Source organism: Oryctolagus cuniculus, chromosome 6, assembly GCF_964237555.1.
Source record: "Oryctolagus cuniculus chromosome 6, mOryCun1.1, whole genome shotgun sequence".
Lineage (NCBI taxonomy): Eukaryota > Metazoa > Chordata > Mammalia > Lagomorpha > Leporidae > Oryctolagus > Oryctolagus cuniculus.
Window position 1 is genome coordinate 53,297,661 of NC_091437.1, and position 144,179 is coordinate 53,441,839.

The window sequence follows — 144,179 nt, forward strand, 5'->3', positions numbered from 1 at the left end:
CAATTAACTCTTATACAATACTATTATCTGATCTCCAAAAGTATCTGAATTTCAACTAGTTATTGCAATAATAGCCTTTATGGCAAAACAAAAACAAAGACAGACATGGGTGAGTGTCCTCTCCTCCTTCCAATCCAAGGTCACATGCTGAATTCCGTTGTCCTTTATTTGCAGCCTCCTTCAGTGTGGACCAGTGCTTCAGTCTGACCTGGTCTTTTATGACCTTATCTTTTTTGAAAAGTATAGGTGGGTACATTTGTCATTTTTTCTCTGTTTGCATTTGCTTCATCTTTTCTCAAATCCAGACTGAGGAATCTTGCAAGAACAAGAAGTGATGTGTCATTCCTTCTAGAACATCACATCTGATAGTATCCCACCCTCCCCTCCAGCATTTACGACGTGTAACTGTACTGTATATGTACTTGTGCACATTTTCTACAGAGAGTCAGAGGGTAAAAATGTTTGCTCCCATCAGAACTCTTCCATCTGCTATTGTAACATACCAGTGACTGCGGTTGACATGAATGAACGTATGTGACTGTATTTCAATAAAAAGTTCTTTAGGGACACTGAAATTTGAATTCCTATAGTTTTGTTGTATTGTAAGGTGTAACCTTTTTTTCAACCATTTAAAAATGTGCCAAACTTTTCTTTGTTCCTAAGTTGCACAGAAACAGGTAACTGGCCATGGTTCGCTAACCTCTCCTGGGATCCAGAGATCCTGTTCTTCATAGCTGCTTTCCTCTCTCACACACTCCTGTGTCCCATAGATACCTCAGCTGTAAAGGCCGTTTTGAATGTACTCTTTGCCATTGAATAGCCTTACATATAACAGTAAAATAGGACTATTTTACCTGTGTTTGTAGAAACTAATTTTTCTTTATTACTCCGTATTTTTCTTTGGTCCACTACTTGTATGTGAGTATTGTACTTAGAACTAATTTTCATCTATTGCACATTATACACTACTATTAGTTTGATTAATTAATGCATAATACATCCTGGAGACTAATTTGTTTACTCCTAGTGGACTCATTAAGGCTTGCTGTATGAATGTGGTATTAGGTTTAAAAAGGATTCACCTTAGAATGATTGACTCTCTTGTCTATTTTTAAAAGAAAAAAATCTGACAAATGAAAATCGAGTAATCTATATCCCTCTCTTTGACCATAAAAGACCATAAAAAGGTTTCTAATGTTGTGTGCATATGAGTTGACTTCCTCTGGTGATATTTTAGAGTTTCGTGATTTACTTTCAAAAATTGATCATAGAAAAAGCCAATTAAACCAGTGTGCTAATATTTTCCTCCATAGGTGAATAGAGCAATGAGGACTTGCATCTCTTCTTTAATTCTGCATGCTGGTGCATATTTTAAATTTAGCATCTTGCCACCCATGTAAAAGCTATTGCCCCTCACACAGGAATAAAGCAGCTTCTAATAAACAAGACTGCTCTTGAGTGAGACTGAGCCAGCAAGCATTATTCCAGGCAGGAGAACACATATCTTGATAATATATTTTTGTACTATTTTCTGCCTTTTAGGAATAGTTTATGCACTTTGATAGGATGAGATGGTTGGCGTATTAAATCCAAATCATTCCCCTTGTCAGTTTCTAATGCAGTGTTTTTGACTGAGTACTTGGATATTCTTCCATAGGCCCCACTAAACAATTCAGCAATCTTAGCTCTGTGCCCCCTCCTCCTGTGATGTTGCCCCCAACTGGTATGTTTCAGCCAGTGTCTCTTCTAAGGTTTTGCCCTTCAAAAAAGCTAAAATTTGGCTATCAGTGGGAGTTTATGCTGCACGTGTGGGGGGGGGGATTATTTTAGTAAGAACAGACTTTGTAATTAGAAATCTTGGTGGTGTTAGTGCACTACGGGACTGGACATACAGACACGTACCTTTCACTGAAAATCTCCATGAACGATTTGAGGCACATCTTCATGGCTAAATTTGCAAGGGAGCAAGTGTATTGTGTTGTTAATGCTGTGCAGCACCTGGGTCGTCTTCAAGAGTGGCAGTGGTGTAGTCTATAAAGGGTTGTCGTTATTGCCTAGCTTTGGGTATTTATGCTTTCAAAAATATGGAGTAAACAGTCTGTGATGAATGTTCTCGGGGCTGAGGTTATTGGATCTCCTTCACTGGAGATATTTTGGTAGTGGATAGGAACCCAGCTGTCTTAGGTGGTTTCAGTGCAATCAAAACCTGCAGGTCTAGGGTTGAAGAAGATGACCCTGTGTAGACAGGCTGGCCTTGGGAGAAATTGTTAAGTAGGCAGACTTCCCAGTTCCATTTGTCATTTCAGCGGAGTGGCCTCAGGCTCTTCCCTGCCTCCCACAAGTTATTCTACCCCTCATTTCATCAGTCTCTCTCCAATCTGAAAGCTCACAATTGACCTAGTCGCTGCTGCTCTTACCCTAGAGTCTCCATGATCATGTGAGGTGCTTATTTAAGTGAAATCATTTTAATAACTCCAAAAGTGATTACAGTTTCCTCTGCTTTTCCTCCACATCCATTTCTCTCGCCTTCACACACTTACCAGATGAACCTGCTAGAACCTACTGCCTAGGGGAAACTCCAAGAGCAAGTATCTCAAGTATCATGGCAGAGCAGTGAGCAAAGTATTTTAGAGGCCTTTTCTCTCTTTCCAGGGCATTTCTGAAGGAAATAACTCCTGTGAAGAGCCAGTGCCTTTCCTAATAATATGAGCCTTTCCCTTGCTGAAAAGGTTAACAAGTATTAGAGCTGACTTTCAAAATAATTGGTTGGCAGGCCTCCTTGACTCTTTGCAAATCAGTGACCAGTAAAGGGGCAGCAATGGTAAGAAAATAAAGCAGCAGCTTAGAACAGACAAAGTTGGGAGGAGACAGGAGTGCAAGAAGCAAGAGGCAGAATAAAATTATAACAGGATTTAGTTCGGAGAAGCTGCTTTTGCCAGCCAGAAGGGAACAGATTAGAAAATGGGTTCTGTTGTCCTAAGAATTGTTTTATATGAAATATTTCCAAAAAGCTGTAGACTAAAGAAGTTGTAGAACCATAGAGATTTAGTGCTGGAAGGCAAACTCAGACTGACCCCCTTTCAAATCAAATATTTTAGAAGGTAGATATTTGGGGAAAAAAAAGAGATAAACCTGTTTTATTCAAACTCAAGATAAAGAAGTACTGAATATGCTATATAGGATATTAGAGTCCCTAAAACACAAAGAATAAAGTTTCAACTTGAAAACAAAGCAACTAAGGAAGTACAGGGCACTGAATGGCAGAGAAACATTTGAAGTCAGATGTGTATTGAATCTTGTTGTGCTTGCTGTATGACCTTGGACAAGGAATACCGTTTTGCTAAACCAAGCTTGATACCCTCACCTATAAAATTCAGATTAAGATGTATGAGGAACAAATGCTGTATCTCAGCACTCTGCCTGACATAATGTGGGCAATCAATATACCTCTAGTTAACACTGCTGTTATTTAAGGTGTACTGTTTTCCTGGCCACAGATACCAGCTTAGGTAGCTTTAGAACAAAGAAAATTTATGAAAGCTTGGACACCAGATGGAAAATCTATAATCTACTCACTCATAAATGCATTCAAGAATTTTCTTGGTAGTGAAGTTATTTTTTATTTTTAATTGTCAATAATAGCATTTTGAAGACAGGCTGTAATTACAGGAAAAATATGAGGGAAGGAGAATGATCCTGATTAAATTATCTTTGGGTAGCTTAGGGTAGCAGGTTTTTTTTTTTTTTTTCAAAGAAACCTTTTATTTAAGGAGTACAAATTTTATAAGTACAACATCATAAATATAATGATTTATAGTGATTCTTTCCACCAAACCCTCCCTCCCACTCCCACTCTCATTCTACCTTCTCTTCCCTCTCCCATGTCCAGTCCCATTCTCCATTAAGATTCATTTTAAATTAACTTTATACACAGAAGATCAACTCTATACTAAGTAAAGATTTCAACAATTTGTGAGCACACACACACACACACACAACTGTTTGAGAACAAGTTTTATAGTTAATTCTCATAATATAACTCATTGAAGACAGAGGTCCTGCATGGGAAGTAAGTGCACAGTGACTCCTGTTGTTAATTTAACAGTTAACCCTCTTAAGTATGATGGCAGTGACCACCCGAGGCTCTTGACACAAACTGCCTATGAAATGGAAACCTTTTGAATCCACAAACTCCATCAGTATTTAAACAAGGCCACAAGCAAAGTAGAAGTTCTCTACTCCCTTCAGAGCAAAGTACATCCTTCATCCGTGGCCAATTCTTTCCACTGGGGTCTCATTCACAGAGATCCTTCATATAGGACATTTTTTAGGGTGGCAGATTTTAATCTAGGGCATGAACTCCTGATTCGTCATGAAGATCTTCCAAAAAGTCTACAAACATGGACACTTTATAGGGCTTTGTTTCACTTATTTCTATGAATCCCTTTTACCTTAATTCACTGGAGATTCTCTCACAATACTTCTCTATCACTGTTGTGTTATCACAAATTTGCCAAAGAAGACATCTCTTTCATGTGGTAAATCTTCTAATTGCATTGCTCCAAGTGGGGAGAAGGATTCTTGTGGGATGAAGAACCTTTCAAAGTGCAAGATGATTTTCCCAAAAATCCATCACTTTGAGATGGCTTTGCAATAACATTGAGCTTTGTATGTGTGATAAGTATTTTTAAAATCCCTATGTATGTTTGTATGTTTGTGCACTTATTTAATTTGAAAGGGAAGGAGATGCACAAAGAGAGACACAGTAGACAAAGAGAGCTCCTGTCTATGGCTCGCTCCTCCAATTCCCACTACAGCAATGACTGGAAAATGGGAACCATTCTAGATCTCTTATGTGAGTGGCTGAAACCCAGCTACTTGAGCCATCATCTGCTGCTGCTTCCCAAGGCTCACATTAGCAGGAAGCTGGAATCAGTAGTGGAACTGGGATTGAACTAGCAATTCTGATAAGGAATGCAGACATCCCAAGTGGTGTCTTAATTGCTAGGCCAAAGAACACCTGCCGCCCCCTAAGTGCATGCATACAACACACTCACACATATTTAGATCAAGTATATAATAATGCTGCTTATAATGATTTAGTGCTAACTAACTCTTCCTAAAGTTGTCAATTCTTAGATCCTATAACCATAACAAAACTTAAGTATTAATATTAAATTATGAATTAAAATTGAATATTAAATTGATTTGAATACACATGAGAACAATTCAAAAAGCTCATGGAAAAATGAAATTAAAAGATTTATTTTGGTGCAAGAAAATATGGAATTAATTCATACTGTTTGCGTAATATGATTTTTCTGTGAACATTTTGAAGACTGTCATCATTTTAGACATGTGAAAAATAGTATAATATATAAATATAATAAAACATAGATATTTAAAATATATATATATATAAATTAATTTGAAAGAAAATTTACAATTTGAATAGTCAACGTAGGTAAATATAGTATCTGTGGGGATTACAACCCTATGAATGCATTTAAAAGTGTGTAAGAAGAACCATGAATTTATAGTTCTCTAAGTTGTGGATAACAATGTGAAGTCATTCTAGCCAAAAGTCATGATATGGCTTCTATCCATTGGTAACACAATCCCCTTTTCTCTGTAGAAAAAACTGGCCTCCATGTGCATATTTGTTTCAATATCCCCAATTTACAAACACATATATTTTTTGGATTTTCCTTTGAACTGGTTGTAATACTTACCCATCTAGTCCTTAATCAGTTAAATAAAGTCTTTGTAACATGTGCTCATCATTACAATTCTATGAGAGTATTTTACCTGTTTCTGAAAGTGAACTTTTAATAAATGACATTTTTATTTTTAAATGTCAATATTCACAATATTGTAGGAGTTGTATGCTTTAAAACAATTTAAACTTTTGATGAAAAATTTTAGATGTCAGCCTAAAAATATGCATGGTCAAACAGATTCATTCTGCTCAAAGAAGTTGCCTGAGAAGGCCACATACCATAAGATTCCAACTAAATGGGTTTCTAGAAACACAAAACCATGGAGGCTGTCAAAGGATCTGTGGTTGCCATAGGTTAGCAAGGAGGGAAGGCAGGACAGATAGCACAGAGGACTTTCAGGCAGTCAAACAGTTCTGTATGATAATTCAGTGGTGGGTAAACTTATGCAAGCCCAAAGCATATACTGCACCAAAGGTGAACTCCAATATAAACTATGGACATAGAGTGATAATCACTCATCAGCGTAGGAAAGGAAAGTAGTATTTTTTCTTCACCTGTGCCTGATTTCATATCTGAAAACCCCCATAACATAACACAGATAAACAAGAGAAATTTTTTAAAAGATTGATTTATTTATTTGAAGGCGAAGTTACAGAGGGGCAGAGGCAGAGAGAGAGAGCAAGCGAGAGAGAGAGAGGTCTTCTATCCACTGGTTCACTCCCCAGTTGGCTGCAGTGGTTAGAGCTGTGCCAATCTGAAGCCAGGAGCCAGGAGCTTCCTCCAGGTCTTCCCGAATGGGTGCAGGGTCCCAAGGACTTGAACCATCTTCTACTTCTTTCCCACGCCATACCAGAGAGCTGGATTGGAAGTGGTGCAGCCAGGACTTGTACTGGTGCCCATCTGGGATGCCAGCACTGCAGGCAGCAGCTTTACCCACTGTGCCACAGCGGTGGCCCCAAGAAGAGAAATTCTTATCAATTTAGTTAACGTAAGTTTTGCATTCAAGGAAGTCTTCAGAAATACAACAGGAATCTTTGTTTTTATGAGTCACTATGAATGCAGGACAAAAAGGTATGATCTGATAGTGATGTACTGGGGTTTAACTTAGCAAAACCTGTTCAGGTTCTTCCTGAGATCCCTCTGTGACATTCTTTCCTCTTTGGTGCAGAGCAGGAAAACTGTCACGTGGGTATCCTCAAGGGAGAATGGCAGGAGAAGTTAGAGAGAGCTTCCTACGTTTCATAGCCCAGTTCAAGGAAGAAGGGTAGGGGCAAGGTGAAGGTGGCCTATTTTTTCTGTTTTCTGAAATGCCAAGGTTGCTATACCTTGAGCTATAATATCCTGGATTCCATTCATTGAACAAGTGGAACCATTGTGGTGTGAAGAATGTTGGTAGTGGCTGTATCCAGGTAGGGATAGGACATGTAAGGAAATTCTTTGTATTTTCCACTCCATTTCAATGTAAATGATTCTACATTAATTAACTGAAACTACTCAAATTAATAAATATTAAATCAAGAATCCATAGCTAAAATTCTTTGCAAAATTTTTGCAAAATTCTCTTGATGTGCATACACTAAAACATTTAAGAGTATTGATGGATAACCCCTGAGATTTCATCATCCCGGAGGCTTTTTCTGTCTGAGCATGCGTGGCCTTTGTTTTCAGGGGTGATAGTCCTCCCCTGAGTCCACAGCAGTGTTGTCAGCCAAGAAGACAGCGCATCACAGCAAGTGTTCTGTGCTGAGCCCAGTCCTCGCTGGGAATCTTAATCATGACCGGAGTGATGAAGCCCTTGGAGCCAACGCCTTCTAGCCAGGGTATCTTTGCTTTCCTTCGTTCTCAGCCCTTTGACCTCTTATTTGCTTTCTTCTTTCTGTAAGTTAAAGCAAATAACTCTAATCAGTTCAGCTGATACAGAACAAAAAGACAAGTTGACTCCTTCAGGAGCAGGTCTGACTTTGAATTCAGCAACCATTTGGCTCCACATACCTGAATATCCATGCTGTTCCATGAGTATGATAGTTTGACAGAGGGCTGGTGCCATGGCGTAGTAGGTTAATCCTCTGCCTGCAGTGCTGGCATCCCGTATGGGCGCCGGTTATAGTCCCAGTGGCTCTCTTCCAATCCAGCTCTCCGCTAAGGCCTGGGAAAGCAGTAGTAGATGGCCCAAGTGCTTGGGCCCCTGCACCCACGTGGGAGACCTGGAAGAAGCTCCTGGCTCCTGGCTTTGGATTGGCACAGCTCTGACCATTGCAGCCAATTGGGGAGTGAACCAACGGAAGGAAGACCTTTCTCTCTGTCTCTCCCTCTCACTGTCTATAACTCTGCCTCTCAAATAACTAAATAAAATTTTTAAAAAAAATAGTTTAACAATGATAACCCTATTTCAGAGTGTCTCTTGTTCTATCAGTATATTAATGCAGAAAGTAGTATCTTCAAAAGGAAGACTTAGCAAAGAAAAATGAAAAAGACTTGTGTTTCTGATTTCTGTTTAAAACCAAATGTCGTGAAGCATTACCTGTGTAGGTGGGTAATTTTTCTGTGACCTATTGAAAAAGTAGCAAATTCTGCGGAAGAGTTTTAAGCTGAATTTTTACAGTAAAAACTTTATACTGTAAATTTGATAGGCTAGTTCGATGAAAGTACATATCTAGTATGTAAAAGTTAATATTTTGTCTTATTTATGTTGATTTTTTGAATCATTTGAAAGCAATTTGTAATCATTTAAAAGCAAATTTTTCTAAAGATTTGTTTTTTTTAAAAAGATTTTATTTATTTATGTGAAAGTCAGAATTACAGAGAGAGAGAGGGAAATATACAGAGAGCTTGATCTTCCATCTACTAATTCACTTCCCAAATGGCTGCAACAGCTGGAGCTGGGTTAGGCCTAAGCAGGGAGCCAGAAGCTTCCTGGGCCTCCCATGTGGGAACAGGTGCTCAAGGATTTGGGCCATCTTCCACTTCTTTCCCAGCCACATCAGCAGGGAGTTGAATCAGAAGTGAAGCAGGGGCCAGTGCTGTGGCACAGTGGGTTAAAGCCCCCGTCTACTGCGCCAGCATCCCAAAATAGTGCCGATTCGAGTCCCAGCTGCTCCACTTACAGTCCAGCTCTCTGCTGTGGCCTGGGAAAGCATTAGAAGATGGCCCAAGTCCTTGGGCAGCTGCACCCATGTGGGAGACCTGGAAGAAGCTTCTGGCTTCTGATCAGTGCAGCTCTGGCCATTGCAGCCATCTGGGCACTGAGCCAGCAGATGAAAGACACACCCCCCCCCCTTCTCTCTGTAGCTATGCCTTTCACATAAAAAAGAAACGGAACAGATGGTACTCGAACTGGCACCCATATGGGATACCAGCACTGCAAGCGGTGGCTTTACCAGCGACGCCACAGCACCGGCCCCTTGGTTTCTTTATTTCATTATTCTTTTTAAATATACGATAACATATTTTGTCTATCCCATGACATTAATTATGGAGAGAACCAACCATTTGTTTTGTAGAATTTTTTGTATTATGAGTTTGTGATATATCAGGAGGTCTAAAATATCAGTTGCCACTCCCCATTAAGGATGTAAGTTGGCTCATTTAATAAAAGTTGGGATTGCCAGATATTGTCACTACAAAATTATGTAGATCTCTCTGTGTGTGTGTGTTTATGTGTGTGTGTATTATGCAGAAAGGATTGCGACTGACCCGTAAGTTTTTGGTTATTCATGTTTTCAGCAAGAATGGTCAAATTGTTTCAGATTTGGCTAACAGACTTCTGTGAGCATTATTAAGCTTTTATTAGCTTGCGTGTCACAAATGTTAGTCCATGCTCTCATTTTCTTTTTTCTCACTTTAGATCTAATATTATTTTTTCAAGAAATTTTGGTTCTCTTCTAGAGAAATGCATTTTAGAAACCAGTGCTAGGAATCCTCATGGCCAGCATGTTGCTACTGCTTGTAGCTCCATGCAGCGAACAAAGTTGAAAAGAGTGTGTGTGTGTGTGTGTGCATTCATGTGCATGTGCATAACTGTGTATGATATTCATAATACAAATATATTGTAGGGTTTCTTTCTTAAAGTTCTTTCTATTTATTTAATACTGCAGTACCTGGTTCTGTGTATACTACTCAATTCATTCTGCATTTCATAATTATATCAGTAGCCAACTAAAAATAAAACCACTTAGTGAAGTTTAAGACATTTCTGTTGACTTTTTTTAGTCTAAGAATATAGTATTTAGTTCTGTCTACTTATTTTCTTTGTTTTTAATTTTTGAGTTACTTCTCATGATTTGTTTGTGCTTTAATAAATAAATAAAACTATTTGCATTGTTTAAAACACAAAAATTTTCCTAGAGTAATCTTGCTTTTTTTCTACTCCCTATGGCCTTTGTCAATAAATATTTTTACCATTTCTTATTTCTTTTCTAGTGTTGAAGTTTTTTATATAAAAATAAGGAAATATATACTTACATATATATACATATATATACATATATTCATGTTTCAGCACCTTTAAAAACTTCATTTACTGTATCCTGGAGGTCATTTTCTGCTAGTATGTACATACTGGTTCTCACGCTTTTTTATAGCTGTGTCATACACTCTTTTGGTGGGAGCTCAGTTTATTAAACCAGTTCTCTCATACAGAACATTTGGATTGTTTCCAACCTTTTCCTGTTTGTAATAATTCTGCTGATGATAACCATTTATGCTGATATTTCATACCTGGATGGTTTTCTTTCTCTCTTGAATGAAATCCTCACAGTAGGAATGCTGAGTTGAGGGGTTAATGCATATGCAATTTTGTTTGATATTGCCAAATTCTCTTTTGTAGAAATTACACCTTTTGGCAGTCATTCCAGCAATGTTTTAAAGGGCTCGTTTCTCCAGAACATTGCCAATAGACCATATTGTAAAACTTTGGGATTTTTGTCAATTTAATAGGTGAGAAATTACATGTCTTTGTAGTTTAATTTGTATCTTATGAATGACACTGATTTTTTTTTTCATGTGTGCCATTTGCTTAGCTCTTTCTGGAATTTTCTGCACGTTTTTAGTTCCAGTTTTTATTAAAGGTTTTTACCATGTTGAGCTTTTTAAATGCTAGGATGATGAATTATTTTCATATAATATATGCAAATCTCTGTGTTATTTGTGATGCCCTGTGTTAGTCTTTTGCTGTTTCTGGACTTCAAATGCTAAAAAGACCATCTCAAGTCCTTGATTATAAATTAATTCATCTGTGTTTTCATCTACTACTTATGTTTTTAAAAATCTGTGAGCTATTTGTAGTTATTCAGATGTAGAGTACAAGATTTGGAACCAGTTTTATTCTTTTATAAATGAGTATCTGATTGTCCCACCATGTGGATTAAAATCTTTACTTCCTTCAATGAATTCACATGACACTGAAAATTTACTTCATATTTTCATTTGTACTTGGGTTGAATTGGACTTTTCTGTCCTTAAACTTTACTATCTCAGTATTCATGTGCAATTATCTACAATTTTTGAACAAAGTTTTGAGGGTTTCCAATATGTTTCAAAAGCAGGTAGGCCTATCTTCATCTGCATGACTCATGTTTTTCTTCAATTGATTTTATATATTTTTAAAAATTAAAATAATACCATAATAAATTATACCTAGCTCCAAATAATAAGCTCCTATGTTTGTTGTGGTAAGAGTTTATTAAGTTGGTGTAATTGGTATTTTTATATTATTAATTTAACCTAAGATTGTGATTTGGCCTTCTATTTGTCCATTCTTTATTACCTTTAAGGAAATAGAAATATTGTCTTTATATTTTATTCATTTTATCAGCTTTATTCCTTGCTATGTAATCTTTAAATTGGCTACTTGAAATGTGATTTTTTCCTTTCCATTAATCTGTCCTAACTAGTTCTTATTTGAGGATATATAAAGTCAATTGGTATTTTACATTAATTATATAGCCTCTATGTTATTAAACTGTTAGTTTATGCAGTAATTTTTTAAGATTTATCCATCTATATGAAAGGCAGAGTTATAGAGAGGTGGAGGCAGAGAGAGAGGGAGTGAGAGAGGTCTTCCATTCTCTGGTTTACTCCCCAAATGGCTGCAGTGGCCAGAGCTGCGCCAATCCAAAGCCAGGAGCCAGGAGCTTCCTCTGGGTCTCCCACGTGGGTGCAGGTGCCCAAGGACTTAGGCCTTCTTCTATTGCTTTCCCAGACCATAAGCAGAGAGCCAGATTGGAAGTGGTGCAGCCCTTACTCTAACCAGCACCCATAGGAGATGCGGGCACTTGAGATGGTGGCTCCACCCTTCAAGCCATGGCGCTGGCCTCTATACAGTATTGTAAAATCATTGTCTTCAGGGTTTTCTGGTGGATTATCATATAATGTATACACAGATATAGTTTTAAATACTATCTCCAGGTTTGTGCTTCTAATTGTTGTCTCTTATCTGGTTACATTGATAGTATCTACAACAAACTATTAGATAAGGGTAGAGATTTTGGGTCATTTTGCAAAATGCCAGTCTTTTGTGAGAAGTGAGCCATTACTTAACTGTTCAATTCAGATGTTTGCAAGTATCTATTGATGCACATTCCATACAGATAGAGGATGTTTGAGAAATTAGCAAAAATAAATAATCTACATATATATATATATAGTTTTGTATTAATGGACCATTCGTAGCTTCCTCTATTCTCAGGTGATTTTAAGAATTTATTTTTTCTGAATATATTATAAAAATGAAATTTTCTTCTCAGATTTGCTAACACAAATACCAATTAGGTCTTGGATAGTTTTCCTTCATTTATTTGTAATTAAAATTGTTGTACAATATTCATTGGCTGTGGATGATTTCTCTTACCCTTCTTTGCTGAGGGCTTGGAGAGGTACAGTTTTGGCAGTGATCATTATTCTAGCATTACCTGGAAAGCTTACGCATTGTTGTTTGATAATATGTGTGTAAGATCCTTTTTAAATTTCTTTTAAAAGGCCTCTTTTGTTTTTTTTCTTTAAGGATTAAATTTATAAAGAGGAAAACAATCCAACCCCATTAATAAGAATATTATGGAGTTGGGACTTTTTTCAACTGGTGAATCTTACACATCTTACATTTGCTTTCCAATATCTACCACTTTTCAGGGTTTCCAAAGAGCTTTCAACTCAGAATTTCAGAGGTGGGGGTTATATCACCAAGAAGAATGTTTCCCGAAGCTTCCTTTGGGACTTCCCTGAGCGTTTGCAATATGTTGCTCTTCTTTTCTGTTTGGTTACATTAAAGGAAAGATATGCTGAAATGTTAAAAAAAAAAAAAAAAAAAAAAAAAAAGCTTCACGTAGACATTTGGCCCACTGAGTAACAAGCCCATATCTGGAATTGAAGTGTCTGGTTCTATCCCTGGCTCTGTCTCTCAGTTCCAGTTTCCTGCTAAGGTGTACCCTAGGAGGCAGCAGGAGATGGTCACATTGCTGAGCCCGTGCCACACATCTGGGCTATCTTGATGAAGTTCCCAGCCCTAGCCCAGCCTTGACACTTAGGGGCATCTAGGGAGGGAACCAGTGGATGTAGAGAGCTCTCCTTTACTTGCTCTCTGTTTCTGTCTCTCTACTTCTGTCTTGTTGTTTCTTGAAAATAAGTAAATAAATAAATAAATAAATAGGTCAAAGTCATAAGGTTAATTTCCTTTTTTATTAATCTTGATTTTTAATCCATAGTATGCATATATTTCTAGATAAAACTATTAGCCATATTTTATTACACATATTTTATAAAATAAGAAAACTAGCTAACCCTGTTTTCTTTAATGTGTTTCCCAAATAAGTCTTTCATTAAATACAAAAGTAAGATTTTCAACAAATCCACATACATGTGAAGAATCACTGGAAATCACACTGATATCCCTCCATTAAACTGATTACTGCTTCAATCAATTATTTCATAATTTTAAGGCAAATAATTCCATATTCCCATAAAAATCAATTTTTTACTTATACAGATAGCTCAAAAGTGTATTTAAATTTTAGAGCCACTGAATTACATACCTTATAAAAAATTTATCACTGATGAGTGTTGAAAAATTGCTAAAGAGCTACTCAGTATAACTGGAACATTGCTTTATTCTCACTGACAGTCAGATTTTTCCCCCTCTGGAAAAGGCAACATATTTTTCATTTCTTTAAGAAGTTAACCTCTTGTGACCCAGCTTCTGAACAGTCATTGGCAAATAAGAGTGGTCAGTTCCCATCTCCAAAAGAAACAAAACAGCTTAGAAGAGATTTAAGAGTTTGAAGTCTGTGCGTTTGTTCCCTTGTAATGTGAATCCCAAAATTTTCTGCATAGAAATCCCGTTTTCAAGAAGTGGCAGAGGTCACTTCTAGGAACAAAGGGAAGATTCATGAGGGAGGAGAAAGGAGGCTTTTTTAGACCTGTGCCCACCCATAGACATCACACAGGTAGGAGGAAAGAAATGGAGCTAAAATGGATTAACTAGCTATTGTGAACCTTATATTATCTAATCCCCATCAGCACAATTTGAGAAGAGCTTGTTTCTTTTTTGGCTGAAGAGACTGGCAGAGGCCATAAGAATTACAGAAGTTTGGTCCTGGGTGACTCTACTGGTGATTTATCTCCAGAGTCTGAATGTGTGTGTGTTCTGAGACACAGAGAGATTATACTAACTGGTTTACTCCCCACATACCTGCAACAGCTGTGGCTTGGACTGACTGAAGCCAAGAGGCGGAAACTCAATCCATGTCTCCCACATGGGTAGTAGAAACTCACCTAGCTGAGACATCACTCCTTGTCTCCCACAGTGCAGATTCACTGGAAACTGGGACTCTAACCCAGGTGCTCTCATAAGGAATGTGGCTCTCCCAAGCGATGTCTTAACTGCTTTGCCAAATACTTGCCTTGTGTTCCTGCTTCTAATGTTCATTTTAATACAGACTTCCCAGGTTTTGTCATTTCTGTAGTAGCATACCTCTTTGCCATTGCTCTGTACCACTGATTTCATTAGTTCCTGTTTTTTTTTTTCCTTTTATGTTGACTTTGAGTCTATTGTCTTTGTCAACTTTTCATTGTCCCAAGCAGTAATAACCAAGTCTGTGTGTGTAGACTAATTGTATTTTCTCTGTGTGTGCTAAATAGTACAATAAATGCACAAAGAAAATATTTTTAAATTCTTTTTTGAAAAAATAAGACTTATTTGAAAGGGTAACAGGAAGAGAGGGCAAGACAGAGAGATTTTCCATCCACTGGTTCACTGGTTCACTTTCCCGATGGCTGCAATAGCCAGGGCTGGGCCAGGTTAAAGGCATGAGCCAGGAACTTCATCTAGGTGTCCCATGCGGGTGGCAGGAGCCCAAACACTTGAGCGAGTTTCCACTGCTTTTCCAGGCCATTAGCAGGGAGCTAGATCAGAAGGGGAGCATCTGGGACATGAACTGGAGCCAGTATAGGATGCCGGCATCACAGACAGCAGCTTTACCCACTACGCCATAATGCCAGCCTCCATTCCACATTCATTCTTTTGTTTCCAAAAATGCCAACACTGGTTTTATGCCTCTCACCTTTTAGAAAAGCTGTTGTTGAAATAAATATTGTCACTAAGATAGATTTCTCCATAGCCTGTTTTCAAGGCACTGATCTTTCCTGAGTATTAGGTCATCAGCATCTCCAGGGTCCTTCTCCTCTAAAGATATCATTAAGTAGGTTAAAGGATCAGCAGGAACATTAGTATTTAGTAGAACCTCCAGAGAGGGGAGTTGCAAGAGGGAAACTTTTTGGGAAGATGGAATAGACCAAGCCTAAGGCTGCTGCTAAGTCACCTGCAGACAGATCCCAAGATCTTGGCCTGTGATTTCCCTGGAGCCATAGCAAACCTGCAGATGGTGCACTTCTTTCTCAGGTTTCAGGGAATAAGATGATGGAGAGAATCTAACATTTGCTCGGGATATCCTGCAGTGGTGTCAACCTGGTTTTAACAATCAGACCCTCAATGAAAGATTAAAGAAAAAGAAGTCCCAACAAAAATGGATTTGACTCTATTCAAACCAGTTTAGGCTATAAACATTGTACTTCCGGGCACTTTATTCAAATAGTCTTTGGAGTTAAATGGTTTTTAAATAATCTTTAAGGCTCTCTTGAAAAAATTTAGAAGAAAAAGATTGTTTGTGTCCATAAATATGTCACTGTATGTGTTGCTATTTCCTCATTTTGAGAATTCTACAAAACCCTAGTAGCCAATAATGTACCCATGTATATTTTAGTATGTATGTGTATACCCCCCATTAGCAAGGAAATAGCTCTGGGGAGTGGGAAACTTTGAAGACAGTTTACTCAGAAACTAGAGGCAGATCTGCATCAATTTATTGGAAGAGAAATAGTAGAAGATACCTGGATTTGTAAGGAAATGAAATCCAGCTGAATGACTGGCGAGTGGATGGCATGAGAAAGAGGCCCAGGGCAAAAAAATTCCCTGCAAATTTTAATTTGAGGGAATTCTTGGGATGCTAGAAGCTTGTATGCAAATTCGAGTTTTACGAAACTATGAGATGGAGCATGATATGATTTCTGCTGGACCTTGTCTTTCATAGGGAGTTATCCTGGGACTGCAGTGTTAAAAGGTCATAAGTACAACATTTCTTGGAAGGAACAGATATTTGTAGAGAAGACTGCCAAAACTCTTTTGGATATCAACTGTTTGTAGTTATATTAAGTGACAGTAACTAATGAAGGTGAAGAAGAAAACCTAATTTGCAGATAGTCTTGGTTAGTTGGAAGAACTGTTGGTGTTTATAAAGACATTGTCACTAACCCATTAGTAACAACATGTAGCTGAATTAGCTTTTCAGCTAATAGTAACAAGTTTGGGTTTGTCAATCCCTGATTTCTAAGCACTGGCATTTTGTCTGTAGCTGCCCAGATTTCAGGGTACTGTGAAAAATCAAACTCCATGTGGGTTTTCCCCACATCATACTTGATCCCTACCTGGATGAACTAGTCCCAGATATTATAACAATACTTGTCATATATGTGTGAACTCTGAGACCAACAAGTTTCTTGTTTTTCCACCCATATGTAAGAGTTCATACACAGTCAGTGTACGCTGTTGCGTACACTGTTGTCCTGTTTCAGTTAGCAGTAGGATAGAAGAAATAGAGGTGTTTTTTTTGTTGTTTTTTACTTTTTTTTTTTTTTTAGTATTGTAGCATTAGAAGCAGTAATGGGTAACTAGTGTTCTTCCAAGTTCATGTGTGTTTGAAACCTCAGAAGGTGACCTTTGGAAAGAGGGTCTGTGCCATTAGGTTGAGATCATATGTGATTAGGATGGGCCCTAAGTGACTCGTTTTTGTGGGGAGCAACTGGGAGCAACTCGGACTAGACTAAGTTACTGGAATTAAGACTTATTCTATGCATCTGCTCTCCCACAATATGGCGCTGAGAAGGGAGAAGCAGCTTCTACCCAGCTGCCTCCAGTTCAACCAATAAACAGCAGGACCTGCTCCTGATTGGAGGAGAGCAGCGTACTCGGCGTGTGGGTAGCAGAGTTGGGATTGGTGGAAGAGGACTATAAAGGAGGAGAGAGACAACATGTACCAGGAACATCTAAGGGGAACATCTATCTGAAGGAACACCTGTGCAGCCCCCGAGAGAGCCGGCCGGCGGTGTGCCGCTCCCACGCGGAAGTGGGGAAAGTGGCAGGGGGAACCGCCCTTCCACGGAGGTGGAAGGGACAGTAGCCAACCCGGAAAGAACCAGCAGCAAACCCGGGGAGGGCCGAGCAGACAAAAGAACAGCGCAGGGTCCTGTGTCGTTCCTCCACGAAGACGGGGAGCGACATAATGGTGCCGTGACTCGGATATGAAGCCTAGGCAGGGTCCTGTGTCGTTCCTCCACGAAGAGGGGGAGCGACAGTTTTCTTATAAAGGGGGAGAGGACGCACAGAAAGATGCACATGCACACACAGAAAGTCAAGACACAGAGGAGGTAAGTTGGCTAGAGACTGAAGTGGTGATCTAAAAATGAAATACCAGACACTGGTGTAAGGCAAGGAAGAATTCTTCCTTAGAGGCTCTGGAGGTGGCATTGATGGGTCACACGTTGGTGTCAGACTTTTCAGCCTTAGGACCATGACAGAATGAATTTTTGTTGTATAAATCGACCATCATCAAAAGTTGGTGCTCAGGCAGCCCTGGGAAACTAATAGAGAAATCATTTGCCCTCCTCCACTTCTTTTTCAGATAAGGAGAGAAAAATACACTAACATAACATAATTTGTCAGCTCACAGTTAGCGTGGATTCCAAGCGGATGTTGTAATCCAGGTCTAATGACTTCCTGCGTGATTTCCTGATGCTCAGACATCTATGAAATGCGTTTAACTCCTCTGAGAAGTGTTGATGTTCTGTCTCCTTTGTCTTTCTTAGAAAAAAATACATTTTGCTTTATTGTACTGAATGTGTCTTCTATCCAAATGATGCCTCTTATTGCTATGCACCTATTATTATTTTAAAACACTTTCTGTTCACTTCCCTTTATGAATATGCCTTTAGAGCTAGCAAAAAGAAAAGTTCAAAATATTTGTTAATATTGAAATCCTTCCTCTTCCCCCGGCTATCTTCTGTCAACCCTAATACTCTGATATTTTGTCATTGTTCATCTTTCACAAGGGCAACTTCACAAGATAAGGAATCCTCTTAAAAGGGAAGTGTTTCAATCTTAAAAGATAACTCTGCCTAAAAATTCTGTTTGATGACAAAGAGATCTTTAGAACCTTATCCTCAGTAATCTTATTTTTAAGGAGCTGAAGTTGGTTGTTACTGTCTTTGTAAATTAGGAATAAATTGCTTTTTATTTGCACCACAGTTTTACCTAAGGGATGGAACAATGAATCTTTAAGTAGTAAAGAGAAATGTAAAAAAAATGCTGTCAGGGTAGCTGAGCGATGCTGAGCTCTAAATATGCATTTTGACAGTAATTTAGTGGCAACATCTCAGAGAGGCCCCAGGAATGGAGGTTCTGGAAAAGAGTAACATATGTTATTTGGGTGGTAGATGCTTGCCTTAGGTAAGTTATCAGATACTCTGGTGACAAGAATCAGGAAAATCCAGTGACACACTGATTTTATGTATAAATGGACATTGTCTTTGGGGGAAATATGTTGTATTTTCATAATAAGATAAGGCACAGGGCTAACATATCCCAAGTACAATGTGCATACGGCCAGGATTTTTTTGGTGTGTATGGAAGGCATTGTCATCTTTATACTTACATTGTGTTGTTCATGAATCCTCTGAAGGATCTGCCAAGATGAGTCCCTTGAATTTCCTGAATTCTCCCATTTCTTTCATGTTATCTAAAACATAGCCACAGAGTATTTCTTTGGTTTCTAAAGATTTCAACACATCTTGAGCAAAGGAAGGGAAGGAGTGAATGAACAAAAAGAGAGAGAGAGAAAGAGAGAAAGAGAGAAAGAGAGAGAGAGAGAGAGAGAGAGAGAGAGAGAAATGCAAGGGAGGAGAGTAAAGCCATTTAGGGCTAGCTACCTAAAACAGCAGTGTCTTCTGTGCACAAGTGAAACCTGTGTTTTCTGTGATCACAGAAAGATGCCCAGGGAATATCAATAAACAGTAATAACAGTAAACTCTAATGATCACTATAGTGGCTTCCTATTGTAGATACCTGGCACTGTACTTCATTGTGAATCCTATGTGTGCCTGCCCTGAATCCATATCCACCTCTGTTTTCATATCCATCTCATTTTTTCCAGGGGATTTATTGCTAAAGTCTTTGCGTAGGTTTGGTGCTGTCTCCTTCAACACGTTGTAGTCAATCAGAACACATTTTGTACTCATATATTCCACCCACAAATGTAGTGCATTTTCCATCTTAACTAAACACTCACCACACGCTGTGGCTGCAGCTTTTACAGTCTGAAGTGTGGACAGCAAAACTAACACAAGTTTCTTTTTTCTTCTATACAATTTCACAGATAGAAATTCATCCCTAAAGTAGATGTCAGCAAACTCAGCATACAATTTTTTTTCTCCTTACTAAGTCAAGAACTTTCACCTTTTTCCTTGAAGAGAGCACTTTACTTAGGGCTACTCTTTGGCATTCTGAATTGCAAGCATCAAGATTCTTGCACTTTCAGGCCCTTATTCAGTCAAAGAAGGGTTACTTGGTTGTAAACACAGTGACAGCATGATGATCTACCTGATCATCCAGACAGCCAGACTGACTAATAGGTGAGCCTGGTGTGCACATGGGGGTGATGGACAGACAGATGGATATTTCACATCAAGGCTGGGACAGCCCACGAATTCCTCGTGCTACTCAGAAAGGTATATAATTTAAAACTTTTGAATTGTTTGTTTTGGGAATTTTTCATTTAATAATTTTAGACCACTATTGACCACACATAGTGGTAACTGTAGAAAGCTTAACTGTAGATAAGGAGGGACTGGTTTTTTTTATTATTTTTTTTTTATTTTATGGCTCTGGAGGTCCCTCATTGTAAATCATTGTCAGCAAGCTTGGTTTTATAGAAGGTCTGTCAGAGAATACATTCTGTGCTTGTTTCCTAGCCCTCCTAGCCTCTAATGCTGCCAGACACCCGTGGCATCCCTTGACTGACAGACCATCACCCCCATTTCTACCTGTGTCTTCAAATTGCCTTCCTTGGGGCTGGTGTTGTGGTGTAGCGGGTGAAGCCACTGCCTGAGACACCAGCATTGCATGTGGGCACCAGTTGGGAGTCCCAGCTAGCTGCTCCACTTCCAATCCAGCTCCCTGCTGATGCGCCTGGGAAAGCAGCAGAATATAGCCCAAGTGCTTGGGCCCCTGCACCCATATGGGAGACCCGGAAGAAGCTCCTGGATTCTGGCTTCGGCTTTGCCCAGCTCCAATCATTGTGGCCATTTTGGGAGTGAACTAGTGGATGGAAGATCTCTCTCTCTCTCTCTCTCTCTCTCTCTTTCTCTCTCTCACCTCCAACTCTGCCCTTCAAATAAATACAATAAATCTATAAAAAACTTGCCTTCCTCACTGTGTGTGTCTCCCATCTTCCTCTTGTTTCTTGTGAAGTATACAAGACTTGGGGTCCCCCTAAATCTACTATGTTCTCTTCTTAAGATCATTAATTACATTCGTGCAGACCCCAACTCCAAATAAGCTCACATTCACTAGTACCAGTGGCAGTTTCCAGTGGGGCTGTCATTCAGTGTACTTTCATCTCCAGTACTGCAAGGCAGTCATATGCATGTATGGTCAGATGCAAATTATGAAACAGTACTGGTTCATCTTAGGCTCCCACATATCTAAGGAAATTGAGGTTATGTGTTTTTTTTTTTTTCCAGTAGGGCACAATTAGACAAATGAAATTCAAGATTCCTTGTTTAATATAGGATATTATGATATTGGAATCCAGAATGTACCACTTTCTTGATCTTTTATATTGAGGACAGGCTCCTGTCTCCTTCTCTTTGTTACTGTTGTAAATTGAGTTTCTACATTCTACCACAAGTCAGCTCAAGAATTGATGTAGTGTCTATCATTCCAAGATTTCTCTAGACCCCTAACTGAACATTTACCTTACTCCTGCTTAGATACTTCTCCTCTCGATGGATAATAATAATATGGAGAAGTTCAGCTGTCCATTCTGCTATTCCCTGAAAATAAATGGCTCTTGTGAAAAGTATTAATTATAATAAACTTTTCCATTTTATGATACTCAGTGTTTCAAAATGGAGGTTGGGATGAGATTGGAGAGCAGAGGTGAAGGGCGTAGCAGAGGGAGCAGCCTGTAGCTGCACTGCTTCGTTGAGAGCAGATGGTGTTCAGGAGCAGTCCTCTGATGATCACTGTGTAATAAAGATTGAAGCTGCACTTCCCCATCCAGAGGTGTGCTCGGCCTGCTGCCAATATTCTCAGACGAGTTCTTGGGCCACCTTGTTCCGTGTGAGCTCCCCCTCCTCCCATTTCCCTAAATCATTTCACGTTTCTAATGATAAATCTGTCCATTAGATAGCTGAAATTTTTTAAAAATGCTAGTTATATGTCATCATTATTTTTCTGTTTTATGAGCCCATTAGCAGTGATTGGAAATTTTTTATTGTCCCAGATCTTAATCTTACAATAATATTTTGAGTCATACACACATTTAAGACATAGTCTGTTTTTCAAAGTAGATGAAGTTGATAATTAGACAACAAATGCAAGGTTGTTTTCTTTTCTCTCTCGTGTGAAGCTGGCCTTGTAAGTAAAGGAATGTGGGTGTTTTAACAAAATGAAAGCTGTAACTGAAATTCTAATGCACAGCAGGGAATCTGATACAAAGCACTTTCATTCTGCTTATGAATTGGCTGGAAACCATTATTTCCAAGGGATAAAGAAGAACATTGTTCCAATCTATGACCACTTGTGAGTTTCCATGGACAGCCCACACAAGACCTTGGCATGGTGATACACATATAAAGCAACCAGCAGACAAGTTTTATGACTGCATGTGGTGAATTTAAAATCAAAAGAATGTATTTTTGAGGAACCACTTAATACCACTGATACAGTTAACCCAAATAGTAGCTCATTAGCTTCTCTGTTCTACTCTATATAGTGATACTCACAGGTAGGAAACTGAAGCCTGTTTCAGAAGCATTTGTATTGACCCACCAGAGGCTCATTTCCTGTCTGGGACTGTGTCTTCTTCATCTTCACTTAGTGTCGTTTTGAAAAACTTTTTTTTTGCTAAAGTATGATACAGGTACAGAAAAACGCATTACCCAAGTGTTATAAAGGAGCACTTAGATGGATTTTATGGAACTGATCATCCCCAGGTAGCCAACATACAGGGCTCAAAACATGACTAGGACCCTGCAGTTCTTCATATCTCTTTCTAGTCACCTCTTCTTGAGATATAACCACTATGCTGTTTTCCAACAACATAGAATTTTGTCTACATGAACAAAATCAAACAGAGCAATTTTTTTTTTTTTGGTCACTAGCTTTTGTCATTCCTAGTTGTGTTTGTGAGATATGTGAATATTGTTCTGTGAGGTTGCAATGTGTTTATTCTCAATGATGGATGGATGGTATTTCATTGTGAGAATATGCCACATATTACTTATCAACTTTTATGATAATAGATTTTAGATGGCTTCTATTTTGAGGCAATTATGAACAGTTTCTCAGCATCATCCATTATATATGTTTTGATAACTATTTGTATACATTTCTGTTGGGTGTGTGAATGTTTTTGAGTATAACGCCAGAAACAGGTTTTCCTGAATTTCTATTCGACTTCTGTAGAAAACAGGTATAATTTTAGCATAATTTCTTCTCCTGCCTGAATTTCTATAAATATATGGTATTTGTCCTTGTAGATACATATACTTGGAGAGTTGATCCTTCTCTAGTGGAACTTAAAATTTTTGTTCACAAGGGTGATTGTCCCAGGAGTTATTGGGTAGAGGAATTTTGACCTTTCAACTCAAAATTGGTCATTACAGTTATAATTATTCATTTTATCTGCTTAAAATCCTTCCCTTTCCATACTTCATGTAAGACTCATTTCTTATTTATACTATGCATTAACCACTTAACTGGTTTGATTACTCCTTCCAGCAAATATCTAATAATACCCCCACCATAAAATTGAGGATCAATTAAGAATAATCTGGAGCCAGTGTTGTGGTACAACGGTGAAGCTGCTGCCTGAGATGCCAGCATCACCATTTCCGGTCCAGCTCTCTGCTGATGGCCTGTGAAAAGCAGTAGAAGACTGTAAAGTCCCATGTCTAAGATTTAGACTAAAACTGAAACATAATTTGTTTCAAAATCTTCAATGTTATGTCAGTTAAGATTATTTTTCCTCATAAAACTCTTGCTTTTGTATGTAGTCTATAATCTCTTGAAATACTCCTTCCTGTCTGAACACAGTCATTCTTTCCAGGTTCCAACTTGGAACATAATTACTTTTAGTATTGTTCTTTATCCTATAGGTTGGATCACACAGATACACATCATTTATGATACATTAAAAAGTTGTACATTTTTATGTTACTATGTAGGATATCATAAAATTGCTTTGTTTACCCTATTGAACTAAAAACTACACTCTGGACAGGGACTACCTGCATTTTTTTCTCAAGTACCTTTCATTGTCTTTGTCACATACTACAAACTCATAAAGCTAAAAGCATTGTTTACTGCTGCTTGGATTTGTGTGTGTGTTACTGCTCTCAAGCATTTGAACTTTGGCTGATTCCTTTGGATTTTGTCTTACTATGAATGCCATGTAATTCCACCTTACTACTGATGTTCAAAATAAAATTCTCACCTAGGATTTATTTTTAATCCTTTCTCTTCCCATATTGAATTTGCTGTGGTGTACTTGTATCCAGAAACCAACTAAGCTGGAAATATTGTCTTCACTAGCAGAATGAACTTTCAGAGAGCATAGTTATGTTATGTTTAGACAATATTCTAATGCTCTGAATGTGAGAATTTAGCCGAGGTTGGAAACACTAGCTCCATGTTACTGATCAGAATCTTTACAAAAATGCAAGATCTCTCTTTCTACAAGCTGGTCTGTGACCTCACCTCCCTCTAGGCTGCTTGCCAATGCATGACACTTTGCTGACTCTGCAGGGAGACCTCTAGAATGTTCATGTAACTGCAGGATAAATCATGTTCCCATTCCAGATGTGCATTTTCAAACTGCTTAGCATGGAGTCATATGCCATGTTCATTTCCTTCAGCTTTCTTGTTACTTTTTGAACACTGAACAGCACACGTATCAAATGTGTTAAATTGATGATTTCACTTGCTGCTGTAAAGTACCTGTAGTGCTTATCCCATCAAGCCCCAGGGCCTGAATTTACTTCACAGGATTTTAAGTGCTGGAGGTTTAACTGGTACATGTGCAAAGTGTTTGTCTTAAACTTGAAAAATCCCGAACTCCTGTTCTTTTTTGTAGCTATCAGTCCTGAATTGTATCTTCAGTTTTATGACAGTGTGAAGGGGCTGTTGTAAAGTACGATTGTTGTACAGGTTTTATCTTTTCTACAGTGAAAAGAGAAAATGTGTGTACTGACCTTCAATAAACATTTAGAAGATAATATTGTAGGTGCTGCACATTGAGTAGAAATCTGTCAGAAGGTGGCTGAGTCTACAATCTATAGGTGAGAACTAATAGGGCTGGCAGACTTTGTTTCAGAGTTTCTAAATCCAGGTAAAGATTTCTTGAAAAGCACACATGCACAATTACAAATAAAATGGTTGTACAAAGAGATTTTTGGACTCATTGTAATGATGTAAGGAGTCAAATTAGAGATGTTATCATTCTATTATGACTCAGAAAATATGCATCATCTCTATTCAAGCATTTGAAGTCCAAGTCTTCACAAAAGGCATTTTGTTGTAGTTTAAAGTGCTGTCAAGTTTTCTCTGTCCAAGATCATTGCTCATATTCCTTTTGAGATTCACACACAAAGAGTGAGATCTTTTGCCATTCATTTGAAAGTCTTGACTTTCTCCTTAGAACTACATAAAGAGCCCCACTTGAAAAGTAAAGAAAGAATATGACCCAGCTTAACAAATAAACTACTGTCTTGCGATGATGAATCCTACGCAGTCTCATCGGTGGCCTTACAAAGTTAAGCCAGGTCCCTGGTACCGAATGCTGTTGCTTTCTGTGGGGCTGCAGCATCGTCTTACAAGTAAAGAGTAAGTTTTATTTTCCTAACTTTGGCCCATGAAAACTGCCTGCCAAATGCATAAAGATACATAGACATACATACAGAATGAAGTTAAGAAGGTGACCAGTAGAATAAGCCTTTGGGAACACATTCTTCTGAAGGAAGAAAAAGACAAACCACAGTCTGCTTTTAAGGTGTTCTTCAACATTTAATATTGGAGAAACACATGTCCCCAGCTTTCACCAGACTGAAGGGTAAGAATCAGGGATGGGGAATCTTTTTGATGCCAAGGGCCATTGGATTTTCATAACATTATTTATAGGACATACAAAATTATCAGCTTCCCAATTAGCCTGCTCAAGATTGACTGAATTTTGAGTCTTGCCTACAGTTGCCATGGCAAGGCCAGACCAAACGATTTTGTCACAGGCCAGATGTTTCCCACCCCTGAAAAAGCAAGAACACCACATAATGAATAATATTTTTTTAAAAAAACTATATAATCATAAAAGAAATTTCTAGAGTACAGAAGAAGCCCATTTCCTCCTTCCATAGAGAAATCATAGCTAAAGATCCAGTTGATACTTCTCATTTCTTCTTTTTTTTTTTCAAATATTAAAAACATACTTTCCTTTGTCTTATGGTATCAAAAAAAAAAAAAAAAGATACGTATTCCCAAGGGGCACAGTTCATTCCGTGTTTCTTTCAGCAGTTTTCCCATGCTTCTGGTTATTACAGTTGTTCTTTTCCTTCTCACATGCTTCACAGGCATGATCCCCTGTGCTGACAGTCTGCTTATGTTGTGGAGCACAGAGATCCAGTTAATATTCAGAATTATTATTACAACTGCAAGAGGGATTGAGGGATTGAGCCAAGTGGCTTATGTCTGCTTCTTGTCTTTGCAAAAAGGGAAGAAAAAGGAGAATAATGCTGTTTATTAGTGCAAATTTCTCCAATGATTTGGGATATGGCTTGGGTAACAGAATTGTTTGACATGGTTTTGTTATTTGTGAAGTGAATCAGTTCTCTCTAGGTGTATCCTTTTCAGGCCCATTGTAGGACTTGGAGTTTTGGGGGATAAAAAGGAAGCACCTCATTGTTTGAAGCTTTCTGAAATACTCTTGCTCTGTCGTCTTGAAAGACAGTTCTGGTAATACACCTGGTTTAACACTGTACTTGATACTGGTGCTGCCACTTACATTTCGTTGTATTACATTCATCTTACTGAGTGCTCCTGGATAGATGTAAATTAATTAATTTACTCACCACTGAGCAGATTAAGAACATACAGTTGATCAAGTGACTTGCTCAGGGTCACTAAGCTAATTCCTGAAGGATTTGAAATTAGGAACGAAGTCAGATGGGTCCAATGTTTGCTTTCCAACTCCACAGTAACGAGTTTTCCTTTAATGTTCAGTGTGTGTGAAAGCATGACTGACTGTTCTGACTCACTTATTAGACGGAGACTAAAAATTTTCAGAATTTTCTAAAAACCTCCCTTACTACAATCACTAGATTTTCTTGGATGGCAGTTTTAAGAAAAAGTCTCTTTATTTGCTATGGATGAAAACCTCTTTATTTGGGATTTCTGGTAGTTGTTGTGAAACAAGCATGCTCTTTTTTTTAGTGTCAAGATTTGTTTATTTTGGAAGTTGCAATTGCCAAGAGAGAGGGAGAGACAGAGAGAGACACAGAAAGAGATGTATCTGCTGGCTCACTCCCCAGATGGCCACAATGGCACTGGACCAGGCAGAGCCAGGATCCAGGAGTTTTGCCTGGGTCTCCCACATGGGTGGCAGGGGTCCACACACTTGGACCATTGTCTGCTGCTTTTCCCCGGCTGTTAGCAGGGAGCTGGATCAAAAGTGGAGCAGCTGGGACTTGAAATGTTGCCTATATAAGATGCTGGTGTCCCAAGCGAGGACTTAACCCACTAGGTCAGAACGCTGGCCCCACAAACACGTTCTTTAGTATGATCAATACCCATATGCCGGCCGGCGCCGCGGCTCAATAGGCTAATCCTCCACCTTGCGGCGCTGGCACACCGGGTTCTAGTCCCGGTCGGGGCGCCAGATTCTGTCCCGGTTGCCCCTCTTCCAGGCCAGCTCTCTGCTGTGGCCAGGGAGTGCAGTGGAGGATGGCCCAAGTGCTTGGGCCCTGCACCCCATGGGAGACCAGGAGAAGCACCTGGCTCCTGCCTTCAGATCAGCGCGACGCACCGGCCGCAGTGTGCCGGCCGTGGCGACCATTGGAGGGTGAACCAACAGCAAAAGGAAGACCTTTCTCTCTGTCTGTCTCTCTCTCACTGTCCAATCTGCCTGTCAATTAAAATAAAATAAAATACCTATATGCTGTGATGTTTATTTTCTTTTGTTCTCTGTTTCTTTCCATAAACAAGTAATAATAATGCTTGACAGGCAGAGCGAGAGAGACAAAAAAAGAGAGGTCTCTCATCTACTGCCTCATTCCCCAGGTGCTCAAAATGGCCAAGGCTGGGCCAGTATGAAACCGAGGGCCAGGACTTCGGTCCAGGTCTCCCCCATGTGTGCAGGAACCCGACTTCGTAAGCCATCATGCTGCCCCCCAGGAACTGCAGTAGCAGGAAGCTCCAGTCAGAAGCTAAGTTGCGCATCAAACCCAGTCACTCAGCTGTGGGACTTAGCCCCTTACCCATAGGTTAGCTGCCCACTTTTGCCCCCTGTTTGTTGGACAGCACTTCTCTGTGTCTAAAGCCTTTCCATATCTAGTCTTGCATTTATTTGGGAGCCTTCTAATTAGTATAGAAAATGAGCAAAGTGGTCCTAAGTGCAAGAATTTCTCAAGTTTCCAGGGGCCACAGGTGACCTGAGTTAGGACTGTGGTCCACACGCCTAGCCCCAAAGCTTGCCCTGCTGGCTCCTTTTCAGCCCTGCTTCTCAAAATGGGGAGGGATGGACCTTGCCTCATAGGGCATTTGGCAGTGCCTGGAGGCGTTGCTGGTTACTGAAACTGGGAGTGCAGTTTGAGCGGCATCCAGTCCCCAAAGGCCAGGGATGGCACCACATATGGAGCGGATCTCCACAACAAAAAGAGATCTGACCCACCGTGTCACCGGTGCCTGCTTTGTAAAGCTCTGCCTTAAGGAAATATCTGTCAATATTCCTTTTCCTTTCTATTTTTCCCATGTGTACTAAAGAGGAAAATACTGATTTTAAGATGCCAAATTGGTTATCTGAACCCAGACAGCTATAGGCTAAAATCATTAGCTAGCAAATGAAGAGCACTCAGACCTGGAAGGGAGCTGAGACTGCGTGGGAGTTCCACAGTCTCGTGCTGTCTTTGGACAGGACACTTGACCGCTGCATGCCTTAGGTTCCTCTGATGTAAATAAGGATTGCAACCCTGACTTCACGGTATTTTAATACTGTTTAATAGTTCTTCCTATTAAAGTCTGTCCTCTCTCCAAGCTTCCGTTTCACTTCTCCTTTTGTAGCATAATGTTTGTATAGAGTTTCTTGTGTGCCCAAGGTCCCTAACGTTGGTGACCTACAGATCTAGCCCATTCTCTATACTTTGGTGACATCGATGTGACCTGTCTGGTAAATCACCTTTTACTGATTGACATGTGTACCAGTAAGATCCCGCCTCTTTCAGTCAGTGCTTCACAAGGATTTCAGAGCTTCACCAGGATTCCCTCGGATGAATAGAATAATTGACATAAATTATGATTTATTGATTTCCTTCACCCTCCTTTGTCTCCCTCAGAATGAGAATGAGCTCAAGGTGTGTCACATGACTGAGCATGGGGGAAGAGAACAGATCTTGTGATTGTTACACTCGGTTTCATTTTCTTTGGCATCTGTTTTAGCTTTTTATTCATATACCTCTCTTAAGGTTTTTCAGTCCCAATTATCTTTTCCATAAATTAAGTCTGTCCTAAGAATAGAAAACAAACAATTGATGCAACACTCTCCTAGCTCTGTGCTCAGCAAATGGCAGGTATTAATTTACAGAAAATGTCATGTACTGCATCATGTACTCACACATGCGACATGCTTCTATCATGAATTCTAGATATGTAAGATAAAATTCATTCAAAGTCAAACGCATTAACAATATTCAAAAGCACAATATCCACAGGAAATATTTGCACTTATCTTTGTATCTGTAATCCTTGTTTTCCTGCAACCCCTAATTTAGCATGATGTTATCATTTGATACCATATTTTCAGATTTCAAAGAAATTTTAACATACATTACAGTTGGCTATTACAATTTAGTATGTAGTAGTTTAACTCGATGCCAAGGGAACCCTCTTTTTTTAAGTAACCTTGGTTCTTTAGTGTGTGGAAGAGCTGAACATTTAATGAATTTTAGTGAACATTAGAAGAAACCAGGTCCATCCTGGAAAAGGAGATATGAGAAAGAGAAAATTTCCTTCTCTCATGGAAAAGACTCCATCAGTTATATGCTTTCCTAACTTCAGTACCTGTTTGCTGTTAGTTAAGAGTAAGAAGCTCTAGTGTTCTCTTGTGTAGTAGGTGACCATAGATAATGATGATGTATTCTTTATTTTTCTTAAAATGATTGAAGAAAGGATTTTGAATGTTGTCTTCTATAAAGCTAAATATTTGGAGAGATAGATATGACTGGACAATATTCAGTATATAAATGTATTGAAACAACATAAATATTCACAATTTTTACATCAGCTAAAAATAAAAGTAAATTATTTTTAAAAACCATTTATTTATAATGTAAGATAACCCCTGCTTTGTTTGAGAAATTGTGGGGGAAACATTATCAGTAGAAAAGATAGAATTAAGTTTATCTCTAACACTTTTCTTCTGAATTCAGTAATATTTATCCTGTGGGACCCTCTCTTTTTGAACACATTGAGTGTTTAGTTGAGCATGTTCACAGTTGGGTCTACTCAGGGGAGATCAAATGAATAGCACAATGACAGAGACCCACATATTCCAGAGAAAAGAGAGCAGATAGTATTTCAGTGCAAAGATATTTCAAAATATTTAAGAACATAGAGGAGTCTATAAGAACATGAGGAAGAATTATTCACTGGAATAGCTTCCTATTCACATACTCTTTTGCTTAGGGAGCAGACACCAGCTCTAATTTTTATTCATTAGTCTTGGGTTTCAGCTGCCTAAACATTGGTTTCATTTGGACTGCTTGGACCATCAAGTCTCCAACTAAAGGTTCTGTTTCTGTTTATTTCTTCATCCCTCCATTGTTGTATTTGTTTATGCAACAGATATTTATTAAGCAATTAAAGGTTTGAGTACAGCAGTGATTTTTTAATGGTCATGCGAATATGAAGTGTAATATTGAATGAGGGAGTCATAAAAACATATAAATAAATGAAAAAGTTGCAAACACATTTATCTGTATGAAGAATGCAACATATTAAATAGAGTAACAGGAATACATTTTACATGCTACACTGTAATGTCAGCCCTATACACAAATATATTTTAAATAGAGAGGTCATGGGAAGCAGAAAAGCCGATTATTCTGGAATGTGTGTGTATGTGTGATTGTGTGTATTTTGGGATACAATGCAGAAGAAGAATGTGATAGAATATTTCAAATTTAATGATAGTGTTCAAGAATTTGAAGCCCTCTCCAATAGTGTATTACATCCTATTTCTGAGACTCTTCTTGATTCTTTGGGGCTAACTTGATAACTTATTGCTTATGTTTCATCATATGATACGTTGTTGGTATGGTACTGTGCCTAATGAAGATATGTCTTCTAATTTTACTACTCTGTATGGTGATTCTTGGTGAGTTACAGACCCTGTGGACACCAAATGAGAGGAATAGCTTAGGTCATTTTCTTGATATAAATGGCTCCTAATTTCTTTCAAACAACCTTACAAAAGCAACTCCTAAATGCATTTAGAACAACCTATGTATCTGGAGTATTGAACATTTTGAGGGGCCAGTGCTGTGGTATTGCAGGTAAAGCTGCTGCCTACAGTGCCGTCATCCTATGTGGGTGCCAGTTTGAGTCCTGGCTGTTCCACTTCTGATCCAGCTCTCTGCTATGGCCTGGGAAAGCAGTAGAAGATGGCCCAAGTCCTTAGGCCCCTGCACCCATGTGGGAGACCTGGAAGAAGCTCCTGTCTCCTGGCTTCTGGCTTTAGATAGGTGCAGCTCCAGCCATTGTGGCCAATTAGGCAGTGAACCAGCGTATGGAACTGCTCCTTCTCTTTCTGTGTTACTCTGACTTTCAATAAAATAAATAAATCTTTAAAATATTTTTGAATTACAGAACATCAGCTTATTTTCCAAGATAAATATGAACATGTATCCTTTATTTCACACTTAACACTCTGTTTAAGGAGTAAAGAGATATCTTTGGATGTTTTTCTTGGCTTGCCATCTAATCTCTACCCTTGACACAAACAGCCTCTGTACCTTCCCCTCCACTCCTGTTACCTCTTCCTCAGCTCATATGCAGTCTGCCCATGTGTCTTGCAAGAATACATTACTACCAAACTCTAAGCTCCTTTCTGGCAGCCTCGAAACCGCTTTGTATGTCCAAACCCTATCATGTTGTCCATGTTAGAGTGGAGGCGTAGGAATTTTTTTTTCTTTTAAAGATTTGTTTTATTTATTTGAAAGGCTGAGTTACAGTGAGAGACAGGAAAAGAGAGAGAGAAATTTTCCATCTGCTGCTGTTTCACTCTCCAAAATGGTCACAGCAGCCAGGGCTGGGCCAGGATGAAGCCAGGAGCCAGGAGCTTCATCCAGATCTCCCATGTGGGTGCAGGAACCAAAGACCTTGGGCCATCCTCTGGTGCTTTCCCAGGTGTGCGCATGGAGCTTGATTAGGAGAGGAGCAGCTGAGTCTCTAACTGGCACACACGTGGGTGCCAGCACAGCAGGTGGCACCTTAACCTGCTATGCTGCAAGGCCAGCCTCACAGGAAATCTTGGAGTTTCTTTTTCATGCTTTAGTTATTTTTTTCCTTTTCTGATTTTTAGTTTTTAACTAAGTTTGGTTAAAAGCTAAACTAGATTTAATATGGTTTGCAAGTACAATTCTAAAAATATAATGATATTCCCTTCCTGCCTCCTCTCCCTCCCCGTCTCCTTCCCACCCTCCTTTCTTTTCCATTCTTTCAGTTTTGAAGACAACATATTTTAAGTTTACATTACAGTAAAAAGACTTAATACTTCACCAAATGAGAGTCTAACAAGTACAAAGCAAAAAGACTCTAGAGTAGTGGGAATATAGGCAACAGCTAAAAACAATAATTGAATGGAAAAATGACCATTTCACCCATATATATAGTAAATTGTAAAGTAACACAGATCTTTAAAACTATAGTAGTATAACATTCTTAACATTCTTAACTATTGGTTTGACAAAGGTATAAAACATAGTTTCACAAAACATATATGCAGCAATATTGATACACACAGGCATTCCTCCCTCCCCCCTCCTTCCTTCCTTCCTTCCTTCCTTCCTTCCTTCCTTCCTTCCTTCCTTTCCTTCAGCTCCCAACTATAAGAGAAAACATGTGGTATTTATCTTTCTATGTAGCTTATTTCATTCAACATGATGTCCTCCAGTTGTATCCATTAGTTGCAAATGGTACAATTTCATTCTTTTTTGTAGCTGAGTAATATTCCATTGTGTATATATATATATATTATATTTTCTTTGTCCATTCATCTGATGACGGACACCTGGGTTGATTCCAAATTTTTTCTATTGTGAACAGTACTGATATAAACATGGTGGTGCAGGTATCTCTTTGATACGTGTTCTTGTCTTTTGGGTATATACTGAGTAGTGGGATTGCAGGATCATATGGCAAGTCTGTTTCTACTTTTTTTAAGAGATCTTCGCACTGTTTTCCACATTGACTGCACCAAATTACATTCCCTCCAACCATGTGTAAGTGTTTCCTTTTCTCTACATTCTTGCTAGCATTTGTCACTCTGTGTTTTAACCATTCTGACAGGGGAGAGGTGAGATCATTTTTTCACATATTTTTTGGCCATAATTCTTCTTTTGAGAACTGTCTGATGAGGTCCTTTGCCCATTTCTTAACTGGATTGGTTGGTTTTTGTTGCTGAGTGTCTTAAGCTGCTAATATATTTGGGATATTAATCCTTTGTCAGATAGATAGCTTGCAAATATTTTTTCCTTTCTCTTGGATGTCTCTCCACTCTGTTGATTGTTTCACATTCTGTGCAAACACTTCTGAATTTGATATAGTCCCATTTAGTTTTGCTTTTGTAGCCTGTGCTCTGGGGGTCTTATCCAAGAAATTGTCCCCTATGCCAATGTCTTAGAGTGTTTCCTTACATTTTCTTCCAGCAACTTAGTAGTCTCAGGTCTTAAATTTAGGTCTTTGATCCATTTTCTGTTTATTTTTGTAGATAGTGAGAGGTACATGGATCTAATTTCATATATATATATATATATATGCCAGCACAGAAAATGTTTTTTTTTAAATAAATGAATATGTGAGTAAATGAGAGTGAATGGGAAGCTAGTAAACTTGGCAAAGGCTTGGAAGAAACCATTCTAGATATGCATCTCAGAATATTTTTTGTAAACTAACAGGATAGTTACATAAAATAGTATATGTATCATAGTAAAATTGAAGAGCAAATATTGCTCTCACTTCACCAAAAAAATTCATTCAAAACCTTTCAAACCTGAATTAAAATATTAATCTATAACTTACCTGTCAGCTTTTCCTAATTTAAAGATCATGTTACTGAACCATTGTGAGTTCAGTCGCCAGTACACCTTAAAAAGTCAGTCCTAGACACCAAGGTTTTTTACAGAAAGTTTATTATAAGGTATACAGGTAGGAAGCTGGAATAACACTCAAATTTGAATTTTAAACAGCTTTTGCCAAATACATTTGTCTGGAATGGGGAAAGGGGTGGAGAATAGGCAAGGGAGTTGATTGGTCAGCTGAAAGAAAGAGACAAGGCTTTCTGTGCAGGTGCAGGTCCCCTCTGCGCCTCTTCATACAGTTAATGTTTACAAATGACAATCTTAGCAGGTTCAGGGGGTGTCTTTTTGGCTCACACTATCAGAAGTTCATCTAGCTGTCAGTAGTGCCTGTGCCTGTTGTGATCCTACAACCCTGACCGGTTTTGGCTGCTTGGGGAATTTTAACAAAGTTTCCTGTTGTTCTGCAAGATAGGCTCCAAAGTTTCATTTTGTTTCTCATTTCTTATCGGTGTAGGCTATGATTTCAGTAATTTCTGCTGTCTGATTTTATGTTCTCTCTCTCTGTGGACTTGTGTCCTACTGTGCCATGTGATCTTAACTGAAGAAGAAAGACCGTAAGACGACCTGAAGAAGGGGATTCGCACTGTTGGACAGTCTCTGTAATAAAATGCCCCAAGGCAGAGAGGGACTAGGAAGGAAAGCACTGGTGGCTGACAGGGGGACCGGAGAGAGGACCAGGTCGGCCATAAGTTCTTATTTTTTTTAAAATGTATATTATTTATTTGAAAGGTCAAATTAGAGAAAGAGAGGGGGAGAGAGATCTTCCATCTTTAATCTTCTGGTTCACTCCCCAAATGGCCGCATTGGCCGGAGCTGGGCTAGTCCAAAGCCAGGAGCCAGGAGCTTCTTCTGCGTCTCCCACATGGGTGCAGAGGTCCAAGCCCTTGAGACATCCTCCACTGCTTTCCCAGGTGCATTATCAGGGAGATGGATCAGAAATGGAACAACATAGACTTAAAAATCACATCATATGGGATTCTGGCACAGCAGGCAGTGGCTTTTCCTGCTCGCCCAAAGCGTGGGCCCCAGGTTCTTAATTTTTTTAGAGATCCTTTTTCATTATGGCAATGTTTATATACTCCATATTTCATGTTTTTCTTTTAATCAAACTATATTTTTTAAACTGACTTTTAAAAACTGAATTTCTCAGAATATGCAATATTTTTATTCTGTGGCTTCACATGCATTCTGGCACCCTAACTGATTCTGCCTCCTTCTCACTACTTGGAGAAACTTACATACAAGAATGTAGTCACATGTGTACATTTTTGCTGGAAGATAAATGTATCAGAATCTCAAGATGGTCTTTCTTAAAAACAAATTGGAAAAAAAAAAAAATTATTCCATGAGGGCGTAAACCAGGAACGTTACAGATAGAGGAGTTAAAGAACTAAAAATAACCCTATTGTCTTTAATAGGCTTTCTCTTCCATCAAGAAGCTTCCAGATTTGTCCAGGTGTTTGCACTTGGATGGGCTATTTTTCTCCAAGGGCTGCATTTCAGATATTAAGAGTATTATCAATGAAGGCTATTTTTCATTGTTTCTGATTGCTGTAGAACACACAAGCCTACAGCTGAGATTCATTGAAGCACCATTCCTTTCCTCAGGGAGCTGTTATTTCAATAAAAACAATGGAATCAGTTAGCATAGGTAATAAAATAATTATAGTAATTTATTTTGGCTATTAAATGTTGCATCCCCTTAGCTAATCATCCACTTCAAGCTATTATTCAAAGTGTTCTGCTCTTTTTGCCTTTAAGTTAAGCATCATGAGTTTCTATGCACTGATAAATCCAAATCTAATAAATTGCTGATGTGTTTCCTTGTGCTGTGACTACTGACAACTCTGTCTTGTTAATTCAGTGTTACTCAACACCAGTAAAAGATGTTTTCTAATATGGTATAAAAGCAAGAAATTACTTGTTTCCTAACTTTGTGTCGAGTTACAAGTATATTTAGCCTTCATTACTTTGCGACTACAGAGTCTTCTGTGTTTATAAACAAAGGAAGTATTTGAGAACATTTTAATCATGAGTCCTTAGAGAGCTGTGCTTTCTGAGACGACCCCAATCATCTGCTGTCAGCACGTTGTCCATGAACGGATATCGTTCAGGATTCAAAGAGCCTAATGGGTATTTCACCATATGACAGAGTCGGTTTTTTGTTAATTTCAGTTCTCTTCAGTTTCACTTTCCTTTCATTTTGATAAGGTCCATATCAGGTACATCAAATCAACTGAAAGCACAGACCTGTTTTTCTCTTCTGCATGTTATGTGACTTGGGAGAGAAAGCAAACCAGCACTCCTGATCCTTGTTTTCAAACTCCCGATAGTTAAACAAAAGAAACAGCAGAAATAACGTATGTGATTCCCATAGAGATTGCATATTCAGGGTTTAAAACTCAATACATCTTTGTGCTACTATCAGTGCCCTTTCAAGGAAACATTTCATTTTTTAACCTTCTTCATCCTTTTTGCTTTACTGAATTCACCAAATAAATCAATAGAAGTTTTCCTTGAATTAAAAAAAAAAAAAAAAAACTAGAATCACTGGAGAACCTTATTCTTTAGTATGAATTCTAAGAGTAGTTTCCAAACTAAAAATGTAGCATACCTAAATACTTTATTTACTATTTGTATTTGGATTTGTGATGAGTTTCAGACTATTGAAAAGCATCTGACAAACTGTTATCATATTTGGTCCTAAAGTGGAAAATCCTGCAATTTGTTCCTAAATTGATACTTTTTCACTAATACAGTTCTTGAAAAAAATTCTAAAGAAATTGGTTTTAAAGCAAAAATTCCCATTGGAAAACACAGTTTACTGGTTGAAACTGAAAGCACGTTTACTGTTTTTGACTCCACTAAAGATCTTAGCGATATACTTTTGCTTTATTAGGAGCTGAAACTTTAAGTAGAAGAAAGAAAAACTACCATCAGAAAGTAGGATTTTTAAATCTTGCATAGTGCCCTTGATCTAATTGGATTTTTTTTCAGTAGATTAATGAACTCATCCTCATTCCCCATCCTCGACCTAACCCCACTACCCAATACCCATTGAAAAGGATTGATTATACTTCCTAAGTTGGATCACTATTTATAAGACATTAGACTGCATTGCATTTGGCATTATCTGTAATTCATTGTAGCAGAAAGAAAGTGTTTCTGTGTTTTGGGTATCTCTACTTGTTCAGTCAAACTGATTAGAGAGTCAGTGTCCGACCCTCCCTGTGAACACTTGGTTTTCCTTATATAGACATTAGTTGTTCATGATGATGAAAAACAGAAGTTGTAGGGCATCATTGTATATTTGTGCAGAGCCTTCTGAAAGTTATGCTCATCAAAGTTTTATTTTAAATTGGATTTAATCAAATTCCCTTTGAAAAAATAGATGGACTTTGTATGATAACCAGACTATCTTTATTGAAACATGATTTGAGGGTGATTTTTTTCAGGCTTACAGTGCTTGAAGTAAAACAGCTGAGCATTTATCCAGAAGAGCTACTGACATGAGGAATGGTATGGAAGAGATTCAGAATGATGTCATAGTGCCAGCCTTGATGGGGTGAGGGCACAGTTAGAAGGGGCAAGAATCGGAAGGCATATGTCCATCCATTAAACATGAGAATCACTCCTCCATATCAGCACCAGAATTAAGAGGGAGAATTTTGTTGAGGTGCTAATTTAATGCCCCCTCACCTCTTTAAAAAAGTCCTATCAGTTTCCTCTATGATTTCACCAAAGTCCCTCACCTCTTTATGTGGTGTTGCTCATAGCTGCTAGCCATGTCAGAAAATATCATCCTCTATTGATAGTGGTTTTTAGTGAAGGGTCTTTTCCAACTCATGAATCTGTTCTAATAGAAAGAAATCTTTTTTTAAGGTTTTTATAGACCCAGTTGCTGAATTAGAATTGGTTTATTGGAAAATTCATTTAAATTAGTTTCTTTTGTTTAAAAAGTTATGTGTTGAACAGCTGGGAGCCAGGGAGTGATTTCACAAAGGAAATATAAATGTATTGTGATGAATTTAAGTAGTACAAAGAACACAAAGAGCTTTGCATGTAAATTGACTTTATAAATTAGATACCATAAGCTGGTAATAGAACATAGTAATACCCATGGACAAATTCCAGTCAACATAAAATTTGAGCTCTTTGAAGATACAGCCAAGTTTGTTCTCTTAGAAATAATGGAAATTTTCTGCCAGTGATGGCCTTAACACAGTGGATAACCTTTTCATTAGACAATTATGTGTTTCAGTCCATGGGATATTCAGTACATATTTTTGTTGTGCTTTTCAGATGTCAGTGACCCCATTTCATAAAATTTAGGTCACACTGAGGTTTTAAACATCTAAAGAGAATCAATAGATGAGACATTGAAGACATATATCCACTGAAAATAATTTTTATTCTCTTAAAAAAAATATATTGCTCAAAGCTCCACCTAAAAAAATCATTAAAAAGCCTGAGTGATAATTACCCATATCACATTTTTCAGTCAAGCACTTATGTATCTTTGTAGCATTTGAAGTTCTAATCCACTTGATAAAATACCCTAGGGAAGGAGGCAAGGAATGTAAAACCAGGTTAATCCATTGAGGATGATAAAGAAAAGAAAACAAAAGTATTACTCTCAGTCTGGCTCTATTACTATCACAATCAATATAAACAAATTTGTAGTCACAGTTCACCTCAAGTGACACTAATTAAAAAGAAAATAGTATGTAATTAATGTGTAATTAAATTGCAATTCCTAATTAGTTTATTTGGGCTATTAGGAACTTACCATTTAGACTTGCAAAAGAATCTAGTAGATTTTGTCTGGATTTGACTCAAAATATGTGTAAAGGATATAAGGAGTTCTGTGTTACTTTGGAAAGTGAATCCTCACCACTGAACAACAACAAAGTTCTAAAGGGGTGGAGTATAATTTAAAGTAAAACATTAAAGAAAGGGACCCATCTGCAAGTGAAATAAGCAGCTTCTTGCAGGTCCATAATCCCCACCCTAAGAGTTCAGCAAGGCAGAGTGGGATTCATATGCTGACTACAACAGACATCAGAAGGCCTTGATGGAAATTTGGAGTCCGGACTTTGAGGCTGCTTAAATCCTCTACTGTGACCATATGGATCTTATGACTGTCTCACTCAGAGATGCAGGTATTGAACTGAGAGCATGCCAGGCATGTTCTCTAATACTTGAACTTGACTCTGATGCCATTTGCTATAGTTATAAAAAAAGATGTTTTGGCCGGCACTGCGGCTCACTAGGCTAAATCCTCTGCCTGCGGTGCTGGCACCCCGGGTTCTAGTCCCAGTTGGGGGGCCAGATTCTGTCCTGGTTGCTCCTCTTCCAGGCCAGCTCTCCACTGTGGCCTGGAAGTGCAGTGGAGGATGGCCCAGGTCCTTGGGCACTGCACCCCATGGGAGACCAGGAGGAAACATCTGGCTCCTGGCTTCGGATCGGCACAGCGCGCTGGCCGTAGCAGCCACTTGGGGGGCGAACCAACAGAAAAAGGAAGACCTTTCTCTCTGTCTCTCTCTCTCTCACTGTCTAACTCTGCCTGTCAAAAAATAAATAAAATAAATTTTAAAAAAAGATGTTTCTCTCTCCATCTCTGTCTTTAAAGCAGCCCACATATCTCTTCCTACTGTCGTCACTGAAAAGACAGAGAAAGCAGAAAATGGAGATGCTTCAAGGTTTAGCTGTTTGTGCTTCATTTTACAAACTGGTTCATGACCCACCTCCCTACTTGGGAAACTTTCAAGAACAGAGAGCAGCAGGAGTTGTCCCATTAATGCGATGCTTTAGCAGTTGTGTCCCTTGTGAGCAGGGTGCAGCAGCTTCCAAGAATCATTCTGTAACTCTAAAGAGAGCCATGCAGTATTTTCAGACATTAAATATCACAATTTTATTTCAGGTCGTTTGTGGTTGGTATTTGCACTGAAGGTGAAAACATGGGCACAGAATAACAGATACATTGGCTTCTAGGGAGGCATTGGTGGGAAAGTGGTAGCAGCCCCAAGATCGCCTGAGGAGGGAAAGCCATGCACTCTTAAGAAAAGATGTAAGGGATTCCAAGCGAGAGGAAAATGTCTGTAGACCTCTGGCTTCCTTATGGAACCCATGTAAACTCGCTTGCTCCTGTGCGTCAGAAAGCCGGACACTGAAGCCAGACACGGAAGCCATGCTCTTTTGTGGTGAGAAAGTCTATTACAGGCGGCAAAGTAAGGAGTCTGGAGCAATCAGGGCTCAAATCTGACTCATGCCAGTTTTGACAAGTGATTAGGAAGGGAGAGGACGGTGGAGATGAATCCTAGGAGATGATTGGTCTATAAAGAAGGGGTGCTCTGGGTCTTTGCACTGAAGTACACATCAGCCACGGGTCTCTTCAATGGCTATGTGCTCAAAAATGGTCATCTCAGCATGGTCAGTACATGGGGTTTTGGGCTCAGCACATCAGGAATTCACCCAGTGGTCAGTCCCATGTGCCCCTTGGGCCATCCTGAGGCGTTGACAGGTTTCAGTTGGCTTGGAGGCTTTCAACAAAGTTACCTGTTCTATAAAGTAAATTCAGAGAATTCAATTAGTTCCTCCTCTCATAACCTTGCATGGTATGGCTGCAGTGTGAGTGGCAAAGTGAGGCCATCCAACCCGTCCCCAGTGTTGAAGACACGTCTGAGGTCTGAGAGCTCTTCCTCAACTGTGTATCTGAGAATTCTCTCTTTTGTTCTGCAAGAAACTTGAGAATAAAATTCTGAGTTATGTCTTATTTTCTTTTGTCAGTGACTGTGTAGCAAAATGAAAAAGGGCAGGAAAAAGCCAAGCAGTCGAACGCTGGAAAATACAGGAAGGAGGATGATTTGGATATATCCAGAAAACAGGACTTAATAGATTGCCACAACCAGGGAACAACTGCTGACAAATTCAGTTGCAGCTAGATTCCCCCTTTCACGTTACGCCAAAAGACTTTGGGGAGCTCTTTGTTACCCTCTGGCCTAGTGAGGTTGGGGTGCTTCAGTGCCGTGGCCAGTGCCACTGCCTACAGAAGTTTTGGAGAAGTTACCTTAAAAAAGCTGTCCGGTCTTGTTAAAGGGAGACAATGGTTGTTGGGCAGGAAAAACAAACAACTAGCAAATAAATAGGAAACAAAATAAAAACAAGAACCCTTGTGTATGAGTAGGAGCAGAAAAGCAGGCTTTCAGCATTCATCCCACAATTATTGATTGAGTGTCTCACACTCGGCTCGCATTAAAACAAGCTTTCCTTTTACGCAGCTGCCTGGCAGTGAGGGACACATTATGAAAAGAGACCCTTAGCTTTTAATGGTCATTTCACATTAAGACTAAGTACCTACATCTATGTTCACAGTGTTATTGTCCTCCAGTCGATGATGTCTCTTCGCTCATTGCAAATTTCCTTTTGAAAACATATTTTCATGTTTAGATGACTAGGAATCAGAGGAGCCAGAAGCTTTCAATTGCAGTCTGAGTCTCTGTGTATTTTCTCAGTGACTAGTGCAGACTGCACAGGATTTTGACACACAAATAATGGTGATACCGTCATGGCAGATGGGAAAGTAACTACTATCCGAAGTTTGCTAGTCTTTGTTGTAGTTCCTTATTTGCAAGAAATAGAAGGCAAGGTTATGGTGCTTGACACAAAACTCACTCAAATTTAATTAAGCATAAAGAGAGAATTTATGGGAAGGCTGCAAATGTATCTCATGGTAATTAAGGTCAAGAACTCAGGTCAGACTCAGGGTGGACACACCAGAGACTCAAGAAAAATGCAAATCCCTGCCATCTAACATGCAAGCATATTTGTTTCCTATCTTTCTTTGGACCTTGTACTAGTAACAACTCAGTGAGAGCTCCACTTATTCTTCTATTAAACCAAAATACCTGTCCATCTCCTGCTGTACTACTTCCTGTGTATTGTCCCTACCTTCTTCTTCCACAGCGCTTAGCATCTACCTTCTGCCATGGTAGGCTTGCTTATGCTCAGTAAGAAATGAGCTAAGTATCTTACTGTCTTGCAGCAACCAAGGTTTGTTTCTCACCTTGTGTGTCTACCACAGGCCTGCTGCTCTGTGCGGATGCCCACCCACACGTGCATGTGTCTAGAAAATACAATGTCATTGTCATGTTTGTAGCTGAACGTTTACTAGAACTCTGAGTTATCCAGGAGTTAGGGCTGATGGCAGCATCTGCATGGGAACTCAATGAGATGCATTAAAGGGATTTGCATGTTAAACAGAACTACTAAGAAGCCTCCATCTTCTGGGCCCAGAAAATCCAGGACCAACCAAGCAGAGAAATAAGGTGTACATCTCTTGACAAGTCTCTCCCCAGATTGTTTGCTACCCTCAGTGGATATAGAAAGTGCATAGGAGACAAGACAGGGAACATGGAGTCACCAGTCAAACTGAAGATAGCACTCATGGTGAGCTTTTTTCTTATACTCTCCACAGGGCATTTCTTCTTTAGAAAGTCAAGTAAGTATGTGCTTAAAGTGGGGCATGGGTGACTCTGGGTGAAGCACTCACAACAGTAGCACATACGGATAGCCAACCAAGTGGGTTCCTGCTTGGTGTATACGGCCCATGAGCCAAAGGAATCTCAAGTGAAAACTGAAGAATAGGAAGTATGTAGGTGAGGAGTACCCTGGGGAAGGTTGCCAAAGCAGGGCCTCCCTGATCCAGGAGGCTGTGTGGTCTTTGTAGACAAGGCTGTGCATATTGATTGTGTGTGGAAGCAGGGCTAGTTTTGGTGTAGGTGCAGTTCTTCATGATTTTTCATGCAGTCTGTGTTCAGAAAGTGACTTCCTAATCCTGCCCATAAGAGATTTAGTATCTTCATGAAGGGAGTTTATACTCCGGGGCCCTTTGTGCCACCACTTGCTTGTGTCCCTGCAGTGGGGATTGGCTAGAGCTGGATTCTTTCAATTTTTATTGTTCCTCAGTTGTGGTCTGGCGCGTCATTCTTTTTCTTTTTTTAAATTAAGATTTATTTATTTATTTTAAAGCAATGAGAGAGAGTGACAGAAACAGAGAGAGAGAGAGAGAGAGAGTGAGCTTCCTTCTGCTGGTTTATCCTCCAGATGCCCACAACAGCCAGTGCTGGGATTGGCCAAAGCCAGTTCAGTCTGGGTCTCCCATGTGGGTGGCAGGAAGTCAAGGACTTGGGTCATCAACTTCTGCGCCTCAGGCACATATTGAGGAAGCTGGATCAGCCAGAACATCAGTCTCATGTGGGCTACAGGCTTCCCAGGAAAAGGCACAACTCCCTGGGCCACAACACCCTCCCCCACCTGGCATTCTTCTGAGTGCAATGTCACAAAATGAGTTTCCTGGAATCCTCTTTGAACAGCAAACTCAAGAGAATATGTGCTTACAAGCAATTTTAGACTCTCTCACCACATCCCAGGGACTTCTTGTTGCCTAAGACCTCTCCTATTGGTTGCAGTACCAATGAGAAGGAAAGGTTAGTATTCTTTCCATTCCCTAGTTGGGTACCTGCTGAGGCCATATTCTTGCTGGTCTGTGCCCAGGGTAGTCTGAGTGGAGTCAACAGAATTGGTAAATTGTTTCAGAAGCTCATGCATGCCTGCTATCTTAGAAAGGAACTAAAGTTGCAATAGGTCATGTAGGTCCCAGAGAAGTAGCTATTTTAAGCCTTTGTTTGGGTTTCCCACCCTAGAGGGTGATAACAACTTGAGCCCTGGTGTGAGACAGGGCAAGGGAAGAGATGAGTTGCAGCTGAAGCTCAGACAATAGTGGGTCAGGCAAATGGGGAGATTCTGTGGGAACTTCTGAAGAATCTATGCTCATAAACTTCTAAGAGTCAGGTTAGGGATGCCTGCCATGTAGAAGCACTGACGGCCAGTATTAGCCAATACAGTAATGGGTTTACAGCCCCAGGAATTAATAAAGAGTTGACTTCCTCTCTTCTTCCCAACTTAACACACTAAAAGCATTTGAACCTACAAGGAGAAGGGAGCTTTTAACTTGGAATCTGATTAGAATTTTATGTTAGTCTTCCAGAAGTTGTATAATTAAAGCTTGTCTAGAATTTTACAGAATCTGCCAAAGATAACAGTTATATAGCCAGAAAGTGGGAATTGACAGATCAGCATTGAAGTCCACAATGAGAGAAAACTAAGAACATTTTATACACCAGTGAGTTGTCGAGTTCTAAATAAACCTGTTACACCTGAAACCAAATAATAGCCATTATTGTATTCAAAGTCCCTTAAAGCTTTTCTATTGTCTGTAGAAGAGTATTTTGCAAATCACTTTCTGTACATGGACACACCATGACAAAACATTTCGTGATATTTAAAACAAATCATTGCACACTGTATCCTCCATCCCATATGCATTGGCTTTTTAAAGGCTATGAAAGTTCTATTGTTAAAACATGTCAACTTTGTTTAATCTAGCCTTTCCTCAATTAACCACAATTCCTACTTTTGCTAACATCCTTAAAAAAACACCACTGTTTAAACAAATACCGTCTACTTAAGGAAAATAATGTAGTGTTTAGTGCCTTCCAGCTGTCTTTCCATTGAGTTCTCACTACCTAAATTCACAGCCTTATCATGGGCCTATGGCTTCTTCAAATCAGGACTGTTTTAGTCTTCTGAAGTCACACCCTAAATTTCCATGGCTTTGATTTTATTCTTTCCTTTTTTGCATTTTTATCAATATCATTTATTTCCATTCAAACCTTCATCACTCATTCAGTCCTATTTTACCTACTACCTTCTAAATTACCTTAAAATTCTCCTTAACATGACTGAGTTGCCCTTTCTACACTGACTGCCACTTATAGTGCACGTTTACCCCACTTAGCCCAGATCACCTTTTATTATCATAGCTCATGTTATTTCTCACAATACTAGCACACATTTCTAGAACATTGCTTTTAGATTAGACATTCTGCTCAGTCTTTGTCCAAACAACCCTAAAGCCTAAGTAATAGTATTATTGCCATCTTACAGATAAGGCAGCTGAAATGTAAATCACTTGATCGAAATCTCACCACAAATAATACATATCCAGCACATTACTCCAAGTCCTTCACAATCCAAACTCGTGCTCTGCATCACCATATAAACAATTACTATACCCCTTTGTGAGCCTGTGTTTTTCTCTCCACTTGATTGTCAGTCTTCCCAGGGCAAGGATCATGTTGAGTTCATCTTTGTATACTCTCTGGGCTTAATAAAGTATCCTCTAGATATCCAGTAAACATGCTTATAGTGAAATCGGAGCTATGGGGCTTCAGCATCATAAGGAAGTGGGAAGTATCGTTATAAGAATCATTGGTCTGTAATTTCAAGGCACCAAGTTCTTTGCAGCCCACCTGTCATTTCCTCTTTTCAAATTCTCCCCCTGGTGCATCTCATTATGATGCATCACCTAAGTTCCTCTTAGTTACAACATCTAATGCAACATGACTAGCGCAACATGAGCACATAAGCCCTGGAGAGCTGCAGAGCAAGAAGGTTGTTTTCTCCACAGTGTGGATTTAAGGGAAGTTATAAAAATATATGTTAAAGGTCAGCTGTGCGCCTTCGAGGGAAGAGCCCTGCTGTGGAAGGGTTCCATCCTTCTTCGTAGTGCACCACACCAACTCAATTCCCATGGAAATTGAGTTGAATAAGCCATGCAAGCAGTCTCGTTTATTTTTCCAGGAAAATTGCCTTATTAATGTGCATTATGGAAATAGCGCTCCATGTCAGACCTAACAAGAAGAATTTCGAATGCTTGTGCACATGGAAAATTACCTCCTGTGCTTTTCATCCTGTGCATCCTGGGAAGTTTTCTTGAAACTCACTTTCAGGCTCTGCCTGCTTCTTGAAAAACCCCTTCCTCTGAAAAGAATCCCCTCTGAAATGACCTTCTCTCCAAACATCCCAGATGCCAGCCACACATGGCAACCAGCTCAGCAGTTCAGTGACCCCAGATAAATGTTTCATGGGGACTGGATCTACAGGCCAGGAAAAAAAATCAGCCTACAATAACAGGAAAGTCAGTGGAGTGATGTGATTCACTTAACCGTGTGGAATTTAGTGCCTTGCAGATCTAGTGTCAGTTTGTGGCTTTGTCCGTTTTCAGCTGTGTTAGATGGGGGATTAATGCATGCTCTCTGTGCCTCGACATGGAAGTAGTATGAAAGTTTATAGTACAATTCTTCCTTTCCCTCCTTAGAGTTATTGTGAAATTAAATGAGGCAATATTTATGAAGTATTTACATGGTATACACCTAGCACAAAATTAGTTTCAACAATTGATACTAATAGATTTAGCAGTAACGATAAAATTTTATACTGAATATAATAATAGTGAATGTATTTTCTTTTTTTAACTTTTATTTAATAAATATAAATTTCTAAAGTACAGCTTTTGGATTACAGTGGCTTTTCCCCATAACTTCCCTCCCACCCACAACACTTCCATTTCCCACTCCCTCTCCCATTCCATTCACATCAAGATTCATTTTCAATTCTCTTTATATACAGAAGATCAGTTTAGTATGTAGTAAGTAAAGATTTCAACAGTTTGCACCCACACAGAAACACAAAGTGTAAAGTACTGTTTGAATACTAGTTATAGCATTAATCTACATTATACAACACATTAAGGACAGAGATCCTACATGGGGATTAAGTGCACAGTGACTCCTGTTGTTGACTTCACAATTGACACTCTTATTTATGGCATCGGTAATCACCCTAAGCTCTTGTCATGGGTTGCCAAGGCTATGGAAGCCTTTTGAGTTCACCGACTCTGATCTTATTTAGACAAGGTCATAGTCCCTTCAGAGAAAGGTACCTCCTTCTTTGATGGCCCATTCTTTCCACTGGGATCTCACTCACAGAGATCTTTCATTTAGGTGTTTTTTTTGTTTGTTTGTTTTTTGTTTTTTTGTTTTTTGTTTTTTTTGCCAGAGTGTCTTGGCTTTCCATGCCTGAAATACTCTCATGGGCTTTTCAGCCAGATTCGAATGCCTTAAGGGCTGATTCTGAGGCCAGAGTGCTGTTGAGGACATCTGCCTGAATGTATTTTCTTAAGATGATCTTTAAACACAAACACACACACACACACACACACACACACACAATGGGGGAAACTTAGAAGGGACAGGATGAGTGTATCTGTAATAGCAAGACTTCATCCATCAGGGACACCACTGGAAAAGGGAGCTATGTCTTCACATTGGGGAAAAAATGAATTCTTCATTGACAATGAACTACGATTCTTTCTCCTGACATTTCAAACTTGTCAGTTTGTAAGGCTACGGTAGATCAGAATTAAAAACTGATGTGAAGCAGCAAAGTGAAGAAAACATCTCTCCAACACAACACGCTGTTTCTGCTTTTGGTCCCCTCAGGGCATGCTGGCAGAACTGCCTTATAAAGTCTCAAATTCCAGAACCTGTAGCTTTGTACTCTCTTGGCAAATTTTTTTTTGCCCATTTCCCATATGGAAGCAAGAAGGTCATTAATTACTCTTTTATTTAATAGACAGCCATCATGGCTTTTTAAAAGACCTCAATTATTTGGATTTATACATCTGAATGTATAGATGTCCTTCCAGATAGTCAACATTCTGTGTGCCTTTTCTAACGGATGCACTCTGAAATGATAAATTGAAAATTTCCACTGTAGTACTCATCTATTATTCCCTACTGCAGACTCCAAGTTTTAAATTTCTTACCTTAGACGAGACTGTTCCAGATAATTTCAAAATTGCTTTTATATTGTTAACTATCAGGCTTTCTTTATTTTATTCATTTTACACTTGGTCTACTGCTGAGGAAAAAAAAGGATGAACCAATAAGGCTAAGAATAAGAAGATGACATGAGAGATTTAAAAGGAAGACGAAGAAGAAGAGTCAAGGAAAAAGGCAAAGATTTAAGAGAGAAAAGGAAATAACTAAATTTAGGTGTATGGGATATAAAAGGAAGAAAACAATCATGAAGAATTAGAAAAATAACAGAAAACAATAATTAGCCTCAACAAATGGTCTTTGAAATTTCTGGTGCCTGGTGTAAGGAGCCATTCATTATTTGGTTCTAGGGTCAAATTTCCTGAATTCCCCTTCCTCAACAATTTAACTTCTGCTTATTCAGTGCATCTAACAGACTAAGGATGCCTCTGAGCTATTGATTGGTGCAAATGTGGTGTAATAGCAGAATCATTACTTTTTTAATCTTGGTACTGCCAACCCCTACTATTTCCAACTAAACGTCAAGTCATTCGATTAAAGGCTGCCATTACTAATTGTTTTTAAATTGGGTGGGACATATCTACTTCAGGAAGTTTTGTTCTTCAGACTTTTTTTCTTAAGGTCCCAGTTTTTGAAACTGTATCTGCCGAGATTTATGGGCCTCTCTTTCTGGATAGCTTTGTCTCGAAACAGGGACGTCAGAAGTTGGTTGATTGCTTAGAAAAATGTGGTCTCATTGACTCCTGAATAAAATATAATTTGGGTCACCATGCCCATTTGCTCAGCCGCCTGAAAATGATGTATTCCTGTAGGTTTACATGGGCTCAGATCCCTGTCTGTCCTAGAGTTCTTTACTAGAATTGAGCAGAAAAGGTCAAATGGGGGGTAATATGTCAAAAGGCTGTAATTAAGATTTAGAAAGATTAATACCGATGGTATTTAATGAAATTGGCTTTTAGGAGAATGCTCATCTATTACTTTGATATTTAACATTTTTTCTTATTAAAATGTTAGTGCTGAATAGAAGCACACAATCAGTGGCAGAAATATGAGTTTACGCAGCCATCGGTAAAGGGGGTCACAACGAGTAGGCAATCAGAGATTTTAATGTGGTACTGAAGGTAGAATCACTCTGCTGTTCCCCTGGAGTTATAATTTTGGATTTTTTTCCAGATCTTGTAAAAAATTTCTTTTTACTGTATTAAGCAGCATATTAACATAGTTATATCACCTCATTGCCCAGTTGCAGGTTAGTTTTAATTAGTCATCTGAGATGTTTATAAAATTCTCATATACATAGAAAAAGAAAATCTGTCCATTTTTTTTTTTTTTTAACAGACAGCAGTAGTCTGTGCTTCTAAAGGGAACACTATGGTTAAATCCAGCATATCATGCTGAAAATGCTCTGTGGTCCAAAGTAGATGCTGATGCCTTTTGGTGTTTTGAAGAAGGAGCTGTTTCAAATTGTAAGGAAATTTCCATTTCAAAAATAGCTACTGAACTATCACAATGACTGCTTTGCATATATTTTTGGTCACAAAAATACCATTGTTATTTTTTACTATGGATATGCAAATGAGTTGTTGATAGGATTAAGCTCTGGCCCCTTCTGAGATAGTCTTATGCTTGCACTATTGAAGTTTTCCTTTTCCATCCACTATTTCCTTTACATTTAATTAAATCCATCAAACTCATCTTGCTTCCATTCTGCACAAGGTTTCCCTCGCTCTTTGCTTTCAACTTTTTCCCTGGTGAATATTTTCCTGGATTGTATTCATCCCTCATCATCCTTGCCCCAGATTGTGACTTACTTCCTCAAATGCCATCTTCTTCTGTTTTAGTTAAGGGAATTTTGCTTTTCTGCCTTATACTTAAAACATAACAAAAATTCAAAAGTTTATTAATCTAGGGTCATTTTGACATTGTTTTCTCATTATATTTATTGGCTGTGTTGATGTCATATAGGCTGAATTTGTTTGTGGACAATTATGAAAATATCCACTTTACAAAGCTCATGGTGTGTGTGTGTGTGTGTGTGTGTGTAAGTGTTTAGATTCAACACTTGCTGCATACTATGCTCTGTTCTTAAAAATTAGCAATGCACATTTGCATAATAAAGTCTTGCATATATAGTATTTAGAAAAGAGAATTAGTTGTTTTTGTGGTTTGTTTAAGAAACACAGTTTGTGTGTAAATGGAATACAGTAAAATTATGGACAAAGAAGGGGATACCCTATGTCCTGAAAGTATTAACACTCTAAATATGTGCATAAGTACATATACCTATTACTATAGACTAAAGTCGATGTTTTTCATAGCAATTGCTCTTTTTTCATATAAGTTTTGTAACTATAGTATAAACATCTCTCTGTAAATTTTTCTGAATCCAAATTAATATTAAAATTTCATTAAAATAATTCCTCATATTCAAATGTCATATGAATATTCACTTTAATTACATCATTCACTGTTGAAGTTTCATCGCTCTTGGCAAACCTGTTTGTGGACTTTCATTTTCCCATGTTCTATGGACATGGATTGTGTGGATATTTCTAAAATTAATTTGTTTTGAAACTTCTATTCTCCAGAAGCTACAAATTAACTTAATTATTTTAAATGTTGAAACATGCATAAGCAATATTTGTATGTTAAAATATATCTAACTTGGGGCCTGCACTATGGGCTGTTGTGTAGCAGGTTGAGCTACCATGATTGGGGTCCCAGCTGTTCTACTTCCAATCCAGCTCCCTACTAATGCACCTGGGAAAGCAGAGGAAGATGGCCCAAATACTTGCGCCCCTGCACCTGTTTGGGAGACCCAGAAGAGGGCTTCTGGCTCCTGGCTTTGGCCTGGCCCAGCCCCAGCCATTGCGGTCATTTGGAGAGTAAACCAAAGGATGGAAGATCTCTCCCTGTCTTTCCTCTCTTTGTAACTCTGCCACAAGTAAAAAAATAAAATAAATAAATCTTCTAAAAAATTCTCTAACTAGGAAAATATGACCAGTGAAGACAGTGTTCTTCAACCAAATAGTGACTCAGAATGCTTGAAAAATTGGCCATTTCAACTGAATGTTCAATCTGGAAATCAAGAATTGTGAATACTTGTTGTCAGTATTTTTCCAATTTTGAATATGTATGAACTATAAGATGATCTTCTATTTTTGTGGAGTTCAAATAGGCTGACAAAGTTATTCTTAATACCCTTTACTTTTAACCTCACCATACACTTGGAACATTGTACTGGGAAATCTACAACATTTTTGGAATGTTCTCCTTGACTGTTTGATATCCAGGTCAATTATTTTTTTGTGGAGAAAAAAAATAGTTTCTCTCTTTTGATTTAGTTCTCCTTGGAGATCAGTATATTGTTTTATAGAAAAAGTATAATTTCAAAGCATTGCTGTACAACATAAGAACACTTTAAAGTTAGAATGTAGTCAAAGGAGCTGTTTTAAAGATTACTGAATTATAGTGAAACCTTAACAATTCACATGGATTATTCTTTCCATCCTACTCTCCTTCCCCCTCTGCCTCCCTCTCTCCCTCCCTCTCTTGCTTCCATCCTCCCTCCCTTCTTTTTTTCCTTCCTTCCTTCTGTCATTCCTTCCCTGCTATCTTTGCCATCTTCCTTTGTTCCCCCTCTCCTGTGAAACATTTAAATATGAGTGCAGCAATGTAGGGCAGTGGTCTAATCTTAAGCAAAGGCAGTGGGCAATTTAGGCTGATGTAGGAGAGCTGTTGATTTGAAACCAAGCTCATAACTTATTCATATATGGTTATATGGAGAATTAGGTCACACAATGGATGTGTGACATAATCACTTTCTATTATAAATACATATAATTATGACTATAGAGTGCAAGTGTGTGTACACATTTACCAATGATTAAAAGAGATCAAGAAAAACATTGATATAGATTTTCTGTGGATGTTGCATTATTGATATCTTTTTTTCTTTTTCTCTGTACATTTTTGTAATTTCTCAAAATTTCTGCACTGAATATGTTCAAGAAAATAAGTCTTTCTAATCCATCAGAAATAACTTTGTGAAGCTAAGCAGTTATCTGTTGACTTTTCTGCTTATCATCTATCCTCTTCTCTATTTGGATTTTGAAAAGAAGCAGGGATTTTTAATTACATAATTAAGTGTGTTAACTGCACAGAATTGCACACAGATGAAACAGAAACCATGCATAGACATATCAGAAGAGAGAATGTCTAATACTGAAGATGTTTGTGTGAGTACATGAATTCAGAGATAGTCCCATTACATGCTATTTTTATTTTTTAACTTGTCCTGGTTTAATTGTAGTTTGTGCTCTTGAATTCTGTGAATATCTCTGACTAACAAGAAAATAAGCAGGCCTGAGTTTGTGGGATGATGTCATGTGATTGACCCTTAGCCAAAGACTGTTCAGTTCTCAACAAGTCAATATTTATAATTTGGAGAAAATGGCTTTGACTAGATTTCCTGGTGCATTTGTTGGGGCAGGACCTCTGTGTTGCACTTGCAGCATTAGTCTTGTGCACTTACAAAGAGTCCTTGGCATATAGGAGGTTTACAGAAAATGAAAAGCTTTGCATTGTTAATGAAGTTTACAATATTTTTATGTAAACTGATTATTTCTAATTTTTTAGAAAGTTATAGCTCCCATCACCTGACAACACAAATACATTGTCAGGCCCTAGGGAGAGACACAGGCTCAGGACACATGACAGCAACCTTAGGATTTACACAACGTGAGGATTTCAGAGATGCCAAGGGAAGACTTTCATTATCAAAGGGTACCTGATGTCTCTGTGCCTCATTTTCTGCATTCTCCAAACTGAAAATTTATGCTTAAAATCTGTTTGTTTTTTTATTTTTCTAGAAGCATGACCTATATCTAGGTTACTGGTGTCCAAATCCCCTTAAATGTTTGTAAATATGTGCATTCCAGGAATTCATCTCCAAGAGATTAAGAAAATGGGGTAATGATATTCTTCCCAAATCCAGCCATATAAAATAAAATGTTAGCAAAACTGCAAAATAAAGAGGTCAGTGTTGTGGTGCAGAGGGTTAAGCCAATGCCTGCAATGCCAGTATCCATATGAAAACCAGTTCTAATCCAGGCTGCTGCACTTCTGATCCAGGGCCTTGCTAATGTGACTGGGAAAGCAGTGGAGGGTGACCCAAGTGCCTGGGCCCCTGCTACCTATGTGGGAGTCCTGAATGTAGACCCAGGTTGCTGTCTTCAGCATGGCCCAGCCCTGGCCATTGTGGCCATTTGAGGACTAAATCAGCAGATGTAGGACTCTCTCTCTCTCTCTCTCTCTCTGTCATTCTGCCTCTCAAATAAATATTTTTAAAAAAACTCAAAGTAAGGATTTTATCAGCTCTGCCGCTTCCTTGTCACCCCAGCTCCTGCATGTCACAAAATTTTTGGTTGGTGTGTGTATCACTATGTGATAGGTTTTGCATAGTACCGTGAAAGACTAGGCTACAATGGCTGGGATGAAACTGGTAGATGTTTTAGTGTTAGAGAAGTATATTGGTTATTCCACATATTGGGATTTTTTTTCTTTTTTAAGTTTCTTGTTGAAAGGTAACATATATAAAGAAAAGTGCATAAATCATTAGTATACAGACTAAAGAATTTTCACAATGGCACGTTCAGCAGTATGAATCAGAATCAGAGTATTTTCAGTGTCAATGAAGCCATGTCTTCCCCTTATTGTCATTACCCTCCTCTCTCTTGGAACATACAACCAGACTTGTTTTTTATTAGATTAATTTATCTATATAAGGAGAAAAGATTGCATGTATTTCATAGATAGAGTTTCAAGAACATAACAGTATTTTCCACCCTCCCTCCTCCTTAACCTGACTTCTAAGATCACAGATAATTTTGTAAATAGAATGAACTCTTTTGTAATTGGCTTATTTCACTCATTGTTATGTTTTATTCATCCATGTTGTAGATGTCATGATAGCGCTTTCAAATTCTATTGAAGCTGTGTTTTGTAAAAATTTGTCTATGGATGAGAATGGGTAGATACTTTAGAGTTTTCCATTTTAAACTATTACAAAGAACATGACTAGGATGATTTTCATGCATGTCTGTCAGTAAACATATGAACACATTTTGGCTAATTATTTTTCCTGCAGTAGAATCCCTGGGTCATAGGATATTCATAGATCAGGTTTTGCAGTAGTCAAGCAGTTTTCCATGTTCGTTCTGACAGTATGTGAGTTTTCCCTTTGACCCAGCTTATTGCCACCACTTGCCACACTTCCATCTTTTTCATTTTAGTTGTCTTTGTGGGTGTGTAAGAATCGTATGCTAGTTTTAATTCTTATTTGACGTGGAAGTTGCTGCTGTCATTATTTGCTTATTTTGAATACCTTTTATATGGACTTCAACCTCAGAGACTAACACAACAGGACTAGAATGCATCTTAGAACACACTGGATTTTGAAGACCTCTGAAGTGATACTGATGCCCAGTTAGGTATTTGGACACGGGCCTATGATGTTGGATTTCAAAGACAAGGAAGAGAACCGGATACTTGACAGACTGGTTCACATCCTTTCCACTGGGATGTGAACATCAGGAACTGGCCTTCATAAGGGAGGATTGTTTTTAAAATGTATCTGCCATTTTAGTGCTCATTTTTAGACATTCTACTACAATGTCCATCAAGGCAAGTTTATGCCCAAAATATACAAGTATGTATTTCCATGGTAATTTAAAATGTGTCACAGGAGTCACAATCTAATATCAGATTTCACGATTGTCAGTGTGAGGACATATATAATCTGATAAGCTTTTACTAATTTCTCAAATCTAGAAATGCTTATCAGGCTTCATAGGATCCAAAACTAAGTTGATGGAAGAAAGGGAATGACCACACCCAGAAGTTTTCATGGTCTACATATTTATATAAATAAAGAATTAATTGGGTGGGTTTTGGTGAATAGACGCTGAGTTTACATACCAAAAACTACTGCTGGGACCCTAAACAGACAATAATTTTGGTCTTAGAACTCAAAAGAGCCGTGTTAGCATTGCAAACTGCCTTTGTGTATGTCATCAGATCACAGTGCTTTACCTGACAAAGAATCAATTTTAAATCATATCCAAAGAGTGTAGGAGAGAGGATTTCAGTTACATTAACGTCTTCCCTTGTATCATTCTTTGATTCCTGCTGAATGACATCAGAGGGCTTTATTGGGGATATTTACTTTAGCTTGGGCTTAAGGCATTCAATGTGTATATTTCTGCTATTAAAGCCCACCCTGCTTGTATGAGTGTAATAAAACAGCAGAGTTTGGCGCCATTCATCTTTTGTTATGGATTGCCGAAGCTATGTTGGAGAGTGTATTTATAAGTAGTGCATACTAGTACTGCCAAATATTGACTTTGCTTGCTAACTCCATCACATAAAACTTCTGACGACAACCTAAGTAAAGTTCAGTTGAAGATAAAATATTGCAAAATAAATGCCAAAAATGGAAACCATTTTTCAAAACACTAAATTAGGAAGTTAAGGAATCAGGGCAATTAATCAATATTTCAAAATGATGAATATATTTTACAAAACAGCAGTTAAAAGGAAAAGCTCAAAAGGGAGGTTTTACTGGATGCTTAATACACAATGTTTATTTTAAGCTTCTGTGACAGATTTCAGATGAGGTTTTTGAAAAACACTTTACCTAAAATTTGTGCTACTGTTTTAGTCTTCATCAAAACGATCTGGGAGAAAAAAAAAACTTGTAAATCAATTAGTTTTTAGTGCTAATAGTTATGCTTGTCACTTACAGAAAACCTGTGTTTCTGTAAGGACCTGTGTGTCCTTTACCTATAGTTATTCTATTCCATACACACACCTTTATTATTCATATCCTGATCTCAGAAAATACACAGTTGTTAAAACAGTGCTCTTTCAGTGATTATACAAACTTTTGTGACAGACACTTTGAGACCTTAAGAGGCAAGTCAAAGTCCCCCAAGGTCATGGATTCCATTTCTCCAGGGTGGGTGAGCTGGGAAGAAGACAAGGTGCAAATCAGGAAATAAAGAAGCCAATGTGTTCTGATGCAAGAGGAGATGGGAGAGGGAGGTGTTGGGAGGCCAAGGAGGGAAGAAGTAAGGGAAGGTTGTCTATAGCTAGGCATCTCCGAATTGTTCAAAGAAAACAAACAAGACAATGAATGGAGCTCAGCTTATTAACTACATTATTGAGCTACAATAGTATAAGATATTTATCAACTAAGAGGTCAATCGCGAATTTAAAGACTATATGCTGGTGACCCAGTGTTCTGTCTAGCTCATTCGGATCCCTACACTTACGCATCCAGATCCCTCCTTTATGCTTTGAGTTAAGTGCCAGCATCACCTTTGACATAATTCTTGGATATCTGTATTTTGTCATTTTTGTTAATATGTGTCATTGCTCCTTGGTTCTGATTAATCACAGCCTCGTGGAAAGACTGAGTTTCTGTGTTTGCCACAGGATAATGACTGGTTTTACAACACATAACTGGGAAATTTCTGGAGAATGCCCATATTTCCTTGCTAAAGCAATAAATCATTTATTGCCTCCTATGGCTGATGTGGAGACCACAGCGGGAAAACATCAACCAAATTCCTGTCTTCACAGAAGTTGTCTTCTTGTATGGAGTATAGTGGAGCAAAGACAATCAAAAACAGCAAAACAAAACAAAACTACAAAAAACCCATCCCAAATGCCTACCTGATATAATACAGATAGCAATGAGTGCTGTAAAGAAAAAATAAGCAGGAAATCAATAAAGCACATATAAGTACTTATCCCCACACAGAGAAAGGCCACTGGGACTTGCTGTCAGGAAGAATGATGCTTAATACAAAGTAAAAAAGAAAATGACTTTATTCATCTGATTGAGAGGGAGCTGGGTTAAGTTCTTCTTAGAAGATTGAAACATCACGAAGTTTTATAGGAGCTACTGAATATTACTTACTGTTGTGCTTGATAGCATAGTAAGCTGTTTTTTCCCATCTTTACCTCTGCCCTATGGGATTTTGTACAGCATGCTAAGTATAGAAAAGTACCAATACATTTATTCTAAAATTTCATTTGTCTCTCAAACAGGTCAGCAGTAAAGTAAGATGACCAGTAATTTAAATATTAATTTTACAGTGTTACTTCATTCTTTCCTTTCCAGTAATCATCATGTAGTTTTTTTGTTTTGTTTTGTTTTGTTTTTGACAGACAGAGTTAGACAGTGAGAGAGAGAAAGAGAGTGAAAGGTCTTCCTTTGTTGGTTCACCCCCAAAATGGCTGCTACGGCCGGAGCTATGCCAGTCTGAAGCCAGGAGCCAGGTGCTTCCTCCTGGTCTCCCATGCAGGTGCAGGATCCCAAGCATTTGGGCCATCCTCCACTGACTTCCCGGGCCACAGCAGAGAGCTGGGCTGGAAGAGGAGCAGCCGGGACTGGAACCCGGTGCCCATATGGGATGGTGGCGCTGGAGGTGGAGGATTAACCAAGTGAGCCATGGCGCCGGCCCCCATCATGTAGTTTTTGACAGTCAAGTTTTGTTATTTTGAATTTTGTGTTTACACAATACCTTACATTCATCATTTGTTTATTTCCTTTTCTTTAAAGATGTATTTATTTGAAAAGCAGAGTGACAGAGAAAGAAAAAGAGAGGGGGAGAGGGAGAGAGGGAGAGAGAGATTGTCTATCTTCTGGTTCACTCCCCAGATCTCTGGGATGGCTGGCTCTGGTCCAGGGGGAAGCCAGGAGCCAGGAACTCCATCGAGGTCTTCCATATGGGTGGCAGGGGCCTGAGTTCTGGGGCCATCATCTGCTGTTTTCCCAGGTACATTAGCAGGAAGCTGGATCTGAGACAACAGCAACCAGGACTCAAACCAGCATTCTGCTATGGGAACCCAGCTTCACAAGTGGTGCTCAAACCACTGTGCCACAATGCTAGCCCAGTTTGGCTATTTTTAACAGCATTCCATGAAGTCTTTGGAAATCTATGCCTTGTGAGCTATCTGGGAAAATATTGAATTTCTTCCATACTGTTTTTTTTTTCATTTTCAGAGAATTTCTTTAACTGTATTTCACTTCCTGTACTTTATATCAAACATCCCCTTATTTTAATGTGCAAATCTTCTACAGAAACATAAGTGTGTAGCTTAATCTCTGATTAGAGGAATAGGATTTTTTAAATATTAAAATAATTCATTTTGGTGGCATTCAACATGTAGATACTAGTATAATTACACATGCTTATTTTATGGCGTAAGTTTTGAAAATATAGCACTTTCCTATTGCTTAATTTTTGTTTTCACTTCTAGTTATACCATGTCTTAGCACCCGATTTTTCATGATTTAGTTGAAATCAAGAAACTCAACTGTAAAATGAAATCAATTGATGTAATTCAAATTCAGGGGAAAAAATTCTACCTAAGAATTGGGATACAATAAGTTTGGAATGAATGGAATCATTAGAGAATTATTTTGTGTTACCACAAAAGCATGTCTGATCACGCGCTTGTGATTCATAATCAGATGGCCTGAGTCTGATTGTGACTTTGACCAGGTACCAGTTGACTCTCTGGCTGTGGCCACCTGGGGCCTCAATTGTCGCAGCCTGCACGGTGGAATTCAACAGAGCAGTTACTGTAGAGGATGGCCGTGAGATGCTCATGCCTGCTCAGTGGTGTTCCTTCTGTGCTTCCAAGAGTAGAATTCTCCAGGAAGAATGGAAGAGCTTTTTCCTAATAGTAGATGACATATGCAGACTGTTTATGGATCTCATGATATATACTGACAATGAACATGATTCTCAGAGAAATAGATAATACGTAGACATCAAGTGATTAGCAGCCTGACAAAGCCAGTGCTTAACCTTCAGAGGCACACAGTTTCTGATTGAATAACCTTGAAAGCCAATGTACGCTTGTATGTGACTGTTGTTGAGGGAAGGAAAGGTTTTGTAACAGAATCCACCAGTTCATTAGATCAGTCAAGTCCTGATTGTATCCTTAGCCCTTAAAGCTCTCTTTGTAATCAGCCACTTCTAGCATTTAACAGCCTAGTCCTGTGTTTTGGCAGCAGACCCGAGTGAGTCGGCCTATCTGGAGATGAGAAGAAAGGAAGCCACCCAAAGGCCCTTTTTTGCCTTTGCAAACTGATGGTTTCCAAGTAGTTTTCTGGTGTTTGGAAACACTGTGTAGTAACTGGGGGAAGAGGCAGCTGTGCTTTGGCCCACAGGAGGTAATTTGCAGACACATTTTAATTGCCTTTTAGGGAGCATGAAGGAGTTCCAAATAGTCTAATGAGTTCCAGCAAACACCTGTGAAATGCTTTTAGACGGCCATGTAATACTGAAATTAAGATTGTAATGCAGCAATTGGAGGCATGGTTGGTGGGTATTTTTTTCTTCTTCCACTGAAAAGGATAGAGAGAGATGTTTTAAAGACTTATTTCCTCCACTAGATTTACCCCTCACCAAATGACGCTTTATCTTTGACCTCTTGAACTGGTAGGATTAATTCCCTAATGTTTGATAGAATCTTCATATAAAACCTCATGTTAAAAAATGAAAGATCTTGATCAGATAGTCGATTAAAATGAGAGAGATATCAGAGACAGACAGTTACAAACCTCAGACTGTACACTTTTTAGGTAATAAATAGTATTACATAGATCTGAAACACAAAAAAGTCAAATACGGTGATGGATGGAGGCTGTGGCAAGATGAGTTTAGTCTCCCTCTCACTTCTCCCGTCTCCTCTTTCTCTCTTTTTTTTTTTCTTTTTTAAAGATTTATTTTATTTATTTGAAAGGCAAAGCTGAGAGACAGAGAGAGAGAAAGAGAAAGAGGTCTTCCATCCTCTAGTTCACTTCCCAAGTGGCCACAATGGCGGGGGCTGGGCCAGGCTGAAGCTAGGAGCCAGGAGCTTCTTCCTGGTCTCCCACTTGGGTGCAGGGGCCCCGGCACTTGGGCCGACTTCTGCTGCTTTCCCAGGCCATAAGCAGAGACCTGGCTGGAAGAGAAAGGTCCAAGACATGAACTGGCACCCTTACAGGATGCCAGCGCTGCGGGAGCAGGCTTAGCTTCGATAGCCTGTCTCGTTTTTTCTGCTTCCCTGGCTGGCTGGCTTCTTTCCTTCCTTCCTTCTGTTCTTTCTTTAGTGATTTCTTTTCAGTTTAAATGAACCTATTTTTTGAGAGATGAAATTACTTTCTAAACTTCCTAGTATGTGCTGAAGAGCAAATGAACTGCAACAGAGGGAGAATTGGTGTAATTTGAAAATTAAAAAAGGTAAATGTTCAAAAATTATATGCTCATTCTAACTTCAGACCCCTCTTATTGTTTTTTGTGTATGTAGTGTGTTTAGTAATATTTTAATTACTTTACTTTTCCTTTCAAGGAAGTAGCAACTATCCTTGAAATCTATGTTAACTGTTTGACATATCTCTTTAAACTTTTAATATTTGGATTTATGATACTACATGTACATAGACACATAAACACGCCTTGACAAAATTTAATGCTATAAAATAAAACTCACATAGCTTTCTCCTGTAGGGCTTTTTCTCTTAGCATAATTGTAGGGCAAATTAATGATAATTCATGAAGCTATAATTCATTAATTTTCATGGTTATGTAATATGCCATTATAAGAATATTCATACTTATTCATTTGTAGCAAACAGTTGAGTTATTTTTTGCATTGTCATAATTGTAAGTAATGGCTTATATTACCTATAATTTATGTTTCTATAGATTATTTGAGAATAAAATAGGTGATACATTTTATACAGTTTCAGCTTGACCAGATTTTGTTGTATATCTCATCAAAGAGGTTATGCTAATTTACGTTCCTAAAGTAATTGGCAGGAATCCCTGTTTATCTATATCATGACAATTCTTGGGATTGTCAGTCATTTTCAAGTTTTTTACTTGCTGGGCAGGAAATTCCAGTCTGTGTTTCCTAATATGTAGTCAGATTCTGCATCTTTTCACATGTAGTTTTTACTCTACTGTGAATTGCCTGTTAATTTCTTTACATTTTTTATTTAATTTTATTTATTCGAAAAGCAGAATTACAGAGATAAAGGGAGTCAGAGAAACAGAGATCTTCCATCCCTTGGTTCACTGTCCAAATGGCACAGCAGCCAGTTCTGGGGCAAAGCCTGCAGCCAGGAGCTCCGTTCAGGTCTCCCATATGGGTGGCAGGGGCCCCAGCACTGGGACCATCTTATGCTACTTTCACAGGATGGGGCTAGATTGGAAGCTGAGCAGCCAGGATTTGAACCAGTGCTCATATGGGATGCTAGCTTTGCAGGTGGCAGTTTAACCTGCTGAGTTACAATGCTGTCTCCTCATTTTGTTTTTTCTTTAATTCTTAAATAGAGTTTAAAAGTCTTCACATAGTTGGGACTCAGAAACTTTATTTGCTGTATGTATTACAAAACTGTCTCCACATCTATAGTTTATAGTTTTCATTTAACTTATGGTTATTTTTAACGCAAGATATATGATTTGTTTCCTTACAATTTGTCTTTCAAGTCCAATTTTCGAATGCATTTGTTACTTTAGGGAAACAGCAAAGTTACTGTCATGATGTCTTCTAAATACAGTAAAGTAGTGTCACTCTATGTTTAAATGTAATCCAAGTGAGGTTTTGAGGGTGTGTATTTTGTGAGGTAGGGATCAATGCCTTTCCCGTCTAAGGCTACAACATTCACCTGCTGCTCTCTTCATTGTTGATTAAGCTCCCCTGTATACATGACTCCAGAACTGAAGTGTAGATACTCACATTTATACTTAATTATAATAAAGCAAATTGAAGCACTGCTTTTAAGTCACAGTATTTCAAGTACTGATAAGCCACCCATCACCAGGAATGACTTTTATTGGACAGCGCAGATAAGAACATTTCCATCAGCAAGATTTGTTGGATGTTGTTGGAGAATTGAGTCCTCTGTTACCCCTCACTCACGTCTTTTTTTGTATCTGCCTCTGCCACTGCCCTAGTGTCACAGTGTCTGAATTACGGTGCTATTTTTATAATCTTGATATCTCACAGGGTATTCTTCCTTATTCTTATTTTTAGGTTTTTACTTTGTATAATACTCAATTATCACTGTTAAAGAATTTTATTGGAATTTCTTTGAGTTGAAACAGAAATTTGGAGATAATTTGTATCTTGTTATTATTATATTTCCATTCCTTGAGGAGAGTACTTCTTTAGATTCACATAGAATTTTTTAAATGTCTTATTGTTTTCTCTGTAAGTGTAGCTTTAAGTTTTTGTTATTGTCTTTATCATATATTTATTTTAGTGTATAATAATATAATTTTCATGTATTGATCTTATCTAGCAAACTCATTGTTTTTTATTCAAATTCTTATATTCTGTATAATGTTAGGTTTTCAGTGTAGATAGTCTTTTTTAAGATTTATTTTTTATTTACTTGAAAGGCAAAGTTACAGAAAGAGGAGGAGAGAGAGAGATCTTCCTTCCACTGATTAGTGAATCTCCAAATGGCTGCAACAGCAGGGGCTGGGCTAGGCCAAAGCCAAGAGCCTGGAGCTTTTTCCAAGTCTCCCACGTGGATGCAGGGGCCCAAGCACTTGGGCCATCTTTTGCTGCTTTCCCAGGTGAATTAGCAGGGAGCTGGATCTGAAGTAAAGAGGCCAGGTCGTGAACCTGTGCCCAAATGGGATTCTGGAATACTGATCCCATGGACAGTCTTAATAATTATGTGTGGAGTCACTTTTGTATCTTTTAATTCTTATAACCTTTATTCCTCTATTACCTTAGTAGAAATTTCTAGCACCACATGGACTAGAATGTATTAGGAGTAATGATTCAACATTTTGATGTAGGTTTTTTTAAAGTAGTTAACTTTTGATCAGGTTTGGGATTATTTTTACTATTTTATCTTTCCTGAGACTTTGTTTAAATTATGAATTGCTATTTTATTCTGTTAAATAACTTTTCAAAACTTTTTTTTTATTTTATCAATTAACATAGAAAATTACTTTAATAAATATTGTTGTCGCTCCCCCTCTTCATGGAGGAACGACACTAAACCCTGCCTAGGCTTCATATCTGAGTCACGGCACCATTATGTCGCTCCCCGTCTTCGTGGAGGAACGACACAAGACCCTGAGCTGTTCTTTTGTCTGCTCGGCCCTCCCCGGGTTTGCTGCTGGTTCTTCCCGGGTTGGCTACTGTCCCTTCCACCTCCATGGAAGGGCGGTTCCCCCTGGCCACTTTCCCCACTTCCGCAGGGGAGCGGCACACCGCCGGCCGGCTCTCTCGGGGGCTGCACAGGTGTTCCTTCAGATAGATGTTCCTGGTGCATGTTGTCTCTCTCCTCCTTTATAGTCCTCTTCCGCCAATCCCAACTCGGCTGCCCACACGCCGAGTACGCTGCTCTCCTCCAATCAGGAGTAGGTCCTACAGTTTAGTGGTTGAACTGGAGGCAGCTGTGTAGAAGCTGTTTCTCCCTTCTCAGCGCCATATTGTGGGAGAGCAGATGCATAGAATAAGTCTTAATTCCAGTAACTTAGTCTAGTCCGAGTTGCTCCCCACAATTGTGATATTCTTTATATTTGGAAAATGTTCAAACTGATCATGAATAATCATCACAGTTATTATTTTAAGTATTATTATAGTATTGATGTTTGGCTTTCTAACATTTTGCTTGGGATTTTTTTCAATCTAGAAAAAAATGATTGGCCTATATTTATCCTTTTCAAACTATCTCTTTTTACTTTGCCTTTGAAAGTTATGCTAACTTAGATGCATATCCTTGCTTTATGACATACCTTAGAAAGATTGTGCCTTAGCGATTCTCTGGAAAGTATTGCATTCTAATTATTAGCTATGTCTTGAATATCTGTTAGAACTTATCTAGGCCTTTCTTTTCTGGTGTGTGTATGTATTTGTTTATTTGAAAGGATGAACAACTGAAAGAGAAGGAGAGACAGAAATCTTCCATCCACAGGTTCACTCCCTAAATGAGTATAACACCAAGGTCTAAGCCCGGCTAAAGCCAGGAGCCATGAACTCCACCTTAATCTCCAGGTGGGTGGCAGCAGCCCAGGTCCTTGGGCCATCTTCTGCTGTCTCCCCAGGCATTGTAACAGGAAATGACGTAGCTGGGACTCTAACCATAGTTCCGATAAGAGATACTGACATTCCAAGCAGAGGCTTAACCTGCTGTGCCACAATGCCAGCCCCTCAAGATACATATTTTCAGTTTTTACTAATTAGTCTCTTTCTTCAAGTTCTTAGGAATTGCACTGTTTCCTATTTGTCCTGTTGGTAAGTTAAACTATTACAAGAAAATTTTTTGTCTTTTTTTTTAAAATATTATCTCTTGGGGCTGGCACTGTGGCACAGCCAGTAATGCCCTAGCCTGAAGCTCTGGTATCCTATATGGGCACTGGTTCGAGACCCAGCTCCTCCGCTTCTGATCCAGCTCTCTGCTATGGACTGAGAAAGCAGTGGAAGATGGCCCAAGTCCTTGGGCCCCTGCACCTGCGTGGGAGACCCAGAAGAAGCTTCTGGCTCCTTGCTTCGGATCGGTGCAGCTCTAGCCGTTGAGGCCAATTGGGGAGTGAACCATCAGATGGAAGTCCTCTCTCTCTCTTTTTCTCTCTCTCTCTCTCTCTGCCTCTCCTCTCTGTAAATAAATCTTTAAAATATTATCTCTTTCTGTTTTTTTCTTTTCTTATGTATTATCAATATTAACAATGTTTATTTTTCCCTTTTTCATTTATTTAACTGAATCTCTTGGCTAGCATGTATTTCATACATTTATAATTTAGTTGACTAAAAGTTGAGTCAACTGTTAATTTAGTTAACTACCCTTTTACCTTTTATTATTTTTCTTTTCTTTTTATAATTTATTCAAGACACAAAGAGAGACACACATGAGTTCCCAGCATTTAAGGTAAACAAACCTTGCAGATAACATTCTTAACTGATTAGTTTTTGAGTAGATACTAGTTGTGCAACTGAATAAAAAAAAAAAATAGAGGATCCCCAGGGGCAAAATGGAGTGACTCTGGTCAGGCCACAGCTCACTGGCACCTCACCATGTGGGTAGCAGGGGCCCAAACACTTGGGCCCTCCTCCAGGGAGTATGGATTGGAACTGGAACAGCCAGCACACCAACCAGTGTTCATATGGGACGGCAGTGTCACATGTGTTGACTTAACCCACTATGCTCAATGCTGGCCCCATGTCTTGAGTATTCCATGTAGGGTGAGGATGGTTACCCATCTGTCAGCGTTCTTTAGCCATGGCCAGTGCCATGGCTCAATAGGCTAATCTTCCGCCTGCGGCGCCAGCACACTGGGTTCTAGTCCCAGTTGGGGTGTCGGATTCTGTCCTGGTGGCTCCTCTTCCAGTCCAGCTCTCTGCTGTGGCCTGGGAGTGCAGTGGAGGATGGCCCAAGTGCTTGGGCCCTGCACCCGCCTGGGAGACCAAGAGAAGCACCTGACTCCTGGCTTCGGATCAGTGTGCACTGGTCGCAGCGGTCATTGAGGGGTGAACCAATGGAAAAGGAAGACCTTTCTCTCTGTCTCTCTCACTGTCCACTCTGCCTGTCAAAAAATAAATAAATAAATAAGAGTATTTATGGGATGGGCCTTTGACACACAGTTAAACCCCAACCAGCAATGCCCACTTCCTAGATCAGGGAGACTGGGTTCAAGTCTCAGCTGCATGCTGATTCCAGCTTCCTTCTAATACAGACCCTGAGTTAGCAGGTGATGGCTCAAGTATTTGGGTCCCTGCAACTCACGTGAGAGACCCAGGCTGAATTGCTGTCTGCCAGAAGGTTGCAGGGTGAACCCTCAAGTGGGAGTTCCGTCTTTGTCTCTTTCTCTACTTCTCAAATAAAATAAATAAAAATTGTAAAATAATAGTAAAAACAGATAATGATAATAAATACACTCTTGGAATCCTGTCTTTCCTTTTCTCAGTCTCTGTAACTTCAGAAATTAAAAATTAAATCTCACAAAAAGTATGTCCTCAATCTCTATCATATGAAAGCCATGAGTATTAATGAAATTATATTGATAAGTAATAAATCACACAAATCACTTGAAATATTGGTGTTCAGTCCATTTGATTTTTTTTTTAAGATTATTATTTATTTATTTAGAAGACATAGTGACTGAGAGGGAGAAACAGAGAGAGAGAGAGACTTAGAGACAAAGATTTTTCCATCCACTTCTTTGCTTCCCAAATTTATGTAATAGTGAGGGCAAGGCCACGCCAAAGCTGGTTCAGGATAAAGGCAGGTGTCCAGAACTTCAAAAAGTCTCGAACATGAGTGGCAGGAGCTCAGGTACTTGGGTCATTACCTGCTACCTCCAAGGCACATTAGCAGGAAGAACTCAAACCAGGCTCTCTGATGTGGGGTGCAGGCACAGAGAAGACTTAATGTACTGCGTCACAATGCCTACCTCACTGAACTTGGCTTAAAAACATGAAAAATTTCATGTATGTTAACCTTATTCATAGTCTCATAATACTTTAGAGATAGTGGATTTATTGCTTACATGATTTTCTATACAGTGTTCCTAAAATAACTTTGTTAACAAATCATATGTTTAATTTGTGTTTTTTAGTGTATTTGTGCAATGTGGCTTTTTCTTTATCAAGCATCAAGCAGTGTTATTTATTGGTAGGTTAGAAAAAAATAAATCTGTGCATTAAATATACAAAGAATACTATCATTTTAAAAGACAGAAGTATAGGTTTGACATTTCATATTTTGTCGCTTGCTCTTGCCAGATTGATTTATGACAGACAATAAAGTTGTCAAAAGCTTTTTGTTTTTGACAGTGGTTTGGTTTTCAAATTAGAAGAACACAGAGTTTTCCTATGCAAGGAAGAGGAAGTAGTTCTTTGACTGCTATGAATGAAATGACAGTTCATCCTGGGAGTAAGGCATGATGCTACTAAAGTGAGGTGTCACTACTTCCTTAGCAATGAAAATCCTATTAATAACTCACCTTTATCACTACTTTTCGCATAATATATAGTTGGCTTGGCTTCCAGAGGCAGAACTGTTAAGAAAATGGAAAAATGAACAAGGGATTATTTCAGTACAGGTTCTAGATAATAAAATCTACATTTCATTTAAAGGGAAGACTTCAAAAATCTTGTTTCTTTGTTTCTAATAACACAGGAACAGTGTTTTACTGCATTTCAGGTGGCTTGAACACAATTAACTTATTTTTTTCTTTTCCTTCCTGTACCTACTTTACTTTTTTAGCAAAGTCTGTATATTTTCTCTGCTATATTTACAAATGCATAGAAGGGAACTTAAAGAAGTTTGCCATAAAATGTAATTAATAGGTAAGCTTATCTTGGTGTAAAAATTTTTTGAATTCATGCATGGTTTTTCTTTTATGTTACTTATGTATCTGAACTCTATGAAGACTTCTCCATGCATGGGTTCCGAACCTTTTCACAAACACAAAACAAACATCTTTTTAATTACATTTTCTATGAAGTTTTTGAAATAACATCACAAATGATACCAAAAAAATGGCCTACAGATTCCTTTTGTGGGTAACATTTCACCTAGCACCAGATGATGGTAATTCAAAAAATGAATGTCTCAGTTAGACATCAGGGAAAATCAGGATATGTTTTTGGCTCACAAAGTGACCGAACTATGACTAACTTATTAGAAGCTGCCTAATAGCTTAGCATAGGTAGGATAAATGGCTTTTGTGTGCACTGGAAAAGATTATTTGATTCTTCATGGTGAGGAAGAGGAGGTTCTAAGGCCATTACAGTGGGGCATATTGGCACAATTAGATTGATGTTCGTATGAATATTACTAACATGCTAGAATTTTTCCTGAAATTTATTATAATACAATTAGCTCCTTCCCTCTCAGACTGCAGTCACATTAGAAAATTCCTAGGCTAGCACTGTGGCACAGTGGGCTAAAACGTAGCCTGTGTTGCCAGAATGCCATATGTGTGCCAGTTCAGGTCCTGGCTACTCTACTTCCTATCCAACTCCACGCTATCACAACTGGGAAAGCAGCATAAGATGTCCCAAGCTTGGCCCCTGCCAACCATGTGGGAGACCAGGATGAAGCTCCTGCCTTCTTGCTTTGGCCTGCAGCCTGGTCCATACCTGGTCGTTGCAACCATTTGGAAAGTAAACCAGAGAATAGAAGATCTCTCTTTCTCTCTCTCTCTCTCACCCTCCCTCCCTTCAACCCTTCCTCCCTCCCTCCACCCTCCAACTTTGCCTTTCAAATAAATGAATAAATAAATCTTTTAAAATAAAAATTCCTTATAAAAGAGTTGAAGATTAGTGGGGTGAAGAGAGAAAGTTGTTTTTGTTGTAACAAGGGTTATAATAAGGAGTCAGTCAGGGTGAAGGAATGGCATGTAGTTATATTATTAACTCCATGGTAAATTGTATCTGAGAAACCCTGGAATAGGTAGGTAGGCCTGTGATGCTTTCTGAGGTAAGTGAAGTGAATAACACTTTTTATATCTTTGCCAGTTCTTTTTAATTTCTATATGAGTATTCTGTCCTTGAAAATTTATCTTTAGGATTCTCAGAGTATGGTGTTTCCCCTTTTAAATAAAAATTTCTTTGGTTTCTGTGTTTTTTGCCCTATCCAAAATAGGCTACATTTTAGTAAAGTCTCAGATATGAGTTCTAGAAAAGTCTCAGAGACGTTTTAGCAAAGGCTCAGAATTACTTTGCAAATCACATGAGGCAGGAAGCTGCATGGTGACGCTGAACTCTGACATCACGGAGTATAAGAAAGTGTTTTTCTCTACTAGCTCAGAAAAATGACTGTTGTCTTCAGTTTTTTACTTAAGATTTGTTTCATTTATTTGAAAGGCAGAATTAAAAGAGATATAGGGAAAAACAAAGGGAGAGTGGGAGAGGGATAGGAAGTTGGGGAGAGAGGAGAGAGAGAGAATTCATCCTCTGGTTCACTTCCCAAATGGCCATAATAGCTGGGACTGGGCTAGGTCCAAGTCAGGAGCCTGTAACTCCATCTAGGTCTCCCACATGGGTAGCAGGGGCCCACGTACTTGGGTCATCTTCTGCTGCTTTCCTAGGTGCATTAGCAAGGAGCTGAATGAGACACGGAGCAGCAGAGACTGACTGTGCACTAATGGGATACTGGAGCTGAAGGTGATAGTTTAACTCCCTGTGCCACAATTCTTGAACCACCATGAGAAGTTATGATCACCCCCAATGTACACATTACATGGAGTTGGTAGCATCTGTTGCTTGCTTGCTAGCCTGTTATATATAAATCTATATTAGACTTATTAACTTCCGTGTTCTTAAGACATTCATTAGATATGTCATATACCTGAGACTTGTTATATTTTATTTTTTCTCTGACAATCTTTGGATTTTTTTATTTAGTTCATTTATATTTAGTGTAATTACTGATAAAATGTTTTGAATTCCATTATTTGATTACTTATTTTCTCATTACAACTTTTCATTTTTTGTCCATCTTGCCTTTTCTTGAAATAAGCATAAGGGTTCATTAATTGATTTTAATATAAAAGCTCTTAGTGATTACTTAAGAGATTACAGCATGAATGTGCATCCTTGAATTCTTAGCATTCTATCCTATATTGATACTTTATAACTTCCTTTGCTTTTAGAACTCCTTCATACTTTACTCCATTCACATCCTCATTTCTTTTGGGGCTATTTTATCACACATTTTAATTGTATATATATTTTTAATACAGAAGAACTTATTATTAAGAAGTCAGTGTTAAGTTAGATGTAACCATATGCAAAGCCTTTTCTATTCTTTATTTCTTCTTGAATTGCCATGTTTCCATTTGGTATATTGTTTCTTCCGCCTGTGTGAATAACTATTCTATTAGTGATGGGATCTCATTTCTGTTTGTGTTAATTTTTTTATATTCTTCCAAAATCACTGAGGAATGTATTTGTGCTTGTATAGAACACTAACATGCCAGGTAGTTCCCTTTAACCTTTCTATGTGGCTGTTCCATTGTCTTCTGGCTTTCATAAAGTCTCCTGAAAGTCATGATAAGCCTCATTTCTTCTTTGAAAGCCATGGATACGTTTTTTGCTATGTTTGTGTACATATATTTATATTAAAATTCAGAATTTTTCTTTTATTCATCTTTGTTATATTAAGCTTATTCACACTATGGCTTTATATATGTGTTTAGGTTGGGAAATATTTTAGGACATACCTGTGTTAGTCCAGGTTCTACAAGAAGCAACTCCAAAATTGGACAACAGCAAGGAACTTATTAGGTGAAGTATTTGTGAGAGAAAATTGTAGGGGTTCACAATATTCAAGAATTGTTAGAGCACAATTAATGTCTAACACTGAATGAAATAGAGAAAAAAAAGGAAGTTTAGGTTGAGACCTCTTAGACTACAGTGAGATAACAAGGAGAGGTTCCTAAGATTGTGAAGTAGTTCTTGAGTTGAAGTCACCAATAAAGGACTTTCTCCTCCAGAAAAATACCTGCCTTTGTATCCACATTGGCCATTTTGTTTGCAGGTATCCTGTAGTAACTGTGGCCTTGATATCAACATGAAGATGTATTTTAGGCAGATTAAAGGCCACTTGTATTCCCTGTAGTCAGAAATCTGAGAAGCCTGTTTCCATGTCAGCCAAGGGATTGCTTCAAATACTCTTTAAGTTCGGCTTCATTCTGTTTGTGGTGGGTGACCTCTAAGATGACTCCCAGTGATAACTTATTCTTGGAATTCATGATCTCTTGTAATTCCCTTTCTCTCAGTGTGGTTTGGACATAGTGTCTTGCTTCTCATGAGTAGAATAAGGCAATAACACTAGTGTTCACTTCACCATTAGATTATAATAACAGGTGTTGACTTCACCAGTAGCTCACACATAGTCTGTGCCTTTGACCTCAGCTCCAACTGCATACTATTTAAAGAAGCTCGCTCCCATGATATGAGTTTTGTTCTAGGGAGAAGTCCAGGTGGCACAGAAATGAGCAAGGCCTCCAGCCAATAGGCAGAAAGAGTTGAGTGTTTTTTGTACAAATGCCAATGAGGAATAGGATCTTATCAACAACTATGCAAGTGAATTTGGAAACAGAGCCTTTCTCAGTCAATCTTTCAGATAAGATCATAGCCCCATCTGTCAATGTGAATGAAACTAGAGACTTTAAAATAAGCTAATCCTTGCCTGCATTCCTGACACTCAGAAACTGTGAGATAACAGTTGTCCATTATATTAAGCTACTAAATACTGTAGTAATTTGGTCCACATCAATAGAAATAGCCAAGAGGCTGGTGCAGTGGCATAGTAGGTAAAGTAGGTTGCCTGCAAAACTGCTATCCCACAGGGGTGCTGATTCCAGTCCTCACCACTCCATTTCCAATCCAGATCCCTGCTAGTAAACCTGGGAAGGCAACACAAGACAGCCCAAGTATTTGGGCCCCTTGCACCCACATGGGTGACCGAGAGGAGGCTCCTGGCTTCCACTCGTCCCAGCTCCAGCCATTACTGCCATTTGGGGACTGAACTAGTAGATGGAAGATCGCTCTCTGTCTTTCCTTCTTCTCTCTGTTTCTCTGCCTTTCAAATAAATAAATAAACCTTTAAACAACAGATAACCAATATACTATCACTTCCTTTCTTTGTAGAATCCCACTTATTGATAGAATAGTCCTTTCAAGCATGTATCATGTGTTTTTTTCTCCTTTCTTGGTTTCCCTCAGTTTTATTCATGTGCTCCAATATGAAAGTTTTCCCATTAATCTAGCTTTTATGTCACTCTCTTCTCTTCTGCTATATAAAATCCAATGCTAGATATTTTATATTTCAACCCTTAAATTTCCATTTGACTGTTTTGTTATTGAGTCTGTCCACCCAGTAAAAAAAAAAAATCTCCATTTTTCATCTCATTTTTAGACATTAATCTTAACAATTTAAAAATATGTGGGTCATTTCTGTTTCTATTTCTTCTGTTTGTACCCCCTGCCACACATACCTTGACAACCACACCCTTATTCATCACTTTGTTTTGTGTATGATATGCTTGGGTTTTTTTTGTTGCTGTTTAATATATGCCTTTAATAAACAAAATGCTTTTCTGTTTTGTCATCATATGCATGTTTAAATATAGCATAAGAATGAGCCCTTTTAACATTGATAGAGTGCACTATTTTGAGAAACCTTATCTTCTTATTGCAGGGGAGGGGGAATCACCAAAATCATAGCATATACAGATTGGTATAAATGCGTCAATCATTGCCTAAGCAAATTAAATCAAATGTCAGAATCTCAATGCACAAGAGATGTAATGGAAGTGAGGTTTACGTAAACTCTACTGGGCAACATTTAGTTGTTGTTAACTGTGATAAAAATAAAATCTATAGTACTTGAAATTTTATACTTTAAAATCAGACTGCCCCAGTGTAACAGGAAGAATGCCAGGCAATGACAAATCTGTATCCTTGTCATATTTTTAACACTGTTTGGTCTGTGGCCTTAAATATAACATATAAGGAGGTTTTTTCCCCTTCTTTTTAAAATGTGTACCATTGTATGATATTTTGCACATCTTTCACAAACATGCATGTGAAAAATGCTTTTACAGAGAAAAGAACAAAGTTTCAATGGAGTTGAGTCAGGCTAAGAAGACCATAAAGCAGCAATAATTATGTGTATTGAATTAAATAATCTTTTTTGACTACTGGCTCACCCTTCCACTACATTATGATCGTGAGAAATTGCTAGATTAATATATGCTTTTGTCTACAAATCTGTACAATGAGGCTAGTAGTAACTGTCTACTTAGGGCTGTTTTGAATAAATGAGATGATACATGTACACTGTATTAAATGCCTGAAACTTCAAAGGACTCCCTAGTTTTAAATAATAATTTTGCTTTTTATTATCAAAATTATTGTTATGTGCTGAAGTATTTCTGAAGCCTGACAAACTTCTAAATATAGGTAATTATAGAGCAAAGGATTTTCTGAGTGAACTATTGTGGAATGTGACTATCTATATATTTTTCATTAACATCATTATTCTAAAAAAATAGGTTTTACCAGGCTACAATGAGAAGGCAACTTAAGGGCTGTGCTACATATTCTTATAATATGTAGCACGTATTATACAAGGCTCATGTCTACATCTTAATCTTTCTATCCCAAGACATGTGCTCTTTAATAGCTAGCAATCACTCTACACTCAATCCCAAGAAAATTCTGGTCTTTCTAAACTATGTTCAATAAATGGTAACTTGTCCATCATACACTCATTCCAATTTTAGAGTGAGATGCCCATAACAGTGCATTACCCACCATTGATTACCTAATTACACAATCATTCCATCAGTAAATCGGCACAACATCTGTGACCCTGTATGTCATCACCACAGCCCCCTCTGTCTATTCCCCAGGAGCTTCACTGAGGCGGTTCTACTGACATAATATATTCATTATCCATTAGATCTGGCACACGCTCTGCGGTGCTCAATTACGATACAATCGAGCGAAGGGTCTGGTGTGGGCCAGTGTAATGACTTTCTGATTATCTGTCTTTAAATGATGAATGAAATGAAAATGTACTGCTCAAACCAAATATAAGATTGTTAGGATGCCAAATGAAAATTGTACATAGTCTCCTTTATGGGAGGATGGCAGACGCTTGCTTTTATTCGGCATTAACTCTGTAAAGACAGTTTCCAAATCGTTCCCACCTTTCACTGGTAAGATGACTGTGAATCCACTGAGTCTCAGTCCTAAATTGATATTTTGAGGTCACTGCAATACCCTTTGGCTGAGGATTTAATTCACTGGAACTTCACAGGCTTTTATATTTGCCTAGTTTTTTAAGCTCTACTTGCATGGACTGACCTCCCAGTAATAGATTTATGGCTGCTAGTTTGTCACCTGGATCAGATTATTTTTTGAGCTGTTTTTGTCTCATGGAGAGCTGTAAAATAATTAAGCAGATTGATACATAGGCAGGAATTTTAAAAAACATGCCAGGATTATAAATAAGTGGGAGACTCAAAAACATTTTGTTGTTCAAATAATTATGAAGCAGGTGTTTGATAGTACAGTCATTTCTGTTTCTGTTTACTTCTTTAGTTATTATTCTGTTAATTATAATTGAAAATCCAATAAAGCTTTATATTGGAACACTCACAAGTCTGACTTAAATTACAGCTTCTTGGTTTATTCCTTTAAATAGAACACATTGGACTTTTGATTAAGTATAAAAACTTATTAAGTATAAAAATTCCCAACTCTTTAAACCCCATATAGTAATTGAGTCTTTTAAAACACACACAAAGAACAAACAGAGGTATCATGTGCCGCATCATAAAAAGAATGACAGAATATTGTGTGAATATTTGGGACATTCTCATACTGGTCCCATGTTTACAGAGCTCTGTAAGTTCTGGGTAAGTCTCTACCACACCCCGGGTTCTAGTCCCGGTTGGGGCACCGAATTCTGTCCCGGTTGCTCCTCTTCCAGTCCAGCTCTCTGCTGTGGCCTGGGAAGGCAGTGGAGGATGGCCCAAGTGCTTGGGCCCTGCAACCGCATGGGAGACCAGGAGGAAGCACCTGGCTCCTGGCTTCAGATCAGCGCAGTGCCGACGGTAGCTGCCATTTGTGGGGTGAACCAATGGAAGGAAGACCTTTCTCTCTGTCTCTCTCTCACTAACTCTGCCTGTCAAAAATAATAATAATAATAATAATAATAATAAACACTTAAAAAAAGTCTCTACCAGACTCTGTGCTTCAGTTACATAAAGTAGTTAAGGAAAATAGGAGTTTTATGGAATTAAAATTTCTAAAATTAATTTCTGATTATTTCTCATTTATATTTTTGCTTTGGTTTCCCACCTTGAGAAGCTGATCTGAAATTCATTCTCAAGATGAAAATTGGAGTACATTTGTATCTCATTTAAGTGGCTCTAAGAGAGAGTTGGTGCTGTAGGAGATTGTAATTCCATGTGTAGGAGACTGATGGATAGCTCAACAGCCATTGAGAATAATTTGAGCATTGATGTCCTCTGTATTTGTTTTTATTTGGAACAGAACTAAATCTACCCTGGAGAAAATACATGCTCATGCATCTGTTAGATGTTCTCATTCCTAAGATTATAACTGGGTTGCTGTAAAGAATGAGTGCACTAAGTATTGGTTAAATGTCTTGAGACCTTTTAGGTAAAGTAAAAACAAGGAAAATTTTTCTCTAAGGGCACTGTTTAAATGATCTCACTAATTAATTAAGTACATCTCACCATTCTTGATTTGGAAACTCTAACAAGACTGTTACAAGCTTGCAGTTTGTGTAACTGGGTAGAATAGATTAGTTGTTTTTCCCTTTGTTTCCAGCTTGGAAAACACTTAAGTGGATATATGTTGGAATTTGTAGAGAAATATAAGTTAATTTGAAGGTCATTGACTGCTTTATTTTTATTTCATAGTTACTTATTTACTTAAAGATAAATGCTAACTTGGTGGGTGTTACTGATTTTATTTATGTAACATAGAACAGCAAGAATGTTAACTTTTTGTTCCTTCATAAAAGCATAATTTTCTTGGAATATGGCTTTTAAAAGAGTATGGGCATAAATATACTATCCATTTCACTGCCTCTCACTCATTCTGGTTTTGGGTAGGAAATAAATATAACACATAAAAATCAGGATCTTGAATATTTATCTCTGTTTGTTATGAGACTCCAAAATATTAAAGGGAGACAGTTTAATTATATCAATGTAATATCCAAGGTCATATGAACTCTACCTTTCTGTCTCTAGGCTACACGCCAACCAAATTATTCTAGAAAGATACCTGCCTATTGTCAAGAAATGTCAATTTAGCCTTCATGTATTCTGGCAGAAGACATAAGACTCTAAAATCAGAGAAAAATAATTTTATTTCTCATAACAGTAGCAACAGCCAGTTGCCATCAGCATTTCTTATGCCAGTTAATAGAGATCCAAGCCCCACTGAGTAATGCAAGGGACAGCCGCCTGTAGTAGAATGGGATATAGGAAAAGAACCCTAGTTTGAGGTAGCTCAGGTCTTTTATAATGGAAAGGAAACACGCCTACCTTTTGTTCTGTCAGAGATACTATCTCCATATTCCAAGGTTCTGAGGAATTTGGCTCTATCTATCCCTCTCTCTCTTCTCTCTCTGTCTCTCTTTCACTTCTCTCTCTCTTTCTATGTCTCTCTCTCTCTTTCTTCTTCTTGCTCTCTCTCTTTCACACACACACACACACACACACACACACACACACAATGTGATATCTTCATCCATGCTGTGATGCATCAAGAAGGCCCTCATGAGGCAGATTCCCTCACATTTCCTGTCCTCCAGAACCACGAGCCAAATCAATTGCTGGTCATTTTCAATTATTTAGATTAGTATTTTGTGACAACAACAGCGATTGGACTGAGCTACCTCTGAAAACATTTCTTGAATATGTCACATATTTAACTGATCCTGTCCTGTGCTAGTACAAGTAGGTAGGGTGAATAAAGAAGTTTTTGTGGAAAGTGTAGCATGTTTGGAAGTAAAATACTTGGATTGCAATCTCTCCTTCACCAATTACTGCTGTGGATCCTGGAAAAATTTACTTAGTCTCTGAGACTCAGAATGTTCAACTGTAAAATAGGTTTGGTAAAACCCAGCTGAGGGCAGGCGCTGTGGCTCACTAGGCTAATCCTCTGCCTGTGGCGCCGGCACTCCGGGTTCTAGTCCCAGTTGGGGCACCAGATTCTGTCCCGGTTGCTCCTCTTCCAGTCCAGCTCTCTGCTGTGGCCCGGGAGTGCAGTGGAGGATGGCCCAGGTCCTTGGGCCCTGCACTCCCATGGGAGACCAGGAGGAAGCACCTGGCTCCTGGCTTTGGATCAGCACAGCGTGCTGGCCACAGCGGCCATTTGTGGGGTGAACCAACAGAAGGAAGACCTTTCTTTCTGTCTCTCTCTCTCTCACTGTCTAACTCTGCCTGTCAAAAACAAAACAAAACAAATAAAACACCCAGCTGAGAGGTGTACTGTCAAAGAAAACAATGTCTGTATATGCAAACTTCCTAATGGGTCTAATATGCTAATGTTGCTTGTGAGCCTCTGAGAAGGGATGTAGTATGCAGAATTTCAAAACTTATTGTGTACTGGTGCTTTGTTTTCATGCAGCACATTGGGAAATGGTCTCAGAGATTCTTCAGGAACTACATCACAAACAATAAAAGCATATTTTGGCATCTTGAAATACCAAGAACACTAACTATGTGGCAACATAGTGAAAAAAAATCAATGTTGCCCCATCTTCTGTTAGAAGGAGCTAATTTAATAATATCATTAAAATATCTATCAGATGTAAAATATCTGATATTTTATTTTATTCTGTGTATATACTTGAGTTTTTTTTTCAATACTCATTTTGAAAATTTCTAATGATGCTCCTGTAATAAAGGAGCACCTTTATTAGAAACCCTTGTAATAAAGGTTTACACTACCCTGTGAGTATGAATGTAGGGTTACCTTATCTTTTGTTACATCAGCTACAAAACAGATTTGAAAGGCCTGGCTCTCCATCCTTACATGTAATTGCTGTTTCTGCTTTGATCTGATATAATTATAATGCCAAGTTTCTTCATTTAAATATTTCAGTGAACTTTTATTTCCAGTTAGGATGGAATAACAGTTACTAGAGTGTCCCTGTATATAAAACAAGTGCATTTTTAGATTTACTCACTCAGTAGGAACCAGGGAAGGTGTAATTCCTCAAAGTAGGGCAATATATGAGATGAGTTCTACAGCACTCCCAGGGTCCAAGGTGCAGCCTGGGCTTGTATAGTTCATGGAAATCATCTCTAAACTGAAGAAGTCGGAAGTCTGAAAGTCCTGAATTTGAGATTTCTCATTATGGGGAAAGCTACATGGGAGAAAGAAGCTTTGTGAGAAGGAGCACACAAATATGTGCATCTGTATGCCTGGTAGTACCAAACCATGCATTCTTAAGGGAAGACACTGAAAGGTCTATCAGGAAAAAGCAGTTGAAGAGCTCTGGATTGATTTGTTCCAGGGACTTCATGTAGTTACCATCAAGCAAAGAGATTTTGCTGATCACCCTAACCATTCAAATGGTATCTCTCAACAGACTCCCTTGCCTTAGCTGCATGCAGTCTTACTCCACGGTCAAGATCATTCTAAATTCCTCTTCCAAAACATAAAACCTGCTTCAACAGAGTCATAAATAAATTAACACAGAATAAAATTCAAAACTGTTTAAAAAAATGTCATTAATTTAGACTACCATAGTATCACAGTTAGTTACCTAGCAATTCACACAACATTCCCATACCTTCAAAAGAACAGAATAGTGTGACCCATTAAAGAGGGGCATTGGGGAAATAATGAAGAGAAGTGACAATTAATTGAGGAAGCAGGGAAGAGAGGTGGCAACATAGATGATGAAAGTACCAGACAAAAACTTTTTAATGATCATGTCATGGGTCATACCATTTGAAAGTATAAAGAGCATCAATATTAGAAAAGGAATAAAATAAAAAATATGAGGCTAAAATGAAAAATGCACTGGGTAGGTTTTTCACAAGTGTGGATACTGCAGAGGATACCAATACTAACTCAAATACAAGGTTATGGAAACTGTCCAGTTTAAACCACTGGGTTAAGAGATGAACACAAACCCATGAAAAATTGTCAGGCAATGAAACATAGGTGTCAGTGGGGCACCAGAAAGAAAGTAGAGAGAAACTCGGGCACACATAAGAAGAGTGATAGGGAGTAGATGACGGAGAGGGATAAGGGGAGGGAGAGGGAGAGAAAAGAGGGAGGAAAAGGAAAAAAAGAAAGAGACCACGAGATAAAGGAAAGGAAAAATGAACAAAGAACAAATAAAGAAATAATGGAAGAAAATCATCCGAAATCTGATGAAAAACAGTGTTCTAGAATGCCAGAATTGCAACAAATCCCAAGAGGGAAAAATGGGGGTGGGATGGGATGGGGAATCACCTGTTGAAACCAAATCCAAATTACTGAAAACCGGTGACAGAGAAAGACAATGTTACAGTTATTCAGATGTGGAAAAGCTTCAGTGTTTATAGGGAGAATTACCAGCTACAAAACCATGGAATGGATTTTTATAGCACTATAACCTTTAATTCTATGTCCAGTAAAAACACCCTTAATAAATGAATGCAAAATGAAGACATTTTTTAATAGATAAAATCTAAAATTATGTGTTACCCCAAGACTTTTTGAAAAAAATCATTCAGACTTAAGGAAAAGGATTTATATCTAGTAATATAATCTGTGAAATTATAAGTACATGGGTAAAAAGATTTTTTTCATTACACATTTTAACATGCTTTTAGTAGATAATAGGTGTTTTTGAGAAAAAAACAGTAATATATTTTATGGTTTATAATATATGCATATATAAAATGTGTCACAACAATATTAAAAATATGGGAGGGTGTAATGGACTGACATCAAATAGTATAATATTAATATATGGTAAACTGTGATACATTAAGGATGCATGTTGTAATCCCTAGAGCAACCACTAAAAAGTAAAACACAAGAGGATAGCTGAAAAGTCAATAGAGGAGATAAAAATGGATTGCTAAATTTCTTTAATGAGACTTCCTGTTTACTCTCTAGAGGAATAATGAATAATAAAGATGAATAGCAAACAAGACATCTTAAAGTGCTACTCCTGGTTTATGTATAAATTTGCTGTTTTTTTTTTTTTTTTTCAGAAGCCAAGAGTAGTTTGAGTTTATAGGAGTTTTATTTATTTATTTATTTTAATCTTACTTTCCTCGCTTGCTTTTCTGTGAGCTATGATTTACAGAACTGTTCTTATCACAATCCTGGAACCTGTTCTTAGTAATGAATGAATCAAATAGGTTGAGTATCAGGGGAAAGTTTGAGGACGCCTGGGCAGGGTGTATGGCATCTGTCTCTACTTAGAATTCTGATTTTCATTATCTTAATGTGCTAGACAACACTTCAATTTTGTTTTTTAATTTTGTTTAAACATCCCACCATATTTCTTGTCTTTTAATGTTTAATGTGTAGCAGTGACAAATATTTGTTTTTCCATTGAAGGACTACAACCAATAATTTTTGGCCATTGCCTCACATATTTTATGAGAATCACCTGTGTATAATATTTACTTGGCTGTAATTCCCCAGATGTGGATTTTTTTTGCTGAATCATGGTTTTGTTTCATGCTTTCTTTTTCTTTGTCATTCTATTTTTTGGTAAAAATGGAAAAAAATTACCTTATTAGGTCCAATATGTAGTTGCAGGTAGTAGTTATGAGCTAATAAGAGTAGAAGGTACGCAAAGTCCATTATTGAGAGAAGAAAATGGCTAAGAAGCCTTTCACGAGGAGAAGTTTCGTTTTGGCACATGATTAAGCCAGTATCCTATTGTGATAATGTTAGCCTTCAGAGTCAAGAAACAAAAACAAAAGACAGAGTCTAAGGAAGATTTTCAAGCTAATGGGCTGGAGGGAAAAAATATCTATGAAACACCGACCACTTCTGGAAAGAGAGCTTTGTTCAGAGTTACACAACCAGGGCTTATCAATGAAAGATTAAGGAACAAACAGCTAAAAGCTAAGGGTTTTCCTAATTGCATAATCACCCACTTTGTGTAGAGGTTGAATTACATAATTGCCCAGTGAGATCTGACATTTCAAGACAGAGCAAGCCACTCAAAAAGGGAAGGTGGGTTGGGGGTTAGACACAGAGTTGACAGAGAAATATCACTGCCTGTCCAAGCACTGCATGCAAGGAAGGCAGGAGATAAGGTCCTTGATGCTGAATGCCACCTAAGTTTCTTTTTTTTTTTTTTTTAAGATTTATTTTATTTATTTGAAAGACAGAGTTATAGAGAGAGGTAGAGACAGAGAGCTCTTCCATCTGCTGGTTCACTCCCCAGTTGGCTGTAATGGCTGGAGCTGCTCCGATCCAAAGCCAGAAGCCAGGAGCTTCTTCTGGTTCTCCCACGTGGGTGCAGGGGCCCAAGGACTTGGGCCATTCTCCACTGCTTTCCCAGGCCACAGCAGAGAGCGGGATCGGAAGAGGAGCAGCCGGGACTTGAACCGGCGCCCATATGGGATGCCGGCGCATCAGGCCAGGGTGTTAACCGCTGCACCACAGTGCTGGCCCAACCACCTAAGTTTAAATCACAGCCCCTTGTATCTTCTTTGGTCAAGTGAGTAGGTCACTACAGCAGAATGTTGCTCTACTTGATGAACTTCACAAAGTTAATTTTGAGTCTCTGGGAAGTTCTTGATGTTACAAAAAAGAATCTGTGTGTGTGTGTGTGTGTGTATGTGTACTAGTATGTTCTATATGGGTCTCCCTGTCACCAGTAAGCCTCCTAATAGTGTTGAATAGGACTGATGAGGTACTTAACTCTGCACGCTTTAGAGAATAAGCTCATTTGTGTTCTAGCCTTTCTTTTCACTTAATTTCCTTTTCTTCGCTTTTTTTGTGTTTCTGATGGTCTTCTCTTCTAATCCCATTATACTGCCAGTAAGTTGAAATGAGCTGCAGTGTGAGAATGTTTAAAATTGTAGAAGGATATTTGTTCTTATTCAAGGTCTTTGATTTGTTTGAGAATTCTTCACCTTTTTTACTCTATGGGTATTTTTAAAAACCATATTATACTAAGCGTGTTTTAATGATTTGGCTTTTTCCCCTAGCAAGAAACTTTGAATCTTAATGGTATAGATAAATTATAAGTCCCGAAGAAAGAATTTCACAAAAATACCATTTTTTCTTTTAATTAATATTGAAACACAGCTCTTCTGCATTTACTGATGCTCCCAAAAGAATGCTGAGCAAGAATTTGAATGTATTATTGTTGAATAATGCTTGTATGATATATTTTTCTCGTCTACTTCTATGTTTTATGAGATCCAGATTTTTAGATTTTTTTTGTAGCCATGTTTCGATATTCAATGAATAATTCAGCAAAACCTACTTTTAAAGATGGGAACTAATGGTTATTGGCTTCCAGAAAGGGAAATATCAAAGTCAACTTTGAGTCCCTACCCAGAGAATCTTACTTGCTTCCAGCTAAGTTTTCTGGACTACCTGCCTCCAACATGCACATGTAAGCATCATAGTTATATCACCCCAGATGCCTTTTCCTACAAAAGAATATTTCAGCTCAATCTGGCGTAACCAGTAAAGGTGTTTATAGTTTCACCACGCAGAAGGAACTTCTTGCTCTCAGCACAGTTTCTCAGGCTTTATGCTCAACTTTCTTGTGATTTTCTTTTGTTCTCCTCTTTGAGGGCATCACATTTCCATTACTGGTTAGTGACTGCTTCACTACTATTAGTGGTTATTCTTGTCTCTCTTTATTATTAGCAGGAAGTCTTTCTCAGGACCCATTTCTGCTGTACATGACTCATGTCTCATTGGCTGGAGTTAGTTTACATTGCCATTTTCAAACTTTTCACTACTAAAAGCAATGAAATTACACTACTTGGCATTGATATGTTAAGATTTTTCCCAGGAGCTGAGAGTAGGGTCACACTCCCCTGACTCATAGGAACAAAGCAGGAGTATTCAAAAAATTCAGGGATCATTTAGGAATTCAGTAAAGCAAACAAGTAAAATAAAGGTAGGTAACCAACAGCGTTCTATAAACAGGAGAAGAAAAATCCATAAACTTCATTCCATATCATATATCAATAATGGGCTTTTGACCCAAAATATTCAAAATGAAACCATATTGGGTATTTTTTTTAAAGGAAAATACTGAAATGCTCAAGTTCTCTGCCTAATGTAAGTATGAATTAAACAGAACAGAGCACATAGTCACACACACAAACATACACAGAAAAAGAATGAGATATAGAACAACTTAATATGTTATCCCTCAGTATTTTTTTTGTTTGTTCTACTTAATACTTTTGGTTGAAGCTAAAGCAATCTTGTACAACAAAAACAAAGCCGGAGGCATCACAATACCAGACTTCAGGACATACTACAGGGCAGTTGTAATCAAAACAGCATGGTACTGGTACAGAAACAGATGGATAGACCAGTGGAACAGAATTGAAACACCAGAAATCAATCCAAACATCTACAGCCAACTTATATTTGATCAAGGATCTAAAACTAATTCCTGGAGCAAGGACAGTCTATTCAATAAATGGTGCTGGGAAAACTGGATTTCCACGTGCAGAAGCATGAAGCAAGACCCCTACCTTACACCTTACACAAAAATCCACTCAACGTGGATTAGAGACCTAAATCTACGTCCTGACACCATTAAGTTATTAGAGAACATTGGAGAAACCCTTCAAGATATTGGCACAGGCAAAGAATTTCTGGAAAAGACCCGGGAGGCACAGACAGTAAAAGCCAAAATCAACTATTGGGATTGCATCAAATTGAGAAGTTTCTGTACTGCAAAAGAAACAGTCAGGAGAGTGAAGAGACAACCGACAGAATGGGAAAAAATATTTGCAAACTATGCAACAGATAAAGGGTTAATAACCAGAATCTACAAAGAGATCAAGAAACTCCACAAAAACAAAACCAACAACCTACTTAAGAGATGGGCCAAGGACTTCAATAGACATTTTTCAAAAGAGGAAATCCAAATGGCCAACAGGCACATGAAAAAATGTTCAAGGTCACTAGCAATCAGGGAAATGCAAATCAAAAGCACAATGAGGTTTCACCTCACCCCGGTTAGAATGGCTCACATACAGAAATCTACCAACAACAGATGCTGGCGAGGATGTGGGGAAAAAGGGACACTAACCCACTGTTGGTGGGAATGCAAACTGGTCAAGCCACTATGGAAATCAGTCTGGAGATTCCTCAGAAACCTGAATATAACCCTACCGTTCAACCCAGCCATCCCACTCCTTGGAATTTACCCAAAGGAGTTTAAATTGATAAACAAAAAAGCGGTCTGCACCCTAATGTTTATTGCAGCACAATTCACAATAGCCAAGACCTGGAACCAACCTAAATGCCCATCAACGGTAGACTGGATAAAGAAATTATGGGATATGTATTCTTTAGAATACTATACCGCAGTAAGAAACAACGAAATCCAGTCATTTGCAACAAAATGGAGGAATCTGGAACACATCATGCTGAGTGAAGTAAGCCAGTCCCAAAGGGACAAATACCATATGTTCTCCCTGATCGGTGACAACTGACTGAACACCAAAAAGGAAACCTCCTGAAGTGAAATGGACACTATGAGAAATGGTGACTTGATCAGCATAGCCCTGACTGCTAATGGACAACTTAATACATTATCCCTCATAGTATTTTTTTTTTGTCTGTTCTACTTAATATGACTGGTTTAATTCTGTAATTATCACACAGTTATTCTTAAGTGTTGAACATTAACTGAAATGTGATCCCTGTTAAACATAAGAGTGGGAATAAGAGAGGGAAGAGATGTATAATTTGGGGCATGCTCGGGCTGACTTGCCCCAATTGGTAGAGTTGGAAACATACCAGGGGATCCCAATTCAATCCCATCAAGGTGGCATGTGCCGATGCCATCTCACTATTCCAAGTGATCAATTTCAGTTCACAATTGATCATAATGAAAGGACTAAGAGTCAAAGGGAGCACATAAACAAGTCTAGTATCTGCTAACACTAACCGATAGAATAAATAAAGGGGAGAGTGATCCAACATGGGAAGTGAGATACTCAGCAGACTCATAGAATGGCAGATGTCCTAAATAGCACTCTGGCCTCAGAATCAGCCCTAAAGGCACTCGGATCTGGCTGAAAAGCCCATGAGAGTATTTCAGGCATGGAAAGCCAAGACACTCTGGCAAAAAGATCTCTGTGAGTGAGATCCCAGTGGAAAGAACAGGTCTTCAAAGAGGGAGGTGCCTTTCTCTGAAGGGAGGAGAGAACCTCCACTTTGACTATGACCGTGTCTAAACAAGATAAGAGTCGTAGAACTCAAGGGCCTTCCATAGCCTTGGAAACTCATGACTGGTGCATAGGGAGATTACTGATGCCATAAACAGGAGTGTCAATTTGTAAAGTCAACAACAGGAGTCACTGTGCACTTACTCCTCATGTAGGATCTCTGTCCTTAATGTGCTGTACACTGAGGCTTAATGCTATAACGAGTACTCAAACAGTATATTTCACTTTGTGTTTCTATGGGGGTGCAAACGATTGAAATCTTTACTTAATGTACACTAAACTGATCTGTAAAAAAAAAAAAAAAAAAAAGAAATTATCAATTCCCAACTTGACTCTCACTGGGATTAAACATGACAATAGGTCTGATCTGATTTCATCATCATTTAAAAAAAATCATCTATTATTTTTCACTTTATGTTTCTGTGTGGGAGCAAACTGTTGAAATCCTTACTTAAGGTATACTAAGCTGATCTTCTGTATATTAAGATAATCGAAAATGAATCTTGATGTGAATGGAAGGGGAGAGGGAGTGGGAAAGGGGAGGGTTGTCGGTGGGAGGGACGGTATGGGGGGGGGAAGCCATTGTAACCCATGAGTCGTACTTTGGAAATTTATATTCATTAAATAAAAGATAAAAAAATAAAATAAAATAAATTGCTAAATTAAAAAAAATACTTTTGGTTGAATACTATAATCAATACACAATTATTCTTAAGTGCTGAAACTTAACTGAAAAGTGATCGCTGTTAAATATAAGAGTGGGAATAAGAGAGGGAAGAGATGTGCAATTCGGGACATGCTCAAGCTAACTTGCCCCAAAAGGTAGAGTTTGAAACATACCAGGGGATTCTAATTCAATCCCATCAAGGTGGCATGTACCAATGCCATCTCACTAGTCCCAGTGATCAATTTCTGTTCACAATTGATCATAATGAAGGATTAAGAACCAAAGGGATCACATAAACAAGAATAGTGTCTGCAAATACTAGCTGATAGAATAAAAAAGGGAGAGAACCATCCAACATGGGAAGTGAGATACACAACAGACCCATAGAATGGCAAATGTCCTAAACAGCACTCTGGCCTCAGAATCAGCCCTTAAGGCATGCGGATCCAGCTGAAAAGCCCATGAGAGTATTTCAGGCATGGAAAGACAAGACACTCTGGAAAAAAAAAAAAAAAAAAACCCTAAATGAAAGATCTCCACAGGTGAGATCCCAGTGGAAAGAACGGGTCATCAAAGAAGGAGGTACCTTTCTCTGAAGGGAGGAGAGAACCTCCACTTTGACCATGGCCTTGTCTAAATATGATCAGAGTCGGTGAACTCAGGGGGCTTCCATAGCCTTGGCAGCTCATGACAAGAGCCTAGGGTGATTACTGATGCCATAAACAAGAGTGTCAATTTGTTAAGTCAACAACAGGAGTCACTGTGAACTTACTCCTCATGTAGGATCTTTGTCCTTAGTGTGCTGTACATTGAGATTTAATGCTATAACTAGTACTCAAACAGTATTTTTCACTTTATGTTTCTGTGTGGGAGCAAACTGTTGAAATCTTTACTTAATGTATGCTAAACTGATCTTCTGTATATAAAGAGAATCGAAAATGAATCTTGATGTGAATGGAAGGGGAGAGGGAGTGGGAAAGGGGAGGGTTGCAGGTGGTAGGGATGTTATGGGGGGGAAGCCATTGTAAAACATAAGCTGTACATTGGAAATTTATATTCATTAAATAAAAGTTAAAAATAAAAAAAAATGAGATATAGAGACAAGCTGCCAGTCATGCTGAAACCATGTGACTTCTGCAAACAGCTAACCCTGAAGCTAGCTTTTTTTTTCAACTTCACTCACAAAAATTTAAAAATAGTAATAAACTCATTAACACTACAGAAGTATATAATTCTTAGAAATGTGTTTGATGCCAGTAGGGTGTTAAACTGTTGCCTGTTATGCCAGCATCCCATTTATGGGTGCCTGTTTGGGTCCTGGCTGTACCACTTAGAATCCAGCTCTCTGCTAATGAGCTTGGGAAATGAAACAGTGGTATATGGTCTGAGTACTTTGGCCTCTGCACCCATGTTGAAGACCAAGATAAAGCTGCTGGATCCAGGCTTTGGCCAGTCCCAGCCCTACCCAATGTGGCCTTCAGGGAGTGAGCCAGTGGATGGATGATCTCTTTTTTTCCCTCTCTCTTTATAACTTTGCTTTTCAAATAAACATATCTTTTTTTGACAGGCAGAGTTAGACAGTGAGAGAGAGAGAGACAAAGAGAAATTTCTTCCTTCCCTTGGTTCACCCCCCAAGTGGCTGCTACGACCAGTGTGCTGGGCAGATCCGAAGCCAGGAGCCAGGTGCTTCCTCCTGGTCTCCCATGCGGGTGCAGGGCCCAAGCACTTGGGCCATCCTCCACTGCCTTCCCGAGCCATAGCAGAGAGCTGGACTGGAAGAGGAGCAACTGGGACTAGAACCCAGGGTACCAGAGCCACAGGCAGAGGAGGATTAGCCTAGTGAGCTGCGGCGCCGACCAAATAAATAGATCTTAAAATAAATCATTTGACAAAATTTTAAAATAAAATTGGACAAAACACTGACATTACAGCAAAACTGACACACGCAGGAATTTCTTTTTCTTTTTTTTTAACAATATGTATTTTGAATTTTAGCTCTTGTATAAATGGAGAACATGTGTGGTATTTGTCTTTCTCTATCTGGCTTATTTCACTCAACATTGTGCTCTCTAGTTCCTCCATTTTGATATAAATGATATATTTTCATTCTTTTATGTAGCTGAATAATATTCCATTGTATAAATATCCAACATTTTCTTTATCCACTCATCTGATAAGACACCTTGGTTGATTCCGTAGTTTGGCTGTTGTGAATAGTGCTGTTATAAACATTGTGGTGCCGGAATCTCTTCAATGCAGGCTGTACATATCTTTTGAGTATCTACCCAGTAGTGGGATTGCTGAATCATATGGCAAGTCTGTTTGCAGTTTTTATCTCCATATTATTTTCCACAGTGGCTGCACTAATTACATTCCCATCAACAGTGAATAAGAGTTCCGTTTTCTCCACATCTCTATCAATGTTTGCTCTTCTCTGTCTTTTGGATAATAACCATTTTACCAGGGTGACATGGTATCTCATTGTAGTTAAGATTTGCATTTCCCTGATGCCTAGTGATACTGAAATTTTTTCATGTATTTGCTGGCCATTTGCATTTTTTGAGAATAGTTTTTTCAGACCCTTTTCCCATTTGTTATCAGGATTTGTTGTTTTGTTGTTGTTCTTGAGTATTTTCAGTTACTGATATGTTCTGGATATTAATCTTTGGTCAGATAAGTAGCTTGGAAATGTCTTTTGCCATTCTTTTGGATGAATCTTCAATCTATTGCTTATTTCCTTTGCTGTGCATAAGCTTTTGAGTTTGATATAAATCAGTTTGTTTAATTTTTCTTTTGTTGCCTGTGCTTTGAGGTCTTATTCAAGAAGTCATCACCCACACCAATGTCTTAAAGTGTTTCTTCTACATTTTCTTCAAGCATTTTCATCATCTTGGGTCTTAAATTTAAGTCTTTGTGCATCTTGAGTTGATTTTTGTATATGGTGAGAGGTATGGATCTAATTTCATTTTTCAATATATTTGCATCCAGTTTTCTCAGAACCATTTATTGAAGAGATTATTCTTTCTCTAGTGTATGATCTAGGCACTTTGGTAAAAAATCAATTGGCTATGGGTTTATTTCTGGGCTCTCTTCGATTCCATTGATCAGTGTGTCCTCTTTATTCCAGTGCCATTCTGTTTCAATTACAATAGCTTTGTGGTACGCTTTGAAGTCAGGTATTGTGATACCTCCAGCTTGATGTTTTGAGGGGAGGCAGGATTTTTTTGGCTATTCTGGGATTTTTATTCCATATGAACTTTAGGATTTATTTTTGAAACTGCAAAGAATGTCATTGGTATTTTGATTAGGATTTCATTTAATCTGTAGATTGATTTGGATAGTTTACATGTTTGAACCTATCTTTAAATCTAGACTTCAAGATATGTGTAACAGCAGTAAGTAATCTTTTTTTACTTGACCATGAGTTGAATTTCTGCTGTTTGTAGCCTTTGTCCTTCAAATTATTTCTGCTCATACACTCAAGGTTTAAAAATATGTGTGTGTATATCTATATGTAATCATATATATGTGTATATCTATATCTAATCATATATATGTATATATGTAATCATATTGACTAGTGCCTTGATGTTAGAGTCTATCATAGTGGAAATCACACCATGGTGAAGTGTAAGTTTCTGCAGTAATATTAATAGCCTTAATATAATTTCTTACAATTAGACTAGAAACAAGGTTTATGTATTATTGTGTAGTTTGAATGGATGTGCAATATGAAGTTTGCCAAAACTTGATGAACAAGAACCAAATTTTTTAACTCAAATGTGGAAAAACTAAGACAGATGGAAGACAAAAGGCAAAATAAAAGTGAGAACTTTTAGGAACTAATATTTAAATTCTATTGTTCTATTAACAGAGAACATAATTGAGTTAACTCAAAAGGAGATAAATCCTGTTAAGATTCTACCCCAGAATTCTGATTCTGACTCTTACAAATTCTGAGGATAACAGTTTTGAATGTGGACATGCTGAAAACATTTAGAGCACCCTACAGTTTTTGAACAATGAAGAGTTAACACTGTGATCCTAGGTTTTGTTTCAGGAAAATAATTCTCCCAAATCACTGAAGATTGATTACATTAGGATGAGACTATAGATTGGGAGGAAAGATAGGACACTTGCTGTTCTAGCCAGGCCTGATAAAAACTAACCCACCTACTAAAAAGGCAGAAAATATCCTAAGTGTAAAAGTTATAGAATTTATTGTGATGGGGAAACCATATTTTTTTTCCTAGAAAATTAGTTTTTTACATCTGGTTGTGATGATGACTGTGTGACTAATCACATGCCAATAGACATGAAATAGTTTGTAAATTTTATTAAATCATCAAATTGATAAATTCTTAGGTTGCTTTTTTCCCTCTTTATTGTGGTTTTCCAATTAGAAAGTAATTGTTAGATTTCTTGCACAGAAATATATAGCAGATAAGTCAAATAGTGTGGTCCAACCACTTCTACCTACACGAGAACAACATAATGATTAGAGCTATATAATGTTGGAGCGGCAAGTACAATCCTTCAAAGACTTTCAGTGTACTCAGAATAAACACTGTGATGGAAAATGGGAATGTCATTAAATGGTTCACTGATAATATACATCTGTCAGATCCACAATCAGATGTACTATGACTCCATGGAGACTGCTATTTTAGAAATATTTATTGTTTTCTGGATTTTTTTTTTTTGGTTCACATGTGAAGTGAATAAGCTGGCAAAATGCAACTCTGACAAAACTAATCCAAGAAACATGAGTGCTATGCCTTTTCTTGGCTTCTCATACATGAAGAGCTGCCATCTGATCTCTGGAAACATAGATATAATCAAATATGTGGTAGAAAATAGGGAGTTTCCACAGCATAAGATGGAAAAGAATGTGAATAAATGAGTATAATTAGCATTATGAAGAAACCTGCAACAAAAGTATAATCGAAGGGTCAAACATTCTTTAAGTGGGGGACACTTACATGAAGAAATCATGTCTATTTAACCTACTTATTAGTATATCATTATTATTTCTTCCACAAATAGTCTTGCTTATTCCAGTGAAGTTACTATTGCTTATGTAGATCAGAAATCTTTTTTAAATTGCTTCCAATGCCTTCATTACATCCTTTTCAGTGCCTCCAGGAATGGTAAATGAGCAAAATATTGCATTTAAAAGGAAGGATTATCAGAATGATACAAAAGCAAAACCAGACCATATACTGTGAATAATAAATGAATTTTAAATATAAAGATATAGATTGATTGAAAGTAAAATGATAGAAAAATTATATTATGCAAACCATAGGCATAATAAAGCTGGTGGAACTGAATTAATACCCAACAGAGAAAATTTCAAAACAAAGAATATTTTCAGAGACAAAAAGGCACATTCATTAATAATAAAAAGTTCAGTGTTTTAAAAGCTATATCATTTCTCAGTGTATATGAATATTATAAATTAACAATAAAATTCAAGAAGAAAACCCATAAGGACAATAAAAGAAATAGATAAATTTTCAGAACCAGTGAGCAAAATGCCCTTTTCTCAGTAAATGATAAAACAGCCAAAAATACCTGCAAGGATATATGAGATGTAAGTAACAACATTTTTGACACTTACAGAATATGAAACTTGAAAACTACAAAATCCATTTTACTTCCAAAATGTAGAAACTTTATCGATATTGACTACATTCTTGGTCACAAAGTAAGTCTCATTCAATTCTAGAAATAAGTGAGATTGTATGAAGTACATTCTCTGAGCACAAGACAATTAAATCAGAAATCACTGAGTTATCAAGAATAAAACAATTCCTGGGTCTGGCGCTGTGGCATAGCAGGCCGCCACCTGCAGTGCTGGCATCCCATATGGGTGCCGGTTCGAGACCCCGCTGTTCCACTTCCGATCCAGCCTGGGAAAGCAGTAGGAGTTGGCCCAGGTCCGTGGGCCCCTGCACCGGCGTGGGAGACCCGGAAGAAGTTCCTGGCTCCTGGCTCCTGGCTTCCGATCAGCACAGCTCTGGCCGTTGCGGCCAGTTGGAGAGTGAACCAGTGAATGGAAGACCTCTCTCTCTGTCTCTCTCTGTCTCTCTGCCTCTCCTCTCTCTGTGTAACTATGCTTTTCAAATAAATAAATAAATCTTTAAAAAAAGAATGAAACACTTCCCAAAATATTTAAAAATTAGTTCATTTATTTTTAAAGAACCTGTAATTAAGGAGTAAAATTAAAATATAAAATTAAATAAAATAGAAAATTGGAAAACATTTGAACTGAATGAGCATGATTACTCCACATATTGAAATATGTGGGGCAACTTGAAGGGAAAATATATAACTTCAAAGATGTTCATTAGTAAAGAAGCAAGGTATAAAATCAATGATCTAAGCTTCCATTGTGAGAAGTTAGTAAAACAAAAGTAAACTATATCCAAGGTAAGGAAGATTCAGGAAATGATAGAGATAAGAATGGTTATCTGTGGGGAGCAACTCGGACTATGCTGTTACTGGAATTAAGACTTATTCTATACATCTGCTCTCCCACAATATGGCACTGGGAGAGGAGCAAACAGCTTCTACCCAGCTGCCTCTCACCAACTTGAAAAGCTGCAGGAGCTGCTCCTGATTGGAGGAGAGCAGCGTACTCGGCGTGTGGGCAGCCGAGTTGGGATTGGTGGAAGAGGACTATAAAGGAGGAGAGAGACAACATGCACCAGGAACACCTATCCAAATAACACCTGTGCAGCCCCCGAGAGAGCCGGCCGGTGGTGTGCCGCTCCCCCGCGGAAGTGGGGAAAGTGGCTAGGGGGAACCACCCTTCCACGAAGGTGGAAGGGTCGGTAGCCAACCCGGGAAGAACCAGCAGCAAACCCGGGGAGGGCCGAGCAGACAAAAGAACAGCGCAGGGTCCTGTGTCGTTCCTCCACGAAGACGGGGAGCGACAGTTACCTATGAAATAAAAACTTATAAAATTAAGGCACATGTTGATTCTTTGAAAATATTCATAAAAGAGATAATCCCCAGCAAAAATTATCAAGAAAACTAAGATAAAAAAAAAAACCATACTAGGTATGAAAGGTTGGACCTTACTACAGATAATAAAGGTTAATAAGGGACTATTATGAGTAGCTCCAGGTCAATAAATTTCACATAGCTAATGAAATGAACACATTCTTTGAAAAACAATTAACCAAAACATATCAGGTTTCTACTTTGTCATGGTTAATATTAATCTTTATGATCAGATTCAACTGTTAATAAAAGAAAGAAGATTGGGATAATAATTAATTTTAAAGATATTGTTTTCTCTCAGAATTGTGTCTTGTCTGTTAAATGGTTACACCCAATTTCCTATGAGGCTTATGAAGTGATCTTTAGTCTCTGATTGAAAGAAGTTGGTTCAAAAATATCTTAATAATAGCATTATCCGTGAAAGAGCATAGGTTTTCAGTGTGAGTAGTTAAAGGAACTTAACCTTATTTCCTATGTATACAATTTATCAAAATTACTAATAATCTTATAGTCCTAAAAGATACCCTTGTATACTGTTTTCTTTAATTTCTGCATTGCTAGTTTTTATTCAACCTATGTGTTTTCTCTACAGTGTCCTTAAAATGAACCCTTTCCTTTGATCTGCAGTCTTAAACATCTTTTCTGCTCTCCCTTGAATTACTAGGGTTGGGGAGCTGCTGATAACACACTAACTAAAACAAAGCATGTGTATTCACGGACTGCACTTGTGGTGTTCTTTGCATTTCTGAAGATTACAATCTTGAGCTCCTAATGGTCTTCCCCACTTAGTCTTATACAAGCTAATAGTTCACCAACTTAGCTGCCTGATAGTTGCAGGTATTTGAATTTGAAATATGCTTCTTCTCATACCACTACGGTAACACTGATTACTCAATTGATCACTAATCAGCATCTAATTATAGAGTAAAAGAGAATTTACTTAGTCTTTATCCTTAAGGGTATCTCTCCAGCATTTAGAACCATTGAGCATCTTCATGCTTTGAAACACTGTGATCTTGGGTGTGTGCGTACATGGGTAGTTTCTAATAGAATCTCTTCATTTGACTTCCATATTAGTGTGTAAGAGCTGCCTTAACAAAGTACTAATAACTGGGTGGCTAGAAACTGCTTAAATTAATTGTCACATTTCTCAGGGTGAGAGTTGCAAGATCAAAGTGCTGGCAGGCCATGCTGTTTCTCACACATAAAAGGGCAAATCCTTCCTCGCTTCCCTTTTTTCTTTTCACAAAAAGGTTTATTTATTGATTGACTTGAAGGGCAGAGAGTGAGAGCAACAGCAAGAAAGCAAGAGACACAGATAGAGAGAGTGCAGCATTTCCATTCACTGGTCCATTCTCCAAATGACCACAACAGCTAGGGCTGGGCCAAGCTGAAGCCTGATGCCAGGAACGCCTTCAGGGTCACCTAGAAAGGTGGAAGACTCTCAAGTACTTGAGCCATCATCTACTGCTTCCTCGGCACATTAGCAGGGAGCTGGATCAGAAGAGGAGTAGCCATGACTCAAAGTAGTGCTCCCGTATGGGAGACACTTGTTACAAATGGCAGCTTAACCCACCTCACCACGTTTGCCCCTTTCCTTGCTTCTTGTGCTTTCTGGCAATCTTTGCTGTTCTTTGGTTTGTGTGTGTCTCATACCCAGTTATAGGGCCATCTTCCCCCTGTATGTCTTTAAATCATCTTTCTTCTCTGCATATCTGGTCCAAATTTTCCTTTTTTTTTTTTTTTTAATGAGAGTGTCAGTGACATTAGGTTAGAGTCCACCCTGATGAGCTTATCATTCCTTAGTTGGAAGTTGCCAAGATCCTGTATCCAAGTAAGTTTACAGGGTCACATAGTGGGGGTTAGAACCTAAACCTGTCATTTTATGGAACATAATTCAGCCTATGACACCATCTTTGACTACTCATTCATCTCATCCTCTACTTATTTTTTTCTCTTGCTAGTCTGTCACTATTCTCAAGATTCTTAGATGATTAGTTCTTGACTCTCTATTTTGATTTTCTGTACTCTTTTTCTCGATAATACTATAATTTGAATTTCATCTCCAGACAGTGTTTTAAACTTCAGTCTTATTTCAAGTTGTCTTCTAAAACTTTTTGTATATGCCACCTTGGAGGAATCATGGAACCAATATATCTTAAGTGTAAATAGAAAATGTGCTTGCTATTATAATAAATTTGAAATCCTACAACTCAAATAAGACGAAGTCCTCTCTTTAGGCTCCACTTCTAGAGAGTTATTCAGGACTCCGTATTTTAACTTCTCGATAACTAGCAGTTGCTGTGAGCTTGGATTCTTGGGTCACATTTATTTAGATTTAAACCCTGGGTTACTAATCACTAAGTGTGATCCAGGTGTCCTGTGTTCCTTATGTGCAAAATGGTGGTAATATGATGAAATGCCTTAGGGTTGCTTTGTGGAAACAATAAAATGATGTATTAGTGCCCCATCAAGTGCCTAAAGCAGCAAATGGTCCTTGGGCTATGATAACTGTTAATAGTAGAAAACATTCTTACCTGCCACATTATCTCCATTCTCACTTCCTTTACTCTGTTTTCAGACTTCATTGTTATTCTCCTGCAATTTATAGCTAACTCGTCTCCTTTCCGCCAATCTCTCTGCATTCTAATCCAGTCTGCAGACATCTCCCAGATTAATCATCCTGTGCCACAGCTCTCTGCTCATTCCCCAGGGCACCATCGTTCACTGACTCCCCATTGTCTACAAAATAAAAGTAAAACTCCTTAGATTGAAATAAAAGGCCCTCTGGTCCCAAATCTCCTTTCCAACCTCATTTCCCACAACGCACCTTCATATATCAAATACCTCAACCACACAGAGCTGTTTGACATTCTTCATGTGTGCTGCATATCTTGGCACTTGTGTGCTCCTGCTTATGTGACTCCCCTGCCTCAAACCCAATCTTATTCACATCCTGTCTAGCCTTGCTGGCCCCGGTGAAATTATGTCTGCTAAGAAAAGCCTGCCTTAATCATTCGAGCTAGAAGTCATCTCACTCTGTGTTTAAATTGAGTAGTGTCTTTCATTTATGCATCCACCTCCCCAATGTTTATCGAGTTTCATTTATCCATCAGGCTCTAAAGAAGGGACTGGGAGAGCAGAGCAAGACAACAAGCTTTACTGAAGTCTTCATGGCACTTGTCATCAGAGACTCATCATGAAGGAATTAATTCAGAAACAAGAACATAATTTTAATCTGTGAAAAATACTATGAGCTACTGTTTTGATTGTGTCTAACCAATTATCTTTTTTAAAAAAGATTTATTTATTTATTTGAAAGTCAGAGCTACACACAGAGAGGAGAGGCATAGAGAGAGAGAGGTCTTCCATCCGCTGGTTCACTCCCCAGATGGCCACAACAGCCGGAGCTGTGCTGATCCGAAGCCAGGAGCCAGGGGCTTCCTTCAGGTCTCCCACGCAGGTACAGGAGTTCAAGGACTTGGGCCATCTTCCACTGCTTTCCCAGGCCATAGACGAGAGCTGGATCGGAAGTGGGGCAGCCAGGAGTCGAACTGGCGCCCATACGGGATGCCAGTGCTTCAGGCCAGAGTGTTAACACACTGCACCACAGCGCCGGGCCCCCAATTATCTTGTCTACCTAAACCGGAATATAGCTCCCTTGAGGACAGGACACACATACTGATACTATGTGTATTCTATAAAATATTTATTGAGCTGTGTATGTATATGTGTGAAGGGCATGGTGGCTTAATATTAAATTTTTTAATTTGTTTAAATTAAATATTTAATATTAATATTAAAATAGCACCATATTTGGGTTATTTCCACCTGATGAAATATTTTCATTTTCATGTACTTTTTTTAAAGGATTATTTACATAGTTATCGAGATATAGGAAGAAACAGTGAATCTTCTGTCCTCTGGTTCATCCCCCAGTTGGCTACAATGACCAGGGCTGAGCCAGGCCTAAGTCAGGAGCTAGTGGCTTTTGCCAGATCTCCCACATGAGTGGCAGGGGTCCAAATACTTGGGCTGCCTTCCACTGCATTTCCCAGGTCATTAGCAGGGAGTTTAGCAGCCAGGACTTGAACCAGCGCCCACTTGGGATGTTGACATTGTTGGCATCCACTACACCACAATGCCAGCCCCAAATTATTTTAAATTTTAAAATGTATGCTTTCTTTATTTGTTTGAAATTAGAGGAGAGAGATAGAGAGAGATGAGAGAGAGGGAGAGAGAGAGAGAGAGAAATCTTGCATCTACTAGATCACTTTCCAAATGCTTATAATAGCTACAGCTGTGTCTGATTAAAGCCAGGCAATAAGAACTCAGTCCGACTCTCCCACGTGTGGCATGGACTCGAGTTCTTGAGCCATTATGTGCTGCCTACCAGGGTACATACTAGGAGGAAGCTGGATTCAGGAGCAGAGGCAAGACTTGAGCGCAGGCACTTGACAGGAGATAATGAATATCCAAAATGGCATCTTAACTGCTAGATCAAATACCTGCCCCAAATATTCTGTCTTAACAGAATTTAATTTACTATGTCATTATTGATAAACTAATTTTCAGTGTATTTTAAGGAGTATGAATAGAAATATGAAACAGACACATCAGGGCTGGCACCGTGGCTCACTTGGTTAATCCTCTGCCTGCCACGCTGGCATCCCATATGGGCACCGGGTTCTGGTCCCAGTTGCTCCTCTTTTAGTCCAGCTCTCTGCTGTGGCCCAGGAGGGCATTGGAGGATGGCCCAAGTACTTGGGCCCCTGCACACACATGGGAGACCAGAAAGAAGTACCTGGCTTCTGGCTTCAGATCGGCGCAGCACCAGCCATGGTGGCCATTTGGGGAGTGAACCAACAGAAGGAAGACCTTTCTGTCTCTCTCTCTCTCACTGTCTGTAACTCTAAGGGGAAAAAAAAAAAAAAAAACAGACACATTGGCATTCTCTAGTCAGCAGGAACATAATGTAGACAGTCATCCTATGAGTACATGTATTTTGTAAGGCAAAAGAAAACTAAATTGCCAAATTAGGCAGTTTTTCAAAAATGTAAGATTCTGGTACCATTTGCAAAACCTAACTTATGTTCTTTAAATCCATCGTGCCGTAATTTCCTCATCTGTATTTTGAGGGTGGCCACAAAGTTTGAATGATCTTCCAAAATTGTAATTAAATAAAGTGGTTCATTTAATAGTACTATACAATCTTTGAATGTGATCATTTTCTTTATATTTGCATTAGTTTTCAAAATAATAGGTTTAGAAATTGTCTCTGGAACTAGGTCATGACCTGATTTGACAGTTAGAACAAAGCAACTAACATACAAATGTCTTGCTGTGGATAAAGAAAAGGGGTCTAGCCTGCTCCTGATGTTGTGAGTGGCATAACCCAGTTTAAACTAATTTAAGAAAAAGTCTTTGAAAAGAAAGAGGTGGGCATTTGACACAGTGAGTTAGTCATCACTAGTCATACCCGCCCTCCTTATCAGAGTGGCTGTTTCAGTCCTGGTTCTCTGCTTCTAATCCAGCTTCTTGCTAGTATGCTCCTTGGGAGGTAGCAAGTGATGGCTCAAGTGCTTGGGTTGCTACTATCCACACAGGAGAACTGGACTGAGTTCCAGGCTCTTAGCTTCAGCCTGGCCCTGTCCTGGCTGTTGCAGACATTTGGAAAGTGAACCAAACAAGTGGGAGATTTCCTTCTGTCTGTCTGTCTCAAAAAAAAAAACTTTAAAAATGTAAAGATCCAGGGAGAGATGATGCGGGACTAGCTTCCCAGTCACCTTCTGTTCTCTGTATTTCAGATTCATATGGGTTTCACCAACACACTGGGAGATAAGGGCCCACTTTTCTTTCTTCTCTTTGGTGTGTGTAAGTGCCAGATATAGACAGTAACCTGCCTGTCATGAGTCACATAATTATGCCTTTAACTGATAGATGGAATATTGCCGTTATCTGTGCTAAATTCTCATGCCTATCTGTGTGTTAACAACTATGTCAAAATAAAATAATTGGATTAGGTGAGGGACAGCTTTCCAAATAGAAGTAGAGGATATTTTCCAGAATGAATGATGAAATACTGTGCTGTCAAAACCAATCTACATCTACAACAACAGTATCTACTTACTTTCTACAATCCCCCTTCCTATATTAAATACTTCAACAAAACTGAGCTAGTTGATATTTTCCGTACATATTGAATGTTTTATCACTCTCCATCCTCTTCTTTATGTTATTACCCTGCATACATGGTTGAGTTCTCCCCTTAAACACAGTTGAATTTCTTTTCTAATCATAAGGAGAGACTACCATACCACTCTTAGTTAGAAGGTAGAAAGCTTCAAGATGTGATGATGCTCAGAATAACACCATTAGCTATACAGATGAGCTCCCAAATCATGGAATCTTAGCAACCCATCTGAAAGCAGGGTATTCAGAGAGGCTTAAATTAACTAAAATCCCAGTAGTAATGAGCCATTCCTAACAGGGAAGCACTCAAAACTGAAAGAGATTCCGTAAGAGTCACATAGGCCTTCTTGAAGTATGAGATGAGATAGTGGCTAATTCAAAGCTCAGTAAGTCATGAGGACTGAGAGGAAATGTCTTAAGATCTATTGGTTTTCATTAAGTTGGAGTCATTAAATTCAAAGTAGGGGGATAGGCAAGCAAACTTAGAGGAAATCCCAAATCCCAATGAGGTACTTTAGGTGTTTTGTTTGTTTGTTTGTTTGTTTGTTTTTGTTGTTGTTGTTGTTTTTGTTTTTGTTCTTGTTTTTGTTTCGACAGGCAGAGTGGACAGTGAGAGAGAGAGAGAGACAGAGAGAAAGGTCTTCCTTTTCTGTTGGTTCACCCCCCAATGGCCGCTGTGGCAGGCTCGCTGCAGCCAGCGCACTGCGCTGATCTGAAGCCAGGAGCCAGGTTCTTCTCCTGGTCTCCCATGTGGGTGCAGGGCCCAAGGACTTGGGCCATAGGTTCTGTAAAGATTTTCCCTAGGTTTGCAGCAGGAAGCAGGGTAAAGAGAGGTCTCACCAGGCAAGGAAAACTGCATGAGGATCTGGAAGAAGAAGAGTACCGTCTGCCCAGAAGGCAGTGGAGGATGGCCCAGGTCCTTTGCCCCTGCACCTGCATGGGAGACCAGGAGGAAGCACCTGGTTCCTGGCTTCGGATCGGTGCAGCGTGCCAACCGTAAGGTGCCAGCCATAGCAGTCACTTAGGGAGTGAACCAACGGAAAAAAAGAAGACCTTTCTCTCTGTCTCTCTCTCTCTCACTGTCTAACTTTGCCTGTCCAAAAAAAAAAAAAAAAATGAAAGCACTCATGAACTGAAATCTGACAATTGCTGCAACAAAGGCTAAACTCAGGTCCACTGAAATTTAGATCTATCAAACCATCCATATTTTGGACAGTCAGCAAACACACACTCTTGGAGTGACTGTTATGAATTTCAAACTCTACTGTGCATGGTTGCACAATGAATAGCATAGTCAACAAGAATTCTGAGACATGAAAGAAGCAAGAAAATGTGAGTGATGGTGAAAGAGGAAACAGTCAATACAAGCAGACTGAGAAATAGCACAGATATTACACACAAGAATTTTACAATAACTGTAATAAATGTTAAAGGACTTAGTGTAGAAGGTGAACAACACATACATGTATACTTCAAAAATTTCATGGAGAACTGAAATCAAAAGACAAGTTTCTTTTGGTGTAAAAATTTTTAAAATTCATTCATAGATTTTCATAATATGCATTTCCAACAACCTTTTTGAAGATCCCTCATATTACAAAAATGGGAAATTTCAGATTAGAGACAAAAGTGTGCTAAAGAAAAAATTAGATAAACTAAAATTAGAAATGAAATATGGTAAGAGAAAAAAACTTTTGATAGACTTTCATAGTAGCAAAAACACAGAAGACTCAGAGTTGCTTCAGCGTCTGGTGCTGCTGGGGCTATGTGGTTCTTCAGCCAAGATGCCCTAGGAGACCCAGTCTCAAGAACAGCGGATGGAGGAGAAGGAAGTGGAGATGTTTGTCTTCCAGGCAGATATTGCCCAATTGATGTTACTTTCGAAAGAAAGAAAGAAAGAAAGAAAGAAAGAAAGAAAGAAAGAAGGAAGGAAGGAAGGAAGGAAGGAAGGAAGGAAGGAAGGAAGGAAGGAAGGAAGGAAGGAAGGAAGGAAGGAAGAAAGAAAGAAAGAAAGAAAGAAAGAAAGAAAGATCTTCCTGCAAGAGCTGATCTCAAATTAATCAGATGCTCTGGAAAAAATCCTGTTTGAAAGCCTGACCAATTCCAGGAAACTAGACTCGGGGAAAGAGCTGGACATTAATCTGATTCCAAACAAGCAAGATGGAACTCTGATGATTGTGGATTCTAGAAATGGAATGACGGGCCGGCGCCGTGGCTCAATAGGCTAATCCTCTACCTTGCGGCGCCGGCACACCGGGTTCTAGTCCCGGTTGGGGCGCCGGATTCTGTCCCGGTTGCCCCTCTTCCAGGCCAGCTCTCTGCTATGGCCAGGGAGTGCAGTGGAGGATGGCCCAGGTGCTTGGGCCCTGCACCCCATGAGAGACCAGGAAAAGCACCTGGCTCCTGGCTCCTGCCATCGGATCAGCGCGGTGCGCCGGCTGCAGCGGCGGCCATTGGAGGGTGAACCAACGGCAAAGGAAGACCTTTCTCTCTCTGTCTCTCTCTCTCTCACTGTCCACTCTGCCTGTCAAAAAAAAAAAATGGAATGACTGAGGCTCAACTGATAAATAACATTGATACTATTGCCAAGTCTGGTAGCAAAACGCATTCATGGAAACTTTGCAAGCTGGCGCAGATATCTCTATGATTGGCCAGTTTGGTGTTGGTTTTTGTTCGGTGTATCCAGTTGCCGAGTAGGTGACAAACATAATGGGCAAGCATAATGGTGAAGGAGCAGTAAGCTCAGAGTCCTCTACCAGAGGTTCCTGCACCATGAGGACAGACACAGGTGAACCTATGAGGCAGGGAACGAGAGTTATCCTGCATCTGAAAGAAGACCAGACTGAGTGCTTGGAGGACAGGAGGATAAAGGAGATGGTGCAGAAGCAATCTCAGTGCATTGGCTATCCCATCACACTTTTTATGGAGCGGGAATGTGATAAAGAAGTCAGTGATGATGAGGCAGAAGAAAAGGAAGATAAAGAGGAAGGAAATGAGAAAGAACAAAAGGCGTCTGATGACAAACATGAAATAGAAGATGTTGGTTCCAATGAGGAAGAAGAAAAGAAGGATAGTGACAAGAAGACAAAGAAGATTAAATAAAAGTACATTGACCAAGAACTCAACAAAACTAAGCATATTTGGACCAGAAATCCTGATGATATTACTAACGAAGAGTCTGGAAAGTTCTCTATAAATGTTTGATGAATGACTGGGAAGACCACTTGGCTGTGAAACACTTTTTAGTTAAAGGACAGCTGGAATTCAGGGCTCTACTTTTTGTCCCAGGATATGTTCCCTTTGACCTTTTTGAAAACCAAAAGAAAAAGAACAACATTAAGTTGTATGTTCACAGAGTTTTCATCATGACTAACTGTGAGGAGCTAATCTCTGAATATCTGAATTTCATTAGAGGGGTGGTGGACTCCAAGGATCCTCCTCTAAATATTTCCCATGAGTTGCTGCAGCAAAGCAAAGTTTTGAAAGTGATCAGGAAGAATTTTGTCAAAAAATGTCTAGAACTCTTCACTAAAGTGGCAGAAGATAAAGAGAACTACAGAAAGCTTAATGAGCCGCTCTTTAAAAATATAAAGCTTGGGATACATGAAGACTCTCAAAACCAAAGGAGGCTTTCTGAGCTGCTAAGATAGTACACATCTGCTTCTGGTGATGAGATGATTTCTCTCAAAGACTACTGTACCAGGATGAAGGAAGACCGGAAACACAACTACTACATCCCAGGTGAGACCAAGGACCAGGCAGCAAACTCGACCTTGGTGGAACGCCTTCAGAAGCATGGCTTGGACGTGAGCTACATGATCAAGGCTATAATGAATACAGTGTCCAGCAGCTGAAGGAATGTGAGGGGAAGACTTTAGTGTCAGTCATCAAGGAGGGCTTGAAACTTCCAAAGGATGAAGAAGAGAAAAAGAAACAGGAAGAGAAAAAACAACAACAACACAGTCTGAAAACCTCTGTAAAATCATGGAAGATATATTGGAAAAAAAAGTTGAAAAGGTGGTTGGGTCAGAGATTGGTGATGTCTCCATGTTGTATTGTCACAAGCACTTGGACAGCTAATCCAGAAAGGATTGTGAAAACTCAGGCCCTTTGAGATAACTCTACAATGGGTTACCCGGCAGCAAAGAAATGCCTGGAGGTAAACCTGACCTTTCCATTATTGAGACCTTAAGACAAAAGGCAGAGGTAGACAAGAATGGTAAGTCTGTGAAGCATCTGATAATCTTGCTTGATGAAACTGCCCTCCGTTCTGTGGCTTCCGTCTGGAAGATCCTCAGACACAAGCTAACAGGATCAACAGGATGGACAAACGGGGGCTGGGTTATACCCAACTGCTTATGACACTAATGCTGCTGTAACTGAAGAAATGGCGCCCTGGAAGGTGACACTGACACATCTCGCATGGAGGAAGTAGGCTAAGCTGTGTCTGACAGTTGGCTTGGACACGTGTTCAATACTTTGCCTTCATTCCCTCTGATAATATATTTTCAAGGATTTTTCATTTTGTTAATAAAAATGTATGGCATGACAATGACTTAAGGGGAAGATAAGATTTCTTTCTACTTCTAAGTGATACTGTGATGTTAGGCACAGGCAGATCTGATAACACTTCTCTAGTTTAACGCTGGCTTGTGACAGATGAGGTAACGCTTGTTGTAAGATGTATGTAGCTCATCGTTAACTTTGTGGTCTACCGTGTTTAGCTATCAAGCCAGATTCCTTAGGAGACCAGATCTTTTGTCACTGAGGCATTCTGAGCTATACCTTGGAGTTTAAAAGAAAAATACTTGTTAAAATGGCTTGAGTTTCATCTCATAGGGTGTACTTTTTAAACTTTCCCCTATAGTTACTGAACCTGCATGTGCTCATCCTCTAGAAATAGGTTAAACTGAAATAACTTGATTGGAGGAACGCTCCACATTGTCGCTCCCCGTCTTCATGGGGGAGCAACACAGGACCCTGCGCTGTTCTTTCGTCTGCTCGGCCCTCCCCGGGTTTGCTGCTGGTTCTTCCCGGGTTGGCTACTATCCCTTCCACCTCCGTGGAAGGGCAGTTCCCCCTGGCCGCATTCCCCACTTCCGCAGGGGAGCGGCACACCGCCGGCCGGCTTTCTCGGGGGCTGCACGGGTTCCCTTAGATGTTCCCCATAGATGTTCCCGGTGCATGCCGTCTCTCTCCTCCTTTATAGTCCTCCTCCGCCAATCCTAACTCGGCTGCCCACACGCCGAGTACGCTGCTCTCCTCCAATCAGGAGCAAGTCCTACAGTTTATTAGTTGAACTGGAGGCAGCTGTGCGGAAGCTGTTTACTTCTCTCCCAGCGCCATATTGTGGGAGAGCAGATGCATAGAATAAGTCCTAATTCGAGTAACTTAGTCTAGTCCGGATTGCTCCCCACAGATCCCCCTTTCTTTTTATTTTTTAGCGTTGATACGCGCCTGTCTTCGGTGTCCCGCGGCACACACTCTGCTCTACTTGCTAGAGTTGCCACAGGCTCTTACAAGTCCTATCAGGCAAACCGAATCCGGGTCCTCTCTTCGCCATGTTGTGAGGAGGTTTTTAGGCGCTGATGCGTGCCTGTATTCGGTGCCCTGCAGCGCATGCTCTGCTCTGCTAGAACTGCCTGCAGGTGTTTACAAAACCTATCAGGCAAACCGAATCCAAGCCTTCTCATTGCCGTATTGTGGGGGAGACTTATTAGTGTTGGTTTGTGCCTATCTTCGGTGACCTGCAGCTCATACTCTGGTCGAGCTGCTTGCTGGCGCTTACCGCCTTAATTCAGGCAGACCGAATCCAAGCCTTTTAATTGCGGTATTGTGGGGAAGCCTTACTGATGTTAATTCGTGCCTGTCTTCGGTGACCTGCGGCGCATAAGCTGCTAGCTGCCCGCAGGTGCTCATCGCCTCACTTGATTAGGCAGACCGAATCCAAGCTCTCACATTGCAGTGTTGTAGGGAGGCCTTTTTATTTCTCTATTTCTCTATCTCCGGGCATTCCTATTTCTCCCATTTTACTTCTATCTTCCAGCATTCCTATTTTTCTCACTTTACTTCTAAACTTCTGTTTCTCTTATCCCTGTGGCTTTCCGGCACCTCGCCCCGCCGGCGGGTTCCCGGCTCTGCGCTGCTTCAGCCCGCGCGCCTCTCTCATCTGCGCAGCTTCCCGGCTTTGCGCGGCTCGGCTTCGCGCGCTCCGCGGTCTCCACGCTTAACCCTTTCGCGTCTGAACCACGGCCTACGCCAGCCCCGTTCCCTATCTATTCACGCCCCGTGCTCTCTCTGCACGCGGCGGCTTCCGCGAGTAACACAGCGTAGCTTACGTGTCCGCCACTATCATTCAATCTAAGTTCCCCAGGCTAGCCTGGCGAATTTAACCCAGCGTAAGTCTCCGCCCCACGATTTGGCTTCCCGTCCTTTGCTCCCCGGGCTAATCAGACGGATCCCAATCTGGCTTACGTCTCAGCTTCTGGTTTCAACTTTTCGCCCCCTATTCCCGGGCTAACTTGAGAACCCCAAAGTGGCTTTCGTGTCCGCCTTGGCCTACACTCGCGGCTTCATTTTCCCTAACATTTTTCTCTACCCGGTATATTTCCCCCAGCTTTCCTCCAACAATATTCCTCCCTCATTTCTCCTGGCCTCTCCCCACAGTCCGCGTCCGAGTCTGTTTGTTCTAGCTTTCACTTTCGCTTTTGACCTTAGAGATTTCTCCCAGCTTCCCCCCGTAGTCCGTATCCGAGTCTATGCCTAGGCTTTCAATAGCTTCTTCCGGCTCCTTTTTCGTCCGGCTTTTCCCTAGGCTGTTTCGAGTCTATGCCTAGGCTTTCAATAGCTTCTTCCGGCTCCTTTTTCGTCCGGCTTTTCCCTAGGCTGTTTGCTAGTTTCTCTCTCCGATATTTTCCCTAGTTCTTCCCGTTTCTTCCCTCCTAAGTTTCATATCCGTCCTAAGTTTCCTATCCGAGCTAGGTTTCCTATCCGAGTCACGGCACCACTAGGTCGCTCCCCGTCTTCATGGGGGAGCAACACAGGACCCTGCGCTGTTCTTTCGTCTGCTCGGCCCTCCCCGGGTTTGCTGCTGGTTCTTCCCAGGTTGGCTACTATCCCTTCCACCTCCGTGGAAGGGCAGTTCCCCCTGGCCGCATTCCCCACTTCCGCAGGGGAGCGGCACACCGCCGGCCGGCTTTCTCGGGGGCTGCACGGGTTCCCTTAGATGTTCCCCATAGATGTTCCCGGTGCATGCCGTCTCTCTCCTCCTTTATAGTCCTCCTCCGCCAATCCTAACTCGGCTGCCCACACGCCGAGTACGCTGCTCTCCTCCAATCAGGAGCAAGTCCTACAGTTTATTAGTTGAACTGGAGGCAGCTGTGCGGAAGCTGTTTACTTCTCTCCCAGCGCCATATTGTGGGAGAGCAGATGCATAGAATAAGTCCTAATTCGAGTAACTTAGTCTAGTCCGGATTGCTCCCCACACACATGGCTTGTTTTCCAAAGAAAAGCATTGTTACGGGGAACAAAATTATAATTTAAGCTAGGTGTGTTGTAAAGCTGTTAAAAAGTAAGTCACCGAGATATGCGGATGGAAATGTAGTGCTCAAGTCATTTTGTTTTAAAAAGCTGTAACAAATACAGATGAGTTGAAGAGCTGAAAAAAAAAAGAAAAAAGAAAATTCAGTGAACCATTAGGCAGATCAATATAAATTATCTAAATGGGAAACATGTACAGACATTGAACTCATAAACTCATTTGTTAGGGCTACTTTAAAAAGTACCATAAAGTAGATGGCTTAGTTTACAAAAACAATCTCAAAATCCCAGAAGTTCCATGTGTGAGATTTAGATGTCAGTGGATTGGTTTCTTGTGTGGCCTCTTTTTGGCTTGTAATTGGCCATCTTGCCCCAGAGTTTTTACAAGGTCTTCCCCCCGAACATATCTCCAACCATATTTCCTTTAATTAGCAGGACATCAACCATATTGGGTTAGGGCCCAACCTAATAATGCCATTTTAATTTAATTTATCTCTTTAAAGACAAGGTTTTCAAATACAGTCACATTGTGGGGTGCTAGGGGTTAGGACTCCAACATACGTGTTTTTGTGGAAGAGAATTCATACTTCAGCAGACACAAATCAAATGGTATAATGTACATGTAATTGGAATCTTAGATGTGGCTATAGGAAGTAAGCAAAAGAAATGGTTGATGCAATTAAGGGAGAGAATTGTCTGCAACTGATGAAAGACATCAACATAAAGATCCAAGTACAGAGAATACCCAAGCCAGATAAAAACACCCAGGCACCTGATGGTTGAACTGTTAAAAAAAAAAGCCAGAGAGATCACCTTAAAAGTATCCATCAGGTGGAGTTTGATGGGTGAAAGATGCTTTTCATAAAGGGGGATTCTTAGGAGGGTAACAGAGGATGGCTAACTCCTCATCAGCTAAGGAGGCAGTGAAACAGTAACATTAATGGGCTGAAATGGAAAAATTATCAGGTTACAATCCTATATTCAGCAAAATTATCCTTTAAAAATAAAGTTGAGGGGGCTCTCCTGACTCCTGCTTCTGAATCCAGCTTCATATTCATGTAGACCCTGTATGGCAGCAGCAGTGGCTGAAGTAGTTGGAACCCTGCCATCCACATGGGGGACTTGGATTGCACTCCTAGTTCTTGTGTTGCAGTCCTGATATGGAGTCATTGCAGGCATCTGGGGAATGAGAATGGGCTAGCAGATGGGCATGTTTCTCTCTCTCTCTCTCTCTCTTTCTTTCTCTCTCTCTCTCTGTCACATAATTTTTTTAAAGAAAAATAAAAGGAAGTGTTTTAGACAGATGAAAAATGAAGAATTTACCTCAAGAAACTTGTACTTTAAGAAATGTTAAGTTCTTCAGATTGAAATGAGATGATAGCAAATGGATCCCAGATATGCAGGAGGGAATAAAGAACACTAGAAAAAGAAATTGTGTGGATGGACATGAAAGACCGCTGGATATTAAACACAAAAATGATTGTGTTATGGAGTATTTCACATAGTAACAAACAAACAAAATTGTCTAACATCAAAGTGGTTAATGTCTTCAGTACTTAGCCATCCTAGTTTTTGTAAAGAAATTTCAATTGAGTGCTCTGAAACATGGTTAAGCAAGTATCAAGTAAGGATTTATTCTTTCCCATGTAAATCAAGAGTGGAAAAGGTAGTCAACCACCCCATCTGTATTTTCTTCATTTCATACTTGCCTTTTAAAGTTATATTAAAATTTTTTAACAGGTATGAAGAATAGATTTCTCTAGTTGTATGCTGTCCTGTTTTTGTTAAGGTGTAGATAGAGGGAGCCTTCAAACTGTTTATGGAAAAGATGTATTAAGAAAAAACTATACATGGGAATATGAAATGAAAATATGTTTATTTTGGTGCATACAGATAAAGGCCTACTAATTTGGTAGTTAGAATGGCATGTGCTTGCTCTCTGAGTAAGTGAGTACCTATTCCTGGGGACAGTCAGCTAGAGACTCCCTGGGTATCATGGACATCATGTGTATCTTCTGAGTAATGTGCATTTTCTTTATACTTTTTGTAGTTCATAGAAATTAAACTCTATAACCATGTATACTATATATTCTAATGTGCATATATTCATATGTAGGCACATATATTATAGAAGGAGATACCAGCCAAGTATTGTACCAAGAATGAAAAACTATGCAAGCCACATCAATACTAGCTAGAGAGCTGAATTTGAGCACAATTTGCTACGGAATCTCCTATGACAACCCTACATTTCTGTGGATCATTTCTCTCTTCCCAAGCCGTGGGCTTTGGCTTGCCTTAGCACAACAGAGGCCTCGTCCTCCTTCCTCTTACACTGGGCACTGATTATCAAACACCCTCTGTTGTGCTGCTTGAACTGCCGTCCAATTCCCCTGCAGTCAATCTCAAGTAAAACTGAAAGGCTATGTTAAAAGAGCACCAACCTTCAAAGTTGCATGTGGAAAATATTCATTTTCGCACTCTGTGATTGAAGTCAGAGATGTCTTACTGTCAGAATTCTCAAATGTCACTCCTTCTATGAGAGAGTAGAGGCCATAGGAAGCGTGTGAAACTTTCCTTTTAAAAGAACTCCAAGTGAATACTTAGTGGCAACAGAAGGTGCCAGGTTGAAAAATGAAAGCAACAGGGCCTTGTGGAAAAAGAGAGCTTGGCACCTCAGCTGGGCTGGTTCTCATAATGATGATATCACTGCATAATGTGGCCTTAATTTCCTCATTCCTGTCTCTCAATTGGAGGTGAAGATGGTGACCCGGCTCTGGGGTCAAACGTTGAAAGATTGGATGGGTTAAGCACCATGCACTGGAGATGGCAACTGACACGTGCACCCGAGAGCTTTGGCTCCCTTTTCAGCTCTTTCATGATCTGTCCCTGTGCCCACAGGTATTTTACATCTCTGAGGGTACATTTCCTTGTTGTAAAATGAAGGGGTTGGAACCGGTATGGTCTGAGAGTCTTTTCAAGGCTGAAATTTTATGAGCTAATGTTCTACATTCTCTTTAAGTAGAATTGCTTTTACGTGGGGGAATTCTATATAAAGCGGAAAATGGCTTATGAACCAAATCAATCTTGAAAATTCCAGGCTATATGTTAATTGACCATCTATCATTTTGCTGTGATTTCAGAAAAGCCAGGCTTTTATTTATTGTATTTTTAAGATTTATTTTATTTATTTGAAAGGCAGAGTTACAGACAGAGAGGAAGAGAGAAAGAGAGAGAGAGAGAGAGAGAGAGAGAGAGAGAGAGAGAGATTCCATCCTCTGATTTAATCCCCAAATGGCAAATGGCTGCAATGGCCAGGGCTTTGCTAGGCAGAAGCCAGGAGCCAAGAGCTTCATCCAAGCTTCTTATGTGGGTGCAGGGGTCCAGGGATTTGGAGCATCTTCTGCTGCTTTCCCAGGCACATTAGCAGAGAGCTGGATTAGAGGTGGAGCAGCCGGGACTCAAACCAGCACCCATGTAGGATGTCATCATTGCAGACCTTAGTTTAACCTGCTGTGCCACAGTGCTGGCCACCCAATGTCTTTGCATGTTTGGATGTTGGTTTCTATTTTAGAAACTTGCTGTGTGGAAAATGCTGATGTTTACTATTTAGTTCAAAAATTTCCCATTTTTTATCTCTTCTGTAGATTTGGTCTACAAAATAATTTTTTCAGTTCTTTATTTCAATTAATATTCAATGTAATAATAACAGTTTCATAAGTTTAGTACTTCCCTAAGCTTTTCAATTCAGCACATAAAAGATTTTACTTTATTATAAGTGTAACAAATTCCAGTAATCACCTTTAAGGAACCCTTTAATTACAGTTTGATTCCATTTACAAATTTAGTTACTTCAACAGCTTCATATTTTTAAATTGCCTATATAAATTGGATATGTTGGATTTCTTTTAAATTACTTCAATTGTCAGATGTTTCTTCACAAGAAGTTAAGTAATGCTTGTAATTTTAGTGACACAACTTATAAATATAATTATTTAAGAATTCTGTTCTATGTTACAACACTGCACGGTAAACCAACTTAATGCATCTGAATTCTTCACTTTTACATTTTAAACTGGAATTGCAAGAATGTCTAAGTAATAATATTCGATCAAAATCTTGCATATGTTGCAAATACATTAAAAATACACTGTTTCTTTACTACAAAAATGTTAGTAGTGTAGTTTACTCTCTTAATTTTTTAATACTTCACTGAAAATGAATAAGCTCCAGATGAAAAATTATATCCACTAAGAAATTAATGTTGCTGCCTCATACAAAATTTGGATATATTCTCTTAGCCCATTGAAATCCATTGAGTGAAAATATATGAAGCAAACATAAACAGTTGTGTACACAGATACACAGATATGCAGATGTCTGTGTGGATGTGCAGATATCTAGATGTGTAGTCTTTCCTCGACCCTTACTACTGGGATGATCCGCTTTCTACTCTCACTATACCTTGAACCTTTCTTCATAACTTACAAAGGAAGATGTCTGTGAATTCCAGTTTCTTTGGTTTTAAACATATTTTTACGAGTGGAGCTCCCTGCCTGTCACGTGACCCTTGCACTTTCATAATCCCCGTGGAAGTCAGAGAACACCTCTCAGCAATGTAACTTCCAATAGTGATCTCCTCCGTGGGCTGGGCACGACCCTTTGTGTGGCCCTCTTGAGGAACAAGACAGCACGTGTTAAATACAGTGCGGCATCTCCATCTGTTGCATCTTTGGATTCCTCCTTAACAAATAGTCCAAGGAAGTTCTGCCATCATGAAGTTGTTAAATGTCCCCCACTGTTGAATTAGCGTTGCTTTTAACTGCCATTGTTTCCATCTATTCAACCAAGGAAGCAACCTGTTGGAGGCACTGCTAGCAGGTTGATCTAACACCTTGAGTCCCTTGTTGGGTTTATTTTCTTTGGCCTTGCTAATTATATAACTAATTCCAGATTTACTTGTTTATGCCACTATTAGAATACTTTCATATACACAGAGATGTGTGTGTGTATGTGTGTGTGTTATTACACAGAATTCTGCCAAAATAAATTTTCTTAGCCCTAATGTTTCTTCAGCATATAAGCTATCTCCTCCTAGGACACCTTGCTCTCACAATCCCATCTTGCAGGGATCTCACTCTAGTTTGGGACATGAATGTGATGAGCTGGGATGAGGGTTTGTCTGGAAAATCATCATTTTCTTTTTTTAAAGATTTTAATTATTTATTTAACAGATAGAATTACAGACAGTGAGAGAGAGAGACAGACAGACAGAGAGAAAGGTCTTCCTTCTGTTGGTTCATTCCCCAAATGGCCACAATGACCAGAGCTGTGTCAATCCGAAGCCAGGAGCCAGGTGCTTCTTCTTGGTCTCCCATGCGGGTGCAGGGGCTGAAGCACTTGGGCCGTCTTCTACTACAGCAGAGAACTGGAGTGGAAGAGGAGCAACCGGGACTAGAACCTGCACCCATATGGGATGCCATGCCGCAGGTGGAGGTTTAACCTAGTGCGCCACAGTGCCAGCCCCAGAAAATCATCATTTTATTACAAAATAACTGCCTCCATAGAGCTCGTTGTAGGTTCTTAAAGCAGGGCAAAGTTAATTTCCTCTTCCTTGGGAAACTTGGGCTATTTCCTCTGGAAAAGGAACGTCCTGTGAATTTGGAATTTCAAACCCTTCTGATTAACTTATGTCTGTCTCCTCACAGATCTTCATTCTGATGTTTAGAGTTCTACTTCTTGTTAATAAATGCTCAGATGTTCTCACAGAGAGATTGTGAAGTGGTGAAGCAACCTTACATTATAAGTCTACAGTTATTGGCCTCAAACTTGAGATATGACTTAGCATGACAAAATTGTATGATTTCCTAAGAGATTCTTTTGGGATCATCACCATAGCTCTTTGTCCATTTTTGGAGCTAAGGTTGTAAAGTCCAGAGATTATTATGTTTCCCCTCTAAGCTCTTCAGTATTGTCCAAAGCCACCTAACCACTCTTCAGTCCCTCTAAGGATGTCTATCACAAAGCATTTAGGCATTCTCAAGCTTAGTCATTAATGGACACATCATCTTGGGCAGAGACAGGAAATAAGTTCAGTTAGTGCTTTGTCACTGCATAGCATGTACCAGTTTCCTATTTCCTGCTGGCAATAGGATCCCAACTGCACTTAGGCTCAATCAGATTCTGTCACCAGTTCCTTATTTGTTTCTGGGGACATTTTTGGTATGATGCTGCATCAGTTAGTATCCACTGAGAAAGACAGAAACCATTTTAAATATTTCAAAAAGAGAGAGGCTCAACACAAAAAAGTGGAGATTTTAGAAACTGGAAAAGTAGCAGATAGAAGAAGGAAGGACTGGAGGCACGGGGTGGGGTATATTTTTATAACTTCAAATTGCGGGAGCTCCTCTTCCATGCCTGGCTGCAGCCCGCAAGCCTGAAGTTGCTGCAGATAGGCAGGAGGTGCTGTTGATGATGTTTTGGGAGCTGCAGCACCATTGCTCCTAAGAGACCCTATACTGCACAGTGTTCCTGAACTGACCACCTCTGTTGCTGCCTGAGGTCACACTCTTTTGCCCACTGCTTCTGCTATTGCTGTCAGAGGTGCTAAACTATGCAGGAAAAAAAGAGCCCTCTCGCCCTCAGCCTTTGATCTCCAACTGGTAACTCCCTTTGTCAGGTGCTTAACAGGAAACTAGTCTTCAAGGGGATTTGAAAACAGAGTTTCAGGCCTCCAGCCCCAGGGACAGAAAGAATTGTACCAAAGGGTACATGTGAATCCAAGAAACGGTAAAAATCTCTAGAATTACAAGAAAATTTACAAGTCGTAAAGACTCGCTCTCTAACATGCCAGAACAGCCTGTACTGTTTTATTTTTGTAGCTGTTACTGGGTTCAGTTTTCTCAAAATTTTTGTTTTCCACATGATATTACCAGTAATTTTTGTTTTATGTATGGGAAGTAAACCTTTTGGTATTTCGTTTTTGTGGTAACTGAAGCAATGAATTCATTATACATACTCTACTTGGCTTTGTGGAATTCATTTTCCTATTGTAGCCAATCACTACAAATCTTCAAATGACAGACTCTTTCACCATTTCAGTCCCCTGAGTCATTTATTATGGCTGCAAATGAATAAAATGCTTGGGGCCGAATCCTGCTAGTGATATGTGAAGCAGTTAGAGTAGTGAATGTAAATATCTGCCTGTTGACAAAGGAAAAAACAAGGAGGAAAGAAAGAAATGTATCCTATTTTCCTTTAGCTTTTTGTACTGTTAATCAAAACTAATTAAGGGGCCCTCACCATGGCTCACTTGGTTAATCCTCCACCTGCAGCACCACATCCCATATGGCACCGGTTTCTAGTCCCAGTTGCTCCTCTTCCAGTCCAGCTCTCTGCTGTGGCTGGGAGGGCAGTGAGGATGGCCCAAGTGCTTGGGCCCCTGCACCCACATGGGAGACAAGGAAGAAGCACCTGGCACCTGGCTCATGGCTTCAGATTGGCCCAGCGCCGGCCACAGCAACCATTTGGGGAGTGAACCAGCAGAAGGAAGACCTCTCTCTCTCACTGTCTGTAATTCTACCTGTCAAATAAATTTAAAAAAAAACTAACTAAAACATAGTAGATCCAAAAATATCATAGCATCAAATTGGTCTTTTGAAACACAGAATATATAGCCTGTACAATATATAAGTGTATAAGGACCCAAAATATGACAGATTTTAAAACTTCATGGAAAATGCATTTTATAGAAAAGGTATACATGGATGTCAAAATTTATGGAATAAATTAGCTTGTATTTTAATTCCATTTTTCCACAAACTTTTTATGTTTTTATCCTAGTATAATCTGGTCTGATACTCTTAATTCATTGTTAATTCATTAAATGGCTACTTTGTAGTACAACATTTTTCTTTTTTCCAGGAAATCCTCAGAGTTGTAAGGCATGATCTCTAAACCTAAAATTCTATAGTAAATCTGAGATAACAAATTTACTAAAAGGAATAGTAATAATTAAATGCAAAATAGGTGATATTTTTAAAAATGTTATTTAAGTTATACAAGTTTAATGTATTTCACATATACAGATTTGTGAATGTAATCATACTACCCTCCCTCCCACCTGTGCTCCAACACTTCCTCCTCCCTCTCCCATTCCCAGTCTCAATCTTTACAGGGATCATCTTTCATTTTACATAATGATCATAAGATTAACCTTACACTAAGGAAAAGAGTTCAACAAATAGTTTGAAGAAAAAACACTCTTTCTCAACAGAAGAGACAAGGGCTGTAAACAGTCATTGAATGTCCTTTTTACTCCAATTTGTTACATTTTAGGTACTCTAGTAGTTACCACAGACCATAGAAATCATATGATATCTGTCTTTTTGGGACGAACTTATTTCACTAAATATAATGATTTCTACTTGCATCCATTTTGTTGCAAAACACAATATTTTTTATGGCTGAGTAGTACTCTGTAGGGTATATATCCCATAATTTCTTTATCTAATCTCAGTTAGTGGACATCTGGTTTGATTCCATATCTTAACCATTGTGAATGAAACTCCATAAGCATCAGAGTACAGATCACTGTTTCAGATGCTGATTTTTTTTTTTTTTTGGTTTGGGTAAATTCCCAGGAGTGGGATGACTGGCTCATATGGTAGATCTATAGTCAGATTTCTGAGGCATCTCCCTACTGTCTTCCACAGTGGCTGGACCCGTTTACAATCCAATCAAAAGTAGATTAGGGTTACTTTTTCCTCACATCCTTAGCAAAATTGGTTGTTTGTTGATTTCTGTATGACAGCCATTCTAACTCGAGTGAGGTGAAACCTCATTGTGGTTTTGATTTGCATTTCCCAGATAGTTAGTGATCCTGAGCATTTTTTCATGTGTCTGCTTGGCCATTTGAATTTCCTCTCTTGAAAAATGCCTGTTTAAGTCTTCTGCCCATTTCTTAACTGGATTGTTTATTTTGTTGTTGAATTCGTAGAGCTCTTTATACATTCTGGGTGTTAACCCTCGGTCAGTTATGTAGTTTGCAAATATATTCTCTCATTCTGTTGTTTGTTCACTTTGCTGAGTGTTTATTTTGCAGTGCAGAAGCTTCTCAATTTGTTATCATTCTATTTGTCAATTTCAGCTTTGATTACCTGTGCTTATGGGGATGTTTCCAAGAAGTCTTTGGCTAGGCCAGTGTCTTGCAGAGTTTCCCCAATGTTCCTAGTAATTTAATGGTATCAAGGCATAGATGTAGGTCTTTCATTTTGAGTGGATTTTTGTGTAAGGTATATGGTAGAGATCTTGTTTCATACTTCTGTATGTGGAGGTCCAGTTTTCCCAGCACCATTTGTTGAAGAGACTGTCCTGATTGATTTTAACTCCTTTGTCAAAAACAAGTTGGTTGTAGATGCATGGATTGATTTCTGGCATTTCTATTCTGTTCCATTGATCTACATGCCTATTTTTTTTGCTAGTTACAGACTGTTTTGATTATAACTGTTCTTTAGTATGTCTTGAAATCTGATATTGTGATGCTAATGGCTTTGTTTTTATTGTATATTATTGCTTTAGCTATTGGGAGTATCTTGTGTTTCCATATAAATATTAGGATCATTTTCTCTAGGTCTAAGGAGAATATTGTCGATATTTTGATTGGGATAGCATTGAATCTGAATCTGTATGCTGCTTTTGGTATTATGGACATTTTGATGATATTGATTCTTCCAATCCATGAACATGGAATAATTTTTCATTTTTAATGTCTTCTTCTGTTTCTTTCCTTAATGTTTTATGATTCTCATCATAGAGATCTCTGATATCCAAGATTAAATTTATTCCAAAATATTTAATACTTATTGTAGCTATTTTGAATGGGATTGATCTTAAAGTTCTTATTCAGCTATGGCATTGTCTGTACATACAAAGGATATTAATTTTTTGTGACAATTTTGTATCCTGCCACTTTACCTAACTCTTCTGTGAGTTCCAATAGTCTCTCAGTGGAGTCTGTTAGATCCCCTATGTATAGAATCATGTTATCAGCAAATAGGGATAATTTGAGTCTCTACTTTCCAATTTATATCCCTTTGATTTCTTTTTTGTGCCCAATGGCTCTCGCTAAAACTTTCATGACTACATTGAATAGCAATGGTGATACTGGGCATCCTCGTCTGGTTCCAGATCTTAGGGGGAATGCATCAAATTTTTCCCCATTCAGTAAGATTCTAATTGTGGGTTTGTCATAAATTACCTTGATTGTGTTGATGAATATTCCATCTAAACTCAATTTGCTTAAGGTTTTTGGCATGAAAAGATGTTATATTTTAACAAATATTTTCTCTGCATCAATTGAGATTATCATTTTTCATTCTTCAGTTTGTTAATGTGAAGTATCACAGTTATGGATTTGTGAAGGTTGAACAATTCTTGCATATCAGGGATAAATCCCACTTGGTTCAGGTGAATGATTTTTCCGATGTGTTGTTGGATTCAATTAGATAATATTATGTTGAGGATTTTTGCATCCATATTCATTGGGGATACAGTTCTGTTTGTCATATCATTTTAAGTTTTAGGAATAAGGTGATGCAGGCTTCATAGAAGGAATTTTGGAGGATTCCCTACCTTTTGATTGTTTTGAATATCTTGAAAAGAATTGGAATTTGTTCTTCTTTAAATTTGTGGTAGAATTTGTGGTAGAATTCTTTTCCTGGGCTTTGCTTTGTTGGAAGGGTCATTATTACTGATTCAATCTCCATCTTGGTTTTTGGTCTGTTTAGGTTTTTATGTCTTCATGACTCAATTTTGTTAGATTGCATGTGTCAGAAATCTATCCACTTATTGTTAAGTTTCTCAATTTATTGGCATACAGCTCTTTGTAGTAATTCCTGATGATTTGTTTTATTTCTATATCTCTTTTTATAGTTCCTTTTTCATCTCTAATTTAATTGATTTGGGGATTCTCCCTCTTTTTTTGGGGGGCCAATGGTATATCAATTTTGTTTACTTTCTCAAACAACCAGCTCTTCATGTCACTGATCATTTGTATTGTATTGTTGGTTTCAATTTTTGTTGATTTCTTCTCTAATTTTAATTATTTATTTCTTCCTTTTAATTTTGGGTTTGGTTCGTTGTTGTTTTTCAAGGTCCTTGAGAAGCACTGATAGTTCATTTATTTGATATCTTTCCAGTTTCTTCATATAGGTACATATTTCTATCAACTTCCCTCTTAACAAGGTTTTGCTGTATCCCATAGTTTTGATATGATATATTGTCATCCAGGAACATGGTTTTTAGTCTCCATGTGTTTGCATATGATCTGGTGACTCCTGATTTGTTGATTTTCAGCTTCCTTCCATTGTGGTCAGAGAAGGTGCATCGTATGATTTTGATTATTTTGAATTTACTGAGACTTACTTCATGGCCTACCATATGGTCTGTTCCAGAATAAGTTTCATGCACTAATGAGAAGAATGTGTATTCTGCGACTGTGGGATGAAAAGTTCTATAGGTGTCAGGTCCATTTGGTCCGTAGTGTCAATTAGCTCTGTTATGTGTTTGTTGATTTTTCTATCTACTTGATCTGCCCATTGATAAAAGTGGGGGTGTTGAAGTCCACCATTATTATTATATTGGAGTCTATATCTTCCTTTAGATTTATTAACATTTATTTTAAAATAGCAAGGCACATTGGCATTGGGTGCTATTCATTTATTGTACTCACATATTCCTGCTGAATTGATCTCGTTAGTGTTATATAGGCCCTTCTTCATCTCTTTTAACAGTTTTTGTATTAAAGTCTATTTTGTCTGATATTAGGATGACTATATCAGCTTTTTTTTGTTTCTGTTAGCATGGAATATCTTTTTCCATTCTTTCACTTTCAGTCTGTTTGTATCTTTATTGATGAGCAGTGTTTCTTTTCTTTTTTTTTAAAAAAGATTTATTTATTTATTTGAAAGGCAGAGTTACAGAGAGACAGAGAGGTAGAGGTGGTGGCAGAGAGAGAAAAAGAGAAAGAGAGAGAGATCTTCCATCTGAGATTCACTTCCCAAATGGCTGCAACAGCTGGAGCTAGCTGATCCAAAACCTAGAACCTGGAGCTCCTTCCCAGTCTCCCACTTTGGTGCAGGTGCCCAAGGACTTGAGCCATCTTTACCTGCCTCCAAGGCACATAAGCAGGGAGCTGGATCATAAGTGGAACAACTAGGACTCAAACTGGAGCCCCTGTGGGATGCTGGCACTGCAGGTGGTGGCTTTACCTGCTAAGCCACAGCGCTGGTCCTGAGCTATGTTTCTTGTAGGCAGCAAATAGATGAATCTTTTTTTTAATCCATTCAACAAGTCTGTATCCTTTAAATGGGGAATGTAGGCCATTTACATTCATGGTTACTATTAATAAGTAGTGACTTGGCCTTGCCATTTTTCCATAAATATTCCTATTATTTACTTTGGATTTATTTATGATTTTACTAGGAGATTTTCTGCCTTCACATTTGTAATGATGAATATGTTTCTGTGTGTAGCACAGCCTTAAGCATCTTTTGGAAAGCAGAATGAGTGATGACAAATTATTTCAATTTCTTGTTGTTATAGAAGGTCTTTATTTCGCCATTATTCACAAATGAGAAATTTGCAGGGTACAGTATTCTGGGTTGACACTTTTTTTTTTCCTATTAAGACTTGGACTGTGTCTTTCCATTCTCTCCCATCCTGAAATGATTCTGATGAGAAGTTCACTGTGAGTCTAATTGGAGATTCCTTGAAAGTAATCTGGTACTTCTCTTGTGCACATTTTAGAATCTTTTCTCTATGTTTTACTGTGGAGAGTTTGACTACAATGTGTTGTGGTAAAGATATTTTCTGGTCATGTCTATTAGGAGTTCTATGCACTTCCTGTACTTGGACATCCCTTCCTTTCACCAAATTGGGGAAACTTTCTGTAATTGTTTCACTAAACAGGCCTTCTATTCCATTCTTTCACACCTTCAGGAACTACTAAGACTCATTTGTTGGGTCATTTGCTAGTATCCCATAAATCTCCCACATAGTTTTAATTTTTCTAATTTCTTCTTCTCCTTCTCCTTCTCTCCTCCTCCTCCTCTGCCCCCACCCCTCCCTCCTCCTCCTCCTCCTTCTTCTTCTCAGACTAAGAAATTTCCAAAAATTTATCTTCTAGCTCATATATTTTTTCTTCTGTCCCACCAAGTCTAATGTTAAGACTTGAAATGGAATTTTTTATTTAATCTATTACACTATTCATTTCTAACATTTTATTTATTTATTTGAAAGTCAGAGTTACACAGAGAGAGAAGGAAAGGAAAGAGAGAGAGAGAGGTCTTCCACCTTCTGGTTTACTCCCCAATTGACTGCAATGACTGGAGCTGCACCAATCCAAAGCCAGGAACCAGGAGCCTCCTCCAGGTCTCCCACTCAGGTGCAGGGGCCCAAGCACTTGGGCCATCCTCCACTGATTTCCCAGGCCAAGCAGAGAGCTGGATGGGAAATGGAGCAGCCAGGACTCAAACCGGTGCCCATGTGGGATGCCAGCACTGCAGGTGGCAGCTTTACCTGCTACAATACAGTGCCAGCCCCCTAACATTTCATTCTATTTAAAATATCAGTTTCGCGGAAATTTTTTCATTCATGTCATGTATAGTTTTTTTAGTTAATAGATTTTGCTTCTGATTGCTTTTGAGCAATCCTATGACTAATCTTTTGCATTACATTTCTAGCATTTCATCAATCTCTTCATCTTCCCATTCTAATATTGAAATGTTTTATTCCTTTTGAGTAGTCAAGATGTCTTTCTTATTCTTGTTTCTTGAATTTCCGCACTTATTCTAGGCATTTGTGGAGATACTTGTTGATTTTTATCTCTGAGGACTTTGAACTATGCATCTGTGACGTAGTGGAATTTCTGCATGTTCAGTGAATACCAAAAGGTATGTGCTGGGTATAGCCAGGAAACTCTGGTCAATCTCCAGGATGGGGCAAGTATCCAAGGTGATACCCAAGTTGGGCATGGTAAATCTCTTGCTAACAGAATGGGGGAGTCGTCATCTTTTTTGGTGTGATCTCACCCTCACGTCTTCTCCTCCAAGGTGATCAATGCCTGGGTTTTAGCTCCCTGTGGGTTTAACACTCATGTATAACTCTATATAAACCTCAAAAATGATCTATGTAGTCCTCACTCTGAGCTCAGATAATACTGCTGCAAGGACCTACCCAAGGGAACCAGGGAGTTTCTAGCATCTGTAGCCACACACAGTGATTGCCCAGAGACCCAGCTACACCCTGCACTCTCTAATGCAGCCACTGAGTCCCTACAGTCTCAGCACACAAGTTTCCCACAGTCACTGAGTGCAGAGGGTCCACTCTGCCACACCAGCCTGTCTGTTCCACAGAGAGGCAGGTGTTCCCTGAGCCAGCTGCCCATGGGTACTCTCCCTCGGTGGCTTGAGCCCCAGAGCCTTTGGTATGTTGGGATGCTGGGGGCACCTTGCAGTCCTATGTGAGTGTGCAGTCCTATGTGAGTGTCCAGCCCTCTGTCAATATTCTAGCCAGGCTCTAAGTTAGTAAGGACCATGGGTTTTTCCCTCTGCTGGAATCTCTGCATCACAGAGAACACAAGAGTCACGAATGTTGCCCTCTCCCCACCGCTGCCGACAGTACTGCCAAGCAGATGACATCCTGTCCTAGCCAGTTGCTGTGTGCATACACAAGGGCTTCTGTAGCTGCCACCCAAGCCCCAAATGGTGCCTGCCTTCTCTCAGCCAGGTGCCCGGAGCTGTTGTCAGGAGGATGGGGTGAGAGAAATATGCCCCTTTGACTTCCGCTGGGTCCACTGGTACCCACTAGCCCTTGGGGTTCCAGGCCGGACTCACAGATGCTCCCCCTCCAGCTAGATTACCATGGGTTGCCTCAGTTTGGTTTCACCTCCATTTCCAAGCTGCAGCCCACTCCGGCCCTTGGCTGCTTAGTGTGTTGTGTCTGTGTTCATGCTGCGTATCCACACCTTCCACGCAGGTCCACGGCATTCCTCTTCCTTCCATAGAATTTCCACTGTGGTTTTCTCTCTAATTCTCCCCCTGAGAATGCACTTCTGACACTTTTTTTGTGTGCATGTCTGTGTTTATCCCTAGCCTAGTTCCCTGTTCAGCCATCTTGGAATGGATCAAAGGTGGTGTTTGGTAATGTCATTATGAGAATGTACTATGTTACTACCATTTAATGCTTGCTTTTCCACCCAACCCTACTTTATTCACTCTGACCTCTTGCAATCCTGATATTATACTATGCAGAGTGAAACCCATGTGGTGTACAGAATCTTAAGATAGTTTACTGTATACATGTGCTTCCCTGGTCCCAGTAAAGGAAAGCATTCTTTCCCCAAATAGATAGGAACTAGATTATTTTTCTAAAATAATTATGTTTCCTCTGAAGTCCATCTTCAATTCAAGCTCTTCCATAACATCAATAACCGGCTGTATTAGTATGCTAGGACTACCGCAGCAAAGTCGCAAAGCCTGGGTGCTTTAAAGTAACAGACATTTCTTATAGTTTCGGGGGCCAGAAGTCTGAAATCAACTTCTTGTCAGGAATATGCTCTCTTTGATGGCTTTAAGGGAGAATCCATCCTTGCCTCTTCTCCTTTCTTGTTTGTGCTGACAGTTCTTGCCATTTCTTTTCTTGTAGATGCATCACTTTAATCATATTGATATTTTCTCCCTCTGCATCTTCCCATGATATTCTCCCTCTTGATAGAATGTCCAAATTTCTGTTTCTGTGGTCACATTCCCCCCGTCAAAAACTGTATTGGATTAGACTAATCTCCTGATCTAGTTTTAATTTGATTTTGTATGTAAAGATCCTGGTTCTAAATGAGATAACTTTTTCCAAGTACTGTGGATGAGAACTTCAGTGTGTTATTTAAAAAGGACAAATTCAACCCATGGTATCCACTTTCCACAAAAGATACTCAGAGCTATAATTTTCTTTTTCAAAAAATTTATTTATTTTTATTTGTGTGTGAGAGAGAGCGAGAGAGAGAGAAAGAGAGAGAGAGAAATGTCTTCTATCTGCTGGTTGATTCCTAAAATCCTCAAATGCCTACAACAACTGGAGCTGGACCAGGAGGAATCCAGACCCAGGATCTCCATCCAAGTCTCCGATGATGTTAGTGAAACACTCAAGTACTTGGATCTTCATTTGCTCCATCCCAGGTGCATGAGCTAGTAGCTGGAGCAGAAGTGAGGGTGAGACTCTAACCCAGGCACTGTGATATAGGATATTGGTGACCCAAGTTGGGCCTTATCCTGCTGCTCTATGACACCTGCCTGTATAAGTTTCTTATGGTCTTTGGAATGTTGATTTACCATACAGAGAATTGAGCAGAGAGCATTTTAGCTTCCTCCAGGTATTGTTATCTTAGCATTTTATCACAACATTTAAATTTAGGGAATTCTTATATTGATAAAAATGGTATGTTACAGAAATTATGCATAACAAATAGGAGAATTAAAATAATGTGCTTATGTATTCCTTATTATAATAAATAGTCTGAAACTATAAGCAAGAAGAGTTTTACATTGATAAGTGTCCATCATAAAGTGATATAAACAAAAAATAAGAAATTTTATAGAGAAAACATTAATGGAGAATGGTAGTTAGAAAACAAATTGATGAAGACTCTCAGCTAATTTTTAATAGTTTTCTACTCTCTAGGCTGCATATTCAGCTGGATACCCTAACTCTGACCACGTCTTTAATAAGTACTCTTCTCTAGCAAGGTTTAGTTAGTACTGATACAAGTAGGAGGAACATCAGCAGACCTTGAAGTGGACCCTTTGCGTCTTACTAGTCTGTCTGTCCTGGCTGTCTCAGTTACCAACAACTAACTTCACTTTACAGAAGTATCTATGAGAAGGAGTTCCCCCAACTCCTGTCCACAGTCTCTTCTACTCAGTGATGGCAGCCTGTAGGAAAGGTGAAGTAGAATGCATTTACGGATGTGACTGCAATCACATCAGTGAACAAACAGGATCCTAGGATGAAATCATATGGCAGCTTGAAATCTACCCAGTGGGTTTATTGGCCTGTCCCTTAAGAAAACTTAGGTAGAAACCATGATTTTCTGCTAGCCATAAAATCCCTGTGGTCATTTAAAATTGCAAGGCACAGTCTTCACTCAGAAATTAAAATGGCCATCCTTTTATAATAGCAGAATTGCTGCATTTGATTGAAGTTAAATCTCTCTCCCTTTCCCTAGGATGAGTCTGTTGTGGGTGGAAAAGCCTTCGATTATGGTAATGGAAAAGATGAGAAAGGAGACAAATCACATATAAGAAAATTTTTATTTTCCTGATAAATGGCGAAGTGGATTCCTCTTTCTGGGTTCCAGTTGAAATTTAAAAATGTTTTATGAACTATTTTGAGGACTCTCTTGCCCACTGGCCTCTCACTTCTAGATCTCTTGATGCTGGAAATCTACTCTGTGTATGGTGTGTTGTTGTTTTTTGACATGGAACAATAACTTGATCATGTGCCAGTTACGATTATTAGCTCAATTAATTTTTACAATTCCTTTTAATGGGTATAATTATTATCCTCATTTTACTGACAAGGAAACTGATAAGTAACTTGGCTAAATATAAGTAAATTGTCCAAGTCACCTAGCCAATAATTGGCAAAATGGAGGTTTGAACCCTTCTGCCTCACTGTAGACCTAAGGTTTGGACACAATCTTTGCAAATACACCATGGAGAGAACTAGGGGGTGCAGAGCAGAGGCCTGGAGGCCAGCCAAAGCTCACAGCGGTTTGAGTGGAATCTGACCACTGATTCATCATGTAATTTCAGCTTTGTAAGAGTTTGCCACAGCAAGGCCATAATTCTCTTTTTAAAACATAGCCTTTTTCAACTGTAAGGATATGACAGGAAACTTGGAGTAAAGACTGTTACCCTGGTGCTCGTGGAGTTTCAGGTCTGAACTCTCCTGGCCCTGGTGAGAAAACTAAGGATTGTAGGGACCTGAAGCAGCAGGAAAACGATTTATTGCTATTGCTTATGAAAAAGTAAGCACACTATGCGACACAAACATTATTCATACAATTTGTATTCAAAGATAGACTAGACCATCGATAATCTTCATCTATTCTGGAAAACAAGTGACCCAAATGTCTACTAGAATATACTTCGTTACAAGTTACTGCCTGCTGCTCTGTGTTTTATCACTTATTCTTTAACCCCTGGGAATATGTGCTTCCTGCAGTTTCTATTGATTGAGCATCACTTGCCACTCTATGTGCCTCTTGGACAGTTCTTCAGAGCACCCATGCAGATCCATGACATGCATGGATGACATCTGGCCAACAGAACAAGTCACAGTGACAGACTGAGTATGCACAGACTGTTCTATGCCAGCATCTCTCCTTGACCCATCATTCTGCAGCTACCATCCCTGTTTCACAACCTTTCCCTTTTTCATGTGAAACTGTATCCCCAGTCCATATAACCCTTAAGTATTGAGGTAGGTAAGACATACCAGGTTCCCTGCAGTGGTTTCATTGGGGCATTTGTCCACTAAGAATCAAGTAATAATCATTTCACCCAGTGCCTCTCATTGCTGGTGGTGTCCTGTATCTTAATATGTCTTTTGACCAAATCCTGTTCCTGAGTTTCATGAGTGGGTCATGGGTATGATTTTTCCCTGGTGCAGGCAATACAGTACATTTTCAGTAAAGAACTTTCAAACAGTAGTAAAATGAACTAACAGTTTGCTTTTTTTTTATTTATTATTATTTTTTTGACAGGCAGAGTGGACATTGAGAGAGAGAGACAGAGAGAAAGGTCTTCCTTTGCCGTTGGTTCACCCTCCAATGGCCACCACGGCCGGCGCACTGCGACCGGCGCACCACACTGATCCGATGGCAGGAGCCAGGTACTTCTCCTGGTCTCCCATGGGGTGCAGGGCCCAAGCACTTGGGCCGTCCTCCACTGCACTCCCTGGCCACAGCAGAGAGCTGGCCTGGAAGAGGGGCAACCGGGACAGAATCCGGCACCCCGACCGGGACTAGAACCCTGTGTGCCGGCGCCACAAGGTGGAGGATTAACCTAGTGAGCCGTGGCGCTGGCCAGTCAGTCTGCTTTTATTATTACCATGTGTTAACAACTCTAAACAGTGTTGTATGGGTTGAATTCTATACCTCTTGAAGATAAATTGAAGTCCTCAGTTTCAGGACCTGAAAATGTGATCTTATTTGGAATAGGATTCTTGTAGACGTGATTAGTTGATATGAGGTCGTATTGAAGTGAGGCATATCTGTATTCCAGTATCATTATTGTCTGTAAAGAAAAAACAGCTATGTGAAGACACAGAGACGGGAGAATGTTGTGCAAGGATAGAGGCACAAGACTATAATTTCTATAATTTTGATTAATAGATATCCCTTCTGATTGCAACTTCACCTTGAATTTGGATATGCAGGCTAAAGGCAGGAGAGGATCGTCATAAGCAGGGAAGAATGAGTGATCTGGAAGAAAGCCATGGCTGCCACATACTTGTAATGGTCAACAGAGATAAATGTGCTGGCAGTGCCTAGCCTGACACTGATGTTAAGATGCCCTGTCTCCACCAACCACAACCATGATAAGAAATCTGTTTGTTACCCAACTTTTGCTCTGCTTAATGACTCAGCAATGTACTCTGACTCCTCACCCTAGCTCTCTACTTCATAAACTCCTAGATGAAGTTGGGGTTTCACTCGTAGGTCAAGAATCAGTCGAAATCCCACAGCACTATGGAAGAATGTTAGCCTGATCCAAAATGTCTGATGCCCTAGGGAATGATTTCTTGCCCAAGTGTTTAATATTTATACATAACTAGTTCATAAAATTAACCGAACTGCTTTAAAAATAAAAGAAGAAAGGCATATCAATAAGCAGATTTATATTTTTATCTCCGTTATTGACCAGAAAACACCAGTTACTCCACACTCTCCCCCACACTCAGAATACCTTAGGTGGGTATTATGCATTCGCAACCTGTCAGCTTTGGCTGAATTACAGAGTGCTCAATTATGCTCTAATCGAATAGCTGCCCAATGCAGGCCACGTAATGACTTCCTGATTATCTGCCTTTAAATGATGAATGAAATGAATATGTAACATTCTGTTCAAATATAGCATACTTAGCATGCCAAATGAAAACTGATTTTGTGCTCCTCTTTCTGAAAAACGTATATTTTATTGTAATTCAGTTCAGTGGTTGCTCGGTTGCTTGTTTTCTTGTCATCAAGATAAACATTGAATGAGCTATCTAGGAGAACATTTGTCTTCATTTTTGCTTTCTAACAGATGCTAAAGGTGTTAAATATTGTTTATGTTATTTAGTTTCCTCTCCTTACATAATCTCATTGGGAAAAAATGAGGGAAATCGTATTTTACAAATAGTTCTTTTTGGCAGTATCCTAAAACATTGGCAAATAAAACCCCCAAACACTCACCCCTCCAGAAAGACCCCAAAAATCTTCTTTGATAAATATATTGCAAAAATAATACCATTAAAATATGAATAAACTCTTTATTGTCAACAGTGCTTTTTGTAAAACAGCAATTGGTGACATTAGCCCTCTAAAAAGGTACATCTTTAAAATTTGGCTGTACAATTTATGTCTGGTCTACAATAATAACATGGGTGCTTATTGTGTTTTTTTCTTAAACATATATTAATTTACAAAAACCAGCTCAAGAAACTACATAAGGAAATCCATTATGTGTATTTACTTTTTCTTAAGATTTATTTATTCATTTGAGAGGCAGAGTTACAGACAGAGAGGGAAAAATGAGAGAGAGAGAGAGAGAGAGAGAGAGAGAGAGAGAGAGAGAGAGATTCATTCCATCTGCTGGTTCAATCCCTAATAGCATCAATGACCAGAGCTCGGAAGATTCGAAGCCAGGAGCTAGAAGCCAGGAGCCAGGAGCCAGGAGCTCCTTTTTGGTCTCCCAGATGAGTGCAGGGGCCCAAGCACTTGGGTCATCTTTTACTGCTTTCCCAACGCATTAGGAGGGAACTGGATCAGAAGTGCAGCAGCCGGGACTCAGAACTGGCACCCATGTAGGATGCCAGCACTGCAGGCAGAGGCTTAACCTACTTCACCACCACACTGAGCCCATGCATTTGCTTGTAAGAAATGACCTTTTTTTGTTTGATTTGTATCTCCTTTTCACTATGGTTAGGAAGTGTTCTGCCTTCACATTCTTTCATGATACTGGTTATCTTTCTTCTGTTTCTGTGTGTGGTACATCCTTAAGTGTCATGTGTAAGGCTGGCTGGGTGATGACAAATTCTTTCAATTTTTGTTGGTTTTGGAAGGTCTTTATTTCACCTTCACTTATAAATGAGAACTTTGCTGGGTATGCTTTTCTGGGCTGAGAGGTTTTTTTCTTTAAGGACTTGAACTATGTCTCTCCATTCTCTCTTTGCCTGTAGAATTCTATCTATGAAATATATAAAGTTTGATCTATCTATATCAATAAAAATTTTTAAAAAGTTAGCCTAAGAGAAAAAGGAAAAAATGACTTTTCCCACTCACTAGGGAGAGGACAGTAGGCACTCTAATGAGGAGGGATGGCTGAAACTTTGTTACCCATTCTGGGCTAAAATGCGTTCAAAATTGAACAATTAAATTGCTGCTTATGCAGTTATCTTGGGAAAGTTTTGCATAATATATATCCTGGATTGTCTTTTAGTAAAAGTCTATCTAAGAGTAAAAACAGAGAGCCTCATATACACCTTTTGAAATTTTCTTGTATGGGAAAATTCTTAGTGAAAATAAAGGAATTATTTAAAGATTTATTTTAAGAAATTGTGTTAGTTCTCGCCACACTGTGCAATCCTTTCCCCTTTTACCTCTTTATCTACCCCCTTATCTTCTTTCTCTCTCCTTCCCTTCCCCTCTTCTTCCTTTTCCTTCTGTCTTTCTTCTACTGATTTTTTTTGTTTTCTTTTATTCTCCTCACTTCTCTATTTCATGTTTATTTTAGCCAGCTTTTAAGAACTATAACAAAATACCTGAAACAAGCTGCTCATGAAGGGAAGAAGTTTACTTTGTCTCGTGTTTCTGGAGGTTTGCAACCCAATGTCAGGAAGACTCACTGGTCTGGCCATTGATGCAGGTTGCAAATGGCAGCAGCAGAATCATGTGTAAAGGAAGGACTGATGCCATGACAAGACAGGCAGCAGAAAGAGAGGCTGGGTACCAGCCAGAGTCTATAGCAGGAAGAGAATTACCTTTAGAGGGTGTGTCGCCTATACCTACACACTTCTTTCTAAGCCCACCTCCTAAACACCACTCAGCACAATTGAGTTTCCACCCTGTTAACACCATTAGCTTAAATGTTTTGGTTTAAATGCTTGCTTGAGTTCCTGAGCCAAATCATCAAGCCATGGCAACATTCACTACTCCTTTTCTTTGTTTTCCTATGTACTTTTTTTGTTTCCTGGTGTAAAATATGTACTGATGGTCCTATGGATATATTATACACACACATACATACACACACATACACTTAGGTGGAGAATCACAGAACCTGTATTAAAAATCTTCTGGGCCGGCGCCATGGCTCAATAGGCTAATCCTCTGCCTTGCGGTGCCGGCACACCGGGTTCTAGTCCTGGTCGGGGCGCCGGAGTCTGTCCAGGTTGCCCCTCTTCCAGGCCAGCTCTCTGCTGTGGCCCGGGAGTGCAGTGGAGGATGGCCCAAGTGCTTGGGCCCTGCACACACATGGGAGACCAGGAGAAGCACCTGGCTCCTGGCTTCGGATCAGTGCAGTACGCTGGCCACAGCGCACCAGCCGCAGCCGCCATTGGAGGGTGAACCAATGGCAAAGGAAGACCTTTCTTTCTGTCTCTCTCTCACTGTCCACTCTGCCTGTCAAAAAAAAAAAAAATCTTCTGAATATGATGCTGTGGTGCATTTATACTCATTTGTGGAAGTTTTTAGAATGCACTCTGTCTTATGAATTTGCAAGTATAACAGCAAAACATTTCACGTAAGTAGTGAGTTAAACCAAAATGTTTTTATAATTGGAGAATGATCTACAGTTTTGAGTCTTTTATTTGGATATGCATTATATTTGGTATATGCATTTATTACACATATTATGTGTGTATTTGTAAAGTATCATTTTAATAGTGATGACAGTCATAAAATCTAAAATTAAAATTAAAATCTTATATACAAGGGGTGAAAATGTTGTATTTTACTTGTGTTATAAAAACATAATTTTCTTTTTCAAACATGATCATTGAATTTTACAATGTAGAAGACTTATTACAATAAATAGCTTTAAAAAAATCAAACCTGAAAATGAAAGTATGTAGCTATCTTGTGAAGTTTATAAAAACACCAGTTTTTTTTTATGATTTGTTTATTTACTTGAAAGTCAGAGTTACACAAAGACAGAAGGTGAGGCAGAGACAGAGAGAGAGGTCTTTCAGCCGCTGGTTCACTGTCCAGATGGCTGCAACAGCTGGAGCTGGGCTGATCCTAAGCCAGGAGCCAGGAGCTTCTCCCAAGTCTCCCACCTGGTTACAGCAGTCCAAGACTTGGGCCATCTTCTACTGTTTTCCCAGACCATAGCAGAAAGCTGGATCGAAAGTGGAGCAGCCAGGACTCGAACCCATGCCTGTATGGGATGCTGGCACTGCAGGCGGCAGCTTTTCCACTATGCCACAGCACTGGCCCCACACTAGTGTTCTTATGAAACAACACCTTAGTCTCATGTGTGTGTTGGCAAAGGTAATTCACTATACAGCTGTGTGGTATTTTTTGGTTTTGTTTTAAAAATTCATTAATTCAACCTAAATTTAAGAATTTCATTTTTATAGTTTCATTTTGCTGGTACAGAAATGACATATCAAGGATGGAATAATTTGAGGAAGGTTTTTCTTTATTACTTAAATATGGGAAAGAAAAAAACACAACACAAAAATCCTTAGTACTAAAGGCTCTATTAAATGAGATAAAAATTCCTTTCTGTTTACACCTGGATTTGAGATGTTCTATCACCACTGTTTCTCTAGATAATGGAGGAAAATCATCTAAAAACATGGAGCTTTTTAAGACTCACCATAGACAAATTTCACACCGGCATTTTTCCTTCAGTTTTCATCCTGACTTTCAGTACTTAATAGTTTAAAAACGGAATGCAGTTTGTTAATAACGAATAAATGCACACTTCAGACTATGACCATTTGATAACTGAGTATATGAAACTAACACAAATGTGGATTTGTCTCCAACTTATAGATAATAGTAAAGCAGAAAGTCTTCTTTCCCAGGGAAGTTCCTTGAAGACGTTTAGCCCAGTGCAAAATACAGCGAAACTCTACTGTGAGTTTTTACAAATTCTGCATAAGTGACAACAATGCTAGCACTTCCTGAATGATGGGTTTTCAAGATTTATAAAACTTATAATAAAACCTGGATGCTACCCAAGCAAATATTATCCCTGCAAACTCTCTCCTTATTAATGTATTTATCTTCTTGAAAGCAGGACAAAAAGCAACAAAAAAATTATAAGGAATTCTTAAGTAAAAACAATAAAAAGTTAATTGCTAGTGAAACAAAGGACAATATTTTGGCTATTCATATTATCATTTTATAAAACATCTTATAAGACTCATTTATAATTCTATAGAATAAACCGTTTTTTAGCCTTTTGTAGTATCTGCCTAGATGTTTCTGTTAAAACAGACATGTTCCAGTGATTTTATATCAAAATCTACAAATTCCACAAAATATGAAAAGAAACCTGAATTAATATAATCAAGTTATAATTCAATTCAATATTTTTCTCCAAAAAGAACAATTATTATAACATACACCATGACAGATGGCATTGCATTTTGAAATGCTCCTGATTTTTTGCAGTGGGACTAAACTTCTGTGTAAGGTGGGACTAACAACACTTTATTTCAAATATCAGAGAATGGGCTACCACAATGTGCCAAACAGTGGAACATTCAGTTCAATGTCAAGTTCATTATTTTGTACTGATGTTTTAAGATATAGATTTAAGGTAACTGCTTATTCATTAGGAAATAACTCTTGAGATATAAAACAACCAGAATGTGTTGCTCTTGATTTGGGTTAGCTTATGTTTGGCTGACCTGCATGGCTTCAGAATTCTCCAGTTTTAGTTCATGGATTCTAATACTTCATAGAAATTCTCTCATATAGTTTCTGATGACCTTATGTTGTCTGTTTGCTATGAGAACTTCTAAATTGTTATTCAGAAACAAACACGATCCTAACAATATCCCATTACCTTTACATATTGTTTCTCTAACCTTCTAACTGAAAGATTTGGTCGTGAGTGAACATCAGCTTTGTAAGTACTCAGTATCAGGTTTTACATTCCATGTCCATTGAAATATATTCCTATGTAAAAAGGCTACCTTAGCCAGCTTGATTCTGGACAAATAAAAACAAGGTTTTTTATTATTTTTTTATAGTTTTATTCTGTAAGCAATCAGATTTGGACATGCTAGAATTTACTGATGGAAAAATAGGAGAAACATACTCTCTTATCCTAGCCAAATGAGGCACTAACCAAAGGGCTCTAACCAGTCTTCTCTAAAGCTGTCAATCTAAGATGCAACCACACCTACACTTAAAAGCATCTCGGAATTTCCTAAACTCAGCAGGATGCAGTCTTGTTCGTGATGCTGTCCTGGAAGATGTATGATCGTTCATGACAATTCTGGCCACTGCTGCCAAAAAGAAATGAGACAGCTACTTGTCAAAGAGGGGGGAAATAAGCTAATGAAAGTCTTCATTTGGACTTTTCCCGTTTTTCTCTAAGTACAGACATGCCCCTAACAGGCACAAAAACCCAGCTCCCAATGCTGATCACTAGGAATTTTAAGTTATCAAAATTAAAAATAGTTTCCTGAGGGCAGCATTGTGAAATAGCAGGTTAAACCACTGCCTGTGACACACCGGCATCCCACATGGTCTTTTTTTTTTTTTTTTTTTTGGACAGGTAGAGTTATAGATGGTAAGACAGAGAGACAGAGAAAGAAAGGTCTTCCTTCCATTGGTTCACCCCCTAAATGGCTGCTACGGCTGGAATTGCGCTGGTACAAAGCCAGGAGCCAGGTGCTTCCTCCAGGTCTCCCACGTGGGTGCAGGAGCCCAAGCACTTGGGCCATCCTCCACCACTTTCCCGGGCCACAGCAGAGAGCTGGACTGGAAGAGGATCAACCGGGACTAGAACCAGCACCCACATGGGATGCCAGCACCACAGGCGGAGGATTAAGCAAGTGAGCCACAATGCCAGCCCCCATATGGTCTTGGGTTTGTGTTCCGGCCGCTCTAGTACCGATCCAGCTCCCAGCTAATGTCATGGGAAAAGCAGCAGAGAATGGCCCAAGTCCCTGGGACCCTACAACCCATGTGGGAGACCCGGATGATGTTCCTGACTCCTGGTTGTGACCATTTGGGTGGTAAACAAGCAGACAGAAGACCTTTCTCTCTTTCTCCCTCTTTCAAATAAACCACACAAATCTTAAAAAAATATATATATATATAGTAGCGGTAGTACCAATGGAGATATCTTTAATGATAACAAAATTGGTTTTTATAGTTAACAAATTATATGAGTCAAATGAAATATTTTATTTCCATCTTTTTCTAAAAGTATATTTTGTGTGTTTCACCCTCATAAAGGTTTTAAATGTATAAAATATGTTGTAAAGTAGCAAAATCATAAAATTCATAAATAAATAAATATTTATAGAATGAATATATATTACAAAATTATTTATAGATGGGCATATAATCAAAAAGGTTTGCAACCATAACTGCAGCCCATATATTGCACTGTTGGGTACTACTTTTCCCTGTTGTAAATCTGGTCAATCAAGAAAAAAATGAGAAAATGCAAGACTCAGGACCTGCAGATGGGGATTTATGTCCCTCATATGAGCCTGGCCTGCCTTTGCAGACGACAGCATCAAACACAGCAATACTGTGTTGAAAATGATGGTAGCCACATATGTTTTCATTATATTGTTATTGAAAATATGTGTATACATTTTTAAAGCTTTTCCATAATTCATTAACTATGTATTTACTAACACTTACTTGTACATTTTCTACTGAAATATGGAAAAATATTTTGTAACTATTTCCAGATTCTCTGTTTCACTTATTCCTTTAATGGTGCCCTGCATTGTTCGATGGCACAAGAGACGTCAGGGTAGACAACCCAGAATTTTCTTTTGTGGGAGTTTACATTCTACTGAGAGTAACACGTATTGAACAAATAAACAGGATATTTTCAGAATTGCGAAGAAGCTATTCAGAGAATAGAACCAGGGTAGTGTAATAGAGTTGGCTTAGGTGTTGGCTTCATTGTAGTTAAGATGATTGCGGATGGCCTAAGGCTGCAGTGATTTCTAAGGTGAAACTGACGAGTTCTTCAAAAGACATCCTGAAGCTGTCCACTCCTACTCCTCTCTAAGCAAGACTGTCAGTGTCTCAGAGCTCAGCGGTGGCAGCTCATGGACATCCTGCTAGCTGTACACCTGTGCACGCTATCCAGCTTCCACCCCGGCCTCTACAGCCAGGAGACTGCAGGCTGCATGTCTTCTTATTGTCTTCAGATTCCCAGGCTCCTGCCTTCTCTGCTGTGGCTGGTGTGGGCCTGGGTCATCTGTGCCATTGCCCCATAAGAAGCCTTTCCCATATGCATACTGAGTTATGGAAAACATAGTAGAAAGGAAAACTCTGAAGGAGTTGGGAGTACAATTCTGAATCTACTGCCTTCCTAGGTGAATCTCTGTACCCCATTGAGAGACGGCTGGGATATTTAATCTGGACTGCAAATTTTGAGTTTTCAAATACAATAATACCTACAGGCCGGGAAGGGGGAAATTTTAAATTTCTTCTGATATTTTGGCTTGAATTGTGTTATTTGTTTTCTGAATAGATTGTTAATGAAAAATAGAGAGATAATTTTTAATCAGCAAGGTTCCCTTGACATCCTGCTTCCCTGACGGGTTTTCTCCTTGCATTTCCTGGAAGGAGAGGGCACGCTGGAACTACTCAGAAATAATGTTTCCTCTTCCAAACAAGGTCATATTTTTTCTTTTTTTCCTGTATATTAATTTCTTACTGTTCCCACCCTCTAACACTAAAACATCGACCTTGCGACTGTATGTTTTCCTTTGAGTAGATAAATCACCATTTTTCCTTTGTTCATTTGTTTAGCAAAACTGGAGGGAATACAATTAAAAGAAAGCGTTTTAAACAGTGTTTAATTGTACAGGTAAGCAGGACAAGCTATCTGTGTTGTATTACCACTCCTAGTGACTGTGCAACTTTGTTGCTCTTTGTTCACTCACAAACTCTGCAGAAATTTGTGGGTGCTAACAAAGAAGGCCATGTTGCTCAGGCAAGTGTCAGCATCCTACACTCCTCTCTCTCCTTTGATCTCTTCCTCTGAATCCAGTGTGCCCAGGGCAGGAGTAAGTTCCTGAGCTCTCACAGACTGGCAGCTGCTCACGATCTTGGAATCTGATCAGTTCATTAGTATTGTCCTGCAGTTCTACGGGCCTCAAGTCCCCTGATCCTTACCCTTTGTCCATGCTTCTAAGCATTAATGAATTCACTGGGACTTCCAAAAACCCAGATTTGGCCATGCCATTTGGGGGCATTGGTGATGAGGCTTATTGAATCCTATTTTGCTTCTCCTCTCCACACTGGTGAAATGGTGCTCAGAAAAATAAAATAAGCCAAATAAGTTAAGATGACCCAAGTTTTATAAATTTTCATTGATATTAAAACAGAACTCAACAAGTAAGTTTATAATTTCCTCTTATAATAGCTGCATTTCCTGAGCTTCCTCAACTTGATTTATTACTAGCTGATTTATATGTTTAATTTAATATGCCATAATATCATTGTACTATATTTATATACAAGTCAAGGTATGTGTATATGTTGTTCTGATAACAGTTAATTAAATTAAAGCATTATGTTATTATAATTATATATTCTGATAATTATATTATTCTGATAATTACATGTTTACATCCCTATGAAATATATTGGTTTATTTTATCATCATAATTTCCTTTTTGGTGAAATAGTATCAATATCTATTTCCTAGGGCTATGGTCATAATAATGAGACGATGCTTGCTCAAAGTTCCTGGCACACTAATTTCTGTCTCACATCTAATCATCTTGGTTGTTTTATTTTCCTAAGGCTTGTGCCTCCTTGATTACAACTTTGCCTTAGACTTGCTTTGTTTTTTGTTATTTTTTTTCTCCCATTCCATTTCTCTCCCTGCACTACCTGTGCTATTCCCCACTGACTTTGCTTGATTTAGGAAATATTCTAAAAGGCTTCCTCTTCAACACACATCACTTGCTTTCTTGCCCCCTCTGCCTCAGAAGACTTTGCATTTATAGTCTGACCTATTTGAGAGCACTTCATGCAGTTGGTGGAAGATGTACTTCATCTTTTGATTGCATTTTACCACAAACTTTTTTATCAAAATGGACATTCTTATTTCAGTTGCAATTGTGGAGAACATGCAGCCTTATGGTTCTAAGAAGCACATGAAAACTTTTTTTCTGTTTGTTTTTGTTGTGTTTGTTAATAAATAAAATTTTGAAATTAAATACCATTACTACAGATGGCAGAGAACGTAGGATCAGGAGCAGGATAAAGCCAGTGAGGTGCCTACACAGGGTGCAAAGTTTAAGGAGAACCTTTCTCTTGGCTTCCTTCAGATACAGGGTCAGCCCCTCTGAGTGTCCCCTTCAATTTTATACATTGGGAGTCTGACTTGTCTTACTGTGGCCCAGGTAAAGGAAAGACTCTAGGTTTTTTTCCCCTAGTTTCCAAGGCTGGTTAGAGCATACTTAGATTCAGAAGAAAGATATTCTGTTTGGGGTTTTTATAATGATTGGCTTACTCAGTAGTCCTCTTGGAATTTGCTGTGGCATGATAACAAGTTTAAAATCAGACAATGGTGTAGTAAAGGCCAGGTGTTCAAAGTATAATAAACAGCTCCCTAAAGATTAGAAAATGAATATTTAACTAGATGACTACATTTGATTTCCTTCATTCATTTTTTATGATTTCACTGAAAAGCTCCTTGATGGAAATCACATTGACTGGATTTTAATACCTTCTGGTAAATGAAACCTGCCATTCTAATGGGGTTACTATGTCTTTACAGAGCCTTATGGTAAACTCTGATGACCAGTGATTTTCTCAATAGTTAGGAATTTGGGACTTCTCTGGAGATTGTACATCAGGAGTGTAGAATGTGTCCTCAGAGCTTGATAATTGTGATGAAACTATTATATCAATCAGGTCCTGTCTACAAAAGATCTGTTGGTTTTTGAGGAAGAAAAAAATGGCTTCATTTATTGAAGCTTGAAGAGCTTAATTATGGTTATTTCAGAGGCAAAGGGAACTCTCCTGCCCATCAAAACCAAGTTCCATGCTTAGGATCTACCAACCTTTCTTGAAAAGCTGGGCCCAAGAAGAAAATTTCTCTAGAGCTGAAATTCATTAAAAATTAGCATTTAGTACGCTTACCTTGGAAATAGAGATCAGAACATCTGCCTTTATGTTTCTATCATGTTTATCTTGTGACAGTAGTTACGGCAGCTAATGCCTGTAGAGTAAGAAACACTTTTGAGTTCCAACATCAGATTTTGCTAAGGAGGTTTTTTCCAATTAGCACAATTGACAATTTTCATCTAATTTGCCTGTTGGAACTCACAGGCAAATCCTAAAACAATTCTGGAACCTGATAAAAATCATTGAATTTCTCTATACTTGTGCATATTCTCATATTCTCGTATAATGCCTTGTCACCTTCATTCTTGTGCTTATGCTTCGAACAAGCCCGGGTATAATTTTCTTGTTATTGTTGTTGTTGTTTTAACATGTACCTGTTGACATTAAAGGAAATTCTCAAGTGTATTGTTGTCATGTCATGCTAATTATCAAAGATTCTCATGGAAGATTGATCTCAACACAAAGGCATAGTCCTGAGACACTTGACATTTCATAAGGTGTCCTGCTTTATAGCCTTCATAATGGTTACCTATTGCACTTCTTTTCACCGAATTAAATTAATTGCAAACCTAAGACAAATAATGACTTTCTGATTATCTGTCTCTAAAGGATGGAATGAAATGAATATTGTCGCTCAACAGAGAGACAAATAGCTTGTATAACCTTTGGGAGAAAAGCAAAACTATTTGAAATAGAAGTGCTTTTCAGGCTTTTTAGAAACATTTTATCTTTCCTTCTTTATCATGGTTGGCAGTGGTTACAGTGACAGCTGTTGCATTTCAGAATCTGATCAAATCCTCATGGAAGCAGTAACAGAGACTGAAGAAAAACTGGTAGTATCAGGTTAATCTAGGATTTTCAAACTGGGTTTAGATCAAAACAGAAATGCAAGATTTCCTAGTGAATAAGGGTCTTGGTTGTATTCCTATAAAGCTGTTCCTTCACCCAGTCTAGCATGAGGCTGCTGAAATGCAGAAACCTGTCACCTCTGAGATAAACCACTAAGCCACCTCTGTGCTTGGCCTTTTCTATGGTCTGTGGGCAGATCTTCCTGCTGCAGATATTTCCTATCACTTATTCTCAGCACTAGCTTTTGTGTTATAAGCTGATAACTTTAACCGCTGCTTTTCCCGTCTTCTAGATTCAACGAAGACATCTAGACGGCTCTGTGTGATGTTCTGAGAGCAGCCCTCGGTTGAAACTCTTCTGTAGGTAATTCCCAAGAATGACAGCGTGTGTGTTTTACAGTTAAAGGGTTGTTGCTCCTGTGTTCACCCAATCAAAACATCTGTGAATGCTTATTTCTAAGTGAATATGCAAATCAACAGCAGCCTCATTTGGTATTTTTCTTGTTTTAGTTAGGATCCTAAACATTCTTGCTTATATTTACAAAACAAACAAACAAAAAAAAACTCATCTGCTCCTTCCTCCTTCCAGTCCAGGTTAGTTATCTAGGTCTCTCATTACACTTTCAAGTTACCATTTAAAATAATTCATGGGTTTCATTTCTGTTCCAGAAACTGCTTGCTGAAAAAGACAGTGTCTTATTCTCTTTCTCCTTTTCAAACCTCCAGTCCATGACCTGTAGGTGTTTAACAAAAGTTGTACAAATGTTTGAATGAACTAATGATACCAGGTAACTAGTTAAAAATTGTGTCGATAGCTGTAAATAGACCTAGATATAAAATCTCCTATCTACAGCTCCATCGAATATCAACTTTATGTGTCCACATTTTTTACTAGTGTGATCTTTTTCTTTTAGTTTCAATCTCAGCCACCACCCTGACATGTCTTTTCTGTTAGAGGAACACATGACAGTGCACACTTTTCCTTTGTTGTATCTATCGCCCTGAAGAAAGGGTGTCCCACAGCAGGGAGATCTGATGTGTTCTAATGAGGTTGACTGTCTGAGAGCTGCTGGCTCTCACCCTGGGAGTTCTTCCTGTCACCCAGCATGTCTCAGCCTATGTGTTAGGCAGTTGGTGAATGAGATTTTGGAGAAGTTCCAAGCTATAGTTAATTACCTACTTCTTCAAAACTCAGCTGACTTTGCTGTCCTCACAGGTGGCTTTGCTCTCTGTAGTAAGTGGTTGGTTGGTTGGTTTGTACCTCTAAACTTATTTATAGTTTTATTTAATAAATTAGAAGCATGACAAAATACTGAGGCAAATTACACATTACATTAGACTTGTTAAAAAGTTTTTTAAAAGGCAATGAGAGAATGTAAGTTATGGGACTTTAAAAATGGTCAAGAATCCTACAGCTAAAAGGAATTTATCAGCAATTATTATTCGCTTTGCTTTTTAAGAAACACTTGAAAATTCTAACATTTGAGCTTCTGACATGAAACATTTTAGTTTTTTGTTGAGATTTCCATGAGTTTTTTTGTTCTTTTGAATTTTATTTTGAATATAAAATGGGTTGCTAGTGTGCATATAGGCTTTCTGCAAATTTACAGCTTTTGTATGCTTTTTTTTTTTTTTTTTGGTTTTCCAGTTCATTCCATTCATTTTGATTTTGCTTGTTCATGCCTTAAGACTGTAAGACAATAAATTTTTTGATAAAGATGATACATCCACTCTATAAATGACAAGTCTATGGGATTTGGGAAATGGAATGGATGGCCAGGAAAAAGAGGAAGTTGCAAAAAAATTGGGTGGTTCTCACAGAGCATTTTACTTACTAAAATTTAATGCCAAAGGAAATTGTTGCAGTGTAAAAGACTTAGTAAAAAACTATTGATATTATATATATATATATATATATATATATATATATATATATATATATGGTATGGTCAGAGGACCTGAGAAATTGATGAGTTGCTGATATGGGCTGCTGTGTTTGAAGACATTTCATGAGTGAATTCTGAAATGGGGTCCTCTGTTGGCTACATACTTTGCAAGCCTCAGTATTATTGATCCATTGAAGACAAAGGAGAAAACGTTCTGATTGGTATGCTAAGAAGAGCTTGCTTCCTAGGGAAAGCAGTATCGTGCTTCCTAACTTTTCACTGCAATTGTGAGGCCCACCTAGGAAGACAGAGGTTTGAATTATTAAAGAAACTGAGTTTTCTAGCCTTGAAGCAGAATTTTCAATATTCTGCAAATTTTACAACATCTTGTTTGGAAATACATGTTTCTTTCTCCTGTTTAGAAGCAGAAAAAAAGATAATTCACTCAAGGAGTGCAAAAAGTTACTTATGACCTTGAAATTCAGTTGAATGCATTAAGGTGTGATTGGAATTTTTAGACATGTCTTAAGAATCAGTATCTTAGATTTTGAATGCCCTGCATACTGTTTGATATTATGTCAATCCCAAAATAATCTGTGGAGAAAACTAAATGTTGTGAATATTTGAGATCTTTTTGTGTAGATTAACTGGTGTAACTAATTTTCAATCCACATTTGAAAGGTTTTCCACTTAAAGTATCCTGTTTTCTTATTTTGTTATGAAGTGAATATATTTAAACCAAAGAATAAAGTACAGCTCATAGCATGGAGGAGCCAGTCTTTTGCTTTCTTAGAAGACAGTCAACCTAGTAGCTTAGGTTGAGCATTTTGGAACAATACAGGTCTGAGGTATATCCTCATGTTAAATTTTCCCAACTGTATTTATGTAATCTTTGACAGCTATCTAACATCTTCAAATTACAGATATCAACCTGTAAAATGGGATTAAAATTAAATCTTGGCAGAAGAGTTTGTTATAAAGATGACATTAGAAATCAAAAAACCTGGAGCAGGATCTAAAATACAATAAATAAATGTTAGCTATTCCCATGTTTTCTGTAACTCTATGAAGGATACTGTAAAAAAGATAGATATGTATTGGAGTCAAATGCTATGAAATCTTTTTGGTCAGTAAGATGTATTCCAGGGAGATATTTTGATTGTACTTTTTTTTTTTGGGGGGGCGGGGTGGGCTGTACACAAGGCTTAGGAACACATAAGTTCTAAGAGAGCTGTGACAAGGTCTTCCTTCTCTTAACTGGAGTTCTCATTAGTGCTGCTAATGAGAAAAGCTTAGGTCAATAGCCAGAAAATACACCTTCTGGCTGGGAAAGGGAAGAGGTCCAAAGGTCAAGGTGAGAACCCAGTGAACAGGCCAGACTGTGACAGTTTATCATCCAGATTAACTGTCAGCTGGTCATCAGCAGAAGGTGCACCGTCGTAGAGAAGAGAGATGATCACAAACTCTCACAGCTGGAATGAATTAAAACAGTATGTTTCTTGACATCAATCAGAATAGCATTAGAAGAATTTCCTTTGGAGTTCAGGCAAAACATGAATCTGAGGCACAAAAATGTTTGATGCCAGATAATAGAAAATTATTGCTTTCAGAGCAGTAGAAGGTGGCTTCAAAAATGGCCATGTGAAATTCACATTATCTTGTAGTTGCATTTCCATTTTTTGTGAATTTTTTTGAATTCCCCTCATATACCTGTATGGCATGAAAGTAGTTGTGAGATGGAATGGGAAGTAGAGGTAAATCATGTCACAAATCATAGTTCATATCAAAGGAATTTCCTATTTGAAGATGAGCATCTTTGGTCTACATGGGAATGCTTGTAGTCCTCATGCAAACACCTCTGTTAATATATCAATTTCAATTTGATTTACTCATTAATTTATTTTTTCATCCATTATTGTTTTGTTTCTGCTGGATAACACTATCATACCATAATCTTTTTCTGTCAACCTCCTCATTTTCACCTTAGTATGTTGACGTACTTATTTTCGTTCGTTTTACTTTTCCCATGGAGCTAGATGTGCTTTATATTTATTTTCTAGCTATGTGATCATTGATGCTAGACATTTACCTTCTGGCTGTAGTGCTCTCTTTCTGCAGTCCAGGTCTTGATCAAACATTCAGCAGGTTTTCTGTAAAACATGCAATGGAAAGTGATAGTCTACTCTCACTCATTTATTTCCTCTTGGTGTTAGAAGCAATCATGAAGTCTTTACCTGGATTTAGACAGCCTGATACTGCACAACTCTGCTCTTGTCTGACGTGCCAGGGCTTGCAAACCACTGTGCAGCCAGCAGGAGCCTCTCTCCTTTCCTTACACTCACAACACAAAGGGGGTTTGAACCCTTTCTCAACCTGGGCTTTCTTTGGCTGCTCTTCACTTACGCTTCCCAAAATGGACTTTTCCTCTTCTTTCTCTAGTATCTCACTTCAGATAACCCATCGTGAGAGATGACTTTATTGGTTAACGTATGTTGTTCTGTCATCCTTCAGTTTATTGACTTTATTTATTTACTTTTACAGTAACATAAAATCTTTTAAGTTTTTATTTTAGAATAGGTTTTAGTACACAAAACAAAATTGTGAAATAATCCACAGAATTCCTGTATACCACACACCAAGCTTCCCCTACTTTCATATCCTATATGACTATATGACTAAATTTGTCACAATTTATAAACCATATCCAACTTCCCCATTTATCCACATCTCCTACGAGTATGACATACTGGTTACAATTAATGAACTATACCCATCTTCCCCTATATTTTTAAGTACAAATTTCCTCTATCTCTCTCACTCCTGCTGTCCCTAGTATCTGTGAATAGTAGAATACAATGAATCTAAATTATCTATTCAGATGGAGTTCTTGTATTGATGTTTTGTTTTTGTTATTCAATTCCCATGTATGGAGGGAGAAAATTCAATATTTTTCTTTCTGTGTCTGGCTTACTGCACTTATCATGAGGTCCTCCACATCTATCCATCCCTTTTGTTACAAATGACAGGATTTTATTCTTGTTTATTGCTGAATAGTACTCTGCCATGTATACATACTGCATTTTCTTAATTAATTTATCTCATGGTAGACACCTTGGTTGATCCCATGTCTTGTCTATTGTGAACAGTTCTGTGATAAACATGGTGAAATAGGTATCTCTTTGACACAGCGCTTTTATTGCCTCTGTGATAACTTCTCTCCCAACCTATAATTTTTGTTTACCAATTTAATTATTTACTATGATAGATTTTGATCCCGTTAGCATGCAAATATCATGCAATTATATATTTTTCTGAGTTGACTTTGATTTTAGCCTTAGGAATCCGGGGAAAAAATAAAAAAACTTGGCCTTTGGTAGGTACTCAGTAATATTTTTAACAAATGAATGAATAAATTACAGCCTTATTATGTCATCACTGTCATAGTCTGTGATTTTCTTCGTGCTTTGAGTATTCAGTGTTTATTGAAGATGTGACATGTGAAAAGAACTTAGATTCTGTGAACATACAGATTAATAAAGACTTGTTTTTTTTCCTCTGCTTCAGAATGAACAAATATGTGCTACCTGCCTAGTCAATTCCTGGAGTGCTATGTATAGAAACATTCTGGGGATGCCAGCACTGTGGCATGGTGGGTAAAGCTGCAGCCTTCAGTATCCGCATCCCATATGGGTGCCTTTTGAGTCTACTGATGCAGCTCTCGGCTAATGGCCTTGGGTTATATAGTCATGTCACCTACATGCTTCTTCTACCTCATGGAACAACAGATTTTCAGTCTGCCTTTCTTGTGGCTATTTACAATTTCCACTTTTAGCCTTAAAATTTCTTAACACAGGCAGAAACCCACCCAGCTCTCTCACCCCCATATACCATTTTTCCCTCTCTCTCTTCCACGTGGCCAGTTCCTCTTTAGGGATTTATCCTCTAACTGCCACTTTGAACTCTCCAGACTAAGTTAATTTTTCTGTCCTACAGTTTCCAAGGGCCTCTGGCATTCACCTTGGCATTCTTGTCATTGTACATATATCCATGGTGTTGGTTGGTTAATGTCTGTCTCCCCAGCAGTACTGTAAATTTCATAAGTACAAGTCTGTCCTTGACTTGCTAACTATTTCCAGTACCAGTGACCTGAGATCAAGCTATGTGTTCTCTGGAGACTTCCTGTTCATATCAGATTATGCTATTCTCAAAGTGCCAAAATTACTGTAAGACATAGTTTTTAACATTGCCCTTAACAATTTTGATATATTCTCTCTGCTGTGGATTGGTAGATTATCTGTGTAGAGAGGATGGTTTCATCAAGTAAACATATTTTTAATCTACCATAATCAATGATTATAAAAAGTGAAAAAAATTTGGCGGTAAGTCAATATTTGACCACAAGGTGACAGGTGAGATTTGGCAAGGCCTGGAAAGTTTCCAGCTATTTTTGGGCACTATGAAAAGTATCATCCAGCTAGTTTGGCTTACACTACGCACTACCACTTCCCAATTTCTTTCAC

The 144,179-nt window shown here is 38.8% G+C and overlaps 1 pseudogene; it reads left to right on the plus strand.

Annotated features, from left to right (window-relative positions):
* Positions 1–25,318: 25,318 nt before the first annotated feature.
* Positions 25,319–103,207, plus strand: LOC100356275 (heat shock protein HSP 90-alpha pseudogene; annotated as a pseudogene).
* Positions 103,208–144,179: the final 40,972 nt, after the last annotated feature.